Source organism: Marmota monax, unplaced genomic scaffold, assembly GCF_021218885.2.
Source record: "Marmota monax isolate L192 unplaced genomic scaffold, Marmota_monax_Labrador192_F-V1.1 WCK01_AAM20220418_F8-fsc00322, whole genome shotgun sequence".
NCBI lineage: Eukaryota > Metazoa > Chordata > Mammalia > Rodentia > Sciuridae > Marmota > Marmota monax.
In genome coordinates this window covers 44,632-188,810 of record NW_026692168.1, presented here as the reverse complement: position 1 = coordinate 188,810, position 144,179 = coordinate 44,632, and the positions used below count along the sequence as shown (strand labels likewise).

At 41.0% G+C, this 144,179-nt stretch overlaps 3 protein-coding genes and 1 pseudogene across 3 annotated transcripts in view; all 4 read left to right on the top strand.

Moving 5' to 3' along the window:
- Positions 1-50,118, top strand: part of Itgb3 (integrin subunit beta 3) — a 60,762-nt gene extending 10,644 nt beyond the window's left edge. Inside the window, exons 2-15 of the mRNA XM_058572257.1 lie at positions 6,114-6,199; positions 17,653-17,848; positions 18,896-19,148; positions 20,631-20,793; positions 21,398-21,559; positions 23,512-23,607; positions 24,030-24,119; positions 24,995-25,134; positions 26,150-26,574; positions 35,526-35,748; positions 36,675-36,775; positions 38,812-38,931; positions 45,311-45,477; positions 47,302-50,118. Coding sequence (XP_058428240.1) covers positions 6,114-6,199; positions 17,653-17,848; positions 18,896-19,148; positions 20,631-20,793; positions 21,398-21,559; positions 23,512-23,607; positions 24,030-24,119; positions 24,995-25,134; positions 26,150-26,574; positions 35,526-35,748; positions 36,675-36,775; positions 38,812-38,931; positions 45,311-45,477; positions 47,302-47,367 — 2,288 coding nt within the window. The 3' untranslated portion in view covers positions 47,368-50,118. The remainder of the gene's footprint in view (positions 1-6,113; positions 6,200-17,652; positions 17,849-18,895; positions 19,149-20,630; positions 20,794-21,397; positions 21,560-23,511; positions 23,608-24,029; positions 24,120-24,994; positions 25,135-26,149; positions 26,575-35,525; positions 35,749-36,674; positions 36,776-38,811; positions 38,932-45,310; positions 45,478-47,301) is intronic.
- Positions 50,119-64,119: 14,001 nt separating this feature from the next.
- On the top strand, positions 64,120-108,540 carry Efcab13 (EF-hand calcium binding domain 13). The gene is made up of 12 exons (XM_046420921.2): positions 64,120-64,598; positions 65,175-65,290; positions 68,543-68,697; positions 73,017-73,131; positions 76,911-76,961; positions 77,675-77,805; positions 78,943-79,025; positions 81,458-81,601; positions 86,938-87,012; positions 91,134-91,277; positions 98,382-98,453; positions 108,428-108,540. Coding segments are annotated over exons 2-12 (1,002 nt in total). The 5' UTR covers positions 64,120-64,598; positions 65,175-65,260; the 3' UTR covers positions 108,430-108,540.
- Positions 95,507-96,204, top strand: LOC124077096 (alcohol dehydrogenase class-3-like; annotated as a pseudogene).
- Positions 108,431-128,976, top strand: LOC124076861 (putative pleckstrin homology domain-containing family M member 1P; the record flags this gene model as incomplete). Its single annotated transcript, XM_046420943.1, has 7 exons — positions 108,431-108,698; positions 111,712-112,632; positions 115,285-115,430; positions 120,285-120,478; positions 125,474-125,537; positions 125,954-126,111; positions 126,844-128,976. Coding segments are annotated over 7 exons (1,863 nt in total), but the record flags the coding sequence as incomplete, so codon positions are not given.
- Between the last annotated feature and the right edge of the window lie 15,203 nt (positions 128,977-144,179).

The window sequence follows — 144,179 nt, the reverse complement described above, 5'->3', positions numbered from 1 at the left end:
TATATATGACAGTAGTGCTGTGTATGTTTTTGTTAGCAATTTTCTCACAACATATAAGCCTCACAAGAATGAAGGCTTTGTTAGTTCATCAGTGTGCCTCCAGCGCCCAGGTGAGTCCCTGGTACAGGCAGGTGTCGCAGGGAATAAAAGAATCAGTGAATGCTGACACCACTGAGATATATTGGTAGAAAGGTATAAGGCTAAAGTAACCATTTTGCTGATTAAATATAGCAAAGTTTTCAGTCCAGGCTGACTTATTTCAGGGCACTACTTTTCAAAATTATGTCATACAATATTAAGGAAATGAAAATCCATTCTGCTAGGTTCTTAGGGATTTGGTAACAAAGTACCACAAATCGGATGTCTGAAAACAACAGAAATTTATTCTCTCTGGAGGATAGATATCTGAAATCAAGGTGTTAGCAAGGCCATGTTTTCTGAGACTCTGGGTAAAATCTTTCCTTGTCGGGGCTGGGGATGTGGCTCAAGTGGTAGCGCGCTCGTCTGGCATGCGTGCGGCCCGGGTTCGATCCTGAGCACCACATGCAAACAAAGATGTTGTGTTCGCCAAAAACTAAAAAAATAAATATTAAAATTCTCTCTCTCTCTCTGTCTCTTAAAAAAAAACTTTCCTTTTCTATTCATAGTTTCTGATGGTGGCTGCAATCATTGGTGTTCCTTAACTGCCGCCTGTAACTGTGCCTCTGTTGTCACATGCCACCATTCTCTCTGTCTCTGTTTTCACATGACATTTCTTTCATCTTATAAGGACATATTGGATTAGTGCCTACTTTAATGATCTCATTGATTATCTCTGCAAAGCCCCTATTTCTCAATTCTACACTGGGGATTAGGACATACATATCTTTGAGAGTTTAATTAAATCCATAACAATTTTAATACTGGTGGAGGCAAATTATCACAAATGTTTTCCAAAGTTAAATACCATATTTAATTGACTCTGATGCATTGCTTTTTTCCTGTGGTATTGGGGATCGAACCCAGGGCTCCGCACATGCTAGGCAAGTGCTTTACCACTGAGATGTGCACCTATTCCTATCTACCTATTCTTGAAAGGCCAGGCAGTTTTACCTTTTGATGGTCATGGGGTCTTTTTGTTGTTGTTGTTGTTGCTATACTCGGGATTGAATCTAGGGCCTCAAGCATCCTAGGCAAGCGCTGTATCACTGAACTACATCCCCAGTTCTGTTTACTTTATTTTGAGACAGGGTCTTGCTAAGTTGCTGAGGCTGACTTTGAATTTGCAACCCACCTGCCCCAGCCTCCCGAGCCCCTGGGATTACAGGTGTGTGCCACGGCACCTGGCTGCACTTTATTTTTTGAAAAGTTTAGAATCTCTGAAGCCCATAATCTTAAATTTGGTGAAATGTGGCAGTTTGGATTCCTTATGCTTTAGGCGATGCTTCCTGGAGCTTTTGCTCAGAGTACAGAGGTGTGCATTGCCTTGAATTCCACCTTCTTTCTCCTTCCCCCTTCCTTGGGTTACTGAGCTACTGCTACCTTTAAGAAAGGAACAAAAGTAGACTTCCTTTGAAATACGCTTTATAGAAACCACTTGTGCACACACAGGGCCGTTAACACGAGAAGTTTTGTTCTTCCATGAGTCACCCAGCCAGGTGACTGCAATGGAAGATCAGGTATTGAATCACCCAGGGTCCCCAGTGGACCTTACTGGGAATTGGCCAAAGGTCAGTGGCAGGGCTGAGGATCCAGGCCAGAATTCCTCTCCAACAGACAGTGAGAGAGATGTCCATAGACTGTGGACATCTAAACACTGCCCTCTAAACACTGTTCATTCTAACTTGGCCCTCTCCTGACGTCCCCTGACCTCATCAGGGTGGCCTGTTCTTGCATCCTGTTTGATGGGACACCATGTCCCCAAAATAGCCTCGTTGACGCATATGACTTCCACTGGTTCCAACTCCCTTCCTTGTTTCCTTTTTTTTCTCTATTTTTCCCACCCTTTGAATCTGCTCTGGTTCTGTGAACCAGGCTGATGTGCCAAACCACAGCCTTCGACTTCTACTTTCCAGGCAAGCATCTTGGCTGGCCTTGCCTACCTTTCCTATTGGCCTTCTTTTCTTGGCCGTCTCTCCTAGATTGGATTTTTGAATGCTGATATTCCTAACTCCATGTAGAAGCCAGATCTGATAGTTGGTCATTTGACCCGAGCCTGATACTTTCTGCTCCACGTTCTCACCCCTGCCCCCTCTGTTTGGGGCGTACTTGGCTTTGTGTCTAGTGTTCTATAAAATAGTATCTTCAAGGAAAAAATAAAATAAAAACATTCATTTGCCCTGAATAGCTTGAGACTAAGGATAAAAACAGCAACAATAAAAACAATGGCAACAGCATTTATTGAGCATTTTCTGTGTGCCAGCTGTTATGCTCAGCTATGTTCCAGGTTCTTTTAATTCTTACAACTATCTCATGAAGACCAGGCCCAGTCCAGCTTGTTTTCCTGCTCTGGCTAAACTGTCAGAGGAAAGAAGCTATAGCAGTTGTCCATCTTTTTCAATGACATTGTGATGAAGATCCCCACTTCTCTCGGAGGGCCATGTCTGGGCCCCAGAGGCTGAGCAGGAACACAGGCTTTTGGGAATGACTGAAAACGTAGGTTCAGACTCCTTGCTCATTGTTCAGTTTGGCAGGGTGGTCTCGGAGCAGCAGCTCCTTGAATCAGCACGGGCCCAGCTTGGAGACTTCTGATGTGAGTCAGTCACTTTGAACCACTGCATTCCAGGAACCTGCCCTAAGTGGCAGGACTTGGTTGGGGAGATCATGGAAGGCTCATTGGTTCTCATGAAATCAACCTGTGATTCATTAAAAACAAGGGATAAAGGGGAGTGGGTAACCATGACTGCAAGGCATGACTTCCTAAAGACCAAATCCCAGCAGCTCAGCTCCTCATCTGGGGTCAGGGACGACTCATACACTAGGAGGGGCCTGCTGTTTTTTATTTCACATCTGGCAAGGCTTTCTTTTGTGGCTATGAATCAAGGACTCATAGGGAAATGCTAACTTGAGAATGAATGGCTGGATAAATGGACAGACTGGGAAAAGTTTTCAAAAACAATCTGATAGTGCCCACGCTGCCCACGCTGCCCACGCTTCTCTTCTGCCTTTCGACTCTCTGCAGTTGCTTTGTGTTTCTCCTCGGGAACCTCCACGGCATTTATATCCAGAATTATTTCTTGGATGCCAGTCCTCATGGCAATTCCCAAAAGGGAGAGAGATACCTAAAATAGTTCAGGCGAGGCTCCTTTCTGAACTCTTCTGATAGAACAATAAAGAGGGGCTATGTCCACATCTGCCCGGGGAGAGAGCAACTGGGAGGCCCAGACATGGTCAGGCAGCCCCTGGCTGGGAGAAGCCTTGGGTTGCCTTGTTGGTTCTGAAGATTGAGATATCCTGACTATGGCTCTGGGAAGATTAGTTTCCTTTATTTTCCATTACAGCTTTTTGTCTGGCTGAAGGATACCCCACCTTAGAGGTGACCTTGATGTTTTAGGGCCAGGCCCGGAACCTATGACATAATTTCCACCCACAGTCCTATGTATACATGCTAAGATTGTAGTCAAGCAGAGGTAGGGCTCTAGAAGTTACTCATGGGCTTATAGCAGCATCCCTCTTGTTGAATTTTAGGATTAAGAAAGGCCCTTGAAGTTAGTTAGACTCAGGTTACGAAGAAACCTGGAGTTTCTAGGAGTTACTTCAAGGATTCCACATTTTGTGGAGAACAGTGAAGGTCTAAATTGAATGAGGGACCCATTTAGAATTCTATGAGTAATTTTGAGAAATGAATTCATTTGCTTAAAAACAAAACAAATAAAACTGATGTATATATATTTACTGAACATCTTTGAACAAGGACTGGGTCCTGTCTGGGCAGGCTAGGGCAGGCCTGAAGGGAACCTAAATATGTTGGGTGGCAGTGTCATTAAGATGAGAAAAATAATAATAATAATGTGGTAGTATTACTAGAGTTGAGAAAAACAAGGCTGAGAGGAGTTAAATGACTCACCTAAGGCCACACTATTAGCAGGTAACTCAGTATCACAGTCTTCTGATGGCCCATGCACCCTTCTGTTAGATCCCTTTGCCCCTAGTGAGGCCCTACAAATACTGATAAAGTGTAATTTTCTTCTTTTTCTCTCTATGTTGGGATTGAACCCAAGGCCTTGCACATTGTAAGCATTAGTGTAAATTTCAAAGAGTTAAATGTATAATTCTAATATAAATAGAAAATAAATGCATGTCAAGGATTTATTTAGCTTAATTAAAGAGAGGACCAATAAAATGTTAGGACTATTTGAAATGAAAATTCAAGGAAGAGAGATTAATACTTGGTCAGTCAAAGAAAGGTGGGAATGAATTATGGCTCATAGATTCAGAATTGGCCAGTGTTTACAAAGCAGTAAATCTTTCAAATTTTTTTTTTTAGTTGTAGATGGACACAATACCTTTGTTTTATTTATTTATCTTATATGGTGCTGAGGATGGAGCCCAGTGCCTCACACGTGCTAGGCAAGCGCTGTACCATTGAGCTACAAACCCAGCCCTACAAAGCTGTAAATCCTACTGTTTGAAGGTTACCTTTTCTACTAGACAGAAATTATTTGCATTTTTGTTGGATAAGAATCATACAGGTTGTTTCTCATAAAAAATCATTTACATTGTCATTGGATACCCGCTACTCTTACAAGAGTTGTAGAGTGTCCTAATCAATAGAAATCAAACAAAAGATAGAAAATAAATCACACAAAAGGTAGAAAAATCAAATATCCTTAACCTCAGCGGGTCATTTTCTGAATGTATTTTTGTCCAGGTGTTGGGATGAAAGGAACTCAGTCACACTATAATAAAATAGATTGGGACATTTTGTCTGGGAGAAGTTTTGGGGATATTGGAAAAGTACTCACTGAGGACAATTTCCCCCAAACACAGACTTGCTGGTCTTTACAGCTGGGGGCAAAGTAGGCCTTTAGAAACCTGGATAATGAAACTGTCAGGATAACTGAATGGATCTTTCTTCGTTCTAGGGAGGAATGGGTCTTCCTCATTCTGTGTCTTATACTGGAAAAGGCCTCCCTGGGGTCCCCGCAAGAAGAGGGGTTTAGTTGGCTGAGGCCAGGGAGGCTGAGCTGAGGAGCAGGGAGCGTGGCAGCTTCTGCACAAGCAGATGCCTGGGTTTTGCTTCCTGGCTGGGTTTCTCAGGGATATTTTCGTGCCCTTGCTGTCCCCACTCCTCACCCCCATCCCCAGCTACTACTGGATTTCTCAGTAACATCATTTACCCTGAGGTCAGAAACATCTGGTCTGGTGGTCTCCACCCTGATCTTCTTGCCTTTTCCTCTTACCAGGCGAGGACAGCCTGCCAGGGGCTTCACTCTGATTACCAGGGTGAGGGGAAGTAACTTGTTTGAGGCCATACTGGAGGGCTCTGTGGGTGTGCCTTGGGAGACTGCAGGTTTCAAACTGGAGTTTTTAAAATGGAGTTGCTTAGGCTGAGGCCTAAGGCCATCCTAACAGGAAGCTTAAGAAGTTTTCAGATTTGCTTTCCTCTAGCAGGCCAATGAGACACTGCCACTAAAGTCACCCTGCCCTCCCTGTTCCCACCATACTTAGGCTATGCTTAATGTTAGTGCCTCTGGGATGCTCTGTGCTGTGGCTGTGAATATCACTTGGGTAATTGAAGAGGACACTTGCCACTTTGTTTTATTTATTTATTTTATATGGTGCTGAGGATGGAGCCCTTGTATTTTCATTTGCACAATGTAGGCATCAAGCCAGTTGTTCATTAAAGCCTTTCCATCAGTTGTGATCAGACACTTGGGCCCATGTCTCAGCCACATCCCATCACTTGTTATCCCTGTGACCTCATCAGCTGAGGGTGGAGATGAGTTTCTCCGAAGTCTTTATTCTCTTTCTTCCTTATCAATAGCCTGTTTGGTAAAAGCCTGTGAAATGATTAAGGTGTGTGCACTTGAGGGCTGTGAACCTGGGTATTTGGGAAAGTTGGGAGGGATAGGGCAGGCTGGTTACTTCATTGAGCCAAATCAGGTACTAATGCCCTTATCTCTGTGTTGCAGGACCCAACATCTGCGCCACAAGAGGCGTGAGCTCCTGCCAGCAATGTCTGGCTGTGAGTCCTGTGTGTGCCTGGTGCTCTGATGAGGTGAGGAACAGACACTGTACCTTGTTTTCCCTGACATAGACACAGACTCCTTAGGTTATCTCCTTTCTCCTAAATGCATAGCAAGACCCTTCTGAGCAAGACTGGGGTGAAGCCTTCCCACTGATGGATGTTGAAGAGCCATTACAGGAACATGGCTGGGAGTGCCACCCAGAGTCTCCTGGAATGCCCCCACCCAGCCAGTTCTGCTGAGCCTCTAGCTTGGCTGTAACCATTGCTACCCTTTATCACCCTTTGCTTGCCTTTCGTTGGGGTGGGATATTCCAGGAAAGAGGGGCCTCATGTCCCAAAGGAGGGACAAAGGGGTATAGATATGGAGGGGTAGCTGTTTTCTTTCTTCTAGAACTTCAAAAAGGCAAATAGAAGAGGAATCTTGCTCATATGTGGGGCATTTGGTTAGAGGCCCTTTCCTCTTCTTCCCCTCTCTGATGGCCTCTTTTTCTTCTTTCCCTCCTTTCTTCCCTCTCCTAGGTGTCAATGAGAGAAGGAGCTGGGCCCATTGGTGAGGATGGGAGGGTGATGGGAAAGGGTTAGCTGTGTCTATGAAGAGGGTTTGTTGTGTCTGGGGCCCTAGGGAATGAGTGTGTCTGAGCAAATGCTATGTTTGTGGCTGGCTTGGGAATTTGGAGCTGGCTAGGCTGGGGGTGGGGAGAGGTAGACCTGGCTGGAGAGATTCCCAGCCATTACAGAGTCTGAGGCTGAGTCACTGGCCACTGGCAGGTGGTTACCTGAGCTCCTGGCCTGGCTGCTACTCAGCTACCAGAGGGAGGCATCCTCTGTCACTCGGGATGTCCCTGCCCTCTATAGTTTTAAGATTGCTCTAACTGGGCCTTTCATTCCCCCTGTCTACTTCTCTTCCTGATTCACTGATTTTCCTAAAAAGGCAACCTCCCATGCAGGCTGCGGGGGAGGGGAGCTGGGAGGCTGTGTTTATCCCCAAGAGGAGGCTGCCAGAGCCCAGAGGCCAGCTCAACATGCTGCTTTGGCCTCTGTGCCATCAGGCACGGGAACTGCTTCCCGAGGCAGCTGCCCAACATCTGGGCCACATTGACTTCTTTTAGTAAATGAAACATTCCCTGGGGCTGGGAGTGGGAGGTGTGTGGGGAGGGTGAGTCCTTCTCCTCCACCCCCTCAGGTGCCCCTCCCCTCTGGGCAGAACTGGCTGCCCAAGTGTTGAGGTGGCTTCTTCCCTTCTCATCTGCCCTCTCCTCCTTCCTCCGGTCACCATCATGAATGAAGCTTTTTTAATAAGAAAGTGGGAGCTAATGCAGGTGTCTGGTTTGGATTGGGTGGCCTAAAACTGGTAGAGCAGAGGAGGACTGGGGTAGAAGCCCTAGTGTCCCTCATTTCCTCCTTCTCCTTCCTTCCTTTTCAGTCCAACACAAAAGAAAAGGCAGGCAGCTCTGCCCCAGAAAGTCTAGGGGAAAAAAAAAGGAAACATTCTTGGAAAGTCTGTCCCATACCCTTTTCTTCCCATTTTTCACTCTTCTTGATCTTCCCAGGGTTGAGGTCTGACCAGGTGCCACCTTCAGAACAAGTAACCAGATTTCAGAGATGCAAATATGGAATATTTATGGGTGACCATGGTGACCTCTGAGGCAGGCTGGGTGAAGTCAGGGGCAGGGGAAGGGGTGTGTGCAGGGTAGGATCAAAGTATGAGGTTGGGCCAGCCCAGGAATAGGAAATGGGAACAGCTAAGAATGGAGAAAACTAATGAGGATGGAATATAAATGGAAGCAGAGGAGCACAAAGCTTTAGTGAATGACTACAGCAAAGGGTGGAGGACCCCAGTGTGATGCAAAAATGTGTCAGCCAGGGAGGAAAGAGATGGGAATCCAGACTGTAACCCTTGCCTGGGTCTTCCCCTGCACAGCCAAAGATGGGCTGAGGGTGTAGCTTGGTGCTTCTGCGCCCCATGCCTTGACTGTTCCGAGCCATGCTGGCAGTGCCTGGAAAAACAACTGGTTGGGCTCTGCTTTCCCTTGGTCCTTAGAGGACAGCAGCTCTTGGGTGTGTAGCGAGTGCTTGACTGGGTAATAGGAAAACATAGCCAACGTGCTTGAGAGTGCTGTTTTGGGCCCATCTGCATAGGGTGTGTTCTTGGAGGGTTGGGGTTGGGGTGGTGTGCTCTCCCTAGTGGTACATCTAGCAAAAGGCCAGCTTCATGCAGAAATTCATCTTGTCATTTTGGTCCCAATGGCACCATGCCGGTGCCTACACCTTTCCAAACTCACCTGGTGGTGAAAATTGCCTGAGGTGTTTGTTAAAAATAAAGGTTTGTGGGATGGACCCTGGACCTATTGCATCAGAATGGGTTGTCATGGTAGCAAGTTGGACAAACATTGCTCATCAGAAGAACTGATTGTTGATCAAGGAGAATGGAGGCAGAATTGAGGTTTCCAGTCAAATACAGAACACCCAATTAAATATGGATTAAATAGCAAATAATTGTTAGTATTAGTATGTCCCAAATATCTGCTAAATTTGGCAACCCTAAGGTGGAGGTGAAAGGAAAGCGAGGAACCAGGAGATGGGCGAGTGACAAATGAAAGTTGTCAGTGTTGTCAATAAAGGCCATCTCTCCATAGATGGAGAGAGACAAAACAGGCTTGGGATATGGGGCTTTTATGGAGTAGGCTCAGGGATTAGAGCCAAGAGGTTAAGGGTAGAGTTGGTATGAGGGAGTGGTGAGTTTTCTCAGAAAGGCCCTTGGGTGGGAAAGCAACATTTTTCTTAAAATGGCAGCTGTCACTTAAGATGGCCATCCATCTTAAAGCAAGGACTTTACAGGAGGAAATACTAGCGCTTGCTATGTAGGCCTGAGTGCATGCTGGGAGGTGGACCAGCTCCCTCTTAATCTGACATCCAGGGGTGAAAGAAGAAGGTTAGGTTTGGGTCTAGAAAAATAGAAGACTCCAGTAGGACTTCCTTCTTATTTTCCTCTCTGCAGCTATGGAAAGGCATGGGCCACTCTTTATGGTTCTTTTTAGTTACAAACACAATTTTGTTCTCACTTCTTTGCTGTTCTTTCTTTCTGCTTATTTTTAACCTGGAGGATAAATGTCCATCTTGAGAGTTTTGCTTCAACTTGTTATTATAAAAAACATCAACAATGACGGGATAAAATTAAGAGTTCTTTCCTTGTAAACAAGGAAGTATGAATACCCACAACTATAAAGTTCAATGTCTTCCTTCTCCTCTCCTTCTTTTTCTTCTCTCTGTACATCTCTGCATGTTCAAGTGATTTCTTGTTTTTGCCAGATGAACCAGTCAAGATGACAATGTTAATTTATTTGGATTGGAGATGTTTTTGTAGTTCCCTGGAGTGAAGGAAAGTACTAGGGCATGTTGCCCCTTGCTTTTCTCTAAGGAGAATATGCAAAAACAGTACTAGTTACAATGGAAATTGTAGAAAAGAGTCACCTTCTATTCAATTTTACTTGTTTGAACCATATCCAAAGGATTTGAGGGTATTTGACTTATACTGAGGTATTTGTATTCTGAAAGCCTTTCATGCTCACAAAATTATTTTATCCCCTGACCAAATCCTGTGTGATATACAGCATAATAATTATTCATGCTGTACTTTCCCAATTTCCAAAACAGGATTAATGGGGAATAGTACCAAAAGCACGTGTCACTTCCCAGGAAAGGAAGGTAATTCAGCAGCTCACAGAGCACATGGGGCCACACCTCCCACCTCTGTGCTCAGCATCTTCCCTGGGTCCTGTCCATTTTTGCCCTTTTTGTATAAAATTCGGTTTCACTGGAAACTGCAACTTTCATATCTGCCTTCTTTCTAGTCTTCTCTCCAAGTAACCTGGAGACATCCCTTCTACCATCTCTGCCTGGATATTCAGGAAGGGAATGTTGCTCAAGGGTGTTGAGGTCACTGCTCTGGTGTCCTCCAGGGACAGGAGGCTCTCAGGGAGAGCGGGGTTGATGAGCAGGCCTCTGATGTCAAGGGGCGGGAGGGAGGGTAAGAAACCATTTTTGTTTTTCCGTGTTTATTTTTCTAAGGAAATTCATACTAAATTTTAAGGACCTCAGCATGTCTTTGCACTTGAGGTCCTCTTCTAATTAGGACCGCCATAGTAGAAAATGGGAGTAAGAGAACCTCCCTCAAGAACATTCTCTTCCTTCATTTGAAGCAGCTTGAAGACATTTGATGGCTTGCAGTTCTCATTCAGTTCTCTGCTCTCCCCACCCCCAGATCTTTCCTCCAGCATCTGCCTTGTCCTGGAAGGGATCAGCTTCCTTGGTATCTTGGTGATCCACTCATTGCCTTTTTGGGAAGGTTTTCTCAGGGCTTTGTGGGGAGCTGCAATCAGAAATAAGGGTAGGGTGTTTTTTGTTTTTTTTTTTTTGTGTGTGTGTTTTGTTTTTGTAAGAAAGAGACTATTTCCTGAGAGAGAAGGGTTGGGAGAGAGGTTTTCACAGGTTTCACAGATGGGTTTTCAGCCCATCTGAGTGGTTGGGTTGGAGAGGTAGAGGGACAGGGACTTTGAGCATCGGGAGGTGTGGGCTGCTGACTCTTGAGCATGGTGGTTTTCTGAGGCTCCGTTCCACTCCTGGCATACGGCCACCAGATCACATGAGCAGACCAAGGAGGAAGGACATTACCCATTCTTCCCTATATCTCACACATCCCTGTTTTGCATCCTGCTCCCTACCTGGGGCATTCTCTGGTGTGGGCTCCTCCTTCGACCATCTCTTCCACACCCCTACTGCTCTGCCTTGATCCCCATTCTATACAGAATTAAATAAAGTTTTTTTTATGAAGATAACTAGACATTTAGTTGGCAACTCAGTTGTGCCCCTTCCTAGCTCTGCAACTTTGGGCTTGTTGCTTAGCCTCATATTTCTTACTTGTAAGATTGGGTTCCTCATTTGAGAAGCCTCCAGGTCGCAGGTTCCTCATTTGTAAAATTATATATAATAGTTCCAGCATTACAGAATCATCAGGGGGATTGCAATAATCTATGTAAAGTGCTCATCACAGTACCTGCGTAAGTGCTCAGTAAATGTTAACTGCTTGGTCTCTAGACATTAGTAACTCCATTTTGGTTCTAGGACTCCATCTTAACCTGAAACTGAAACTTACAAGCTGCCAAGAAAAAGAAACTAAGATACCCTGTTCCCATAACCTTTCTCCCTTCCAAGGGTCCCTGAATAGAAAAATCTATTGTTACCCAGCCACCTGCACCCAAGGTCAATTCTAGCTTGCTCTTATTCCATGTTTAAAAAAGTTATATAAACCTCCATTCAAGTGACTGGCTGCTGTGCCTTACAGAAGGGCAGCCTGGCAGATATTCTCCGTCAACAAACTGTTGCTTGAACTCAGAGCTGTGTCTCTTGTGGATATTAGCGCCAGCTACCTTAACATTAACGCTAGCTCTTCTGGGATATTGGTATGGGGTATCCACCTGATTTTTAGAAGTGGTTGTGAGGGGTAGGTAGGAGACCCAGAAGGCCTATACATTGTGAAATAGGTCCAGGTTGTTGGATTCTGGTAGAGAGAAGGGACATCAAGATTTTCATCCAGGAAGCAGGATTTATTAGTGCTGGCATTGGCCCAGCAGATTTGAATCCAAAGTCTGAGCCCGGAATGCAACAGGGCCTTATAGATCCTGTTAATTTTCCCTTTGCATGTTAGCCCCTTTGTCTCCCCTGTATGTATCGTTCATACTTTTGGATTGGGTGTTCTATACTATAGGGTTGCAACCGAGTTGCGACAGGAGTTGTGCAGGTGCACATGGATACCGATGGTGCCATGTTGCCTTCTGTCTTTTCCAGAAGGGCTATTATCACACAGCGATGGGTTTACTAGTTTTCTGGTAGGTCCCTTTGAGCTGGCAAGGAGACTTCATGGACATATGCCCACACAGTGCTGGATAAAGGGACTGAAAAATTGTCTACCTTCTCTATTGAATAGGTGAGGAAACTGAGGCTCAAAGTGACTTATCTGAGGTCTCATGGTCAACTCGTGGTAGACCTAAGACGGAGCCTGCTTCCTGGTTTTTGGTGGTCTTTCTAGTATAGCGTGTCCTCCATTCAATACTTAGGTGTAAATGCACCCAGGGCCCCACAGGGCAATGAGATATAAATGTGGGTTTCTGGACTTTGTTTTTATCTATTGTTAAGAGTCAGCTGAGTTCCCATAGGAGTCACCTGTGGGGGAACTTGAGAACAGCTTCTTAGTTCTGCTAATGCCATTTGCGCTAGGATGGGTCCAGGTCTTGCTTGACCATGTGGCTTCCCTTGGAAGCATCAGGGATGTCTCCTATCTCCAATGACCCTCCTATTCACAGCAAGTGCACTGATTGGCTTTTCATTCTCCAGTGGTCTCAATAATCTCCCTGATCAGGAGGTTATGTGGCCCAGAGTTGCAAAGCTCTTTAGAGAAGTTCCCTGTTCCCTGGATTTCAGACTGACTCAGAGGGTAAGAGCGAAATATTAGTTTTTTTGGCCATTTTAATTTAACTTTAAGTTTTGATCATAAACATCCAGCAAAGTCAGTTTCACCTTAAATTAAGAGTACTGGGCTTTAGCTGAAGTCTGGCTTACTTTGGAGTCATTCTGATATATAGTAAGATGGGAGGCAGAGCCTTATCTCAGGTAAGGCTAAGATTTATAAATCTTAGGTAAAGTGTTCTATTATTGAACTGATCTTTGTTTTTAAATATCATTTTATAAAGTTTACATATATTGTTGCTTGATGTCACATGAATACTAACTAATACAATATGATATTACATTTAAATTGTACCCAGTTTATAGAACTTTATATTAATCTTATTGATCCAGGTCCAGTTATAGAACATTAAGTGATATAAATAAATCTCCAATATGTTATTTTTATAAGCCTAAAATTACCATGCAACCTTTTGGAGAACAGCAGCTTGATATAATTTTTTTAAAGCTTCTATCTTAAAGACTTATATACCTGGAAAATATGAACACATTTAATACACAAAGAAGAGTAATAGTACCACAATTACACTGATGTTTTATATTAATCAAGTTTAGCTCTTAAAGAAATAACATATTACAATATTGTAAAATAACAGTTGTTGTTTAACCATAGTTGTATACACAGACTTGCTTTAGCACTTACTTACACCTAGATAGCCAATGTACACAGACCTTCTTTATCACTTGCTTAAACCCTCTTATTTACTTAATAGACTCTCTTATCCAGAAACACATTTTCCTTCTATTAAATCCATACCTAGAACCTTCTAATTTCTCTTTCCCATCTGTTAACTCCTTCTTTATTTACATTTTGAAACAATCCTTGTAAATTTCTGAATTTAGGCAAATTATTCCATTTTAATAAAGAGATATTTTGTTATTTGCAGCACACAATTAATCACATCTGCTGACCATTTCATGAAAACATGAACAATGTTTAGGTATATAGAATTATACTGTTGTATGGATGGACAAGGCAAGGCATCTAAGATAGCACTGAAAACAGGGAAACAGTTTTATTTGGTTGCAGCCAGATTCAGAGCACACTGCTTCTGTTGTAATCAATTAATCCCCTGAACCCCAAGTTTAGGTAGTTTCAGAATTTTGTACCCAACATGTAAGGGGAGGGGCTCAGAAGTTCAGAGTCTGCAGAAGTTCACAAAAAGCAGTTTTTTGTTGTTCTGGGCAAGTTAACTTTTCAAGGATACTTGGGAGGGGGAGAGCTTTTTCTTCCCTTTCTTTCCTCCCCCTGCCAGCTGTTACCATGGAGCCCAGTTGGTAACTTCCTTATCTTAGAAATGTAGCCATCTCTGGGAAGCCCCAGCTCAAGGCCAGAGGTCTTGTTCACATATTTTGTGAAAAACTAGTAAGGGGGGTGTCTAGCTTTTGGAGTGCTGATTTTTTCAGCCAGTAGCCAAGTAAAACAGGGCAATATGAAAAGAGGAAGTTTATCTACATTAAACTCTTTTGTAGAGATTTTTTTGCTGAAAGTCCTAAAATCAGCCATGGTGAAGATTTCTGGAGAAGGTCAGTTAAGACTTTTCTGTGGGCCTGGTAGAGAGGGGGAAGACCGGAAGGCAGCTCAGTGGATCTGAGAATGAGGAAGGAGTGATGTAAACGAATAGGATTTTCCCTAGCAAGGAAAACTTGAGCAGTAGAACAGGATGGGAGTGAATATCCCAAAAAGCCTGTAAGGGACTTTAAATTCTGAGTAACCTGTTTTCAGTGATGAAAAAGCAACTTTAAAAGCCATTTTATCCCAGATCTTGGATAGGGGGTCTGAGGGCTCTCCTCAGCTCCTTTGAGCTTTGGGTTAGCTGGTAAGAGGACCTGGTGGGACCCGGTGTGGGTACTGACAGTAGAAGAGAGGAGTGAGTGGGTGGAGGGATTCCTTCAGTAACTGCTACCTCAGTAAGGGGTCAATGGTCTGAGAACCGGCAGAGGTTTGGGTTTTTGATCCAGTAATTGGAGGGGAGAAATCAGGTTGCTGAGGTGGTGGGGGTGACCATGGAGGGGCTGGGGCAGAAGGTTGAAGGTGAGGACCTTTTTGAGCCAGGTGATAGAGTGGAGGTTCCTCAGCAAGGTCAAAAGAAGTGGATGAGTCCAGAGGAGGAGAAGATTGGGGATCAGTGGTTGTGGGTGTTGGTTTGTAGGCTAGAAGAATTTGCAGAGGTTTGCAAGAGGTGCAGAGAGCAGGATTGGATCGGAGTAAGAAGAAAGCCTGGACATAAGCCATCTTTACCCATTTTTTGAATGCTCACAGTCCTTAGAATGGAGGGATCCAGGGACCCAAAAGGGGGCCATCTGTTTTGGTTGTTTAAGGGATAAGTGGGCCAGGCCTGAGTGCTATATTTGATCAATTTTTTGGGTTTGATGTCTTGTGTCAAGGAGAGGGTTTTGAGGTTATCCAAGAGGCATTGTAGAGGATAGTCGACCGGCAGAGAGGACACATTACCCATGTCGCAAACGTAGCATAAGGAGGAAGGAAGAGGATGCAAAGTAGTATAGGGGAGAAGGAAGGAGACACAAAGATAGTATAAGAGAGAAGGAGGAAACTGATTTATTGGCAAAAGGGGCATCCCTGCTAGAGCCAAAAATCAGGAGTGCCTTAGTGGCAGGTTCGAGCTGCAGGGTTTGGTCGTCACCGAATCCTGACAGTCGAAGCTCTTGTCCTGGCCGGAGCCCGAGCCGTGGGAGACCTTGGCCAAGGCTTTTTGGGACCCCTCCTGGAGAGGCCGGATACTCCCAGGGCCAGAAAGAGGGGAAAGAGAGAGACAGGGGAAGAGAGAGGAAGGGGAGGGTCAGCGTCTCTCTAGCGGTCGAGTCTTGGGGGTGAGAGGACTAGGACTTTATGAGAGCCACCAAAACCATGAAGGTCTGGGTGGGGTGATGTTCAGTTCTCTGTTGTGTGTCTCTGGAGATTACAGAGTCCTTCGAGGAAGACCTACAAAGCCTATGCTGGTAAACTACCAGCTGGGAAGGGAAGGGAATAATTTTGAATCTAGGAGTCTATTCTGCCCAAGGAAGGAATCCCTGAGGGCCACCGTGGCCTTGAAGGCTGTGGTGGGGTGTTTTCCTCCCCGCAGGTGGGCAAAGAGGTTTGCCGGACAATCAACGGTCAAATCCTCCTGACACCACCATTGGGTTTAGGGCTCCAGGAAGGGGAAACTCACCAATTGAAGGCCGGTGGTGGAAGTAGTTCTGGCAATCGAGAAAATGGGTTCAGGTCGTCCGGTGAGTGGCACTTCAGAAGGAAGAGGGACCCAAAAGTGGGTTTTAACCCTCTCCCGGGTTTCGGCACCAATGAAAGGAAAGTGACCACAACACTCAAGCGACCAAGAGATCTTTTTGCAGCAGTGCAACAGAGGAGAAAAGAGAGAAAGAGAGAGGGTGGGGGGAGAACATGTGCGCAAGGGAGACAGAGAGATCAAGAGAGAGACAGAGCAAGAGAACAAGAGAGCAAGAGAGCAAGAGAGAGAGGGGCCCAGCAGGAGGGAGTTTTCATAGCCCAAATCTAACGGGGCCCCTGGGTCTGCAAGCTGCCTTGTTGGCACAAGGGGGGGTTGAGTGTTCAGCCTTGAGTGGGGGTTGAATGTTCAGCTTTGACTCAAGCAGATGATAAAGGACCAGACAGAGCGGGGTTTGAGTGCGTGGGCCATCCTGCAGCTAACATTTGTTCAGCCTGCCCTGCAGATAACATAGTTCAGCCTGTTCTGCACCTAACATTCTTCCTACACTTACTGCATGCATTGTCTTATTTAGCCCCAGGTGACATCCCTTTGAGGAAGGAACTACTACTATTTTCATTATTTGTTCTTTTAAAAGTAATTTGTATTGTGGTAAAACACACATAACAGGATTTACCATCTTAACCATTTCAAGTGTACAGTTCCCTGGTATTACATATATTCAAAGTATTGTGAAATTGTCACCATCATCCATCTCCATAATTCTTTTTTTAAAAAAATATTTTTTTGGTTGTAGTTGGACACAATACCTTTATTTTATTTATTTTTATGTGGTGCTGAGGATCGAACCCAGTGCCTTGTATGTGTTAGGCGAGCGCTCTACCGCTGAGCTACAACCCTAGCCCCTCCATAATTCTTTTTGTCATGAAAAAACAGAAACTCTGTATTCATCTAACAGCAACTTTCCATAGCCACCTCCACCCTAGCTCCTGGCAGCCACCATTCTACTCTCCAGGGTTTTGACTGCCCTATGTACCAAGGAAGGGCTATTTGTGTTACAGTTGAGGAAACTAGACTGGGAGAGTTTAGGTGACTCCCTCTAGTAACCAGTTAGTAAGTAGAAATGCTGAGGTTTAGTCTCAGCCAGCCTACTCCTGGGCTGTTGTCTTTTGTGCTTCACTACCTCCCCACCTTTGTTGGTAGTCCTGGGTTGCATGTTGGGAACAGAGAGGGAACAGGACACACACAGCCCTGCTTTCATGGTCTCCCAACTTCCAAATGGTTTTGACCTTTACCTACAGAAAGAAATACATTTCATACTATTATTTGTTATAGTTGTTATAGCTCATTTCCTAAGAAGTAAAAGTTTCATGAAATAACACTTAACTTTTACAATTTATATACTTTTGTTTTTCTTATTTTATTCTATTGCATCTTATTTAATGAGATGATGATTGAGATCCACTTACTACATTGATTTTGAGACCCACAAATGAGTTGTATTTTATAGTCAGGAAAATGCTGGTCCAAAGTCATCTGTAGGCTTGCTTCTTGGCTACCAATCCATGAATAGCCCTTCTGATGTCTCAGTTTCCCTTCTGATTATCTAGGAAGGACCATACCAGTTCATTTATGCTGATTTAGGTCCTAGGGACTATCCCAGGAAAGACCTTGCTGGTTCATTTATGCTGTTTTAGCTCCAAAGTATGGGATAAGGTCTAAGTCATCATAGCTCTGATTTATAGGGCTTCCTCTTGGGCTTCTATCTTACAGGACCTGCCTCTGGGCTCACCCCGCTGTAACCTGAAGGAGAATCTGCTGAAGGATAACTGTGCCCCAGAGTCCATCGAGTTTCCTGTCAGTGAGGCCCAAGTCCTGGAGGCCAGACCTCTCAGTGACAAGGGTTCCGGAGATGGCTCTCAGGTTACTCAAGTCAGTCCCCAGAGGATTGCCCTCCGGCTACGGCCAGGTAGGCATGGGGCTTATTTTTGAGAAGAAACCTGGGACAGGTGGGCATAAGGCATGAGGTGGAGGTCTGAGCAGGAAATCTTGGGGGAGTATCTCAGAATGGGGTGGGAAGAGAAGCATGTGAGGGAAGATCTAGGTAGGAGAATGGAAGAAAATGCCAAGTATTAGGGTTTTAGTCAGCAGATCTGAGTTTGAATCTCAACTCTACCACGTATTAGGTACTTAGCCTTGAGAAAGTTACTTAACTTTTCTGACATATCAGGTGCTCAAAAAACATTTGTTCTCCCCAGTGCCCATTTTACATAGCGTGTAACTCCCTGCTGAGGTGTGACTGAGATGAAAAATGAGAAAGCAATTTGGGAGGCCCTTTTCCATGGGGAGAGAGACAAGGAATGGGGCAGACAAAGTAGGGACAAAAGACCTTCAGAAGGAAGGAGGATGAGGCTAGGAGACAGGCTTTTTGAAAGCACTGACTTTGACTTTCTGATTAAATTAATAAGAATTTAAGAGAGGGCTAGGGTTGTGGCTCAATGGTACAGCATTTGCCTAGCATGTGTGAGGCACTGGGTTTGAGTCTCAGCATCAAATATAAAATAAAATAAATAAAGGTCCATCAGCAACTAAAAAAAATCTATCTATATCTATTTATATATCTATGAAGAATTTAAGAGAGACTTACTATGTGCCAGGCATGTGTCAGGTGCTATGGATTCAGAGAAGAGTAGGACAAAGTTCCTGTCTTTTACACACTCTGGAGTGTGGTAATTACCCAAACTCCTGTGATTCAGGATGATAGACTCTTGGGATCCAAAGGATTAGACAGATGGGAATTTTAAGAGGGTGAAAAATCATACACTTAAAAAGAAGAGGTTAAAAATAGGAATGGTCAAGAGTTTGAAAGAGGAACATAATCATAAAGCAAGAGAGAAGGGACCAGGGCTTTCAAGTTTGGTTGATGAAGCAGTTACTTTTTCCCAACGGTGGCTTAATTACTTATTCAATCTTGGAGGAAGAAAAGGAGATAAACTAATATCTTTATGGCTTCCAGATGACTCGAAGAATTTCTCCATCCAAGTGCGGCAGGTGGAGGATTACCCTGTAGACATCTACTACCTAATGGACCTGTCTTACTCCATGAAAGATGATCTGTGGAGTATCCAGAACCTGGGTACCAAGCTGGCCTCCCAAATGCGCAAGCTCACCAGTAACCTGCGGATAGGTTTCGGGGCCTTTGTGGACAAGCCTGTGTCACCATACATGTATATCTCCCCACCAGAAGCCCTCAAAAACCCCTGTTATGAGTAAGTCTCTCCTCCAGAAACCAGGGAAGCACCCCTCCCCCTTTGTCCCAGGCAGGTCCAAGTCCTGGTTCCCATTTCTAGCTCTAGGGTTGCTTTGTTGGCTGCCTTCTGGTCAACCCATAGCTCCTTTCTACTCTAGTTTTCCCATCTGACACACGGGTTAGCCTGTGGATCTGGAGTATTGTGCCAATAGAGTCCAAGGCTAGTTGGGGACCTAGAAAGAAAATTCATCAGCTTCTTGGTCTTTGTCACAAATATATAGGAGGAAAGAGAATGGGAAAGCAGTGAGGTCCAAAGCAGAGGGAAATTCGTGGATAAGTAAGCAGAGGAGTTATGCTTTCCGAAGGCTTGCTTTTATTGTTGTCATCGAGGGCCTGGATTCTGTAGGGTTAAAATGCAAGAAATTAAATCCTAGAGATATTGAACCCTTTAATAGGGTGTAAATTGATGAATAGGGTGTTTTGTGGTGCTGGGTATTGAATCTAAGGTCTTGTACATGCTAGGCAAGCACTCTACCACTGAGGCACCCCAGCCCTGGTTTCACACTTGAATTTATGGCAGAATGACTTATTTAATTGGTGAATACTATGCAAATCCATGTATTATGGTAATTAAAAATGATGGTTACTCTGTGCCTGACAAGGTGTGAATTTGCTTTTTAGTTTTCAAAGTTTTATGATAAAGTTTCCCCACCCCTACCCCATACCAAGGATTGAACCCAGGGGCACTGAGCCACACACCCATCCCTTTTTATTTTATATTTTGAGACAGGGTCTTGCTAAGTTGTTCAGGGCCTCCCTAAGTTGCTGAGGCTGACTTTGAACCTGCAATCCTCCTGCCTCAGCGTCCTGAGCTGATAAGATTACAGGTGTGTGCCACTGTGCTGGACTGTTATCACTTTTAACCTTCTGTCTAGGTTGTACTTTTTACAGGAAAGACATCATCTATTAATTAAACAAGCAAACTATTAGTCTGGGGACAGCAATGTTCCTGTCTGGACATGATATATCAACTTATTGATATTTTAGGGACTTTCTTTTGTGATGGACTTTTGCTGTAGTGTTACTATAGAGAAGTGTTCATTATAAGGTCACAGCAACAACAACTCAAGTCTTAGTCTGGCCTAAATTCTTACTTGCTTACTCCTCACAACAGCTCTTATGAGATACGTGCTATCATGTCCCTGGTTTCCTGGGTTAGGATTAGAGGGGTATGTTGAAGTTCACATGACTAGTAAGTGGAGAAGCTGGGATTTGAACTCAGGCAGTCTGGTTTCACAACTCACTGTCTTTTCTGCGAGGCTAGCAGAAGATGAGGTTGAAATGAGAGAGTTGGCATCTGATCTGTCTGGGCATTTGTGATTGTGTGGAACTGGCCTGGGCATACGACAGTCCGTATTTGTCTGATTCTCTTTCCCTTCCAATTTCTTGCTGCCTTTTTCCTTCAGGGTGTCTGCTTACATTATCTCTTGTTCCTTCTCAGTATGAAGAATGCCTGTTTGCCTATGTTTGGCTACAAACACGTGTTGACACTAACAGACCAGGTAACCCGCTTCAATGAGGAAGTGAAGAAGCAGAGTGTGTCACGGAACCGAGATGCCCCAGAGGGTGGCTTTGATGCCATCATGCAGGCTACAGTTTGTGATGTGAGTTTGGAGGGCTTGGGTGCCAAGCGTGGTTGGCACAGATCAAAGTGGGGAAGTGGCTCACCCTAGGGATTTCTGGTGCAATCTGAGATAAGAACTAGGCTGAACTTTGCACAGTATGAGTAATAAGTTGCTCCTGGTATGCAGTTCCTGCTTATATCTACTCCTTGACCAGAAGAGAGAACTCTTTGAACCTCACTGGTTCCAGTTGTTTTCTGGGGAGAACATCTTACCTTGTCTGGTATTCTTTCAAAATCAAGGCTGAGTTAACTTAACCTCAGCAATGTGGGTAGATGTTCAGATGGAATTTCTTCTAGCCCAGCCCAGCTGTAGGTGGGTAACATGACTATCAGTGGAATAGTTATGTTTGGAGTTTAAGAGGGAGTCATTTGGCTGTTTGAATTAATCAGTTATGAAATTATTTATTTTCCTAAGAAATTTCTGAATTAGGAAGCTCTAACTTGGATTCCAAGGGATAGGGCTGAGGTCCTTCTCCAAGATGACTTGTCCAGCCCTTCAGGCAGGGAGGTCCTTAGATCTTTGTTCTCTATCAATGATATGGCTGAAGTTGCTTTGCTCTTTTACCTTTTTTTTTTTTTAACAGGAAAAAATTGGCTGGAGGAATGATGCATCCCATTTGCTAGTTTTTACCACTGATGCCAAGACCCACATAGCACTGGATGGAAGGCTGGCAGGCATCGTCCAGCCCAATGATGGGCAGTGTCATGTTGGCACTGACAACCATTACTCTGCCTCCACTACCATGGTGAGATGCCTGGCACCACCCATGGTCCCTATCTATTATGGCTGCCCTAACCCAGGCAGAGTCCTTGTGTGAATAGGAAAATGACAGCCCTTCTTCTGGGTAGTGAGCAGTTCCCCAGCTCCTGTCTCCTGTCAGCTGGACATCCCCCTCCAGAGTACAGCCTGCGCAACCATTACAGAGCCTTGACTGGGTCAGTGTTCCCACTGCTTCCCTTGTCATAGCACCAGCGGCAGCACCATGGCATCCAGAATGTGTCCAAAAGACTCTCACAGGCCTAGCTGGAAAACAGGTCTTCCCCTCCTGCTCTGTGCAGATGAGTCCTCATTTCGGACACCATGTTCACTTGGGGTTATTGGGAGAAGACAGAGGAAAAAGAGACAAAAATCATCAAAAGCACAGAGTGCCAGTCCTATAAGGAAACATTAAAGGGCTTAAAGCCATTAGCTTGAAGAAAATGGATGACTGAGCTGATATGCAAGAAGACTTCTTGTACATTTTTTAAGGTTTTTTAAAATGTTTTAACTATGCACAATTCATTAAATAAGAGGAAACGCATTTAAATTGAAACAGAAGTCATTGTAAGCCATAAGATAAATATTGCTGATGCTCAGAATCCTGATACTTCTTCATCTCTAAAAGATAATAAGTGAGCAACTGTCTTATCAGGTAGCTTACAGGTACCCCTGTGTAAAGGCAGGAGACTGAACAGGATGATCTCATGAGCTCCCTACAGGGTGTAGGAGCCCACGGATATGTTCTCACTTCACCCCCTCACCAGTGTGGCTGGAGTTCCTTGGTGTCAGCCATATCCAAGTCAAGTACCACTAGGCAATGGGCGAGTCAGCCACCTTTGACACTACCCTATGCAGGGAACTGGATCAGGAGCTGAGGGACATAAAAACTATCCCAAGATCCTACTCTTAGTAGTTTTTGGTTTAGTTGAAAGGCAAGGACATATATATTTATTAATAACACAAAATGCATGATGAATGCAAAATGGGTGGCGTAGTCAATAAAGGCTACTGGTAAGTATCCAAAGGAAAAAAGGCTCATTAAGAGCTGGGATGGTCAAGGAAGGCCTCCTGGAGAAGGTAGAACTCGAGCTAGTTCCTAAGGAAGGAGGTGGGTTACTAAAAAGAAAGCCATTCCAGGTGGAAGGAAGCATGGCCCAGGTCAAGCCTGAGTGGAAGTGGATTGGAGGTGAGCAATGTTTAGAAGAAAGGCTGAGACCACATGTTGGAGGATCATGAGAGCCAGGTGAAGGTGTTTGTCCATTGCTCCAAGATCAGGCCTAACCCAGGGCTGACCCCAGGGAGTTAGTTTATGGTTTTGCTGCATTAAGTTTGAGTAAGAAGAAAAGAGGTGCTTAGCTTTGATGTCACCAACCTGTCACCTTCATTTAACTCCGGAGCTCACAGCTAGGTTTGTGCTGCTACTTTATCCTTCTTGCTTATATATTAGTAAATCATAAAGCAAAGAGGTTTATTTGGGCTAGTGGTTCTGGAGGTGCCATATCTGGTGATGGTCTTCCTGCTGGCAGAGTCCCGAGCAGTGCAGAGAGTCATATCTCAAGGGTCAGAGAGCACATGTATGTATGTGTCTCTTCTGATCTTTCTCTTCTTATAAAGCCACCAGGATTTAATCATGGGGGGGCTCCACCCTAATGACCTTATCTAATCCTCGTTTTCTCCCAAAGGCCCTTACCTACCTCTAAACACCACACACAGTTGGATTAAGTTTCCATCTTATTAATACCTCACAATGGAATCAAATTTCAACCCATGAAATCTCGAGGGACATACTCAAACCATATCCAAACACAGTTGCATCTCTCTTTGCCTGTGGAGTAAAAAAGTCTTGGTCACAGCCTAAGTTAGCCAAGTTCAAAGGCATAGAATCCATTGAGTATGTGAGACATCTTCATTAACCTCCATGTCCTTCCCCCTTTCCAGGATTATCCCTCTCTGGGGCTGATGACTGAGAAACTATCTGAGAAAAACATCAATTTGATCTTTGCAGTGACTGAAAATGTAGTCAATCTCTACCAGGTAACTGTGCCTCTGGGGCTCTGTGGAGTGGACCCTGTGATGGACGGTCCTGTTATTGGGAGCTAGCCTATGGTACTATCAACTGGGGACCCAATAAGGAAAGATCTTTCTTCAAACCACTCCTCAGAAGCTTAAGATTCCTCTCTGTGGCCTTTCCCCTCCAACCTCCAACCTATTAGGGTGTGTTAATGTTTGATCTGATGGAGGGGAGGCAATTCAATGAGGTGAGGAGTAGGAGGATTTCCTATAATTTTGCTCAGGCCTTAAAAATTGCTAGATATATTCCTGGAAGTGACAAATGAAATATCCTATACTTTTCTTCAATTTTTCATTTCAAGAATCAGTCTGATTTTGGGGGTGGTGCTTTAGGAGATCCCTCCTTTCCTTCAGTAAACTCTGGATATCTTTACCTTTCTTTCTAGAACTATAGTGAGCTCATCCCAGGGACCACAGTGGGGGTTCTGTCCACTGATTCGAGCAATGTCCTCCAGCTCATTGTGGATGCTTACGGGGTAAGTATCTTGTGCTGGGAATGACCTGCCACTTGGCCACTTGATTTGGCTTGCTATGCAGAAGGACTCAGATTTGGGAGTCCTGGCTGTCAGTCCATCATGAAGCCAAAGTGCCTTCCTCTTGTGCTCCCAGAGGCCAGGGGATGACCAACCCTGGGAGGGATGCAGCCTCTGAGAGAGGCAGGGAGGAGTGGGGACAATGAGTAGAGAGCTAAAAGAAGGTGGAAGGGGATAGTGAGGGGGACTAGATGGAGAAGCAATTGTGAGGTGCTGAGTGGGGCACAGTTTAGGTCCAACAACAGAGAAAAGAGGGATCTGAAACATGGGCAGGGTAAGAGTGACAAAAAAATCAGATAGAGGCTGGGCATAGTGGCACATGCCTATAATTCCAGAAATTTGGGAGGCCAAGGCAGTTTGGGGTCAGCCTGGACAACTTAGGGAGACTCTGTCTCAATTAAAATAAAAAATGACTGGGGGTATAGCTTAGTGTTAGAGCACTTGCCTAGCATGTGCAAGACCTTGGATTCAATCTCCAGTAATGGAAAACAAAATTAGGTAGAAAAGTGCTGCTACCCAAGGTGACCCATTTTGACATTTCTTTAATGTATACCTTTGAGGCCTGCAGAAGGGTGTGGCTGGTTTAGATTTTACCCAGATTTATCTGGACACAAGTGGGGACAGAAAGAGGGAGGAGATTCCTGGGCAGGAAATAGAGCCGGAAATAGGCTCCCAGGATGCTCCAGTAGCCACCACGCTAACCTCAGCACCTGGCACTGCCACGGTAAGTTCAAGGCCACCCAGCAAATTTTGCCTGGGATGAAACTGGCTCTTGCCCATTTCCTTTCAGCTCATTTCTTTTGTTCTTTTCTGCTCAGAAAATCCGCTCTAAAGTAGAGCTGGAAGTGCGGGACCTCCCTGAGGAGTTGTCTCTATCCTTCAATGCCACCTGCCTCAACAATGAGGTCATCCCAGGCCTCAAGTCTTGTGTGGGACTCAAGATTGGAGATACGGTGAGGTGGGCTGGGCAAGACTGAAGATGCAGCTCTGACCCTGGCCTGTGCCCTGGAGTATCTGTGGGCATCCTAGCCCCTTCTTTTCTGGTACCTTCTTCCTGAAGGTTATTACAAATGAGATGTGCTGGAGCTGCCAAGCTTTTCCTGTGAAGTTTCTGTTGCCTAAGCTTTCTTTATCTGCTAAGTGAACTTCCCTGCCAGGGTTTCCAAGAACTTCCATTTTGGTTACGTCCGTCTGTATATGTACATTTGATTGCAAATCAAAAATATTTCTTTACCTTCAAACTCTATCCAACTTCCAGATTCCTCCAAGGTAATGCCTTTCTTTTCTCTACAATGTAAAGTGACAATTTCGTCTATGAATTTTTATGTGCCTAACTATGTGCCAGGCATTGTTCTAGCTGCTGAAGGTTCAACAGCAAATGGAACAGGAAAAATTCCTGCCCTCATGGAATTTGAGGATGCAGATGTTCATTCTGCCCCTCCATATTTTTCCTTATTGGTTGGTTCTCCTTTGCTTCTGTCCAAGGGGAGGGGAAGAAGGAAGAGAAGGAAATAGATCTTCTGATCTACCCATCTTTCTTTAGATCTATATATTGATCTTTCTATCATTGGGTTTTCTGGGCACATGTGCATATACCCCATATAAGAAATTTTGGCCAGTTATGAAATATTATATGAAAATTGAACAGTAGATCTTCAGCTTATGATTGACTACTCTGTGACACTGTGTGCTGCACAATTGTGCTTTGTGTGCCTTGCTGATATTATGTGACTGTGTTTAGCCAGATATGTCACAATGGCACAACTACCCTGTGTTCTTGGTTTTGCTTTGCGGACGTTGGTGGTGGGAAGGCTGAGGAACTCCAGATCACAGGAGGATTAGACACCCAATCTGGGTACTCCTTGGCAGGACACACACACACACACACACACACACACTTCTTCTCTTCCGGGGCTTGAGTGTTAACTGGGATACTTATATCTGAATCCGGTCTGGCTTTCCATCCAGGTGAGCTTCAGCATTGAGGCCAAGGTTCGAGGCTGCCCCCAGGAGAAGGAGAAGTCCTTCACCATCAAACCTGTGGGCTTCAAGGACAGCCTCACCGTCCAGGTCACCTTCGATTGCGACTGCACCTGCCAGGCCCAAGCCGAGCCTTACAGCCACCGCTGCAACAATGGCAATGGGACCTTCGAGTGTGGGGTGTGCCGCTGTGGGCCTGGTTGGCTGGGGTCCCATTGCGAGTGCTCGGAAGAGGACTACCGCCCTTCTCAGCAGGATGAGTGCAGCCCCAAGGAGGGACAGCCCATCTGCAGCCAGAGGGGCGAGTGCCTCTGTGGCCAGTGTGTCTGTCACAGCAGTGACTTTGGCAAGATCACCGGCAAGTACTGTGAATGCGATGATTTCTCCTGTGTCCGCTACAAGGGGGAGATGTGCTCAGGTGAGTTGAAGGCCGGCCCCGCAACGTGCCCAAGTAGCAGCGTGGCCAAACTTGCACACACGCTGGTGGCTCCCGAAACGGGCGAGGGCCGGCAGAGCTGCGCAGATGGTGGTCTTCCACCCTAATGGCCAAAGAACCCAGGAGGAAGAGAGGCAAATTGATCTTTCCCTACCTTGTAGAATACAAGAAACCTAAACCATCCTCTGCTTCTAGGCTTTCTCTCCTTCCTGGAATAGGGTAGGAAAGTGGAGGAACTTCAAGGTAAAGATATATATATTTCTGTTCTTTTCTTTCCTCTACCTACTCTGGCAATATTTTAAGGTCCTAATCTTTTTGAGTATAAGGATTAACACCTTTTTTCTGCCCGCCCCCCTCCCCCCAGTCACCGAGTGATGATAATTAAATTTTTAGTATTTCAAGAGACTTGGAAAATAGTAATGTATATGCAAGACATTGAAGCATATCTAATGAACTAATATACTTAGGACAATAACTGGAAGATAGTATGCTCTTTCTTGTTAAATATTAGGCCAGTTTTGTTACCATTGTTGTTGCTTTTCTTTTTGTTTCTTTACTATTACTTTAAATTTTTTTTTAGTTGTTGATAGACCTTTATTTTATTTATTTATATGTGTTGCTAAGGAGTGAACCCAGTGCCTCACACATGCCAGGCAAGTGCGCTACCCTGAGCCCCAGCCCCAGCCCCAGCTCCAGCCCTTTACTATTATTTTTTTGATGCCAGATCTACACTGTTCAGTATGGTAGCCACTAGCTACACTAGGCCATTTAAATTAACTGAGTCTGGGCTGGGGATGTGGCTCAAGCGGTAGCGTGCTCGCCTGGCATGCGTGCGGCCGGGGTTCGATCCTCAGTACCACATACAAAGATGTTGTGTCCGCCAAAAACTAAAAAATAAATATTAAAAAAAATTCTCTCTCTCTCACTCTCTCTTTAAAAAAAATTAACTGAGTCTGAAAATATATTTAGTTCTTTTGTCAGTAGGCTAGTGGTGATTGTATTTGACTCCACAGATATAAAACATTTCAACAGGGCAGAAAGTTCTACTGGATAGGGTCACCATAGGAGAGTTCCTGGGTACAAATATGGGGTTTATCATTTTGAGTCCTTCTACCTGCTGAGTGCTGAACTGTCCTCACTACAAAATTCATTAAAATCTTGAGGCCTGCGAATAATCTCAAACTGTTTCTCCTTGCCTTAAAGACCACTCCTGGGGTACTTGTCCAGCTAGAAGTTAAACTTTATCTGTAGATATGCTGACAACACCTTTAGATGGCAAATGAGCAGTCTGAATTTTTCCTTGAGCTCTGGAGATGGATTTTTATCTTGATTTAATGCTTTTTTTGCAGTGGACAAACTGCAGACATTTGCAGATTGGCTGGAACTAGTTTATGGGTATGTTTTTATGGCCACTTGAACATAGGGATTATAGTTGCTTCCTGTGATGATCCATGACCCAGACTGGCTTCATCTGCATTGGAGTTTAACCAGCTGAACTAATTGACACAGATGCTCAATTTAACATTAACATTGGCCCTTAAAAAAGCCTGATTAGAACAAATAATCTGTGCCATTCTTCAGCATGCCCTAGAAACATAAAAAAGACTCCTTTTTTACTTATCTATTGGTTCTTTTTAGTTACATATCACATTAGGTTTCATTTTGGCATAATCATAAAAGCATGGATTATAATTTGCCCTAATTCAGTCCCCCTTTTTCCCCTCCTTTTCCCATTGTTTTTCCTCTATTGTACTGATTCTTCGGCTATTTCACTATAGTTTATTCTTTTAAATTAGTGCCTTGTGGAGATACATAATGGTGAGATTCACTGAGGTGTATTCATATATATACATAGGAAATTTAGGTAGGATTAATTCCCCTGTTCTTTGCTTATCCTATCCCTTCTCCCTCTGTCTCAATCTCCTTCCTCTACTCCACTGATCTTTCTTCTATTTTGATGGAACCCTTTCCTTTTCTTTTGCCCCCTACTCCCTGCTTATTTTGGAACAACTTCTGCATATCAGAGAAAACATTCCACCTTTGGCTTTCTGGGTCTGGCTTATTTCACTTAGCACAGTGTTCTTCAGGTCTGTCCATTTTCCAGGAAATGCTATAAGCTCATTCTTCTTTATGACTGAGTAATACTCCATTTTGTATGTACACCACATCTCTTTAAAATCCATTAATCTGTTGACTATTGACGGGTACCTAGGTTGGTTCTATAGCTTAGCTATTGTGAATTGTGCTGCTATAAACATTGATATGGCTGCATCCCTATAATGTGCTAATTTTAGATCTTTTAGGCATATACCAAGGAGTGGGATAGCTGGGTCATATGGTGGTTCCATTCCTAGTTTTTTGAGGTCTCTCCATATGCTTTCCAGGGTGGTTGCACTAACATGCAGTCTTATCAACAGTATATGAATATTCCTTTTCCCCTTACATCCTTACCAACATGGTATTATTTGTATTCTTGATAACTGCCTTTCTGACTAAAGTTGAAACAATATTTCCCCTACTTATGGCAATAAAATCTGAGAGAGGGCTTGGAGGAAAATGATACCAACATTAGAGAGATTGAGGGGCATGTGGAGAGAGAGATCAGGTACACAAAATGAAAACACATAATGGCAATTTTTTTTGGGGGGGGTACCAGGAATTGAACTCAGAAGAACTTGGCCACTGAGCCACATCCCCAGCTCTATTTTGTATTTTATTTAGAGACAGGGTCTCACTGAATTGCTTAGCACCTCACTTTTGCTGAGGCTGCTTTGAACTCATGGTCCTCCTGTCTCAGCCTCCCGAGCCACTGGGATTATAGACGTGCGCCATCGCACCTGCCATAATGGCAATTTAAACTAGGGGGTGAGGCAGGAACTTCAGCTCATTTTACTATTTAATAGTACTTACATTATTTTTAAAGTACCAAAGGAAATGGACAAGTTTGGGGTGGGAGATCCAAGGGGAGAAGGTTGGAACTGAGAGCCGGGGGTTTGCTGCTGGAGAGGCCTGCAGAGGGCCTGATAGGGGCACGCCGGCTACTCTTCTGGGTCCTGGTCTGGTGTGAGGCGCTGTGAGAGGGATTCCAGTCAGAGTGTGTTTCCTTTGGCTGATGGCCCCACTGAAGCCACAAAAGAAAGCTGCCTGGGTCAGAAGCCCTGGTTCCTGCCAATGTGGATGCAAGAACAGCTCATCCTCCATGCACTGCGGTCTAATCCGCAGTCAGGGAACCCCAGGTGGCCTAGCAGCCTCCCTCTACCACTTCTTGCCAGGGTGTCAGGTGCCTGGCCAGCCTCACATCTGGACCCTGCCGTGCTGTCATCACATCCTTAGTGACAGGACTCAGGGGCACATGTTCATCCTGCACCTGCTCTGTGTCTCAGTACTTGGTCCACACTGGTAAATAGGGGTCATGCATGATTCCTGACCTCTCAGAGCTATACTCCAGCTTGTCATTGTCCCTTACTTGAGCTGTTGGCTCTGTGGCCTGTTCTTTGCTGCAAGCAGGGGCTCATGAGGCAGGACTGATGTGACCTGGCCATTTTTCTAGTGCCTGGCCACTGATCATGGCAGCTGGTTTCCTGGCCTGCTCCCTCCCTACCATAGGAGTGGTCTGCGGAGTTGCCCACTTTCAGCGCCTCTGCCTTACACATTGGGGAGTGCATCCTTTCCCTCAAGGTTCCTTTTTTTGGGTGCTGGGGATTGAACCCAGAGCCTTACACATGCCTCACACAGGCAAATACCCACTGAGTCACAGCCCCAGACCTCAAGGTTCTTTTCCACTCCCTGCATTATGAGCACGGATCCATCAGGCACCCTCCATGAGCAGGTTTTGTGCTGCCCTGGTGCAGGGTAGAGAGGTGTTAATAAGAGCTTTGTGCTTCATTAACGTACCTAGGCATAGTTCACAGCATGAGGCAGAATCTGGCAGAGGTCAGTTGTCCTGGGGGAGTCTTACAGGAATCTACCCCTATAGGACTCCACCCTGGGGAGACTCCCTGTGGATAGGGGAGGCCTGGGCAGTTTCATGGAGGAAGTGGGACGTGTGCTAAGTCTCAAAGGAAGGTTGGGTCATACCGGAGTGGAACAATGAGTCAGCCAGAAGTCCAGCTACGCAGGGAGAGTGATCACATTCCCTCTGACCTGAGACACTTGCTCCTTCCTGCTCCCCTGCTCTCTTCCTTCTTCCCTACCTCCGTCTCTTCCACTCATTTCTCATCTGTCTCCCTCCTCTGACTTTCCTGTGAACCCTGGCTAGCCTGTCTTTTGGAGGGGTGCCAATCCTATGACATTACCACACTGTGGTTGCCTTTTAAGGGCTGACTCTGCCAGGGCTTGGGGTCAGCCCGCTGGCTCTGACTGCCCACTTCCACTCCCAGCCTCACTCCCTGGCTGGCCCTGCACATCATCTTGTCAAAGATCACTTTGTTTTGCCTCACAAAGGAAACACTGTGGGATCAGGGTTTCTGAGGAGGCCGAGGCCTCTGAGTACGGCCAAGCCACTGTGGTGTCGGTCTTTCCCCAGTCTAGGAGCCATGGCCAAAAGCAAGGCATAGTGGACGCTATGGGGCCTCACTCTGCTGGCTGTCACACCCCTCCCCCAGCTGCTGTGAGGTAGCTGCTGTGATGATAGCCCACAGCTGTCCTTTCTCCATAGCCTTGCCCTGGACCCACAGGAACTGCCTTGCCCTCAGGCATTGGGCAAGGCCAGTCCCTTTGCCTCAAGGTGGGCCTGGCTGTGTGGTGCCATTCATGCTCCAGACCCCACAGGGTGCTCAGACTGAAGGCAGTCTCTGTCTGAGACCATATTTCTGCTGGCTTTTGCCTCTTGCCCTAGACTACATCCTGCCTCCCCTCTACTCCCTCAGTGAGTTGCTTGAACAAGAATCATCACCACACCTGTTCTTCTAGGGAACCCAACCTCAAGACTCAGAGGCTGTCTACTTTCCCCTTCTGCCAGCCCACACCTCCAGATATACGTGGCAGCTGGCCAGCGGGGGCTTATGTTCCCCATCCATCTTTCCCGGGAAACAGACCTTTATTTCCAAGGCTGCAAAGAGGTGGCTGAGTTGTATTTTGTTTCTTTATGTATTTATTTATTTTTGGTGTGTTTTGAATCTTGAATGCTGATGTGGTTTCTAGAGGGTGGTGGTGGGGTCATGGGCAAAGCCACCCACAGCGGCCAAGAGACACTGGTTGCACCCCCTGGGTTCACTGGAAGAATAGGTGCCAGGTAGCTCAGGCCCAGTACCATCCCTCTTCCAACCCCTTGGGGCCACCTACTCACACAGTGATGTGGCTTCCAGAGCAGTTCAAGTTACTTCCCCTTTGCCCCTGCCTTTCCTCTGATTAACAATCAGATTTTTATTATGCTTCTTCCTGATTGAGAATTCTGGAGAATGAGTCACCTTATGTGGGGTTTAGGAGCCAACTTTTTTTTTTATTGGTTGTTCAAAACATTACAAAGCTCATGATATATCATCTTTCATACATTTGACTCAATTGGGTTATGAACTCCCATTTTTACCCCAAATACAAATTGCAGAATCACATCGGTTACACACTCACGTTTTTACATAATGGCATATTAGTGACTGTTGTATTCTGCTACCTTTCCTATCCCCTACTATCCCCCCACCCCTCCCCTCCCATCTTCCCTCTCTACCTCATCTGCTGTTGTTCAATTCTCTAGGAGCCAACTTTTAAAGTCTTGTGAAATGACTATCAGGAGGATGCAGTTAATGATTCTGAGTTAATGATTGCCTTCAAGCAGACTGACCCCTGACCCCAGGCTCCCTCTCATTCCTACACATTCCTAGGAGGACAATAGTTCTCCCCACCAGGGCTGAGAGCTCTTTGCAATACTGTAATAATGTAACACAGAGCATCTCTTGGTTGATATGCATGGGTTTTCCAGAAATTTGGCCACGTTGTAAGCTCCATGATAGAAGGGACTTGGCTTTATTCACTTCTGAATCTCCAGTGCCCACCATGTGGTATGAACTTGATAACTATTTGTTGAATGAATGAATGGATAAGTGAACAAACATTAATGGTGTGCCTGCTCTGTAACAGATTTCATGATAATCACTGTTACTAGAAAAATTAATTTGGCCTATTCCCTCCCATCAAGGAACTCACCATTTAGAAAGAAACAGGAAAGCAAATGGGCATAAAATAAGGATAGAAATAGAGGTAGATTTGCTGGGAGAACCTAGGAGCAGACGGTTGATTCTGTCTGAGGAGATCAGAAAAAAGTTGTTGAGTGAGTAAAAATTTGAGTTGGGCCTTTGAGAGTGAGGGGGAGTTTGGTAAAGGTCACAGGGTGAAAGAGCAGTCTAGGAAGAGGGAACAGCCTGAACAGAAACACAAGGAAATAAGGATAGTGGAGAAAATGAGTATCTCCGTGTGTTGGCTAATGTGTGAAAAGGTCAGGTGGATGAAGTATGTGGTGCTCACTGTCAAAGTCGTGGGTGTTTGCTAAAGAGTTGGACTTAATCCTTTAGGCAGGATGGAGCCTTTGTAAGTTCAAGGATGCTAAACATTGTACAAGGTACAGACAGTCCCTCAAAACAAAAAGCACCAAGTTTGAGAAACGATGCTTTAAAGAAGGAGAATCATGGCTATAGAGGAAGGGTGGTTTGAATTGAGGATGACCTGGAGGAGGGGAGATGATTAGAGTTGCCTGGGGATGGGACCACGCAGGATGGAAACATCTTCAACAAGGCCCATAAACACAACAGTGAGAAACTCCCTTCTTGTGACATCCACTCAAATAGTTCAGTAAATGTGAATTCCTAAAATGTTCTCATCTAGAATTTTCTCACTGGTGTCAAGTCCAGTTACTGGACTTTTCTGTTCTTCCTCAACTGGTAGAATTTTTAAAAATTTGTTTATTTAGGTGTATATGACAGCAGAATGCATTTTAATTCATTGTACACAATTGCAGCACAACTTTACGTTTCTGTGGTTGTACAAGATATATAGAGTTGCACCATATGTGCAGTCATACATGCATGTAGGGTCAATGATGTCCATCTCATTCCACCATCTTTCCCACCCCCATGTCCCTTCTCCACCCTGCCCTCCATTTTGCCCCATCAAAGTTCCTCCATTTTTCCCATGTCCCCCCATTGTGGATCAGCATCCACTTATCAGAGTCAACTGGTCAAATTTAACCAGTTGGACTCCAGCTTTTACTGTTCAAGCCACTTTCTCTGTATGTTACAGCAGTCTTCTAGAAAGACTATATGAATATAAATAGGGAAAGTCATTACTTATGGTATTGCACAGAAGGCTAAGTACTTGGGACCTAAAGTCAGAGTGATTTCAGTATGAGCCCTGCTCCTGCTATTTACAAGCTGTGTGGACAATTTACTTAACCTCTTTGGTCCTACAGAGTTATAAGAAATGAATAGGATAACATATTGAAGAACTTGACCCATATTAAATGCTCAACAAGTGTTCTTGGGCATTATTACCCTTGTAGTGGTTATTTTTGGCGCTTGTTCCTACTGGAAATACTTCCTTGGTCAGTTTGGAACACAGATGCAGTTCTTTTGTGTAAATGCTTTCCAAGGCTTCCCTCCTTCACTGCCAAGGCACCATATTCTGTATTGAGAAGAGGACCAGGATAAGAAGGACAAGTTGTGTTGGTGATGTTGGGGACAGTTGAACTGTGGTGTACAACTCAAAAACAATTTTGTTTTTAAAGAGAGAGAGAGAGAGAGAATTTTTGAAAATATTTATTTTTTAGTTTTCAGCGGACACAACATCTTTGTTTGTATGTGGTGCTGAGAATCGAACCTGGGCCCCACGCATGCCAGGCGAGCACACTACCGCTTGAGCCACATCCCCAGCCCCTCAAAAACAATTTATTGTAGAGAATATTTCTGCAACTTTTGAGTGCAGAGGAGGAACAAAGATGAGCCAGCAGAGGCTTGTTGAAGGCCCCTGGGCTATGCAAGGTCATTGCTAATGATCATCCATACTGCTGTCCTTAGGAAAATCTCTCTTTTTTCGTTCATCTTCTTCTGTTCTCTGCTGTCTTTTCTCTCCGGCATTTGTGGGATTTAGTTAAGAGCTCCGGCCCTCAGCAGGCTGTGAGGTAGGCTATATCTGTTCTTTCTGCTTACTTAACTCCATTGCTGACTCCATGGGCTCTTGGTACCTTCTGTCTGCCCCTTGGATGCCCCACCCCATGCACCTGTGTATTGGGACACTCTGTGTATCTTCTCTTCCCTGTGCTTGGGGCATCTCCTGTCCTCCATGGCCGCTGTGTTGAGGTTTTCCTGTCTTGGGTATGCTCTCTCAGATCCCTGCTGCTCACCTGGCAAGGTGGCACGTAGCCGATTTGAGAAACAGAATAACGGACATCTGTGGCTGAGTTGTTAGTGGGAGGGACCAGCTCATTCAAATCAGAGCCTATGTTGGTGTCTAACCCAGCTGGGAGAAGACAATGATGACAAAGGTAGACCCCTCGCGTCTGGTTGGAGAAAGGAGCAGTCTATGCCAGATCAAAGGGAGAGAGTTTGGGGCCTGAGGGTCACTTTGCTGTCTCAGGCCATATCATCCAGGATTCTGGGTATTCTCTGTGGGTGCAGGCTGTGGCTCAGTGCTGTGCCAGTTCTTAAGGCTGAAGAGCTACCTTGTCCTCATACAAGGGCAAGAAGGGTGGAAGGCTTGGGAAATTCAGCTCCCAAGACTCCTTTGTCCTGTAGGGACTCAGACCAAGACCTTCCACACCTTGGAACATCTAGAGAGCCGAGTGTGTCCCCATGGAGTAGGGTACCCCCTGATATTGGGCCAGTTCCCTGCTGACCTGGAGGATTGTTATCTGTCTTGCTGGGAGAGCAGAATGGAAGTGTGTGGCAGGCTGCCACGGAGTGAGACAGTCACTAGCTGATCCACCCTCTTGGGCTGTCTGCTTTCAGGGCATGGCCAGTGCAGCTGTGGGGACTGCCTGTGTGACTCCGACTGGACTGGCTACTACTGCAATTGCACCACGCGTACCGACACCTGCATGTCCAGCAATGGGCTTCTGTGCAGCAGCCGGGGCAAGTGTGAATGTGGCAGCTGCATCTGCATCCAGCCAGGCTCCTATGGGGACACTTGTGAGAAATGTCCCACTTGCCCGGATGCCTGCACCTTTAAAAAGTGAGTGGGCAGTTTGAAGAGGGTTGGGAGATTGGGAGTGGGGAGAGAGGGTCCCCTGGACTAGAATCCTCAACTCTTAAGTTCTTAAAGTTCTACCTCTTACTCACTGAAGCTTTAGGGAGAAGAGTTTGCTCCTTCTCTTCTCTTTCCAATGAAAACTATGGGGAGTTGGAGGTAGAGGTAATGGCAAGGGGCCAAATAGCACTAGCTGGATTCCAGTTGGAGCAAACTCTCTCCTAGGGTGGCATCTTGAACACTCCCAAATTCAGAAAGGAAGGCTAAGCCAGATATTCTCTGGAACATTCCGGTGCTGATGTTCTGATTCTATAGGAGTTGCAGAGGCTGGAGTTGGGGAAGACACTGTGCAACAGGGGCAACTCGCCAGTACAAACTTTACCTGTTTGTGGGTCAGAGGAAGCCCCAAGTCCGAAGCTCTGCCAGTCTTCTTACCACTTTAAGCAGGGCTGGAGTCATGGGCATGCACCTGTGCAGCTATACAGGGCCCCATGCTTAGTAGGGCCTTTGCATGTTCTGCTGTCATAGTTCTTAGTAATTTTTGAACAATGATTTCATTTTGTCCTGGGACCCCCCAATTTTGTGACAAGTTTTGACTTTAAAGTTCCCAGAAGTGTGTAGGGCTCACATATCCTGGTTGGTACATGAAGTTTAACAAAGGACCCGGGGACCTCTGGCTGCGGATGAGGAGCCTGTGGGTGAGGAGGACACCTTTCCTCCTGAACTCCACACTTGACTATTTGGGGCCTTAGGATGATTTTACTGGTTGTGTGTGTGTGTGTGTGTGTGTGTTTTATTAAATTTTTTAAACTGAGGAGCCGCTTTCTGGGTACGTGGAGGTCAGAGGTGGACTGGGACATGCCTCAGCTTGCTGCTCCCTTGCTTTAATTGACGTGTCCTCTCTCCTTTAGGAAATGTGTGGAGTGTAAGAAGTTTGACCGGGGAATCCTACAGGAGAAAAATACCTGCACCCGTTACTGTCGCGATGAGATTGAGTCTGTGAAAGAGCTTAGTAAGTTCAGCAGGCCTCAGAGTCTCACTCGTCTGGGTTCTGAACGTTTTCACTTCAATCTCAGAACCTGCCAAACTCCCATCTGTAACATGGAAGAGTAATTCCTGCTTCAAGAACTGTCATGCAGGCCTGATGCACAGCAGGCATGAAATGAAGTCTAACTTTCTTGAGAGACCTCCTCTGACCCCTCCAGAGTGCCCCTTTCTGATTCCTGAAGCACAGAGACCCAGCAAAAACCTGTGCGTAACTTGTAAAGCTGTATAAATTGGGCAACCCTAACTTCACCCCATCCCCAAAGAAAGGAAGATAATGTACTCTACTCTGCAGATAAAAAAACCTGAGGCACACACTGGGAAGTGGTTGCCTATGGTGGGCCTCATCTTAGCCTAGTAGGCTAGTTCACTTTATTAAAAGTTAAGCAATACTCAGGCTTGTTTGGAGGAAAACCTTCACCCTGATGGTCATTACCCAAATGTCTTTATCCTGAAGCCCTACTTTTGGCTTTCTGGAGTTCCCCAGAGATAAGACAGAAATACGAACACAGCAGGGAGCAAAATTCTTGCCTGCAGTTATTTTTCTTTATACTTCATCTTGATTTTAAAGATGATCTTTGCTGCTGTCAGCACAGCTGATGTGGCGGTTATCTGGGCCGGGAGGCACTGGGTGGTGCTAGGGAGATGCAGTCTCTCTGAAGATAGCAATCGCCCACAAAGGCAGGAAATTCGTTTTTAGTGAGATCCGTTGTGAGATGGCCAGGCAGTCAGCTTTGGGTGGGAGTGTTATGGAAAAGAGTGAGATCTCTGAACCTTTTGATTAATATCAGAAGTGGGCTGGGGTGAGGTTGGTGATTTGGGGATTGAGTTTGAAGAGGGAGTTTTCTTCTAGAGGGAGATATGCTTCTATAATTAGCCCAGAGGAAGGGTATGCTAAGATGCCAAGGTATTTTATCATCTAGACCAGGTGGCATTAGTTGATAAGCATTTCTTTACCTACCTCCTTTGTCACTAAAATCATCATAAAGGTAAATGCTTACCTATATGAATTTTATAACTTATGAAAATTTAAAAAAGCATCTTTCCTACTCATTCATTACATATTTTTCTCCAAACCTGATGAAGTAGAACTATAGTACTATTGTTACCTTTATTTTGTGAATGAGCAAACTGAGTCTCAAGAAAATTAACTTGCCCACAGAAGGGAGTAATGCATTGAGAACTAAATCCTGAAAGGTTTACTCTTTCCTTTGTGCTGTGGTACCAGTACTGATGGCCTGTTGACTTCAGGTCCACTGGAATGTATTTTTAGACTCATGTTCTGGTCCCTCTCCATCACTTATTTGCAGTGGTAATCTTGGCACATTTGCTTAATTTCATGGTGTATCAGTTTTGCCCATCTGGTTCCTCAGTATAGGATGTAGTGCAACTGGTGGAGGGTAACCGCAGTGTCACCAACAGAATAACAGGTTGGAGAGTTAAACGACACACTGTGGGAGGCACACTAGATCAGAAACAGACATGGAAGAGCTAAAAGGGCTGTGTAAACAAAGTATGGAGAATTATTGAGCAAGCAGAGAAAGAGAAGGGAGGAAATGCCTACTGTATGTTAAGGTCTGTTTATTTTATGCATAAAATTCTCCACCAACTCTGTAAGGTGGGGAGATCATTTCCCTTTTATAGATAGATGAAGAAAGAGAGAATGATTGAGGTCAGATAACTTACCCAAGATCACACAGCTGGTAGGTAGTAGAGCCAGGATTTGAATCAAAATGTGTAATGTTATTAGATCATGTCCCTTCCAGAGGAAGGAATAAGAACCAATAAGGGCCCTTGAGGGACAAAATACATCAGTGAGGGTCAGTGAGTGGCAACTGCCAGGCATGCCAGCTATCTTGAACCTAGGCATCTTGCCTAATATCAGACACAGGGTTTCCTGTCACATGCTTTCCTAGAAGTCCTGTGGCAGAGGTCCTGAAAGCTGTCATCTTCTAGGAATTGACTTGTTTTTCATTCTTCCATATTCTCCTCTCCCTTCCCCAGAGGACACTGGCAAGGATGCAGTCAACTGTACCTATAAGAATGAGGACGATTGCGTCGTCAGATTCCAGTACTATGAAGACTCTAGTGGAAAGTCCATCCTGTATGTGGTAGAAGAGCCAGGTGAGTGACTCCTGAAGTCCTGAGTGACTCCTGAAGTCCTTTCTTTACCAGCCAGGAGAGAGAACAATCTTAGGCAGGAATTTCTACCTACCACTCCTCTTAAACTGAACAGGTTAAACCTGGCTTTAAAAGTGATGTGAGAGTTTATTACCCTGGTGAGGGGACGTATAAACATAAGTATCAGCAAGAAAGTGACTTTCTAATTGAGGAGACAGAAAGATAAGAAGGTGGGTAAGGAGAGGAAGAAGGTGGGTTTGGATGTCATCAAGGAACAAAATATGTCGTGACTATTTTTTCCCCTCAGTTTTGGGGATGGAACCCAGGACCTCATGCATGCTAGGCCAGTGTTCTATCACTGAGCTACATCTGCAGCCCTATCATTGCATTTTTGGAGGCAATAAGGTCAAGAAATAAGGAATTTAGATTCTAGAACTTTATAGCACATGGCATAAGTTCTACTGAGGACAGCTGCAATGAGTACCCTGCCTGCTGCTATAAGAGGAAGGCCTGTGGGAGGCACTGATCCTACCATGTCATGGCAGGATGTAGTGATAGGTTTCTGGCACTGATTCAAGGCTGCACTGAATACAGAAAAGATTAAAAATACTGCTTGCTCTCGAGATCCTTTGGAAATAGGAGGAGTCCACCCCGCCATACACAGACCAACCACAGGTTGATTACTACCCAATAGCTAGATTTGTTTGCTTCACCTTACCACCGTCATGGCCTCTGTCTTCATCCATTTTCTACTACTATAAAGAAAATATCCGAGGCTGAGAAATGTATGAAGAGGAGAGGTTTCATTTGGTTCACAGTTTTGGAGGCTAGAAGTCCAAGATCAGTGGTTTCATCAGTTCATACTCTGGTGAGGACCCCCTTGGCTACATCACCACTTGGTGAATGCTGACTGTTGAACCCAGGGCCATGTGCTAAGCCCGTGTTCTACCATTGAACTATACCCTCAGCCCAGGCTGGGAACTGTCATTTTGGGAACTAACGGGAGTCCAATGAGAACTACATTAATCCCTTGCAAGGGCAATGCTCCCAATGACCTAATTACTTTGACCTATCTCTTATAGGTTCCAGCACCTCAATATCACCATGTTGGGAACCAAGCTTTTAGCACATGAGTGCTTCAGGGACACACTCAAGGCATATCCAAACCATATGCCTTCTTTGCCCTTAAACAACAGATTAAGATATGAATCATTAGAAAATAATTTGGAATACTTACTATATACTGAATACTATGCTAGGTGCTAAAACTAACAGTAAATAAGGCAGATGTGGTACTCGCAGGCCATGGGGGAGACAGGCATGGAAATCAATAACGTCATTGCAGTGGGATAGGACTGTTAATGGTGGAGGCTGGGCAAACACTAGAACGAAGGAACAACCTTGGAAGGCTGAACTTGAATCAGCTGGTATCCTGACATTCATAGCTGTAGGAATTTCTTCAAATCATCTTTTAGACAAAGGACCAGAATTTTTCTTTTCCTGCAAAAGACCAAAATATTTTAGGTTTCAAGGGCCATATGGTCTCTGCTATGGCTACTCAGCCCTGCTATTATAGCAGGAAAGCAGCCATAGATATTCTGTAAACTTGTGGACAATGGCTATATATTTTTATTTTTTTATTTGTTCTTTTTAGTTATACATGATAGTAGAGTGTATTTTGACATATTGTACATTCGTAGAGTACATAATTTATATTAATTAGGATCCCATTCTTGTGGTTGTGCCACAAGAATGAAGTTTCACTGATGGTGTATTCATATATGAACATAGGAAAGTTACGTCTAATTCATTCTACTGTCCTTCCTATTCTTATCCTTCTCCCTTCCCTTCATTCCCCTTTGTCTAATCCAATGAAATTCTATTCTTCCCTTCACCCCCTGTTGTGTATTAGCATCCACATATCAGAGAGAATTTTTGACCTTTGGTTTTTGGAGATTGGCTTGTTTCACTTAGCATGATAGTCTCCAGATGTATGGCAAAAGTCATAAAGTCATTCTTTTTTTATGGCTGAGTAGTAGTCCATTGTGTATATATACCATATTTTCTTTATTCATTCGTCTGTTGAAGGGCATGAAGGTTGGTTCAATAGGTTAGGTATTGTGAATTGGGCTGCTATAAACATTGATGTGACTGTGTCACTGTAGTATGTTGCTTTGAAGTCCTTTGGGTATGTACTGACGAGTGGGATAACTGGGTCTAATGGTGGTTCTATTCCAGGTTTTCTGAGGATGCTTTCCAGAGTGGTTGCACCAATTTTCTTTTTTAAAAATTTTTTTTATTAGTTGCTCAAAACATTACAATGACCTTGACATATCATACATTTGATTCAAATGGGGTATGAATTCTTATTTTTCCACATGTACAGATTACAGTATCACATTGGTTTTACAGCCACGTTTATACATACAGCCATACTAGTGTCTATTGTATTCTGCGGCCCTTCCTATCGGTTGCACCAATTTTCAATCCCACCAGCAATGTATGAGTGTACATTTCCCCCACATCCTCACCAACATTTATTATTACTTATATTCTTGATTGTTGTCATTCTGACTGGAGTGAGATGGAATCTCGGTGTAGTTTTAATTTGTATTTCTCTAATTGCTGGAGATGTTGGACATTTTTTCATATATTTATTGGCCATTCATATTTATTCTGTGAAGTGGTCATGGCTATATTTACAGAGAGAGTTGATAGTTGCATTTGGCTCATGGGTTCTCAAACTTTAGCATATTTTCCTGTTTAAAAAAAAAAACCCAGTGGTGGGGTCATAACTTAGTAATAAAGTACTTACCTAGCATGTGTGAAACTTTGGGTTCAATCCCCAGCAACAAAGAACAGTCCTGAGCCCTGTCTTACTTCCACAAACCACACCTCTGTGCTGTTAGTGTTCCTGGCAATTGGGCTACACCCCAACATTTGAGTGCCTCTTGATTTAGGCTCATCAATTCCCCCAAGAAGCCTTCTCAGTCCTCCCCTGGCCTCCATACTGCTGACTAGGTTTGGTTCTTCTGTTTGACTCGCATAGCATCTGTGCTTCCTTAGAAGGACCTTCATTTCACTAGAATTAAATTGCTTCTTTAATCAGCTCATCTGCTCAGATCATATGCTGTGCGGATACACGAACCATGTCTGTTGTATCTATTGCTATATCCCTGTACATCTACCAAGAAGTTAGTTAATAAAGAGGTTTTGAATGATTTTCTAGGTCTGATTATTCCTAGAGGAAAAGTGAGTGTATGTACATCTTGATATCTGCTAACCAGAATTTTGGCTGCTTGGGGAGGGAAGAAAATGAGGTGGTTTGAAAAAGGAGGCAGGAAAGTCTGGAGGAGCTGCCCCAGGTCGCCCTTCCTTAGGAAAGAGCTGCCACATATACGTCACCGAGGGCGTTGCTATGTCCATGGGTGGAGGAGTGCATGGTGCCCTGTCTGGAATGTTGTCCGCTAGCCCTTCCCAGAGCTTTTGCCCTTTATATGGGAAAAGGAAGGTCAAGAAAGGGCATAACCTTAATTTTATTTGGCGACTCCAAGGGCAGTTGACATGAGGAAGGAGAGAGGAGAGTCTGGGGATGTGTCCATGAGCCAGCAGGGGTGGACTGGTTTGACCACGATTTCCTCACGCCTTCCCACCCACCCTATCTGCAATTTTGTCCCTACTAATTTCAGAAGGGCACTGTGTCTTTGCTTTGGGGTCTAACATTACCTCATCTCTTTGCTTCACCTGTCTTTGCTGGCACTTTTGCTGAATCATTTATCCAAATCATTTGGCTTGGGATTTTGAGACAGCAATCTATTGCCTCAGGTTGTGGGGAATAGAGATGATGGTAACCTTGGTGCCTTGTCAGGAGACCCACTCCTCCACGTTAGGATAAGGGACCCTAGTATAATATGTCAAAATATACTCTATTGTCATGTATATCTAAAAAGAGCAAAAAAAAATTAAGTAAAATAAAAAGAATATGGGCCCCTCATTTCCTCTCTGTTTGTCCTGGCTCTGCGTCTCCTCTTAGCCCCAGCCCCAATTATTTCTAGGGACTCCAACTTTGGGGAGATTGTAGCAGCTGGGTTCCCAGAGGATTGTAGGAGATATCTCTTTCTCATGGCCTCACAGATGCTCTCTTTGAAGGGCTGAGCCCTGGCAGCGCAGTAAAAACAGTATGTCACATGGTTAGACATTACCCATGTGGGGAATGGCCATGTGGAATGGGCTCCTGAGCTGGGGCCTATTCATTCCCAGATAGTCTCCAGATAAAATACAGTACGTTCCAGGCACTGTTTGGTACATACTTACACTTAAAAGTAACTCCTTGTTTATCTGAAAATAAAATTTATCTGGGCTTCCTATAATTTTGTTTGTTAAATCTGCCAACCCTACCCAGACTCCTCTGACCTTGGGTCACTCTGAGGCTGTTGCTGCAGCTGGGGGTGCCTTTCAGAGACCACCTGATCTTGTCTTCTGCTTCTGGGAAGCCACCTGCCCCTGTTGGGACATACGGGTAACAGATTGTTCTCACCTGAATACCTCCTGGGATTCTACCTGTCCTGCCCAGACTAACATGCAGAAGGAAGAGATTTCACCTTGGGGTTTGAAGGTCAGCCCTACTCCATTCTTCCAGAGAATTCATAATTGCTTTTCCCAGAAAAACTGGGGCCCTTCACTCCTGGGAATTCAGACGCTGGAACCTCGCAGCCTCTCTCCAGGCGCTCCTTTAATTATAGACAGGGTGTAATCTGGTGGTTTGGAAAAGGGCCAACTTGGTTTGTGGTGGTGGTTGTGTTTGTGTAATGTGTGGTGAGCATAGAGTGTATGTTTAGAGAAGAAGGTGGGAGACAGTGTGGAAAGTGGGTGTGACTTCCTCTCCAGACTCATCAGTACCCATACATACAAACACCTGGTTTCATAACACTTGAGGTTCCAGAGTGAGGTCATTTGTCAGACACCTGAAGTTTATGGGAGCAGAGATCTGCAGAGGATAATCAGCTGACCCACAGAGGGATGACGGACTTCTGTCTGCTTTGGTTATTGACTGGGGCTGAACAGGAAGTCAGCTTACAATGGGGTAGGATTCTGGATGACTAAATATTTTGAGAAAGAACCTCTAAGATTATCATGGCTGGCAGGCTTCCTGGTCTCTAAGCATGCTAAAAAGGTTCATCGCCCTTAAGGATATAAATATCTAAACCACAATTAACAGACACTAATGTCTACCGGGGCTCAGTTAGCAAATAAATAAAAACACTGGGTATAAGAAGAACACTGGTAATAATGGCCCCTAATGTTTATTGTGAGCCAGGCATTGCTTTCAGTTCTTTAAATATATTTCATTTAATTATTACTCTTTGCAATTTTTAAAATTGAGTTTGGAGGGTTGGGGGTGTAGTTTTTTGATAGAGCACTTCCCTGTCCTGTGCAAGGCCCTGGGTTCAGTCCCTAGCACCCCACCCACCCACCCCTAAAAGGGAATGTGAATACTTTCTCCATTTTAAAGACAAAGAAAATAGAAAACAGACATCCAGAAAAATTAGTTACTGAATGTCACAAAGTACAGTGTGTTAAGCCAGGATTTAAATCCAGAGTGCATAGTGGCACACTTTGCCTCTGTTTAGGGGAAAAATGGGAGAGTGGTGAGGACTCTCACAAATAGAAAACACTGTGTCCCAGCTAAAAGGAGCAACTGCTCTCAGCTGTAGTTGGTGGCCACTTCATAGGGATATTGTTCTAGAGTTTCCAAATCTTTTGATTTTTTTTTTTTCCTCTTTTTGTTGTGTGTGGGCCTGGGGATAGAATCCAGGGCCTTGTGGAGTACTCTACCACTGGGCTACACCCATAGTGGCCAAATCGATTTTTTTTTTTTTTGTACTAGGGATTGAACTCAGGGGCACTTAACTACTGAGCCACATCCCCAGACCTTTTTGTATTTTACTTAAAGACAGGATCTTGCTGAGTGGCTTAGGGCCTCACTAAATTGCTGAGGCTGGCTTTGAACTCACAATCTCCTGCCTCAGCCTCCTGATTCTGCTAGGAATATAGGCATGGGCCACCAAACCCAGCAGAATCAATTAAAACCAAAACAAAACAAAACAAAAAACAGTTGGTTAACCCATATCAGGTTGTCTAGATTTTGTGCAGGAGTGACCAGCTTGAGAGCTCAGATTTAAACCCCTCAGGACAGCTTATTCCCCCCCCCCTAAAGATTGCTCCTTTAAAAACAAACAAACAAACAAACAATAAATTTGTTTTAAAATTGTCCTGTTTACTTCAGAGGCGTTTCCAGTGCATTGTTCCTCTGAAGCAACACTCAAGGTCTTACATTCATGGCCAGTTCAAGTGATTCCTGCTCTCTGCTTCTTCCTTGCAGAGTGTCCCAAGGGTCCGGACATCCTTGTGGTCCTGCTGTCAGTGATGGGGGCTATTCTGCTCATCGGCCTTGCTACTCTGCTCATCTGGAAGCTTCTCATCACCATCCACGACCGGAAAGAGTTTGCTAAATTTGAGGAAGAACGAGCCAGAGCAAAATGGGACACAGTAAGAGGCTGGGTTGGGCTGGGCATTTTCTTGAGTCTTTGGTTCGAGAACCTGAAGTGGGAACAGCAGCTGTTCAGAGTGGCCAGGGTCATCCAGTACTGCAGTTTTCGGATATCCTCTGTTCTGGAAACTGGGAGATGGTCTCACTGTTGTCTTTAAGCTTCCTGAAAACTACCGGATCCTCTACCACACGGTGACCATGGGCCATGTCTTGAGTACTGACAGAACAAATAGGACCCAGCTCTGCTCCAGCCGTGTAAAGAAATGGAAAAGAAACTTACTCTTCAATTGAGGGAGACAAGACAAACCTATATTGAGAACAATAATACATTATATAGTATTGAAGTCCAAAGCATTAAAAACAAATAGAAAAAAATAGAATAGCTAACATTGACTGAGGGTTTGCCATGTGCCAGGAACTGTTCTAAATGCTTTTTTATATATTAGCTTATTTCATCCCTGAAACAACCTTTGTGGTGGGGAGTATTAGTGTTCCCATTTTATAAGTAAGAGAACTGAGTGCAAGGGAGTTCAGTGCTTGTCTGATTGTGGGAGGGAATTAGGTAACTATAGGACTTCCTTTTGGGGTCAGCCACTTAAGAATAGTGGCAGGACATCAATCTACCTCATTCTCTTCTTTGCCCCCAAATGATGAAATGGTAGTTTCCAAATCAGACTCTTATGGTCCCTGTTGTTTATCTTGATTTAAGCCAATCAAATAAGCATTTATTGAGAACTTTTTATATACTAATTTTACTGTATTCTCCTTTGGCTAATCTTCCATATTTTAACTATTTTCTGGACCTTTTACATGACATTTTACTCCTTGAATGTCCAGGGTTAGGTCAAAAGTTTGTTCCCATTTGGTGGTGATCCCAGGACTTTGTACCAAATAGTTCCAAAAACCTTGGATGTTTCTGTTAAGAGCATATAGAGCATGCTGAGTCTCCAAAGGACAGAAGAATGTTCTGGGCTTCTTGCAGTTACCATTAAGAACTATTTAGCCAGGTGCAGTGGTGTGCACCTATAATCCTAGCAATCAGGAGGCTGAAGCAGGAGGATCACAAGTTTGAGGTCAGCCTTGACAATTTAGTGACAGACCCTCAACAACTTAGTGACACCCTGTTTCAAAATAAGAAATAAAAAGGGCTGAGATGTAGCTCAGTTGTAAGGTGTCTCTGAGTTCAATTTCTAATACCAAAGGGGAAAGAAAAAAAAAAGAGAAAAAATTGCCTTACTTCATAGGTTTTGTCATTTTTTTGTTGGAAAATAATTTGAGAAGAGGGGCTTATTTTTCCCTGATAATATGACAGTTTTGTAGGTAATCATTGAAGAGATGAAAACAAATTAAGAATTATTTTAGCCGAAGCAGTCCTCTGTGTTCTGACCTTCACCCATCAACTACTACATTTCTCTCTCTGCCTCACATTGGCTGGCACTGTCACAGCAAAAGAAAAAGGGGAGAAAAACAAAAGAAAGAGTAGGGCGAGAGGAGAAAACAGGACAGATTTGGTGAAAGCTATTCTAGAATGTTTTGGGATTGTCAAAGAATGATGGGCCTCCAAAAAAAAAAAAAGTGCTGGACTGATTTTAACCCTTTAAAAACAGCCACAAGATGGCCACATCATTTTTCCTCCTCTCATTTCCTGCCCATTCCCATTCTAAAAGTGAAAGTGTGAGTAAAATGAGCACTAGCCTGTTTCATCCAGTCTAGGTCAGAGAAGGGTGTCTTGGGCAAACCTCTCAGGAGAAATCGAAGACTTTGGGACATGAGAGGACCCCGGAGCTGACTGTGAGACACTCACTCTCCTGTTCTCTCCACAGGCCAACAACCCGCTGTATAAAGAGGCCACGTCTACCTTCACCAATATCACCTATCGGGGCACTTAATGACAAGACGTCACCATCAGATCATTTTCAGACTATGCCAGGATTGTGGGCGTCTCTGTCATCATGTTTACAGAGGACAGTATTTGTGGGGTGGGATTTGGGGCTTGGAGTGGGGTGGGCTGGGAGAATGTCAGTATTTGTGTGTGTGTGTGTGTGTGTGTTACACGTGGGAAAATGTTTAATTTAAAATGTGTGATGTGTCCCCAGAGCACAGCTCCTCGGCCTTTGTTCTCAGATGCCTCCTGCAGGGATGTGTCCTGCTTAGCTTGAGGGTGACGTGGAGCTGAGCAGGTGTTCTTCTTTACCTCAGTGAGAAGCCAGCTCTCCTTAGTAGGCCATTCTCCCTAAAGAAAAGGGCAGGGCTGGGGCTTCTCATTTCAGAGAAAGGGATGCTAAGCCCTGGCTCTGTCCTGAGTTTTTAATTTTATGGCATCAGGTCTGACTCTCAGGAACTGTTGGGCCGTGCAGCCCGGTTTTGTCACCTGTGTCTCTGTGTCCTTACATTTCTCTCAGGCTGAAGGGAGAGTCAGGGGAGAGATTCCTGTGCCTTCTGCCACCACCTGGATCAGCTGTGGTTCTCTTGAAAGGGAAGTCCTTGCCACCTAATATACGTTGACCTGATGAGAGTGAGGAAGGCAGGGCCACTCAGGGTCCTGCATGGCATGGGGGATGTGCCAGCTTTCCCCAGTTCATACTCATGACCCTTTAGATTTGCCTCTCTGGCAACTCTACCCTGGAGGTTTGTTTAGAAGTGTCATCCTTAGACCAGCACCTTCTCTTTTCCTCCCATTTCCACACCCTTGCTGTTGCAGATATTTGCTATGTACTGGAGACTTCTCTCATGACCAATGGCGGGTGCTATGGTGAGCACCAGAGGTCCTCCCCTTCAGACCTCTGCTCCACGTCCGAGGCACCTCCACAACCTAAGCCCGGGCCTCTGTGTGCTACATCCACCCACAGGGGTGGCTGCATTTACCTACCTCATGGGTGTCTTGTGAAGGAGTCATTCCCATGAGTCTGTTGAACCTAAGTGCCAGGATGGCATGATGGGCCAGTTGTATCAGCATGTGTGGCCTCTATTCCTACAGGAAGGAGAGCCTCATTTTAACTCAGTCTTTAATCTGAGAGGCCACAAGTGCAATCTTATTTTATTTTGTTCGTGGGAGTACCTGAAACCATGATGAGGTTTGCTTACTCTAAAGGGACATGTATATAAACATACTTACTTTATATTTGTAATTTTATTTGATGACAAAGAAGGAAAGTATAAAAAGCCATGCAGACATGAGTGGGAAGCAGACACACCCATTTGGCATCATTCATAGGAATTTGCTGCCCAGTCGCTGGGTCTATAAGGGGTCCTCAATTCTTGGGAGCCTGTGGGAATAGATGTATGGACATGCTGGACCTTTCCTGAGGGAGAAGGACTGTTCTTTCGTCCCAGCAAAAGCAGTTGCTCCATTGGTGTTGACTTTTATCCCACATTAAAAACTGGTCTTAGCACCCTAGAAAAGGGTAAAGATTTATAAGCAGAAAATCTGTATTCAGTGCCGCAGCTAAGAAATCTTTAATGCTAATTAGGGCAAGCCACTTTCTTCTCCCCAGGACTCAGTTCTCTAGTAGTAAAAAGTATGGATTTGGACAAGCCTACCATGAAGGCCCAATTCAACATTCTGAGATGCCAGAATCTTAATGGTATTAAACATGAATTCAAGATGGGGGTGGGATGGGACTGGGGTGCAGTTCAGTGGTAGAGCCCTTGTCTAGCATGTGTGAGACCCTGGATTTGAATCCAAGCACAGCAAAACAAACAAAAAAACAACAACAACACATCAAAACTGAGGGATTTTGCTAGAGTTTGCTTTTTAGTTGGAAGATCTGAGAGCCCTGGCTTTGGAAAGAGCAGATGTTAATCCCTATCATTCTTCTCAATGAGAATCTCATCCTCATCCTATCTTATCTCAGAACCCTTTCTCCAACTTTTGTTAGCAGGTATGTCTCCTGATGTAGCACTTAAGTTTCACTTAGTTATTATTTCTTAGTTATTTTGCATATCAATAAGAAGTAGCTGATCCAGATGTTAACACTGAGAAATTACAAATGAGGCTGATGACTGAGCCCTTTCTCACTGGTAGATTACCCTCACAGTAAGAGACGGGAATACGTAGAGGGACAAATAAGGGAAGGAGAAGGATGATCACAAATCCAAGAAGTTCTGAAGTTAATTGTGATAACCTTTGGCTATCAAGACAGATTTTATGAGAGTAATAGTGGGACATTTTCCTTAGATAGGATGGTTTACATGAAGAAACCCTATGGAAGGAGGAAGGCAGTGTATCCCAAGGATGAAAAATATTGTGAACTCTTGTGTGAGCTTCTGGGATAAGGCTTGTAGACCTTGAAGACCAGTGTTGCTTATTTGCCAGATGGAGACTAGAGGTTAGTTTTGGCATCGAGTGAACATCTAAATAGTATTCTGGCATCAGACAATGTAGCGCAAAGGGGTTGTACCCAGCTCTTTTGGGGGTAATTTTTTGCCCAGTCTCAGGGTCTGTGGACAAGAGTTGGAAAACTGAACATTCCTGACAAGTTGCTGTATCAGGAGTCAGTTCTTTGCCTCTCAGTCATTCCTAGACTGTCCAGACACTTCTGTTTGTTAAGTTTCCTGAAATTACTTAAGTGCCTTCCTGACTTCCTCACCACCTCCTCTGAGTTGTGCAACAGTGAATTAAATGTGTTTTCCAAAAAGAACTGGCCTAAGGCTGTCCAATGCTTCCTGTGTTGTTATTTCTGTTTCCTCTGGTTAAAAAAGAATAAGTGTCATTGCCTCACAAATGATTATTTTAGAGTAAGCATGCTTCCAAGTGTAACAGAATGACGACTACTATGTAAACTGAAGTTTCCGTCAGGACCCAGAGCTTTTCTTTTCTTTTCTTTTTCTTTTGAGAGAGAGAGAGAGAGAGAGAGAGAGAGAGAGAGAGAAATTTTTAATATTTATTTTCTAGTTTTTGGCGGACACAACATCTTTGTATGTGGTGCTGAGGATCGAATCCAGGCCGCATGCACTCCAGGCGAGCACGCTACCGCTTACGCCACATCCCCAGCCCCCAGAGCTTTTCTTTAGACAATAATATTTTCAAAATGAATAGGCTATTACTAAGAGTTTGTTCTAACAGTTTCGAGTTTTTTTTTTAATTGACATTATTTAGGAAGTTGTGCAACAACCTCAACCTCAACAACCTCAACAGAACAGACTGTCATGCTTCCTTTGTGGGAAACATGAATGATAAAGGCTTGACGGCAAATTATTTATAGGGCTATTTACATGTCCAAATTTTACTTCAAGTATTGGGTGTCAAAGTGTGGTCCCAGGACCAGCCACATCAGTATCACCTGGAAACTTGTGAGACATGAATATTGAGCCAGGTGTGGTGGTGCACTCCTGTAATCCCAGCAGCTCAGGGGGCTGAGGCAGGAGGATCGCAGGTTCAAAGCCAACCTCAGCAATTTAGTGAGGCTTTAAGCAATTCAACAAGACCTGGTCTCAAAAGCTAAAAAGGGCTGGGGATGTGGCTCAGTGGTTACGTGTCCCTGGGTTCAATCATCCCTGGTACCAAAAAAAAGGACACATAGTAAATACAAGATATATGAGGCTACTACCAATGTAACATGGCACGGTATTTTACAGTCAATGTAGGAATATACTCTAAAATACATAGTAGAGTTGATACATTAACTAGTAACAGTACTTTATCATCATTAAGTGTTTTGTACCTAATACGGAGTATGTACTTAATAATCTATGTGCTACTTTGGCAGTATATTAGATTTGTTTACACATAACTAATGTGTTATTCTACAACATTATTATGGTTATGATGTCACTAGGTGGCAGGAATTTTTTAGCTCTGTTATAATCTTATGGAACCACTGTCATATATACTGTTGGTCATTGACCAAGATGTGGTATGCAGCTCATGGCTGTACTAAATCAGAAAATCTGGATGTGGGACTAGGCAATCTGTGTTTTAATGATTCGGCTACATGCTTATGTTTGAGAACAGATCTAGAAAGAAGGTTATAGAAAGCTCAGTCATTATACTGTTAAGAAAATACCTTGGCTGGTTGATTCAGAAAACCAAATATCCACCCACACAAAATGAAATTCTACTTTTGATCCATTTTTCAAGTTAAGTGATTTTGGCTTCTTGAGTTCATTCAAAGCCACATATTTCCATGAAAAAACTAAAAGAGGTAATAGATTGGAATCTTGTAACAACAAAAACTAACAGCATACTTGGAAGGCACCTAAGAAAACTTCTTTTGTGTATCAAACTGCAGGCTATCACAGAATTTATTCACAAGAGTTGGGATTAAAATCTAATTATTAACATTATCATCCTATGGGGTAGAGAGAGAAGAGGGGAGGGGAGGGGAGGGGAGGGGGGATAGTAGAGGATAGGAAAGGCAACAGAATACAACAGACACTAGTATGGCAATATGTAAATCAGTGGATGTGTAACCGATGTGATTCTGCAATCTGTATACAGGGTAAAAATGGGAGTTCATAACCCACTTGAATCAAAGTGTGAAATATGATATGTCAAGAACTATGTAATGTTTTGAACAACCAACAATAAAAATTTAAAAAAACACATTATCATCCTATAGGATGCCAAAATAAGATGGTAGAATTTATAACTTCATTTCTGCTATTTACAATTTATTGATCACTGACAGTGTGGGATCGAACAACTTTACAAAACACTCCCATCACTTTTGCCTTTGATTCTTAAATTTCTTACATAATATACATTTTGAAAGTAACACAATGAACAACATTATAAAGATTATATGAATATAGACCTAATCCTTTTATGTTGAAATCTTGTGAGATTTTTTATTTATATCTTAGTCACAGGCAACTAAATGGATGGAAGTGGAGATCTTATGAGAAAAAAGAAAGATGTGCAAGGATGTTAGCTGGACTCTGCTTTACCTGACTCTTGCATGTCAAACACATTTGTAATACTTTAGCTCTGGGCCTCTGTTATCTGAACTCTACAGTAATAGAGCCATCTAATGACCACTGGGGCCAATTACAAGCAGATTGGTAAATACAGAGCACTCAGTTTTCACACTGATACAACGGAATGATAATATATGCTTTGCAAGTTAAGCCATTTAAAATAATTTCTATTTGATTTTTAATACAGTATATTTCTGAAAATATATATTCCTAATTTGTTTAATTTGGCTAATACATGCAAAGAAGACAGTCTTAGATGTTTGTGATTAGGGTTAACTATATCAGTAAATAAAAACTCAAAACTCTACTCGATGTGGCTTCCTAAGAACAGTTTGTATGACGAAGGGAGATTGAGAGGTCAGGATTGTGTTTGCCGTCCTTGAAGCTGTTAATGTCATTGTGAAGTTCCTCCAACCTCTTGCATAGAGGAAGCACTTTTCGTCAGTTCTGTGTTTTCTGACAATGCATACAGAAAGCAGCACTTAGAAAATTTAAGAGCCTTTACATAATACGTCCATTGTAAATTATTCTTTAGTATTGTCCCTGAAAAAAACTCTGTAAGGAAAAAGTTTCACAATTAATTGTGTTTTACCTAATGTGTTAGCTGGGCTTTCCAGTGACTCATGCATAATTGGCATGATTCTTTGGAGAGGTCATAGTAATGGGTGGGTAACTATTGCTTTGATGGCCAATGGAAATATCTAGTTAAGAAAAAGAAACAGAAAAATGTTCATGGGTGTAGGCTGGACTTTGCTTTTCCTGATTCTTACAATCACCACTGTGACAAAGATTGATAAGTAGCCCAGTATATGTTTTCTCCTTCTAGGTCTCTCTTGCAGCTCGACGTGCCACATCCAGCTCATAGACAATGAGATTTAAGTGGAAGAGGTGCATGAAACTTCCAATAATGCCATTTAAGGGCAGAAACATAGCTTTATTCTCCCTTTCCTTCTTCCTGAAGGTGGAATTTATAGCTAATAGCTAGAACTTAAGCAATCATGATGGAGCAAGATGTGACTTAGGGAATTGTATCAGTTATCTATCTATTGCTGCATTGCAAACAGCATTACTTCCAATTTAACAAACATTGTTATGTAGCTTCTGTAGTCAGGAACTCAGTGATGGCTTAGTTAGGTAGTTCTGACTCAGAAGCTCTCATGAGGCTGAGATCAAACTGTTGACTAGGACTGCAAGTCAACTGAAGTCTCAAAAGGGCTGGAGAATACTTTTCTAAGATGGTTTACTCTGATGGCTGTTGGCAGCAGGCATCATTTCCATGCTGGCTATTGGCAATAGGCCAATATCCAAATGGTGGTTGGATATCTTCATAGGAACACTTGGGTGTTTGCATGACATGTTCACTCTGTTTTCTCTGAGAGTGAATATCCAAAGGAGAGCAGGGAGGAAGCCACAATCTTTTTATGACTTAGTTTTTAAGTCATAATTTACTTTTTATAAGAGTCACCCCATCACTTTTGATGTACTCCATTATAAGTAACTTGCTACCAACCAACCTTTAAGGGGATGGGAATAGATGCTACCTCTAGAAGGAGGAACACTGTGGACAGAATCATTGTACTCTAGTGGTATACACTTCCTAACCCCCAGAATCCATGCATGGAATAAAGAACTTTATTGATGTAATTAATGATCTTGAGATAAGGAGATTATCTTGGATTGTCTAAGTAGGTTCAAAGTAATCATAAAGGTCCTTATGGGTCAGAGTAAAAGAATCAGCATAGAAGATGTGATGATAAAAGCAGGTCAGAGTGATATGGCCAGAAGTCAAGGCATGCAGGAAGCCTGTAGAAGTTGGAAAAGATAAGGAATACTCCTCTACAGCCTCTAGAAGGATTGCAGCTTTTGACATTAGCCCTGTAGGACCAGTTTTGAACTTCTGACCTCCATAAATGCTAAGATAACAAATTTGTGTTGTTTAAGTCACTAAGTTTGTGGTATTTTTTTTAACAGCAGCAAGTATTTTTGGATGTATTTAAAACCATCACTGTCCACAAATTATTTATAGTTCTCCCACATATAAAATAAACTCACCAGTCTTATGGCCTCAAGATGTTACTCCATTATAGTATTAACTCAAAAAAGTTTATACTCTTGTTGGGTACAGTGGTGCATGCCTGTAATCCCAGCAATTCAGAAGGCTGAGATAGAATTGTGAGTTCAAAGCCAGTCTCAGCAATGGCGAGGTGCTCAGCAACTCAGTGAGGCCCTGTCTCTAAATAAAATACAAAATTGTGCTGGGGATGTGGCTCAGTGGTCCAGTGCCTGTGAGTTCAATCCCAGTACCAAAAAGAAAGTTTAGACTCTTTTCCTCTAAATAGAGGGGCAGATGAAGTTTCTTGGGTATAATTACTCTTATACAGCTACTTAAGTACATACTCATCAATCTGAAGTGGAATAAAGAAAAAATTATATGTTCTTCTCCTACAATAACCAATATAAAGTGGTAGGGCATATAGGACAATTGCTACAGAAGCTTCTGTTCCAACAGGTAGAAAAAGAAAAGATGGTATACAGAAGTTACTGGTCAGTAGCAAATTCTGAAATCCACTTGGTTACAGGCTTGCAGATCCTCTTTCAAAGTCTGGGAGTAATTCTTTATGGTGGTTTCACCCTTTGGACTCTTGGTTTTACCCTCTAAGTCATCTTTGTTTCATGAAAGGTAGTATGTATTTGCATGTTTTTTCAGCCTCCTTCATGCATGTAGAAATGTGAGTGTACTCACAAATCATTTTGATATATGACTTTCTTTACCTTGGACTTCTTCTAAAGGGCAAAGACCTTAAACTTCTTAGAAACCCTATTATGTGAATAAGAGGACCTGTGAGGCACACTTTGAAAAATCTTAGAGGGATTTTTGTCTGAAGAGGACTCTGATGTACCATCTTTAAACACCCCTGGGATAAAAGCCAGTGGACCAGTAAAACAGAACACTGTCTCCCTGCCTTGGCACACAGTATCAGCTCTGGAGTGACTGTCTCTCAAGCTTTGAATGTGAGGGAGAAGTAAAATTCAATCTTAGGTCATGATTTTGTAGAAATTTTCTGTTACTGATAAAATAATTGAATCTTAACTTATCCTAACTAAGAACATCTTTGGTGGTTTTGGGGGTCTTTGGAATGAATGTATAACAAAGTAACTCATGAATAACTTTAGAACCCCAAACTACAGTTATTCAGGATTTGGTAAGCCTCCACATTCTGTTGATCAGCACACATTCTGAACCCATCATTATTCTTACACATTAGTAGTTTGATACTTGCTTTCTGTGGTGGCTCATGCCTATAATCTCAGCTACTTAGGAGGCTGAGGCAGGTAGATTACAGTAGAGGTCAGTTTGAACAATTTAGTGAGACCCAGTCTCAAAATAAAAAGTAAAAAGTGCTGGGGTGTAGCCCCTAGGTTCAATTCCTAGTACCACCAAATTTAAAAAAATTCTTAATGAACTGGTAAATAATTACTTATATATATATATATATATATATATATATATATATATATATATATATATATATATATATGAGTGGGAAGTGGGGAAGTTGGGGATGGAAGGTAAGTAGATTGGGGATGTTTACAAAAATAAAAGACCTGGTCTCAGCACTTAGGTTATTTATAGGCTCTTTTTTAAAATGGGAGAATAATTACAATTTTATTAGGACTATTTGGGCTCATGTTTTGAAACTATGTCACATTTTTGAGGTCAAAAGGCAATTTTAAGCAAATGGACTTTTAAAAAAACTATTTGTTCTAATTAGTTACACATGACAGTAGAATGCATTTTGACACATCATACATAAACGGAGTATAAGTTCTCATTCTTCTGGCTGTACATGTTGTAGAATCACATCAGTCATATAATCACAAATGTACATAGGGTAATAATGTCAGATTCATTCTACTATCCTTTATTTAAACCACAAACTAAAAGACTCTTTAGAGAGGATAAGCCATATGCATTTTAAAAGTACTAAAGAATTACAGCCCAACATGTCATGAACACAGGTGCAAAAATCCTCAACAAAATACCAGCTAACCATCTGAGTACAGTGGCACATGCCTGTAATCCCAGTGGCTCCTGAGGCTGAGACAGGAGGATCAAGAGTTCAAAACCAGCCTCAGCAATTCAGCGAGGCCCTCAGCACCTCAGGGAGACCCTGCCTCTAAATAAAATACAAAAAGGGCTGGGGATTTGGTTCAGTGGTTAGGCGCCCCTGGGTTCAATCCCTGGTACCAAAAAACCAGCTAACCATATTCAGCAGTACATGAGAAAGGTCATTTACCACGACCATGTAGGATTTATCCTTAGGATGCAAGCTTGGTAAACATAAGCAAATCTTTAAATGTGAGACATCATAATAACAGAATGAAGGAAAAAACCATATTCATCTCAATTGATGCAGAAAAAGTGTTTAACAAAATTCAACATCCTTTCATGATAAAAACTGAAGAAACTGTATATAGAAGGAATATATTCCAACACAAAAAAGGCCATATATGACATACCCATAGTTGACATATTATGAAAACTTTTCTTTCTTTCTTTCTTTTTTTTTTTTTTTGGTACCAGGGATTGAACTCAGGGGCACTCGACCACTGAGCCCCATCCCCAGCCCTATTTTGTATTTTATTTAGAGACAGCGTCTCACTGAGTTGCTTAGCACCTTGCCATTGCTGAGGCTGGCTTTGAACTTGCAATCCTCCTGCCTCAGGTTCTAGAGCTGCTGGGATTACAGGCATGCACCACTGCACACCATGGCCTATGAAAATTTTTCTTAAAATTAGAGAAAGACAAATTTGCCTCATTTCACCATTTCTTTTCAACATGGTACTAGAAGTCTCTTGCCAGAGCAATTAAGCCAGAGAAATTAATAAAAGATATCTTAATAGGAAAGGAGGAAGGGAAATTGTCTCCATTGATGATAAGATCTTATTTATATAAAGAATATTCTAAAGATTCCACTAGAACCAATAATAAAATGGATACAAAGTTAGCAAAAATCACTAGCAGTTTTATATTCTAACAGTAAACTATTCACCTGCTGGCACGTGCCTGTAATCCCAGTGATTGGGGAGGCTGAGACAGGAGGGTCACTAAGATGCCAGTCCGGGCAATTAGTGAGACCCTGTCTCACTAAGTTTGCTTCTACAAAAAAGTAAAAAGGGCTGGATATGTAGCTCAGTGTTAAAGTGCCCCTGAGTTCATCCCCAGTACAAAAACAAACAAAAAATGGCAACCAAAAAACCCCAAACAAAAACAACACCCCCCCAAACAAAACTAAACCAAAACAAGAAACCAAAAAGAAATTAAGAAAACAATACCATTTATAATAGCAAAAACCAAAAACAAGCACAAAAATCTTAGGTATAAATTTAACCAAGGAAGTAAAAGATCTGCATACTGAAAACTAATGATGAAATAAATGGAAGAACACACAAATAGATGGAAAGATATCCTGTATTCATGAATTGGGATAATTAATATTGTCAAAACATCCACACTATCTAAAACAATATACAGATTCAATGCAATCCCTAATAAAACTATAATGACATTTTTCACAGAAATGGCAAAAATAATCCTAAAAGACCTCCAAAAGACAAAGAAATCTTGAGTAAAAAGAACAAAATTGGAGGCACTATGCTATCTGACTTCAAAATATACTACCAAATCAAAATAATAAAAACAGCAGAGTATTGGTATAAAAACAGACAACACAGATCAACAAAGCAGGATAGAGTCCAGAAATAAACCCTCACATTTATAGACAACTTATGAGATACAGGTACAATTTCATTCATCTGCCTGTTGATATCCAATTTTACCAATACTATTTATTGAAAAGATTGTTATTTCCCCATTATGTGTTCTTGGCTCCTTTATCAAAATATACATATACAAAAGTAAACAATAATGAATAAAAGACTTGCATGTAAAACCTGAAACTATGAAACTACTAGAAGAAAACAGGAGAAAAGTCCCATGATATTGACCTGGGCAATTATTATTATTTTTGGACATGATTCTAAAAGTACAGGCAACAAAAGCCAAAATAGGTAAGTAGGACGGCATCAAACTAAAAGTTTTTTTTTTCTTAGTACTGGGGATTGAACCCAGGAGTGCTTAACCACTGAGACACATCCCAAGACATTTTTATTTTTTATTTAGAGACAGGGTCTTGCTGAATTGCTTAGGACCTTGCTAAATTGAAGAGGCTGGCTTTGAACTTGCAATTCTCCTGCCTCAGCCCCCTGAGTTGTTGGGATTATAGTATGCATCACCATGCCTGACCAAACTAAAAGGTTTCTGCACAGCAAAGGAAATAATTAACAGAGTGAAGAGACAATCCACAAAGTGGGAGAAAATATTTACAAACCATACATCTGATAATCATATCCAAAATATGTAAGGAACCCAAATAACCCAATGCAAGAAAAGAAATAACTCAATTAAAAAATGGGCAAAGAATCTGAAGTAGACATTTCCCAAAAGAAGACATACAAATGGCCCACTGGTATTTGAAAAATGCTTACTATCACTACTCATCAGGGAAATGCAAATTAAAGCTACAATGAGATATCACTTCATATTGGTTAGAATGGCCGTAAGAAAAAAAGAATAAGTGTTGGTGAGGGTGTGGATAAAAGGGAACCCTTGTACATTGTTGGTGGGAATGTAAGTTAAAGCTGCCATTTTGGAAGGAGGTTCTTCAAAAAACTAGAAATGGAATTACCATAATCCAGCAACTCCATTTCTGGGCATATCCAAAGGATTGAAATTAGTCTATCAAAGAGTCGCCTGCACACCCATGCTTTGTGATGCATTATTCACAATGGTCAAGATATGGAATCAATCCAAGTGTCCATCAATGACTGAATGGATAAAGAAAATGTGGTATATATACAAAATTGAATATTTAGCCTTAAAAGAGGAAACCTTGCAGTGTGTGACAACATGGAAGAACCTGATGGACATTATGCTAAGTAAAATATGCAAGACACAGGAAGATGAAACTCAGAAATAGAGGGTAGACCCAGGTGTGGTGAAGGACGCCTATAATCCAAGCTATTCGGGAGGCTGAGGCAGAGGATATCAAGTTGGAGGCCAGCCTCACCAACTTAAGGAGACTCTATCTCAAATAAAAAGTGAAAAAAGGACTGGGGATTGGGGATGTAGCTCAGTGGTAAAGGGCCTCTGTGTTTACTCCCTCCCCAGTACTTCAAGGGAAAAAGAAAAAGAAATAATAGAATGTTGGTTGTCAGAGGCTGGGAGGAAGTGAAGATTGGGAGATGCTGTTCAAAGGGTACACTGTTTCAGATAGATTTTTGTTGTTTTTTTTTTTTTGCACCAGGGATTGAACTCAAGGGCAGTCAATCACTAAACCACATCCCCAGCCCTATTTTGTATTTTATTTAGAGACAGGTCTCACTGAGTTGCTTAGCACCACACTTTTGCCAAGGCTGTCTTTGAACTCCGGATTCTCCTGTTTCAGCCTCCTAAACCTCTGGAATTACAGGCCTGTGCCACCACATCCCACAGGAGGATTAAATTTTGAAATATATTGTAAAGCATACAATAATGTACTATATTAAGAGCTGCTGAAAAAATTTCAAATCTCATTTCTAAAAAGATAAGTGAGGTGATCGAGGCTATAAACTTGATTTAATCATTCCATATAAGGTACATATATTAAAACATCACATTATACCCTCACATATATAAACAATAATGAGTCATTAATTTAAAAATGAAATAAAAGTTCTAAATCCTTACAAAGCAGGGTTTTAAGATACAAATGAGCAGGTAATATCACTGAAGGAATTAAATATTGCAACATTTATCGAGTGCTACATATACATTTTAAAATTCCTACAACCCTTGAAGAACAGAAAACAGACTCAGGGAGTACAAGTAATTTGCTAAATCTTGTGCAGTAAAGACAGAATGTAAATTGTATCCATCCATCTAAAGCCTGTGCTGTTCAATTCAATGTAAATAACAGATAAATTACATGGATAAATGTAAATTACATGGATAAATGCATGTAAACATACTGACTGATATGTTTATAAAGGACAGATATTTATAAAAGACAGATGAACTTTTTAAAAGAAAAATCTTCACAAAATGTTCTTACAGAGCATTTACAAATTTAATATGGCCCTAGAAAATGATTAATTTCACTGAACTGGATTTTTTTTTTTTTTTTTTTGCAACAAGGGATTGAACTAGGGGGGTGTAACCACTGAGCCATACCCAGCCCTTTTCATATTTTATTTTGATACAGGTTCTCGCTAAATTGCTGAGGCTGCTTTTGAACTTGTGATCCTCCTATCTCAGCCTTTCAAGTTGTTGGGATTACAGATGTGCACCACCGCCTCTGGCTGAACTGGATTTATACAACGTATTAGGGATATAATATTTGAAGAAAGCAGTATTTTTTTTGCCACCATCATTTCAGGGAAGTACAAAAAGTTGATTTAATAAATAAATCCAAACTATCTCTTACAAAAGAAAGAGTACCTCAAAAGGTAGCCTGGGATTCATTTCAGGTAAATATTGGTAAGAAGGGCCTTAAAACTGCTACTTTCAGTCTCTTACTACTTATTTTTCGGCACTGGGGATTGAACCCAGAGGCGCTCTACCACTGAGCTGCATCCCCAGGCCTTTTTATTTTTTATCTGGTGACAGGGTCTCACTAAATTGCGAAGGCTGACCTCCAATTTGCGATCTTCTTGCCTCTGCCTTTCGAGATCCTGGGATTAGAGACCAATACCAAGTAGCAGAAACCAAGAAGCACCGCAAACTCTGGAAGAAAGGGAGGTCGGAGGTATTCAAAGCAGGGATAGAAAACCAAACTGAAGTGGGGGGTCAGGGTACCGCGCGAGAGCACCGGAGAATGAACAAAAACAGAGCTACTGGAAGAGCAGCGAATGGGTAGGATGGAGGACGAAATCCAGGGCTGCCGGAGAACAGCGAGAGAAAAGACCCCGGCACCCAGACACCGAGTTCAGGCCCGCAGTGCCGGCCGGGTGAGGTCACAGCTCCTTATGAGGTGGGGCCCACCGGCTCGACCGCAGCGCTTTCCCGTCGGCGCCCAGACGGCGGCGAGCTCAGCCGCTTCCCCACCGCCCGCCCTAGAGCCTGGATGGTGGTGGAGGCGGCGGTGGCGGTAGCGGTAGCGGTGGCGGTGGCGTGGCTCTGGCGGAGGCGTTGGCTCTGGCGGCGGCAGCCAGGGTCCAGAGCCTGCCTCGCTGGGTCCGCTAGGTGGGCGGAGCGTCGGACGCGGTCAGGTGACCTCGGGGGCGGGGCCGCGCTGCGCGGGAGCCGGGGAAGGAGGCGGAGCCAGGGCGCTGCGCTCGAGGGTCTTGAGGCGACTGGGGGACACCCGCCTGTCTCCCAGAGCGAGCCTCAGCTTGAGGGAAGGAGGGCGGGGCAGTGCAGGGCAGCCAGGAGGGTCCATGGGGTCGATTGAAGCAACGCTGACGAGGTGTCCAGGCGAGGTTTGCTGAGGAGAGAGGAAGGCAGAACCTTGGAGCCTGACGGGGGAGAACAAGATGTGAGGGAGGACACAGTAGAACATTAAAGGAGCTGGGTGAAGGAAGGTTCCAGAGAGGAAGGCGAGGCTACCAAATGGGACAGTCAGAGGGGCAGAGTGACAAGGACTGGGACTAATCACGCGGTCCCTCAGAAAGTGGCTGTAGAAGGGTGGAGGACACGGTCGCTGGGAAACTCCCTGTCCCCGGCAACTTGCACTTTCATCTCCGGGGTCGTTTGCTCATTTGTTGACACGTTGACTTTCTTCTCAGAGTTGTTTGACTCATAAAAACGGGGCCTATGGGACTCCACCAGAGCATGGGTTCTTGCCCCAGGAGGAGATTCACAGAATATTTTTAAGCAAATATAACAAACGGGAGTGATTAATGTGTGAATGTTCCTTGATGGCATTAGGTGCAATGAGGTTAGGTGTGCAATTGCTGTTATAGACATTTGCAAGGGAAAAGTGAGTGGGGCCACTTGGAGGGAGGGGCAGTGTGAGCGAAAGGGGAAAGTACTCTGTAGTGGCATGCCTTACATAGTCTTCTGTAAACATGCCTTTCTTTTTTCTCATTAAATCCTCATGACTCCACTTCCTCCTCAGTTACTGCTCTCTTTCCCTTGACAGCGAAACTTCATGAGAGAGTCTACTTTATATCTGCAGTATCCATCCTCACCCCCTTTTCTCTCTCCAAGGATGTTTTATGAGCCACCATCCAAAGGCTCCTCTCAACATCTCGGGTGTTCTCTCTACCTTGCAGAACCTAATGAGTCTTTCAATACTTGTCTTGACCAATAGCACCTTTTACCACAATTGATTACTCTTTGAAGTACTTTCTTTACTTCAGGAGGCCCTAGAGTGATTCTTTCAGAAAGGACCTCAGGTCTTGTCTCCCTCTGTTCAGAACTCTTTAATGATTCCCACCCCTTCCGGATAGGAGCTTAAGTTCTTAGTATTATTAATGGGCCCTCCTTAATCTGCCTGCCTCCTCTGTTCTGTTTGCTGTTTCTGCTTCAGCTTCCAGTGTCTTCTACGGTTCTTGGATAGTGAGGCTTCTTTTTGCTCTAGGCCTTTGTACTTGCTCTTCTTTCTGGCTGAAGCCTCTTTTCTGAGATATTCATAGGCTCCCTACCTCTGTTCCTCTTCATTCAAGTTTGCTTCTCAGTCAAGTGTTCTTTGGCCACCCTTCTATTACCTGCATTTCTCCCTCTACACATTGCTTCCTATTCTTCTTCCCTTTACTTTTTTCTTATTAGTATTTATCACAGATAACTGACAAGTACAATATATTTTAATTTTTTTTCTATTTTATCATCTCTCTCCTTGACTAGGATGTAAGCTCTCTCCTTGACTAGGATGTAAGCTCTTCTTGAGCCAGGGTTTCCCCCCCCCCCATTTTGTTTACTGCTATATCCTCAGGCCCAGAAAGAGCTTAGCATAGTGAGCAGGCAATAAATCTATGTTGAGTTTACAGATTGAGGAATGAATGGATAGATGATTAAAGAACTCCCAGTCATCAACATCCTTCATTTTTCTCCTTTTTATTTTTTTATTATTATATATACAATTGTGCTTGATACTATGAGAGATTATTCAAAGAATGATAAGTAACCAGTCCCAGTTCTTTTAGGCTGGAGTTGATAGAAGAACTATACATGTCAAAATTAAAATCCAAATGATTAGTGTAACTTGAATCATGAGGACAGCAAGGATAGTGAAGACAGTATTGCTCTGACAAATAATTTAAAGATTGAACTGATTAGAGAAGGTATAGAAGAGATTTCATACAATGGGTTGCTGGGAGACCTGGATAGATTTCTAATGTCTTCTTGAGATGCGTATTGTTAATGTGATTTCATTTTATTTTTAAACCTATTTTGGATTCCAGAGATAGTAGATATATCACATTCAAAATTAATTACTATAGCATATTTCAGAAATAAATGCAAACAATTTAAAAGTGATGGGTGTCTATTTGACAGAATAATGATACTTCACAATATGAAAAAGACACTGATGGATACAACTAGAATTGTAATATATAACATTACTAATAATGTAATAAATAGCTGTTCAGATGTGGCTCAGATATGAGTAAAAAAAATTGTGACAATTTTGGGAATTTCCAGAAGTGTTGGTTATTACTGTCGCATGATGCCACAGTCTGGCTGGGCACAATCAGGAGCCACTTGTCAAAAGAAACTAACTTTATTTTTAGAACCACACACGACAAACAAAATAGTCTCTCAGGAAAAACCCTCAGAGCCTCAACTGCCACCACCGGCTTTCCCCAAGCCTCTCTCTCCCACACAAGCTTCTCTCCACCTCCCACAATCCTCCTGCTCTTGAGGCTGATTGGCTGGGTCACGTGGGCGGAGCCAAAAAAGTCCCCCAATGAGCAGCTCCGTGGTCTGAAAGGGCAGGGAAACAGCCCAATGAGCATCACCGCAGAGGAGCCAATCAGCTAGATGTTGCTGGGGTCGAGGAGCCAATCAGCTAGATGTTGCTGGGGCGGCTGTGAGCCAATCATCAGCCGGCAGCTGGAAGTTTGCTGGAAGCAGCTGGAAGTTTGCTGGGGCCCCTTCGGCTGTGGCTCTCAACAGCATGATGTGAAATCCACAGTCTCAAGTGAAGCTAAAACATCTTTGGTTTGTAGTAGTATTGTTTTGAAGGCAGTGTTGTATGGTGCTGAAGAGCATGTGCTTTTGAGTTAGATTGCCTAAATTCAAATTCTGATTCCATTACTTGCTGGCTGTGTGGTCTTGGGAAATTTCATTTCTCTCCAAGTCTTTATTTTTCTCATCTGTAAAATAGGGATAATGGCAATTCCTTAAAGGACAATTGTGAAGAATAAATTAAATAATTCATGTCATAGTGTTTATCATAATGTTTAGCACATAGTAAGCATTTGTTAGCTGGTGATTGCTGTTTCTGTAGTTCTACTCCTTAGGGTTTATTTGAATAAATATAATTGGATTTCTCTGCTTTTTGTGCCACTTGAGGTGCATTTATTTACTTCTCTTTATACCACAAAGGGACTGGGTGCTCTCCTGTGATTTATAATCTAATAATTGCTTTATTATGTCCATGTATCTGCAATGCTAGGTATTATACCTTAAGAGAGTGTTACACTGAAGAGATAACTTCAGGTAGATAAATATAACTATAAATATAATTACTTAAATTTCCTAAATAGACATATGATTTTTTTTCTATTTCTGCAGGAAATCCTTTTGCACTGTTGCTCAATCATACTTGTTGATCAAGGCCTTTTAATCCTGAAGAGCAGAATTTATCTCTCAGCAGAAAGATGGAAACAAAAGAACATTTGTTCTGCCAGGTATTTGTTCAAGACAGTTTTTAAAGATTCCCTGTATTTTTTAGTTTATATTATTATACATCTATGATCATTAAGCAAATTTAGAGAGTAATAAAGTCCTCAGGAACCTGCCTAATATCTGAGATGATTTTTGAGCTCTTTTAGTGAACATATGTTGGACTGTCATCTAACAACCCAACTAGTACCATACCAAGAGAATTTCTGTGGGGTGTGATGGGAATATCTTTTGAATGTAGCAACCTGGATAATTCTTCAAGAGATCAAAGAATTTAAACTGTCTTCCAAAGTGGCTGTTACCATTTGCATTCCCACCAACAATGAATGAGTTCCGTTTGTTCCACTTTCTTGTTCATATTTGTTACTTATAGTGTTTGGGATTTTCACGTTTTTAAAATAGTGTCATTGAATTTTAAAATTATTTTAAAATTGGCAAATAATAATTGTGTATATTTAAGGGATACAAATTGGTGTTTTCAGCTGTGTATATGTAATTGAATGATTCTGTCAAGATCATTCCATTGTTTCCATCACCTCATCAACTTATCATTTTTGATATAAGAATATTAAAAATTTGTTCTTTCAGCCATTTTGAAATACACAATACATTATTAACAAGTGTTGTTACCATACAGTGCATCAGTTCACTAAACTCTTCCAGTGTAACTGTAACTTTGTACTCTTTCCTTTTCCCCATCCCTCCCTCTTCTCCAGCCTCTGGTAAACAGCTTTTTACTATGTGTCTATGAGATCAGGGTTTTTATATTTTACATATAAGTGAGTTCATGCAGGGTTGTCTTTCTATACCTGGCTTATTACATGTAGCTTTCAGTCTTATCCATGGCGTTGGATATGACAGAATTTCCTTCCTTTTAAGCCTGAATAGTATTCCATTGTGTTGATATACTACAATTTTTTTTTTATCTATTTGTCCATGGACACCAAGGTTGATTTTATATTGTGGCTATTGTGAATAATGTTAAAATCAATCTGGGAATGCAGATATCTCTCTGACATACTATTTAGTTCCTCTGAATATATACCCAAAAGTGGACTTGCTGAATCATATGATAATTCTATTTTTAGTTTTTTGAGGAACCTTCATACTATTTTCCAAAAATGGCTATACCAATCAATGTTCCAACCAACAGTTTGTAAGGGTTTCCTTTTCTTCAGATCCTTGCCAATCCTTGATATTTTTTTTTATCTTTTTGATAATAGCTATTCTAACAGGTGTGAAGTAGTATCACTGGTTGTAATTTATTTGCATTTCATAATGATTAGAGATATTGAACATTTTCTTTCAAATCTGTTGGTCATTTGTACTTTTTTTTCAGTACTAGGGATTGAACCCAGGGTGTTTTTCCACTGAGCTACATCCCAAGTCCTTTTATTTTTTAACTTGAGATAGGATCTTGCTAAGTTGCTGAGGCTGGCCTTGAATTTGCAGTTCTCCTGGTTCAGTCTTCTGAATTGCTGGGATTACAGGCATATGCTACTGCACCTGGTTTATACGTGTTTATTTTTGAGAATTGTCGGTTCAGATTCTTTGCCAACTTTTTAATTGGATTGTTTTCTTGATATGTTTAGGTTCCTTATATAGTTTGGATATTAACCCTTTATCAGGTGTATGGTTTGCTTATTTTTTTCCCACTCTGTGGATTGTGTCATCATGCTGTTGTTTCCTTTGCTGTGCAGAAGGTTTTTAGTTTGATGCAATCCCCTTCTTGTTTTATTTTTTCCTTTTTTGGTGCTGGGGATCAAACCCAGGGCCTTATGCATGATAGGCAAGTGATCTACTACTGAGCTGTAGCACAGTCCTTCATTCAGTCTTAATAGTCGGTTTTTACTTTTATTATCTGTGCTTTCTGGGTCATATTAAAAAAAACCCCGCCATTACCAGTGTTGTGGCACTTTTCCCAAAGGTTTTCCTCTAGTAGCTTTGTAATTTATTTTACCCATTTTGAGTCAATTTTATATATTCAAATTAGACAAGTAGTGTCTAATTTCATTCTTTTCTTTTTTAATTTCATTCTTTTACATGTGGATATCCAGTTTTCCAACCACCATTTGTTGAAGATACTGTCATTTCCCTATTGTATGTTCTTGCCACGCCTGTCAACAATCAGCTGACTGTAATACTTGAGTTATTTCTGAGTTTTCAATCCTATTCTAGTTTTTATGCTAGTACCACGTTGTTTTGATTACTATAGCTTTATAATGCATTTTGAAATGAGGAAGTGTGATGGCTCTGACTTTGTTTTGCTTCAGATTGCTTTGGTTTTTTGGGGTCTTTTCTGATTTAATACAAATTTTAGGATTTAAAAAAATTTTTTTTTTTTAAAATGATATTGGAATTATCACAGGAATTGCATCAAATATGCTTTGGATAGTATGGATGTTTTTATTTTTTAGTTGTAGATGAACACAATGTCTTTATTTTATTTATCCATGTGGTGCTGAGGATCAAACCCAGGGCCCCACATGTGTGAGGTGAGCACTCTACCACTGAGCCACAACCCCAGTCCCTCAATGTCTTATAGTTTTCATTATTGAATTTTCACCATTCTGACAGGTGTGTAGTGGTATCTTGTTTTAATTTGCAATTTCCTGGTGACAGTTGATGTTGAGCATCTTTTTATATGCGTATTTGCTATCTTTACATTTTCTTTGGTGAAGTATTTGTACAGATCATTTACCCTTTTAAAAATGGGTTGTTCTTTTCTGATTGCTGTTTCAAGAGTCTTTTGTATATTATGGATAATAGTCCTTTATGAGGTATGTTCTTTGCAAATGTTTTCTCCCAGTATTTATCCTCTCCTTCTCATGATAAGTTTGTTCATAGAGCAAAATATTTAAATTTTAATGGAGTCAAGTTGATTAGTTATTTCTTTCATGGATCATGCCTTTGATTTGTATGTAATTTTTATGATTAAAACTATTGCTTTGTAAAGCATATGGTAAATATTTTCAATCTGATGCCTTAAGAACTAGATTCAGGTATTGTTAAATATATTAATGAATGCCATGTATTTTAGAGGTTCATAATGCATTGAGGAAAACTGATGATATTTAAAGTAGGTCATCTGAAATAATAATGCACTAATGAATAAAATCATTTTTAACAAAATTCCCTTTGGTAGCATTATTTGAGAATAAATACTGATCTAACATGAATTATTGGACCCAGAATGTTGCATTTGATGTATAGGTACAAAGAGAACATGGATAATTGTGACTCTTGATTGTTCACAGGCAGAAGAAAATATTGGCTTATCAGTTAATAACTCTTCTGGAACCAACTTGCAAACAAGAAATATTGAAAACAAGAAATACATCAAATTTTCTAAAATAGTGGAGAACAAAGTTTCACCTGAAATTAGGGGTTATAATCCAGAACATAAAAATGTGTAAGTTAAAAATGCTGATCTTAACTTTATTGAATTATGCTTTTGTTAGTGCCAAACATATAGTTTATGTTGCTTATTTGTGGTCATTCTTTCAGGAGCATAGCTTTAAATCTTAAATAGCCATTCTTACATTCTTTGCTCACTTCTGTCACAACTATATTGAAGTCTGTTATCTATCATAGAATACCAGTTAGAAGAGAGCAATTATCAAAATTATCAATGTGTCTGTAAGTTTATCTTTTTTTTTTCCTTGCGATGCTGGGGATTGAACCCAGGGCCTTGAACATGTGAAGCAAGCACTCTACCAACTAAGCTATATCCCCAGACCATATAAATTTATCTTAGGGGGCTAGGGATGTGGCTCAAGCGGTAGCGCGCTCTCGACTGGCATGCGTGCGGCCCGGGTTCGATCCTCAGCACCACATACAAACAAAGATGTTGTGTCCGCTGAAAACTAAAAATAAATATTAAAAAAAATATATCTTAAAGATAATTTAGGAAGGAAATAAAAGTGTTCTTCTATCTGAGCTTGGGTTACTGGTTTCCATAAAATTAAACCATTTGAATATTTGTTAATTCTTTTTTTTGTATATTTCATTGCCTTGGTTACCTTTTGTTAGTTACAAAAGAAGCTCTAGCCTTTCACATATATGCAGGATAAATAATACTTATTTTTAATATAAATTAAAATTTTTAATTTCTTACATACATGGCAATAGTGGAGTGCATTACATTCATAACTATCCATTCACAGCACAATTTTTCGTAACTCTGAAAGTATGTTCACGCCAAATTATGCCATTATACATGAGCTCTCTATTTTTTTTGCATTACAATTCTTAATACGCTTTTATACCACAGTTTATCCATATCTCTGTTTAAAAGATTGGAATAGAAAACTTGCTTCTTGTAAAAAGAAGAAAGCTCTAAGAAAACATTCTGGATATATCTCACTTTATCTTTGTCCACCTATATGCTTGTCTTACCAATTGGTGAAGTTGGAAATTATCTGAGCATTGTGATTAAAGAGGCACTTAAACCCAAATCTCCTCTACTTACCATAAATTTGTATTTCTACTTTATTTAATCTAACATTTTTATCATGATTTCTGTTAGATGGCAAAAGCAAGTCAATTGTTTCCAGAAGATCACAATAGAACTTGTTATCTAATAAGAAGTAGAAGGTAGGGGGAATGTCCCTTACCTTGTTTCTTTAGCATTGTTCAAAGTAGGTTAGTACCTTGGAGACACATGCCCCAAAGGAATGGAATACAGGACAAATATTTTAAAACTATTCATTATTTATACCAAATCATCTCTATTCCATAAGATGTTGGAGCAGCTCAAAATTTAAAAACATACTTAAAAAAGAAGATGAAACACCACAATCATGTAGTAGAGTGGAAGCCATGATTGAACCAGTTATAGGAAGACTCAGTTTCATGAGGGATATATAGGGAAGAGGTGAGAGAGACAAAGCAGCAGTAGATTCTAGGCTGTGACCCATTAATGGTCATGAAATTAATTGTCATGAAATCAGTTTAGAAAGTCACTACTAGTTGCTGGGCATGGTTGTACATTCTTGTGATCCTAGCAACTTGGGAGGCTGATGCAGGAAGATCACAAGTTCAACGCCAGCCTCAATAACTTAGTAAGGCCCTAAACATCTTAGTGAGATCCTGTCTCAAAATAAAGAAGGGCTGGGGATGTAGCTCAGTGGTTAAGCACCACCCGTGAGTTCAATACTCATTACCAAAAAAAAAAAAAAGTAAAGAAAACAAAACCAAAAAACCCCCAAACCAACCCCCAAATTATATAACAACAACAACAAAAACCCAAACATACAAAAAGAAAGTCACTACTATTTTTTTCTTTTTGAAGGATAGTTTAGAACTGATTACATTAGAGTACTTTTCACATAATATAGATAAGTATTGTTTTGTGGAATAGTTTGTCATTATATATTCTCTTTCTGAACTGTTTCTCAATAGAAAATTTATGTTAGCCTATTTATTTTCAAAATAGTTGAAAGTCATTGCCTATGGGACCAGCGGTCTGTAGAGGGGACTAAGTAAGATAGGTAATTTCTATTTCAGGATAGGAATTTGGGGGATTGGATTTAAAAGGGAAACAGAAGCTGGGTACCCTGGCGCATGCCTCTAATCCCAGCAACTCAGGAGGCTCAGGCAGGAGAATTGTGAGTTTAAAGCCAGCCTCAGCAAAAGTGAGGCACTAAGCAACTCAGTGAGACCCTGTCTCTAAATAAAATACAAAGTACAGCTGGGGATATGGCTCAATGGTTGAGTGCCCCTGAGTTCAACCCCCAGCACTCCTCTCCCCATAAATAAATAAATAAAATAAAATAAATTAAAAAAAATAAAAAGGATACAGAGTCCAAAGGGCAAAGTATCTGCTGGATGTATGATAAAATATTCTCTTATTTTACAAGTTTGTTTAGGACTAAATTTACCTAAAACTATTAAATATATAACTTAGTCATTATCCTGTGTATTACCTAGGCAGGTCTTGCTCTAAAAAGAAGGAACCATTTCTGAAAAAACTTTTAGTTCTGTGAACAAGGAAGAGTAAGATATTACTCCAAGTATGAGGAGCTGCAACTCAGTTGATGTGAATACTGGACAGGAGCAAATCTATGGGGTTTGCCATAGTAAGTCCCAATTTGTCTGCAGGTTAGAATTATGTGGGTATTTTTTAAAAATTTCAATATCAGACCACATCCAAACACTTAAACCAATATTTGGGAATGGGACATAGGTATTAGTGTTTTCTGAAGCTCCCCAGGTAATTACAATGTGAAGAAGACAAGTTTGGAATCTAGTTCAGCCTGGAATCATTCCTAGTCAACAGTGTTTAAAGAACACAAAAATAATTTTATGTTTGTCCTTGAAATTTAGATATATCCTGGATTATCTGAAGTAAAACTATGTAGTTTTACAAGAGCATTGGTCTTGTCTCTTCCAGTTTGATTCAGGCTAATTGTATTTATCTTGTTGTATTATGTGATGTTTGTGTTGTGAAAATTCTTTGTAGTACAATAGGAAGTGGAAATAAGAAATAAAAGTAACAAGAAAGCAAATTATTAAAAGGCAGTTCAGCCTCTAGTGCCCAGACTTTAGCCTTGAAATACCACTTCTTATTAAAAGGCTCTTTGGAGATGTGGCAAATTTCAGGTAGAGAAAATATACAGAGAGGCCCAGAACATCTTGATTTCCACAGATAAGAAAAGTAAGGAAGAATGTTACCAGTGATACATCAGGAGGACTTAAGTGCCTACTTGAAGAAGCTCCTGCCTTTTCCCACTGAAGATGAGAAAATTAGAGCATCAATAAAGAATAATTTTTACAGGGATTAAACTACATCAAATATACTTAAATTCATGTATTCAAAATTATACAGAGAGTCAATTGGACATTATGTACTTCCTGAAGGAAAAAACACCACTTAAAAAAACAAGTGGTTTTGTACTTCCCCCTAAAAAATTAAACATTAACATGATCAAACTTTAGAATCCTATGATCATGATGAAACTTCCAGCAAAATCCAGATTGGAAAATATACGGGACAAATGACATCATCATCATCATTTTCATCATCGTCGAAAAATGAAAGGAGAAGCTATAGATAAATGGAGATTTAAGACAGATTAGCCAACTATAACATGGGGACTTTATTGAATCTGATGCAAATTATTGAAACAGTTTATATTGTTTAAGTGACAACCGGAAACTTGAACTCTGATTATCTTACTTTATGATATTAAGAAATACCTGTTAATATTTCAGGGGTCATAATAGCATTTTAGATGTTTTTTATAGAAAAAAACACCTAATGTATATTATGGAGATATATATTTGAAATCTTTACAGATGAGACTGGGTGCAGTGGCATAGCCTGTAATCCCAGCTACTTGGGAGTTGGAAGGTGGTTCATAAGTTTGAGGCCAGCCTTAGCCATTTAGCAAGACCCTGTTTCAAAATAAAAAAATGAAAAATTATGGAGATTTAGCTCAGTAGTAGTGTGTCTCTAGGTTCAGTCACCAGTACTCCTCCCCAAAAGATCTTTGTAATGAAATAATATGATACTGGGATTTACCTCAAAATAATAAAGGATAAGAGCAGGGGTAAGGATATAGATGGAAAAAGACTGGCCTTAGTGAAGCTGGGTGATAGTTACATGTGGGGGATCATTACATTATTCTATTTTGGTTTATGTTTGAAAATTTCCATAATTAAATGTTGAAAAGAAGGAAAGAGGAAGAAAAGCAATCTAGGAGTTATTCTGATTTCTGTGTGATTCAGGTATAAAACATCAGTATTCCTATGTAGAGAAGAAAAATCCTCTGATTTTTCAGGAGCAAAAAAGTTCAGGAGAGAGAAAAGTTTACAAGTACAACTGCACAGTACAAGAACTGAGGTAAATATTTGGAAATTTTCCTTTCACCTTCAAATATTTGTCCAAGTTTTAAAATGTCACTATTTTAAGTGTTACTTCTCCTTCCTCTTCCTCTCTTTTTCCTGAGTCACATTCCTACCCCTTTTTAAAAAATTTATATTTTGTGTCAGGGCCTTGCTAAGTTTCTAAGGCTGGCTTTGAACTTGTGATCCTCCTGCCCCAGCCTCTCTCTTTTTCTTCTTCTTTCTTTCTTTCTTTTTTTTTTTTAAACTTTGGAGTCTCATGTTGCCCTGGCTGGAGTTGATCCTGCCTCAGCTTCCTGACTTTAGGAGTACACCGTCATGCTTGGTTTTCCTTCTTTTTTAAAAAAAAATAAAATAAAGAATCCTTTCAGAAGATGATGAAAATTTGTCCTTTTTTCTCCATTAAACCGATTTTAGTTTTTAAACCTGTGTCCTCTGCTGACATTTCTGCTATTTTAAAAATGAGCCTAGTGTTTCTTGGTTTGTGGCAGCATAACCTCAGTCTCTGCCTTCATCTTCACATGGGTCTTTATGTCCTTCTCTCCTGTATCTCAAATTTCCCTCTTCCTTATTTTTGTGAACATATCCATTATTGGATATCTCATTTCAAGACCCTTAACTTATATCTACAAAGAATTTTTCTCCAAAATAAGGTTATATTCACAGGTTCCAGAGATTAGAACATTGACATATCTTTTTGTGGAGGCATCATTCAACTTCCTACATTTGCTTATTTTTTAAAGTTTATTTCCATTCCAATTTCATTCAGAGCTTTTTAAATAAAATCATTCTTTTTAGATATGCATGACAGTAGAGTGTATTTTGACATATTACACATACCTGGAGTGTAAATTCTAACTAGGATCCCATTCTTCTGGTTTTACATGATATGGAGATTCACTGTGACGTACAAAGAAAAGATATGTCTGATTCATTCTATTGTCTTTCCTATTCTTATCCCTGCTCCCTTCCCTTCATTCCCCTTTGTCCAATCCAGTAAATTTCTATTCTTCCCCCTCCTCTCCTTGTTTGTGTGTTAGCATCTGTGTATCAAAGAGAACATTCAACCTTTGTCTTTTGGGGATTGGCTTATTTCACTTAGCACGATAGTCTCCAGCTCCATCCATTTACTGGCAAAAGTCATAAAATTCTTCTTTATGACTGAGTAATATTTCATTGTGTATATATACCACATTTTCTTTATCCATTCATTTGTTGAGGGGCACCAAGGTTGGTTCCATAGCTTATCTATTGTGAATTGAACTGCTATAAATTTTGATGTGACTGTGTCACTGTAGTATGCTGATTTTAAGTCCTTTTGGATTTAAACCAAGGAGTGGGATAATTGGGTCAAATGGTGATTCTATTCTAAGTTTTTTGAGGAATTTTGACTGCTTTCCAGAGTAGTTGCACCACCTTTCAGTCCATCAGCAATATATGAGAGTACCTTTTTCCCTACATCCTCACTAACATTTTATTTTCATTTGTATTCTTGATAATTGCTCTTCTGACTGGAGTGAAATGGATTCTCAATGTAGTTTTAATTTGCATTTCTCTAATTGCTAGAGATGATGAATCTTTTTTTGTATATTTGTTTACCATTCTTATGTCTTCTATGAAATGCTTTGGCAGTAACTTGAAGAACTTTAAATTAACCCTGTGACCTTGCTATGCATCCATTGCTCATTAATAACTACATCCTAATAATACCCATTCTCCTCATGATTCCTCAAGTTCACATTACTGTTCCACTAGGGCAAGGCACTGCTTGTGTCCCCTGTTTCCCAGATGAGTTCAATCATTCTCTTTTTAGTGTGAACAAGAGAGGCATATTTCAGTTAATATGTTTGGCCAGAAGTAGCCATAGAAAGTGTGCAGCCATACAGCGAGTGGCTGCCCTGCAAGCATCTCAGTTGTTTTTCACAATTCATAATCCATCTTCTTTCAGCCCTGGTAGCAATTTCTCTAGAAGACATTTTCAGAGATTCCTTGGAGATCTTCTCTGTCTTGGGCTCCCACCTCTGGCAAATGAATGATGATGGCAAGAATTGTTTCTGGGACATAGTTGTCAATCTTGATCAATTAGACTATGATAAATGAGAGTTTCCACTGCTAAGAATTAGAAAAATGACATTTTTTCTAAAGAAAGCTGCTACATCAAGGGGGTATCATTTCCTGGTGCCCAGTGTTCTCCCTGTGCTTCTTTCAGCACCTGGGTAGCACAGAAGCATAGGGCTCCTAAGCATAGGAGGAACCTGGAAACGGATCTGAAGAATGGCAGACTCCTCATACTAACTCCTACATTTCCTTTTTATTTTTCTATTTTGATATTTGTTGTGCTTCCTAAATCTGAAGTTGAATGCCTTTCTTCAGTTTTGTAAAATTTGAGTTCATTTCTGTTAAGAGAATTTCTTCTCCCTTAATCTTTTACTATCCTTCTGATTCTTGTTAGAAGATGTATATTAGACCTTATGATTCTGTTCTTCATGTTCTTTCACATTTGTATTAACTCTATGTTACTATAATAAAATACCTGAGAAATTAACTTATAAATGGAAAAAGCTTTATTTTGTCCTATGTTTCTGGAATTTTCAGTCCAAGATCAATGGCTCCATTCTTTGGGCCTCTGATGGGGCAGGAATATATATATATGTAATGGCAGGAATATGTTGCAGAGCAAACCACAACCCTCATGAGCTAAGAAGCAGAAAAGTGAGACAGAGACTAGGATTCCATAGTCCCTTTGAAGTCATGCTTCCAGTGATCTAAAGGCCTGTCATGGAGTTCCACCTCTCAAAGCTTCTACTACCTCCAGACTTAGCCCAGGGACCAAGTCTTTACATAGCAACCCATTAAACTATAGCAAGATTATTTCACATTGTTTTTATCTATTTCTCTTTTTCTTTCTTGTATTTTGTAATTTTTCCTTATGTACTTTGTGGTACACTTGTTCTTCATCCACCTGAATTTAATTTGCAGTTTAGCCTTCCCATTGAGATTTTTTAAAAATATTTTTTTAGTTGTTGATAGACCTTTATTTTATTTATTTATATGTGATGCTGAGAGTCAAACCCAGTGCCTCACACATGCCAGGCAAGTGCACTACTGCTGAGCCCCAGAACCAGCCCCCCATTGAGAATTTTATGTTTTTTTTTTTTTTTAGTTGTAGGTGGACACAATACCTTTATTTTTTACGTGGTGCTGAGGATTGAACCCAGAGCCTCACACATGCTAGACAAATGCTCTACCACTGAGCCACAACCCCAGCTTCCCCATTGAGATTTTAATTTCAGTGATTATATTTTTTAATTCTAAAAGTTTTATTTGTTGATTTTAAAAATCTGTCTTAAATCATATTCTTTGCTCATTTTCCTTAGTTACTTCACTAAGGGTATCTGATAAAGATTGGTATCTGATAAATATATGAAATCTTTGAGAATCTAAATCTGTCATTTTGTATGATTCTCATTTATATTAACTGTGTCCTTGAACATTTTATATTTTGTTCATTCTTTCACATATACTTGATCTACATTTATGGGAGTCTCATGATAAATCTCTGTACCTCCAAGAGAATTTTTTTGAGAATTTACATTTGCTTCTGCCTTGCACTTCTTAACTGTTATATGTCTGGGATCACTTTAAATGAATTTTTAAAATTTCTATTTTCCTGGCCCGCATATTTAGTGTAAATTTGAATTCAAAATTTGTGTGTGCCTGGAGACATGGCTATAACTGATGAGGAGAAATGGTCTTTCTTCTTTTTCTGTTTTCCAGCCCAGAGTTGAGACAGAAAGAAACCATACTTGGCATACTCCTCCAGTGAAGGTAAGTTTTTTCCTAGCCTATTCTTGCTGAGAACATTGATTTGAAGATTTTGGGATCTCAGTACCAATTTCTATCAATCTTTTGTGGCTTGAGTTTGTTTTCTATATTCTGAGTAGTCTTTGAAACTCAAAGTTATAGGTTCCATGTAAAATTGAAGACATCTATAATAGAGTCCTCCTTTTCTAAAGTGGTATTTATTTATCTAGCTGTTTGTCTATATCTATTATCTATTTATCTAGCTGTTTGTCTCTTAAATCATGTTTGTATATGCAGGGGTAAGTGGTAATTTACTCAATCTTGAAAATAATTACCTGTGTCATTTGAATAACTGTGTTGATTCTTCACATTATTTTGTACCTGTAGTTAAAATCTGTTTATGTAGCCTAGTCTGGTGGCTGAGTCATGTTGTTGTCACTATACCATAGGTTTTCCCTGTGCTGTAAAATTCATGACTGCAAATTGACAGAATATGAATTAGAAGGCAATTAGTGGTATACGTAAGAAAAACATGGCTTTGCAGAAAGAACATCGTATAGTTTATTTAAAAACTTAGCACATATGAAATGCAATTTAATTACAGAAAGCAATTTTACATCAGAAGCATAGCTAGGTGAGAAGCTCAAGTTATGATTATCTTTTAAGAGGTTAATTTTCTAAGAGTGATGGATTACTAGGGTTATCTCAGGCACCAACGTACTTGCTTTTGGACCTAGATTGCCTCTCCCTCTCTGAAGCTGTCAAAGGAGGAGATGACCAGGAAAGAAAGCACTTTATGCCAGTTGCCGAATCAGTACCATGTTCCCAAGACTTCATTACCTCTTTATACATCTTCCTCACTTATTCGGTATTAAATTATTGTATTCTATTCCTTAACTATTGCTTCAAGATTGGGTTTTTTATTTTCCAGAGTTATGTGTCTCTTTTGCATACGTAATGTCAAATATTTTTTGCAAATTAAGAGACTGTGCTCTTAGGATCAAGTAGAGATAAGAGCACTGTACTTGGGATTGGAAGACTTAAATTGAGTACTAATTGACATCATATTTTAGTTTAGGCTCTTGTAAAATTCACTTTACATTTCTGGGCCTCATTTTCCACTTTTGTACAAGAATCTTGTATTATATACACTCTTAATATTTCTTCTAATACTGATGATATATAATTTATTTATTTATAATAGTATCAAAGGAATCATCTTTTCCAGACATTTTTACTGACAGGTGATGAAATCTTTGATTCGTTGGCTGTTTAAACATTTAAAAAAAAATTTTTTTTTTAGTTGTTGATGAACCTTTTTTTAAAATTTATTCATTTATATGTGGTGCTAAGAATTGAACCCAGTGCTTCATGCATTCTAGGCAAGTGGTCTACCACTGAGCTACAACCTAGGCCCTAAAGATGTTTTTATTTGCCTTATTATAAAACTTTCTTTAAAAAATTGCTGTGACTTATAATAGGAAAAATTGGACCACAATGAAAGAATGACGTCTATTTTCTGACTAGGCTCAGTAAATTCTATTCCTTACAGATACAGTGTGTAAAAGAAACAAGGTGGGAATTCTAGGGGAAGAATATGAAACTCTATCACTGGAAAATTCTTTGGGAAAGGTTCTTATGATGAAAAAGAGAGAGAGGGAGGGAGGGAGGGAGAAGGAGAGAGAGAGAGGGAGGGAGAGAGGGAGGGAGGGAGGGGGAGAGAGAGAGGGAGGGAGGGAGGGAGGGGAGAGAAGCAGGTAGATATGAATCTCAGGCTATTGATAGATTTGCTAATATTTTTTAAAAAATTTTTAGTTGTAGATGGACTCAATACCTTTAATTAATTAATTAATTATGGTGCTGAGAATCGAACCCAGTGCTTCACATGTGCTAGGCAAGCCCTCTACCACTAAGCTACAACCCCAGACCCGGTTTGCTAATATTTTAAAATGTAGTTTTATATAATTGTATTTGCTGCTTTCTAATGTGGATGTTTCTTTGACAGGGAAAAGAAAATACATTCTAACCTCTCCCTGACATTATATGAAGAAATACCTCAAGGACATTTTTATGCAGAAGAATTAAGTGGTAATAAGAAGTTCTAGAATTACTTGAATAAATTTCCTGATTATATGCTCTTTCAGCAGTTAGTGCTTATTTTTCCATTCCCAGTGGCTTATGATATGAACTGATATTACATTATATAATAAATGCTGCAGGCCCTGAGAAAACAAAAGTAGACTTTTGCTCAATAGAGCAAAAGTATCTTTTGCTCTATTGATTTAACTGGAATATTCTCATCAGCACCTTTTAAAAAATTATTATTACTATTTTTAGTTGTCAATGAACCTTTATTTTATTTATTTATATGTGGTACTGAAACTCAAACCTAGTAGTGCCTCACACATGCTAGGCAAGTGCTCTACCGCTAAGCCATAGCCCTAACCCTTATCAGTACCTTTATGCTAAGGCGTATTCTACCCTTTACTCCTTCTTGACATTAACCTCTACCATAACTTGGGCTTCTTCTTTGTATTTATGGACTAATTTGGCATAGTTTTCTTTCTTTCTTAACTCTGCCCGTCGTATTAGCTTAGTGTCCAAGTATATAACCCCTATGCTGCTCTAGCTTCCCACCTCTATTTCTCTGACCAGAAATCACAGCTGCAAATCATGATGGTCATCATGTTGAAATCTAGACTTTCATGTCTTGTTCTCTGTTCACAATCTCTTATACTCTTAGCTCTTTTTATTTACAATTTCATTTCCTTGACCTCTGTATTTGGTGTACAATATGATTTCTAGCCCTAGCTACTTTTTTAGCACAGTTGGCATTCCTTTAAGTTTTGGCCAGAGCTCTCTCCTATTTCCTTTGGTACCTATTTCAAATAGTAATTTCTATCCTCAAATCCTCAACCCTATCACACCTATTTGTTAAAATTTTAAAAACCTTTTATTTAATTAAAATATTAAGATTTGCTTCTCTGAAATATATGAAAGTGGATATTTTCTCCCCCATTTCTTTTTGTTCTTAAAAATTTTTATTATGGTAAAAATGCTTAGCATGAGATCTACCTTCTTAACAGTTTTAAGTGTAAAATACAGTATTGTTATCTATAGGGACAAAATTGTACAGCAGAGCTCTAGAACTTATTTATTTTGTGTAAATTTTTATTTTGTTTATTGCTATATTGCCCAGGCTTACCTTGAATTTGTGATCCTCCTGCTTCAGTATGAAATGTAACTAAACTTTTATGTCCATGCTTAACAACTTCCTGCTTTCTCCTCCCCCGTTCCTGGCAACCACAGTTCTATTCTTGGCTTCATGAGTTTGATTGTTTTAGACATATTATGCAAGTAGAATCACACAGTATTTGTCCTTCTATGACTGGCTCATTTAACTCACATAATGTCCTCTAGGCTCATCCATGTTATAGTGTATTACATGATTTTCTTCTTTTTAAAGGCTGAATAATATTCCATTATGTGTATATACTACACTTTTTTTTCCTTTAAATCCACTCATCTTTTGGTGGACATTCAGGCTGTTTCAACATCTTGGCTATTGTGAAAAGTGCTGCCATGAACATGGAAATGCTAATGTCTCTTTGAGATTCTGACTTCAGTTGTTTTGAATTAATACCCCGAAGTGGGATTGCTGGATCATGTAGCTTTATTTATTTCAGAATTTTCATAAAGGCTGTTTGTTGGGAGGAATCTTCCTAAACTCCTTGCTCTTCCTACCCATAAACTTACCTTTAAACACCATCCATAGTCTTCCCTTTTATCTCTTTGGAAAAGTTTTTCTGTCACCAGACTAATTCTTTCACTTCTAACTTGGGTTCATTTTTTTTTTTTTTTTTTTTTGCTTCCACAGGATCTTTTCTTTACCAATTTTATATTCATTACTTTTCAGAGAAGTGTCTTCAGTTGTTTTCATTAGTTATTCCATTTTTTTTGCTTCCCATTTCACTGAAATCTGGCTTCACATCCAGTATTCCAGTAAAACTTTTATTATTAATAAAGTCACTGTTGTAATTTAAAAGATCTTTCTTTTGTATTCAGTGCTGTTTCCTGAAAATAAAATTTAGTAGTTACTGAACTATACCAAATTTAGTTCAACAGATTTTTTTTTTTTGATATTCTATTCTGAAGTAGGAGCGGAAACCAAAGAATGAAAAGTCTTGCCTCAGTTCAGTAAATGATATCGATATGCAAGCAGTCTATGATACCAAGATATTTGGTTGAGGTAGATACTGAGTGCTATGAGAGCACAGAGGAAGTATTAAAAATTTCCAGGGAAACCTTTTCCTATGTGATCTTTGCATGACTTTTCTGACAATTTCTCAATGTCTCCAGATATATCTAAATAAATCATGAGCTAGATTTTAAAGAATCTGAGAAACAAATGTTTACTCCCCTTTCTTCTTTTAATGATTATTTTTTTCAAGAGAGTAGGGGGAATAAGGATATTTATTCTTTTGAATTAATTAACTAAATGTTTTGTTATGTGTGTGCAGAACTTCTTAAAGCCTGTAAAATTTTTAGTAAAATTCAAAGTGGTAAGATTTATGTGAATGATCTGCCAATGGTCCTTGGTACCTTGAAGATTTCTATAAGTGATTCAGAAATGCTACAGGCACTAAAGACTATTGATATCAATGGTAAGTTTTTTTCTTTTCCATATTAATTTAAGCTGGTCATATTGTAAATTATATGAAAGATAATCTTTAAAATGTTATAAAACATAATTTTTGTCACATGTTCTAAAACACTTTTGTTTTAAAAACATTATCTGATGATAATGGGTCAATAATTTTTTTAATAAAAATTGGGCCTCAGGTACACATAATTTTACTGATTTCCAGATTGGATTATAATGTATTCTCATCATTGGTCTATGGATGGTTAACTTAATCATATTTAGTTGTGCAGTGGTATTCAATAATATAATAAATATCTGACCTGACCACCCAAAATGAAAACTAGGACCTTGATAATAAACTTTCACCTATCCATAAAGTTTATTAAATAACCCATTCTTTTTTTCCCAACCTGATGTAAGCATTTTTTTGAGTCCTAGCTTATTATTTTCTTGCTTTTCTTTTTATAGTTTTATTGTTATGGATATATATTTCTGTAAAATAGATAAGAATTATAACTTTTTTGTTTTTGAAACTTTAGTAAAAAATTTATCATAATGTATGAATCTTTTGGGGCTTTTTCAGTTATTAGATGACTAAGATTTATTCGTATTGTTTCATGCTTCTTTTGGTTTGTTTAGTCATTTGCATAATATTGTGTGAATATATCACATCTTATCCATCTACTCTCTCATTGATGAGCACTGAGTTTCTTTCTAAGTTTTTGCTACTGTGAAAAGTATTTGGCATGACAGGTTTCCTGATATGTATGTACTAGGGTTATTCTTGAGTATATACTTATAAGTAGAGTTACTAAACTATAGGTATATAAATTAATGCCATACTGTTGTCCAAAGAAGTTGTACCACTTTACATATTCACTAGTAAGTAATATACCCAAGTAAGGTATCCTGTGGATCCACTTTCTTTTCAATATTTGGTGTGTTTAAACTTTTTTTAAAAAAATATATTTTTTGAGCTGTAATTGAACACATAGTATTTTTATTTTTTTATGTGGTGCTGAGGATTGAACCCAGTGCCTCACACTTGCGAGGCAAGCACTTTACCACTGAGCTATTGTCCCAGCTCCATGTTTAAACTTTTTTAAAATTGGTTTTCTTAGTATACATGATTTTATTTTATTTTATTTTATTTTGGTACTGGGGATTTAACCCAGGGGCCCTTAACCACTGAAATACATCCCCAACTCTTTATTATTTTTTATTTTGAGACAGGGTCTTGCTGTTACTGAGGGCATCACTAAGTGGCTGAGGCTGGCCTTGAACTTGGATCCTCCTGCCTCAGCTTCCCAAATCGCTGGGATTATAGGGGTACACCACTGCACCAGTTTAGACATTTACTTTTATTAATTACATTTTATAAAGTGGTACTATGAAATAAGGAAGCATTTCTTAAACAAGGCAAAAAAGGTTTGAGTGTAATAGGAGGAGTTTGGGCTTATAAGAAGAGGTTAATAAATTTTATATATTTGACCATATTAAAATAAAAAAACTTTTGTTTGCCAAAAAACACCTTAAAGTGAAAACATGTTACAAACTTGGAGATATTTGAATTTCACACAAGTGAAAAAGAATTAGTTTTAAGACCATTTAAAAAAACCCGTACAAATTAATAGCAAACAATGAGGTAGAAAAATAGGCAAGACATATTTTACATAAAAGTATTTTTCATAAAAGAAAACACATATAGCCAATACTTATATTAAAAGTTTATTCAGTTTGTAATCCCAGCTACTCAAGAGTCTAAGGAAGGAGGATCACAAATTTGAGGCAAGCCTTGGCAATTTAGTGAGGCCTTGTCTCAAAATAAAATTTAAAAATGACAAATTTAAATAATGATATCAGTCCTACATTTAAAAAGTCCTGAGGGTGTAGCAAATCACTAAATATGTGATTTTAATCAGTCTCATATTGATTAATGGTGAAGTTACCTCTAAAATATTTGCTCCTACAAATAATAATGCCTAAAGAACATTTGTACATAAACTCTTTCACATTTGTTCAAACATTTCTATAGAACAGATTTTTAGAAATAAGAAAGCTGAGTTAAAGAATATAACACTTTGACAGGTATTGCAAAATTGTCCTATTCCTCACACAAAGTTTCCCTAAGTCTAGCGCCCCCATAATGACCATGAGTGTCCTTTAGAAGTATGAGTTCTAAATTCTATTTATATTGACTATAAGTTATTATTTTTAGAAATTCCATGGGTGATTTTCAGGTAGTCCATTAAGTGGTCCCTCTCAATGTGATTTTTAAATTTGATTTCTTTACCATTTTTAAAATTACCTATGGGAAATGGTTTATGTAAAATTATGTTATTAAGGTATTATTTTGCCTGAAACAAATATAGAATGGAATAAGTTAATGAATTTATAAGATCAGGTAGCATGTATGTCATCAAGTCAATATTTTATGCCTGATTGCACTATTTGCTCTTGATAGGAATTAAGAAAAGCACATATGTCATTATGATTATAGATATTCATCCTTGTTTATATCAACCTAACTTAAGTTTAAAATGACAGAGAAAAAGTACCCAAAACCTGCAAATCTTGGTTTTATTTTTCATCTCTCAATACAATGTAATGCAGAAACTGTGCTTCTTTTAAAAGATATTTCTTGGCAATGGAAACATGAAACTGAAGATGTATTTTCTTATCTATCCTGAAAACTTATCACAAAGCGTGGATCTTTTTTTGTGAGAAGCCTTGATTATTAATAGTGGGAAAATGTTCAAACTTGGATTTTCTTGAGCACACATCTTATCTTTAAATATCCTAGAAGGATGTTTATCCCTTATGTGAGTCATACATGATTGGCAAGATCTTGTTTGTGTGCCCTGGGAATGTTAACTTACTCTGTGACTTGGATAAAAGAAAAAAATTTGAAAATAAATTTCCATAAAATACCTCAATTCACTCCAGAACTCTTGATACTTTTAAAAAGAATTTTGAAGGAGATATTAGAAAAATTAATAGCTCTGACATTTCCCTTGAATATGTCATGGCTCATTGCTTCACAGCGATATTTATTTTGCCAAATGTTCTAGAAGAAATATAGCTGTTAAAGTTGTCATCTTCATCTGCATCAGAACCTTGAATTATTTCCTTTTCAAGAGTTTTTGTCAAGAAATTGAAGAAAACATGAAATTCTCTGATATATTTATGAGTAGTTTGCATATAGTTTTATTAAGGTATAATTGACATACAATAAGCTGCACATATTTAAAGTGTCCAATTTGATAAACTTTGAGATATGTATTCACCTATGAAACACTATATTCAACATTATGAGTTTATTCATCACCTCTAGTTTCTTTATATTCTTTTTTAAGCCTTTAGTTTCTTTTTCCATCCCAAATCCATTCCTAGGCAAATCCCATCCTGCTTCAGTCACAGTAGATTAGTTTATATTTTCTAGAATTTTTATATAAATGGAGCGTGCAGTTTTTACTTTTTTTAGTGTGGTTTCTTTCACTTCAACTTATGTTGAGGTTTATCCATGCTTTTATGTGTATTGATAATTCATTCGTTTTTATTGCAGAATACTATTCCATTATATGGATATACAATGATTTGTTTTTTCATCTATGAATTGAAAGACTTTGGTTTGTTTTCAGTTTGGGATATTACAAATAAAACTAGAATAAACACTTATATATCTATATATATTTATGATTATATTCTTTCATTTATCTTGAGTAAATACCTAGCAGTAGAATTATATGCAAGTCCTTTATTGGATAAGTGATTAGTAAAATATTTCCTTCCAGTCTGGCTTGTCTTTTCATTAAGAATGTCTTGAAAAAGCAGAAGTTCCTACTTTTGATGAAGTCCAGTCTACATTTTTTTCTTTTATGGATTGTGCTTTTGATGTCTTATCTGAAAGCTCTTTGCCTAAATGGTCACAATGAAGTCAGAAAACAAGTCAAGTAGTTGATTAAAATTTGGACAGATGTTTCACTAATTTTGAAGGAAAGAAGAGCCCTCTTTCAAGTTGTTACACTGAAGAAATTTGGAGGCAGATAACAAGCTTCCTAATATTGAAGAAAGTATTTTTATGGTATGGAAATGAGAGCAATTAAGCCTTTTCAGTTTCTTTGCAGTTAGAAGCCTGGAGGCAATTGGATGGAAGCACTGAAGTGTTTTTACTTCTGCTCAGATGACATTAAATAGAAATGCAGATTTATAATTATTTTTTTCTGGTGTCCATAGCATCATTGATCTATAAATCCTGACAAAATTAACCTCATTTATTTAAAGACAGAAAGAAATGAAATCAAAATTATTTAACTTGAAGAATCTTGACAAATTGATTTTTCTTTTTTCTTTTTTTTTTTAAATATTTATTTATTTATTTTAGTTTTTTGGCGGACACAACATTTTTGTTTGTATGTGGTGCTGAGGATCGAACCCGGGCCGCAGGCACACCAGGCGAGCACGCTACCGCTTGAGCCACATCCCCAGCCCCGACAAATTGATTTTTCTTGATAAGGATCTATTTTTGTTCAGAAAGTGAATTTTAAAAACCCCGATTCTGTGCTTTGGCAGATTTTGTGAATCAGGATTTTCATCTCTGACTGTCATTAGAGATGACTTATGCACCCTCATGACAAAAGCACTGCATAATTTCAACTTCTTTTTCAAACCAAACAACCACAATTTCTTATAAAAATCATCATTTGTACAATTTAGATTTCCTTTCTTTTTTTCTTTTAAGAAATAGTCATTATTTTTTACATGAAAAATGAGATGACTTCTCTGGTAAGTATTATTTTAATATTGTGCAGTATTTTGTTCATGTATTTTAATGGGGAGAGGGAAAGAAATGAGGTGAGATAAATCTTTTACAAGAATCTCAACTGGATCCCTAACCTCCCCAGAAAGGCTTGGAACCACTTTTCTATAGCACAGTGAAATCAGTTCTATCCTCTAAGTATAAAACCCATTATGCTTAATCACTTCTCAGGTAAAATTGGCATGTTTTATATATATATATATATATATTTTTTTTTACATCTAATTATAAATATAAACATTAGAGTCTTAAACCGAGATCATTACAGATCTACAGTCCTAGTTCATAGCATTTCTGTTATTGCTGGTGCACTATTTACTATTTAATTATAACACGTAACTTTTTTTCTGGTAAGTTTTCTTTACATATAGTGTTATTGTTGACTGCTCTTGTGTACAGACAATGGTATTCTAACATCATCAGTTAATCCTATTTACATTTTTTAGCTTGTATTTTTATTTTATGTTTTTAATGAGTTTACTGATATTATTTGCTGATGGGATTTTTTTCCTTCTCTTTCTGAACCATTTTTATAGTTAATGGAATGCTGGATTTTTCAAATTTCCTTAAGGCTGTGAATGATATTTCTTATGTGACCTCTCAGGATTCAGGTAAAAAGACTATTCTTCAAAAGTATAGAAGAGAATGTTTTGATAGTAACTAATTTTAGGGTGGGGTGGGCATATTAATTTGTTTTTTCAGAATCTCTCACTGGGAAAGTGAGACATGAGTCCTCTCCCATTCTCACAAAGACATTAAAAAGTCTGGATCATTGCCACAACATCCTTTCTATCTCCAGTTATGAGTTAATTTGTTTTAAACACTACTTGTGTCATGCCATTTTCTTGCTCAAGAATTTAGGTGCTCTTTTGAGAAGGGTCTGTTCAGTTCTTTTGCCCATTTATTGATTGGGTTATTTGTTTTTGTTTTTTGGTGTTAAGTTTCTTGAGTTCTTTGTATATCTTGGAAATTAATGCCCTGTCTGAGGAACAGGTGGCAAGATTGTCTTCCATTCTGTAGGCTCTCTCTTCATGCTCTTGTCTGTTTCTTTTACTGTGAAGGAGCTTTTTAGTTATATATAACTAAAAGAACCAATTTAAAAAAATAATTTAGATGCTCTTCCTATTATATAAATTTTTATGCTAAGCTTCCTCACATCTTTAAAATTTTGCTTGCACTTGTTTTTCCACAGAAATTTTCCCAGGTTAATTAGTCTAATTAATCTCCATACATGTCAATTTCATTCTTACTTTTATGTGTGGTGTGTGTGTGTATGTGTGTGTGTGTGTTTGTGTGTTTGTGTGTGTGTGTGTGTGGGGGGGGGTGTTTTCTGTTGAAGTTTCGTATTTCTTCTCTACCCCTGACAGTATTTCTATTTGGTTGAAGTATTCTGAGACTAATCAAAGACTCTCACATTTCTTTTGTTTTTTCCTCTTAAAACAAAACATAACAATTCATTTACTCTGTCAGGAATTTGCTTGTATTTCTCCCTGAAAATTTGGATATTATGGTTTGCCTAACGACTTAGTTTACATTATAAATAAATTGTAAATATAGTGATTGAATGGAGTATTCATGTTAATGATAGAAACAGTACTTCTACAAGTTTGAGACCTCTAATATTCATGACTTGTTCTTGGCTTCTTCATTAGGTAAGATCAAGTTTCCCTGAGCAATTGTTGGTATTATCTAATTTTATAGTTAACAGACTCTTTTTTCTTAGAATCAAAGATGTTTGAATTTGATAGTCCTTGTATTTCCAGAAAAGCATGCAAATATGCAAGAAAAATTGTTTATTCACTTATGTAATAAATGTTACTAAATGTCTACCTTATATAGCAATGAACAATGCATGTAAGATGATGCTTGGTTTGCTTTTCCTTTTTGACTACTTATTTCCTACTTGACATCTTGATTAACTTTTATAACATTGAGATTTTTCTTGATATTCTTTGTCTACTTGGTTTTTGACTTACAAATTGTTCCTGACTAAAGGTTCATGTGTGGATTCCTAAGTACTGCCTTCTTGTTGAACCACTAGTGAGAATAGCTTATTGACTTCAATATATTCCTTGCTCTTTTAAGTCCTGGCTTCCTATATTGATCTTATTTTCTATTTGCGGTTGAAGTGTTCTGAGACTAATCAAAGATTCTCACATTTCTTTTTTTTCCTTTTAAAACAAAATATAACAATTTATTATTTTTATAAAATATCCAAGCAATATGTGTATAAACCTACAAAAGACCCTCTTTAACTTTTCCTACCTTGCTATAGTTTAATATTGACTTTAAAAATCCTTTTTATATGCCACAATGGACACACACACACTTAACAGAGTTTATGCATGTCTTGTCAAGAAAAAATGAGTTATCAATTACCAGGTAGAGGAGAGTTAGAAGACCTAGAACTTGTAAAAGTTGGGAATCTAGAAATCTCTCCAGAAAATGACCGGAAAAATATAAATGTCTTTTACTTTAAGAAAACGGGAGGTTTTGCTAACATTTCTCCCCCCCCCCACATGATGTCTCATTATTTCTATTTCTTAATTGTGAAATTTGACATTTTTAACATAATTACTGGGTATTTATATATATTTTTTCTATAAATTGTCTTTTCATGTTTATTGTCCGTTTTAAAAACTGTCTTGTTTATTTCTTATTGATTTGTTAGGGTTTTCATATTCTGGCTGCTGATTCTTTGTTACAAATGTTTTTTCCTATTATAATGTTTTTTTTTCTTTTAAATATTTTTTTAGTTGTTGATAGACCTTTATTTTATTTATTTATATGTGGTGCTGAGAATTGAACCCAGTGCCTCACACATGCCACGCAGTGTGCTACTGCTGAGCCAGAGCCTCAGCCTCCTCCTTCTGCATTGTTTTTCTTTTAATTTTAGAGTGATATATTTTTTGAAATAAGAATGTTAAATTTAATCATAGAATTTATTAACTTTCTTTTATTTCTTCTGAATAAAGAAATAATAACTTTGCTAACACACACACATTTTTATCATGATTATTGGCTCTTGTTTTTCAAGGTTCCTGTGAACTTGGGGACAAGGAGATGAGAATAGAGCAAGTTAAAATGTCACAAAACTCACTGTTTCTTAATGAGAGCCATCCATTTTTTTTTTCTTTTGAGGACACTTCTTGGATTGCTAGAAGCCTTTGTTTTATTTCTAGAAGTTTGAAAAAAGTTGATTGTGACAATTTTTGCCAGTGTTCTCATTGCTTTTAATGGAGGAAGATTTTTTTTTTTTGGATTTTTTTCCTTTGTTATTTTGTCTAACTTTATCAATAACTACTAGTTGGATGAATACATAATGCTCAGTTTCCCTTCTTGGTTGTGTTTATCCAAAGATTGATATGCTTATTGTATCCTGAGTTCCAAGAAAATCTAATCTGACTATAAAGTGATTTGTTTTCTGGAGTTAGTTAAGGAAAATTTTTTTTTTGTGTGTGTGTGTGTGTATGTTTTAATCAAGGTAAATTAAGGGATGTGTTGTCAGAGGAGTATTTAATTTAGCAGTTGGACACAGCTTTCCATTTAAGTTTTCAGGAAAGCTTTTTAGTGAAAAATTCTTGATTGGTGTGTGCATTTTCTTCTAACCATGTTTATAATTCATTAAAATTTTTTTTTGTAGTTGTATATGGACAGCCTGCTTTTATTTTATTTATTTTTATGTGGTGCTGAGGATTAAACCCAGTGCCTCACATGTGCGAGGAAAGTGCTCTGCCACTGAGCTACAGCCCTAGCATCTCCAATTCATTTTTGATGTTAGAATTGCTAGCATAATATTTACTAATTTCCCTCTATAAATCCCTCTTCAATCACTAGGGATCATAGAAAATTCAACATCTCTCCTGTGACCATTCCTATACCTGCCCACTTCCAATGTGGAAATGATCTTTGAATTTCTGAAACACTTTGAATACATGACATCACACTTGTCACATATTGCCTTGTCCACTGTATGTATTTAGTCTTTCAGATTAAAAAAATAAAATCTCTCTTAAGAAACCATGAAAAAAAAAAGAATTGCTAGCATAATAATATTAAATTTCTGAGAAAAAAGAAACCTTATAGTAGTGGTTAAACTACTGCTAAACTCTTTGTAATATGATAAAACAGCTGAAAAGAAATTTCGCCTCTCTATCATTCTTCTTTTCTAATAAAATTTTCATTTTTAAGCAATTAACAACTCCTTCAGATTGTGTATTAAATGATTTGCTATTGTGGATTATACCATTGGTAAGAAATTGTCTTAATTAAAATTTTTAAGAGTTAAATAGTATAGTGATTAAAAGCAAGCATTGTGGATTAATATTGTTAGATTAGTATTTTGACTCTTCTGCATACTAGCTGTGAGTTGAAGGGGACTTTTTAAGCCTTAGTTTTCATATCTGTAAGTAGAGATAAAAGCCTATTGTGATGATTGAATGAGCTAACTCATAGCTTTTAGTGCAGTTTTTGACACATGATCAATATTCAATAAATACTAGCTATTGTTATTGATATTATATTAATATTTATAATAGCAAAAATTAGAATTTATTCTAGAAATGTGACCAGAATTGGAAAATGCCTACTTATAGGTGAATATTTAGAAAACCTCACGCTTATGTAAGGTTATTTTCCCTATATGGTTACTGTCACAAAATCAGTTTTTTTATCCAGGGAAAGCTGTTGATTCTCGTGGTACAAAAATTTCTTTGTTTATTGTTTTTCACAGCATTCCAGAAAGCCTTGGAGATTTTTTCTAGGATAAAAGATGGTTGGGTTCCTACTGATGAAGTAGTTGCTGTTTTGAGTAGCATGAATATCTTTGTAAACCCTGACACACTGCAGGAAGTGATCAAATATTCCTATACTGACCGTGAGTTACTTGAATTTTAGATACTAATTTTGTGATTTATCTTTTGTTTCTGTGTTTTCATTCTTGATTCTTAACCTTCTGCCACTGCCACTGCTTACTGGTGTCTATAATAAAAGATAGTCTTGAAAACTTAAACAAAATGTTTTATTTTTGATATGTTTGGTCTAAGAGTAAAATGGATTTAAAAATTTTTATAACATCATCTCGCTTTTCAATAGTTATTTCTTATTTTTTTAGAGAGGTAGTTTCTTGTAGTATCAAGAGTATTGGCACTACAAGACCTAAATTTCTTGAATTCTCAATTTTATTATGTAGTTTGGATTAATTGCTATGCTGTTCAATTACTGTTTGCACAATGTAGATTACTTTAAAATATTATAAATGTTTAGCAGATGTTTTATATTAAATATATTTGTCCAAGGGTTATTCTCTAATAAACAGACTAGTGATTGATTAACTGATTTAATTCATTCATTTAATGAGTCAGATAATCGCTAATTTGATATCTATTGTACTTGGACCTGTGCTAGGTGATACAAAGTAGAATAGAACACAGTTCTTGTTCTAAGGGAGCTCACATTCTAGTGTGAAAGAGTCAAGTAATGCTCTGTGACAAGTACTATAATAGAATGTACATAGGCTGCTAATACATATTGGAAGCCCCAGGGAAAGATTATTAGAGGAGATAATGTCTGAGCTAAATCTTGAAGAATTAATAGGGATTAATTGGTTAACAGAAGTGGTAAAGGGTGAGAAAAACATTTTAGATTGAGAGAACAGTTTATATAAATATGACAGAAAAATAATCAGACATGGCATCCTTTTCAATGAGTTTCACTGGTTTTGTATATTAGTGGTGGCTTTGTAGTAGGTGTTTGGCTGCTGATATGTGGTCTGGAGGTAGAACCAGGTGTCATAGAGTTCGGTTAGGTTGTTATTGGGCTCTGGAGTCGTAGATATGAGTGGAGGAATATATAGGAGGTAACATTAGTAGAGGGATATATTGAAATATGAAAATATGTATAAAATAGAGATTTTAAGTACTAATAAGCCATATTATTAAACATTCTTTAGGATATACCCTACCAGGAGCAAGAGAAATCATACATGAAACTGTTGCAACACTTTGCTTTTTGGCTTATGAAATTCTAGTCTGGGTCTCCAGATCTCCTACTTTATTTGGGGAAATAGGCTGGACAAATGATAATATTTTCATAGGATTATTGTAGGAATTAAATATGAACAAGTATCACAGTGCTTGGCACTGTGAACAAGCTCAAGGAAGGTGAAGCAAAAACCTAAGAGTCATCTTTGACAACTTCATTGCTTTCTCATTCTCAAGCAATCATTATAAAGTTCTCTTATGCATGTATGTGTGTATGTATATATTTTTGTGGTACTGGGGCTATTACCCAGGAACACTCTACCACTGAGCTATAGTCCCAGCCTTTTTTATGTTTTATTTTTAGATACGGTCTTGCTCAGTTGCCCAGGCTGGCTTTGAATTTGTAGTCCCCTGCCTCAGACTTCGGAGTTACTGGGTTTGATTACAGGCTTGCATCACTGTGCCTGGAAAAGTTGACTTATTTTAAACTCCTAGATATCTATTAAATCATTCTATTTCTCCATTTTGATTCAAGTTACTATAAACTTTTCTTAGGACAATTGCAGTTCATCCTTGCAAATCTACTCATATCCACATTTATCCTTTTTATGCTGCAAATAAAATGATGTTTTCAAAGCACAGATATGACCTTGTTATTCTCCTTGCATAAAATCCAATAATAGCTCTTGGACAAGAGCTGTTTAGGGTGGCTTTAAGGTAATGTATGTATAAGGCCTTGCATGGTCTGACCTTTACCCAGATCTTCAGCTTTACCTCAGACCTATTCTCCCTTGCTCTGTGCCTTTTTAGAGCTTCAACTATATACATCAAGCCCCTTCCTTTCATATACCCATTGCATATATTATTTTTTCATCCTTGAACATTTCTCTTTTACTTAATTCCTACTTATACTTTAGTCATTTCCTACTTACACTTTAGATCGAAATTTAACCATCTATTCTTCAAGGATTTTCTTATTCACTTATCTCATGTTATAAACTCTCATAGTACTAATTACAGTTGCAAATTATATTTTTAATTTTTTTAACATTTGTATCTTAAATGAAACTAAACACCAAATGGACAGATAACATGTCCACTTTTGCTTAACATTATATTCTCAGTACCTAGAAAAATGCTTTTAGTACATATTAATTGCTCAACAAATACTTGTTAAATTAATTAATAATTCTGACCCCTTATTTCATCATTTCCAATTAGAAAGAATAATATGTCCTTCCTTTTGTTATATTTATAAGTTGGCTGCAATTCTCATAAGGAAGGTACTTGTCTTTTAGTTATGAAAATCATCTTAATAGGAATGTTTGATTATGGGAACTAAAATCTACTGGAAACACCTAGACTGAGCAAAAAGGTAAGGTGAAATACTCTACAAATGAAAACAATAGGAATTTAGTATATAATAGAAGCTTAGTAGTGCAGGAAGATTGATAGAACCTAAAAGTGGGTGGCTGAGTAGGGGTGGTAGAGAGAAGCCATAAAACTTTAGGGCTATAGTATATACTTGCTTATCATGCTCCTTAATTTTAAATTATCAGTAAAAGTTTTAGTCTTGTATTAGTGTTGTTGATAGGGGAATTTAAAGGGAGAAAGACCTGTAGATTCTATTTTGGGTTTCTTTGAGATAGAGAAAGGTTAGTACCTATAGAAGGTGATAATGTGATATCAAGAATCGATGGGAGCATGCCTGTAATCCCAGGGGCTTGGGAGGCTGAGGCAGAAGGAGTGCTAGTTCAAGGCCAGCCTCAGCAATTTAACAAAGTCTTATGCAACTTAGCAAGACTCTGTCTCTAAATAAAATATAAAAAAGGGCTGGGGATGTGGCTCAGCAGTTAAGTGCCACTGGGTTCAATCCCTAGTACAAAGAAGAAGAAGAAGGAAGAGGAAGAGGAGGAGGGAAGGGGAAGGAGGAGGAGGAGGAGGCCGGGGAGGAATCTATGGGAAATGTTATAGCAGCACAAGTCATAATAACCAAACTATGTAATGAGCCTTGGTGTTCATCAATGGATGAATGGATAAAGAAAATGTGGTACATATACACAGTGGAGTTTTTATTCAGCCATAAGGAAGAATGAAATTATGACATTTGCAGGAAAATGGATTGATAATAATATATTAAGTAAAATAAGGCAGACTCAGAAAGCTAAGGATAGGATTTTTTTTTCTCACATGGAAGCTAGAGAGGAAAAAGTAAGAGACAGGTGTGTGTGTGTGTGTGTGTGTGTGTGTATCACATGAAAATTGAAGGGATATCAGTAGAATAGGGGAAAGGAACTGGAAGGGGAAATAATGGGAACCAATATTAGCCAAGTTATATAAGTTGTATTATGTACACATATGAATAGTAACAATGAATCCCACCATAATGTGCAACCATAACACACCAATAAAAATATGGGAAAAGAATCTATGGGAATAGAAAATAAAACAAAAATCAATTGAAGGAGTATAAGTTACTCAGGTATCTTTAAATTTTGGACAGGTATTGATTTATGTTAGTATATGGTCTGGGGTCTGAGCTGTATTGGTTTAATAGTAAAGGAAATAATGAATTTTGGATGCTGAAAGATTTGGGTCACCCCTGTAAGATACAGGTGAATTTTTTTTTTTACCATACGATTTATTTTTATTTTTTTAGTCATACATGACAGCAGAATGTATTTTGACATATAAAACATACATGGAAAATACAGGTGAATTTTGAAGTAAAGAATAATATAATTGAGTTACCTTTCTAAAAGGAAACAGCATTATAGATACTGTTTTAACACCTTGTTTTTGCATTTGGTTTATTTTTGGAGTAATGATGACAGGCAGATAAAATGTTCATTTTTATGAATTTTCTTAATGAAGAGGAAGGAATTGTGCTTTTGGAATTTTCAGAAAAATGCAAGAAGAGGTGGACATGGTGAATTAGGTTATTGAGTTCAAGGCTGCAGTTGCCTGGGAGGCTGAAAAACCTCTGTCTATAGAGGAGGTAGAAGTAGCACCTGCAAAGTCTCATGAAGTTTGAATTAAAATCATTGCCACTGCACTTTGCCACACTGATGCTTATACTCTGTGTGAAGCTGATCCTGAGGGTGTTTTCCAGTGATCTTGGGACATGAAGGTCTGGAATTGTGGAAAGTGTTGGTGAAGGAGTTACTAAGCTGAAAGCAGGTGATACCGTCGTTCCACCTTACATCCTACAGTGTGGAGAAAATTTTGTCTAAATCTGAAAACAAACCTTTGCCAGAAGATAGGTGGAGCCTGGCTCTACTTTTGTGGTCTTTGGTCTAGGAGGAGTTGGCTTGGCAGCTATCATGGGCTGTAAAGTTGCTGGTGCCTCATAGATTATTGGTGTGGATATCAATAAAGGTAAATTTGCAAAGGCCAAAGAATTTGGAGCCTTTAAATGTATTAATCCCCAAGACTTCAGTAAACCCATCCAGGAAGTGCTCATTGAGATGACTGATGGAGGAGTTGGACTATTCCTTTGAGTGTATTGGTAATGTGAAGGTCATGAGAGCAGCACCTGAGGCATGCCACAGTCTGTGGGTCAGCATGGTGGTTGGAGTAGCTGCTTCAGGGGAAGAAATTGCCACTCGTTCATTCCAGCTGGTGACAGGTCGTACATGGAAAGGCACTGTCTTTGGAGGATGGAAGAGTGTAGGAAGTATCCATAAGTTGGTGTCTGAACATATATCCAAAAAGATAAAAATTGATGAATTTGTGACTGGCAGCACGTCCTTGAATCAAATTAATGAAGTTTTTGAACTTATGCATTCAGGGAAGGGCATTTGAACTGTTGTAAAGTTTTAAATTCAAGAGAGCAAAATGTATTTATCCACACTCCTAAGTCTTGTGATCTGATGGAAACAGCTGGACAGATATGGAGGTCTTCCAGCTGATAGCCTGTTGGATCTTCAGTGACTACGATAGTCAACAGTGTTAATCTGTGTGATTCATAAGTCTCTGCAATCAAGGACAAGGCTAACACAGTCACAGATCTGTTTTCTGGACTCTCCTTCACATAAGTAATTACAGCTCATGAACAAATATTACAACATAATAAAAGTAATTTCCAAAAAAAGAGAAATAGCAAAAAGAAAATGGAAAATCAGTTGATGGCAGTTCTTGAAGTGTCAGTTATTTTGGTTTCTGAAATAGAGTATTGGTATAACAGTTTTTTTTCCTCTTAGGGAAATTAGTGATCTGGAAATGGAACTGGGTGAAAAGTGTGACTAACACAATTTTTGCTAGAGGAGGTTTGTTGATATTGTGGAGTTATCTGAGGATTACTGAAATGCAGTGTTAATGGTTACTCAGCACCTTCAGAGTAATGTTAACTTATATATGACCTTAATGATTACAGTCATTTTTTTCTCTCATTAGATAGTTGTATTTTCCAGGATGAATTTCTTCCAGAAGTACATATATGAGTAGGAGGCTGATCTGAACTTCCCTTATGAAATAAATGAACTTTATTGATTAACTTAGTCACAAACAGGAATTATTCTTTATGGTTGTGGTGAGCCAGGTAGGGGCCTAAATAGTCATTTCAGATTCTAGAATGTTTCTCTGGCCACCAGGGACTATTTAAATAGATAGTTTTTTTTTTTTTTAATAGGTATCTATTATTACACAGAAGCAAGGAGTAAATATTGAGCAAGAGCTAGTGAATCTATAGAAATTGTTGGCTATCACATTCTCATTAGTTGCTGCTGGACAGATAAGGAGTTTTATAAATGGAGAGCAGATAAAGATAATATGGTCATCATTATTAATATACATATGATCCAACAGAAGAGTTTTGAGTGGTAAAATTTAAGTGTTTTGAGGGATAAAGCCTTGACTTAAGACTTAACCTAAGAACAAATGGTGGCATCACTCAATTTACAGCAGGGAATTTCCTGGGTAGATGACGGGATATGGTAGAGAACCATAATCAAGAACAGAATGAAGTAAAATACTAAGGAAGTGAGTAACTAGAATGTAGGCGGCAATTCCTGATCAGAAGGTGATTTAACATCAATTTGGTCTAACATTTCTTTGATTGGTTCAAATATATACTTGCTTTGCAGTAATTTGAAGGCCTGTACTTGACATACATAGCTTTATCAATTTTCAGAGAATCAGAGTGAATCAAGCTTATTCAACATTAAACTATATTGCACCTAATTTAATTCTTCTTAGATTCAGAAGTCTCTTAAAAACCACTTCTCTCAGTGTGCTCACTAACACATATTATTGAACAGTGGACTAAAGAACAAATTCAGTATTATTATAGGTAATAATACTGAATTATTTCTGGGCCTTTTCACCTTGGACGACAAGGGAAACCAATACTTGGGTGAAAAAATTTTTATACTACCTCTGTGCACGATTGGAATGACATTATTTAATCACTGCATCTGAGCTTGTTCTTGGTCATGCATTGCCTGAGAAGAAAAATGGCTTTAGACAGGGGTGGTGGCAAGGATGGGTAGGAAGTTAAAGTACATAGAAGGTGCTAAATATGAGTAAATAGAAGGTACTAAATAAATGGTTATTTGCTATTTATTTAGCATTATCTATAGCCTCCAGTGTATTTTATTTGTTTGAAAATAATTTCGAAATGATAGGAATTAGGTACTTTATTAGGCATTGGGGAAACAGAAGTAAAGGACACATTCTCTATTTTTGAAGCGCTCACAATTTAGAAATTAAGACAAAAGAATAAATAAATACTACCTGTAGTAAATGCTCAAAAATGTAAAATGAATAAAATGTTATATAGACTATCTAGAAAAGAAGCTTAAAATTCTACTATTTCAATGAAAAACTCTTATTAAGAAGCAAAACTATAATCTTAATTTTATATTTCACTTCACTTATTCATAATTTCAAACATTCAAAACTCATAATAGCTGGTTCTCTGTTCCCACTTCCCATATAGTGAAAACTATATCTGTGTCAGAAGTAAATACAGTATTTGAACTTATTTATTTCTATTACAGGTAACCAGATGGTGGATATTGGTGATATTGTATTTGCTTTGAATGAACTACAGCAACCGTATGAAGATGTTTGTAAGGGACCTCTTGTTGCTATAGCAAGTTTTGTTGTAAATATAGTGTATTTAAATTAAATCCTAATTTATAAGTTTTACAAAGGATTTTGAGAGTCTTTGTTGAACCCTCTAAATCAGGGATGATAAAAAGTTAGATATAATGTTCTTACATATACCTTGTTAATGTTGATTATGTAATACGACTATCATAATTTTTCTTTTATCTTACACTTAATACATTGCAACATCAAATTTAAAACAAGATTGTAATATTAAATATATGTGCCAGCCATATGCTGGTAATCCTAGTGACTCGGGAAGCTGAGGCAGTAGGATCACAAGTTTGAGACTAGCCTCAGCAACTCAGTGAGGTCTTCTGCTGACCCTGTGTCAAAATAAAAAATAAAAAAGGGATGGAGATATAGTACAGTGGTAAAACACCCTGGGTTCACTCTCTAGTATTTAAAAAAAGGATAATATTTAATTTATAATTTGTAAGGGATTCTGACATCCTGACATTGATCCTTCTATCAGTATTTAATTTTTCTTAATTAAGTATATTGTTTTTGATTTCTTCTTATTGCATATCATATTACTCACTATCTATTCTCTCATTTATCTAAATTTCATTTGGTTAAAATTACCCTATTCCCATAATTTTAAGAATTATGAAGATTTATGAAGCTTATTACATAAAAAGTAGCTTCTAGCCTTAGTCCTTCCCCAGCTTTTCTGGAGGTGATCATTTTAAATGTTTTATCTGATTTCTTGGTATTTATATTAATAACATGTTTACTTTGCTACTTAATGATTTTTTAAATAAAAAATTTGATATGATAATTATATATATTTATGGACACAGTGTGATGATTATATATATATATATATATATATAACGATCAAGTCAGGTAATTAAGTTTTCAATCTTCCTAACACTTATGATTTCTTTGTTTTGGCAACCTCCAAGAACTTAAATGTTATTTTTTAGAATTTTGAGCAGGCATAGTAAACTTCCTACTTAAAAGAATAAGGATTTAGCTCTGTTTCATTTTTCTGTGTCCCCAACATACTCAATTTCCCCATATTTATCCACCCATCCAATATATTTATTTATATATATGTATACATATATATAAATTTATTTAATTTTAAATTCAGAATTTATATTAACAAATCTATATAAACACTATTCACACCTGACCCATATAGTATCATATCATTACTTTGTTCTTCTGTGCAACATTTGTTCCTTCTTTAATAGTTGTCATTTATATATTTGGTTGGTTTTTTAAAAGTGTATTTATTATTGACTTGACCCCAAACGTTGCCAGATGAGTTAAAAATCCTCTTCATAATTTTGACTGCACCTGGTTTTCTATCAGTTTTGTGCTCTTGAAAAAATTTTCCTTAGAGTACTCTGAAAGGTGTAGAGACCAACAAATAGCATATTGGAAAACTGAAATGGATTTTTTTGATCTCTACATCTTGTGTACAACTCTCATCCTGGGGTCTCCTTTACTCACATTTTGGAGACTCTTTTTACTTCTGTATCAGATTCTTTTCTCACATTTGTCTGATAGTTTGGCATGGGATTTTAGATTGGAAATAGTTTTTTTTCTACGAAGCTTGGATTTTCTGGTTTCCTTTTTTCTTTTTCTTTCTTCTTCCCTCAGTCCCCACCCCCCTCACTTTCTTCCTTTCCTCCTTTTATTAGTACTGGAAATTAAACCCAGGGCACTTTACTACTGAGCTACATCTCTAGTCCCTTTTTTTTTTTTTTTTTTGAGACAGGGTCTTGCTAAATTGCTGAGGCTGTCCTTAAACTTGTGATTCTCTTGCCTCAGCTACTCAGGAGCTGGAATTATAGGCGTGGACCACCATACCCAGTGGATTTTCTAGATTTCCATGTTGCTGTTGAAATCTTAAATTCATCTAATTCTTGACCCTTCTGTTGTACCTGATTTTTCTCTTTCAAGTTTATGGAATATTTTCTTTTCATTAATTGTACTAAATTTTTAGTAATGCGTACCTTGAAATATGTTTCCTTGTAACTGTGTGCTGTGTATGTGTTCTTTGATTCTGGAAAATAAAAAATGTCATTTAGTTTTGTCTATTATTTTTTTCTTTTTGGATCTCTTGGTATTTTTATGTTTGACTGCCAGTACCAGTTCTCCATTTCTTTTTTAAGTCATTTTCTTCTTTATTTCGGCTTATTTTCTTTTTTGTTTACATTCCTTGGGATCAGAGGTGGTGCTTACATGTAGAGAAAACAGCATACTCAAAGATTCGAAGTATGAACCAGGCTTAGTCTCAGCGACTCAGGAGGCTGAGGGAGGAGGAACACAAAAGTACTAGGCCAGCCTCAGCAACTAAGCCATGCCTTAAGCAATTTAGTGACTCCCTGACTCAAAATAAAAAATAAAAAAGGGCTGGTAATGTGGCTAAGTGGTAAAGTACCTCTGGGTTAAATCCCCAGTATCAAAAAAGAAAAAAAAAAAGGTTTAGAGTATGATTATGAGATTGTGACCAAGAGCCAGTAGCTCAAGGTGGACAATCCTGCAAAGTAAAACTTATTTTCTCCATTTTTATGGAGTTAGACATCAAAATGAGCATTCTTTATAAAAATCAAACAAAAAGTATACAACAGAGCTGGGATTTACACTGTTATCTGTTATTGTGCATGGTCATAAAAAGTGAACATATAGTTTATCTTTTATATAAGTTTTTTTAATATGAAAAGAGGCACTATTAATTCTTATCCCAGACAATAAGTCGAGACTCTTTCGGGTTCTCCATTTTTCTAAAAATATTTTTTAGTTATAGACGGATGCAATATTTTTATTTTGTTTATTCATTTTTATGTGGTGCTGAGGATTGAACCCAGTGCCTCACATGTGCGAGGCAAGCGCTCTGCCACTGAGCCACAACCCCAGCCCCTGGTTCTCCATTTTTAAAAAACTTTTCTTTTTGTTGTTCCTTATTGTTTTCTTTCCTTTAACTTTTTATTCTGCTTTCTGGGAGATTTCCTTAATTTATCTTCTAGGAACTTTTTGGTTTATTTAATCCCATTTGTCTATTTTTACTTTTATTGTCTGTCCATTGGGTTCATATCCAAAAAACGAATTGCTCATACCATTGAAATGGAGCTTTTCTCTTGTTTTCTTCTAGTAGTCTTATAATTTCAGGTCTTCTATTTAAATCATTAATTCATTTGAGTTAATTTTTGTATATGATATAAGCATCTAATTTAATTATTTTTCATGTGAATATTCAGTTGTCTTAACATCATTTATTGAATACATTGTCTCCCATTGAATGTTCTTGATACATTTATTGAGGATCAATTGACCATAATTGTATGGATTTATTTTGGACTTTGTATTCTGCTCCATTGTTCTATATGTCTGTTTTTATGCCAATACTATACTGTATTTATTACTATAGTTTTGTAGTACAGTTGAAATAAGTGTGATGCTTCCAGTTGTATTATTTCTTGCTCAAGATTGCTTTGACTAGTCAGGGTTTTTTTTTGTAATTCTATACAAATTTTAAGATCACTTTTTATATAGGTCTATGAAAATGTTATTGGAATTTTGAAAGGATTATATTGAATTTGTAACTGTCTTGAGATAGAATGGCCTTTTTAACAATATTAATTCTTGAACATGGGATATTCTTTTATTTATTTTTGTCTTCTGATAACTCTTTCATCAGGGTTTTGTAGTTTTTAGTGCACAAGTCTTTTACCACCTTAGTTAAATTGATTCCTAAGTAGTTTTTATTTTTGTGGCTATTGTAAATGAGATTGTTTTCCTGATTTGTTAAGATAGTTTGTTGTTAGTGTATAAAAATGCTATTGATTTTCTTTTAAAATTCTTTAAAATTTTATCATGCCTCAATTTACCTTTTTTAAAATTATATTTTATCTTTTGATTAGCATGTAATAATTGTAAATACTGATGGGGTATGGTGTGATATTTAAACACATGCATTAATTGTGGACCAATCAAGATAATTAGCATTTCCCTTTCCTTATCATTTCATGTTTGGAGTCTTTAAGTACCTCTCTGTACATGTAAAATATACAGTAGGTTATTGTGAAATGTAGTCATTCCATTGTGCTAGAGAACACCAGAATTCTTTCCTTTTGTGTTCTGATATTCATTATCCAACTTCTCTTAATGCTCTCTTTTCCCTACCCTCCCCAGCTTCTATTAATCACTAGCCTACATTTAGATCAATTATTTGTAGTTTCCATATATGAGAGAGAACATGCAGTATTTGTTTTTCTGCCTCTGATTTATTTTTAATTAACATAAGGTGCTCTAGTTTCATCCATTTTTCTGGAAGTGAGATTCTTCTTTGTTGATAAATAATATTCCATTGTGTAAATGTAACATATTTCTTTACCCATTCATCCACTGATGGAAACATAGGTTGATTTTAGATCTTACTCATTGTGAAGAATGTCACAATAAACATGTGAATGCAGGTATGCTGATTTCATTTCCTTTACATGTATGCCCAGAAGTGGGGTAGCTGGATCATATGGTAATTCTACTTTTTTTTGAGGAGCCTCCATACTGTTATCCACAATGGTTGTACTAATTTAAATTCTTACCAACACTGTATCAGAATTTCCTTTTCTTCACATGCTTATCAGCATTTGTCATTTTTTGCCTTTTTGATATTTATTTTTCATGAGAGTATTCGGTTGTCTTAACATCTGAGATATAACTGGGGTGAGGTTATATATCATTGGGTTTTGATTTTCATTTTTCTAATCATTAATGATATTGAGCATTTAAAAATTTTTTTTGGTTGTTGATGGGCCTTTATTTTATTTTATGTATATGTGGTGCTGAGAATTGAATCCAATGCTTCACACAGGCTAGGCAAGCACTCTACCACTGAGTCACAACCCCAGCCTGATATTGAACATTTTTGTTACACCTGTTGACCATTTGTATATAAAATGTTGAATTTTATCAAATAGTTTTTGTGTACTTATTAAAATTACCACATGATTTTGTCCTTCATTCTGTTAATGTAATTTATCATATTTGTAGATTTCCGTATGTTGAACCATCATTGAATCACATGGATAAATTCCACTTGATCATTGTGAATTATCCTTTTAATGTACTGTTGAATGTGGTTTGCTAGTATTGAGAATTTTTGCATCTATATTCAATAGTGATATTGTCCCTTGAGAAAGATTGGTGTTCTTTAAATGTTTGGTAGTACTTAGCAGTGAAGCCTTGGTCTTGAGCTTTTCTTTGATGGCAGACTTTTATTATTATTATTATTTTATATTTTTTTTTAGTTCTCGGTGGACACAACATCTTTATTTCATTTTTTTTTAATGTGGTGCTCAGAATCGAACCCGGCACCCCGCACATGCCAGGTGAGCGCGCTACCACTTGAGCCACATCCCCAGCCCCATACTTTTATTATTGATACAATGATCATCTTTGTTATTGGTCTGTTTAGATTTTCTATTTCTTAATGATTTAATTGGCAGGTTGTATGTTTCTAGAATCTATCCATTTCTTATAGGTTATCCAGTTTGTTGTAGTATGATTATTCATGGTAATCTTTTATGATCATTTATATCTCTGGTTTTTGATTTTGAGTCCCCTATTTTTCTTTGTCTAGCTAGAGGTTTGTTGATTTTTTCTTATCATTTGAAAAAACCAACTCTCAGTTTTACTGTTTTCATACAGACTTCATTTTATTTATTCTACTCTGATCTTTATGATTTTCTTCTTGTAATAACTTTGCGCTTAGTTTATGCTTGTTTTTCTAGATCTTTGAGGTGTAACATTTGGTATTTATTTGGGACCTTTCTTTCTTTCTTTCTTCTTCTTTTTTTTTATAAGTCCAATGGCACGTTTAGGTCTTGCTAGCTGGGCATGTATTTGTTGTAAAACTTGAAAACCAGTATCAGCGTACCCTGGTTCTGAAATATTAACTGGCAATAAGACAAAAGAGGGCTTATGAAGTATCAGCATTCCTTTCCCTCTATTATATCTGGTGATGCAATTAGATTACATTTGTTACATGTTACAATATATCTATCATCTACCCATTTAACTTTCACATTTCCAATAATTAAGACATAAGGAGATTGAACACAGGCTCATAAGCCATAGCAAGAATCTTCCTTACAGTTATTGCCAACAAATTCTGGTAAAGGCTTGTCTGTAAAATGTAAAAATTCTGAGGCAGCAATTAAGCACCAAACATCCTTTTGAATACCACCTTCACTGTAGGTCAAAATATTGCTAACAAATCCTGCAGGTGTCATAGCAGAACTTTTTCATAATTGTCTTTTATCAATTTTTGGAGACCAATCTAAAATATACCCACTATCTTTAGACACCTTATGTTATACTGGAAAGGTATTTACACAATCTTTCCATCTAGGAAAGGTGCCAATTTCTATTGCAGAACTGTTAGGACCGACAATGAGGTATTTGTGGAGGTTCTGCAGAAATGACTGGTTTGTTATGAGAAAGTCCCATTTTAATAACTGATCTAGTATAAGGTTTTAAGTCTCCAGTAATAGTATGATTAATCAGTCTAGGTCTCCCAATTGCTATCTTTTCCTCAAATGATACTCTTAGACAGTCATCATGTTTATTGTGGGACCAAAACAAAGGTAATTGGGCACCATAGCCAGAATAATTAAATTCAGTCACATAATTGGGAGAAATATGAGTGTCTGTAAATCCTCCCATCATAAATGGGTCATTAGTAAACACTGGGATGGATTCTCCAGTCCACACAGCTGGGTGTACTAGTGGTGGATCTGGAAAACAGGTCCAATAAGTGTCTGCTTGACTCCCTTTTACCTGACAGCTGAGTAAATGCTATTACTGCAGCAAACAACATCATTGGAGTCTTATTTCTCCCTAGGAGCTGAATCATTCGCGAATCGTGTGTTGTCAGCTTCTTCAGGTCTTCCCACGAGATCAGCTTTTCCGCTGGGTCTTGCTGGGTCATTTTCTTCCTTTTTTGAAATCGCTTCCTTTTGAGGGAAGGGTTCACCGGGTCAATCTTCAGTCGTGTGAATCTTGGTTCTATTTCCTCCATGTCTCATTGCACTTTCAGGCACCCAAATAGGACGAAAAGCACCTTCTGAGGCTGCTGATGAAGTGTTTGTTTTAAAGCCCAGCAAGTATAAAACCTTGTAGGTGAGTCGGGCGAATATCCAAGCAGAGGGGAATAATGAATTCTGAAATTGTCCCTTTTTTCTTATGGGGCCTGAGAACGTCCTGACAGAGTTTATTTGCATTTTCCATGGCTAGCTGCTTAACAATAAACTCACAAGCACCCGGATCCCCTATTGATCTTTGGTCGTTTGATACAGGCGCTGCACAAAATCGGCATATAGCTCCTCTTATCTTAGTCAAAACTAAACTAAACTGGTTCTGGGAGGCAATTTGTTGCCACGTGAGTTTAGCGCATGCGGTTATCTTATCATAAACTGCAAATTCATAATTCAACTGTCTTTCCAAGTCCTGAAATTAGCCCGTCCCCATAAGCATCTCTAAGGGGGTCTCAATATTTTGCCTTCCGTTTCTCTCTGCCTGCTCTGTACAAAAATCCATCCAATATGATTTCCAAAGGAGGAAATCTCCACTGCTCAAGCAAGATCCAGCGATAGATACCCAATCCCTTGGTGGGAGGGGCTGATGACAAACTGACTGGAGCAAGCTTTGTACAAATGGCGAATTAGGGCTGTAAACATCACAAGGGTATTGTAACTCTTTTATAGTTTTAAAAGGATTTATAGCATATATGTGGACACGCTAATCTTGCACGTTAACCTGTTCAAAAACTGGGAAAAACTGAAACCCGTTAATGTATTCCCCCACCTCCTGCACTCTCCTGAACCCATGTTCAAAGTACCTACTAAAATTTGTTCTCCCAACTGGATGTGGCCCAATTGAATAGCTGGCACTGGTCCTGCTAGACATAATCTATTAAAATTTCCTGATAATTCCTGAATTTCATCGTCTGATTGCTTTCCTTCTTACTGGGACTCCTCACCTGTATCCTCATTGCCATCTTGATTTCTCTTCCCAAAGCTTCCAAGGGGAATGCTTATCTCTTTAGACACCTCCACTGAGATTTCCTGGCTTTCCTCCAGAGGGCGTTTCTTTAAGTCTGGGATCTTACTTTTTTGATGTAGTCATTTATTGCTATAAGCTTTACCTCTTAGAGCTATTTTTGCTGCATCCCACAAGTTTTGACATGTTGTATTTCCATTTTTATTTGCCTCAGGACATTTTGTTTTATTTCATTTTTTCAGTACATTAAACAGAAGCAATCCACTACTGAGCTATATCCTTAGCTTTTGAAATTTTCAAAAAAGAATTTGAGACAGGGTCTTGCTGTGTTTCCCAGGCTGGCCTTAAACTTGTGGTCCTCCTGCTTCAACCTCCTGATGTGCTGCGATTATAGGTGAATGCCACCATACCCAGGTTATCTTGGGACATTTTAAAAGTTCTCTTTTAATTTCACTTCCTTCATTGACCCATGAACATGTTGTTGAATTTCCATGTGTATGTGAAGTTTTTGAAATTGCCCATTGTTGATTTCTAGTTTTACACCACTGTGGTCAGAAAAGATACTTTGTATGATCCATTTTCTTAAATTTGTTAAGACTAGTTTTGTGGCCTGTTCTAGGATCTATCCTGAGGAATGCCCCATGTATAATTGAGAAGAATGTGCATTCTGCTGATGTTGGATGGAATATTTTGTATAGATACATTTGGTCTAAATTTTAGTTTAAATCTGAAGTTTCCTTATTGATTTTCTGCCAAGATGGTATGTAAGGATTATTAATATGTAAGGATTTACTATTGTCACTTTGTTTTCTGATTGTTAGGTTCTTTGTTCCTCTCTTCCATGGTTATTAAAAAAGTCTAGTGATATGTTTTAATTCCTTACTTTTAATCTTTTTTTAAAAACATTATGTTTTATTTGTAGTTGGACATAATACCTTTATTTTATTTATTTATTTTTATGCGATGCTGAGGACCAAACCCAGGGCTTCGCATATGCTAGGTGAGCACTCTACTGCTGAGCCTCAATATCTGCCCCACTTTTAATCTTTTGTATAACTTCTATAAGTTTTTGCTTTATAACTACCATGAGGCTTATGAAATGTTCTTATAATGCCGCAGTCTGGCTGGGCACAAATGCCGCAGTCTGGCTGGGCACACAATCACGAGCCACCACACAGCTTGTAGATTCAAACAGCAACTCTTTATTCCCGAACTCACACCAGCCGTCTACAATCACGTTCTGGGGAAATCCACGTTCTCTGCCCAAATCCACCTCCACTGGGCTTCTATCTCCAAAATATACTGTCTGAATCCCGTGAGAACTCAAGGGGAACTCAGGCAGCAGGATACGCCCTATTCCCAGCAGGAATAATCTTAAACCTTAAACCTGGAACCTAAACCGGAACGCCCTAATCCACCTTGGTCCTTGAGCAAGGTCACCTACATTCAATGTCACTGCAACATGGGGTACGCTGGCAAGGAAATTGTCATACCTACTTACTTGGCTAATGGCTCCCAGCACCTTTTATATGAAATAGCCAGATTGTGTAAATCTATAAAACCAGAAAATAGATGAGTGGTTTCCCAGAGCCAGAATGGTAATGGGGAAATGAGGGTGCCTGCTAGTAGGTATGGGTTTCTTTTTGGTGTGATGAAAATGTTCTGAACTTAGATTAAGGGGATGGTTGCACAACTCTGGGAATATACCAAAATTATTGAATTATATACCCTTAAAAATGGGTTCATTTTGGGCTGGGGATAGAGCTCAGTTAGTAGAGTGCTTGCCTCGCATGCACAAGGCCCTGGGTTCGATCCCCAGCACCACAAAAAAAGTGGGGGGGGGGTCATTTTATAGTATATAATTTTTTAAACCTTAAACATCAGACAATCTCTATCTTTACTTCTTTCTCAACAGAAAAGCAGAAACTGGATCTCTGAAGATGACTTCTACCGGCCTACCCAGGAGCAAGCCCCTGAGAGCACCACAGATGGCTCCGGAGCTGGTTCTCGAGGGACTCCAGAGTCAAGGCCTGCTCTCCACAGGCATTTTTCTCAAGGACCAAGAAAGAGCTGCTCCCTGGGGGCATTAGACAAAGCATGTGTGCCTTCCCCAGGAAGCAGGAAAGCCAGGGCAGCACCAGCTCCAGAGCATAAGAACTTCCGGGTGGTGCACCACAGGCAGATGGGTAGGTGGCTCGGCAGGGACCGTGCAGTTGTAAAGTCTTGTTGCCATTATCCAATGGGTGGCGTGTTCCCCTAGAGAAACTTCATATCAGAATGTAATAAGAGGCATACTCATGCTTAGTAATTCAGGAGAGCATTTTAGGAAAAGTACTGTATTCTCTTATAAAATCTTATTGAGATAGTGTTAAAACCTATCTACAGAGAATTAAAATACTGTTTCATATATTGAAACAGAGATACGCTCCCTGAAATTGCACTATAAAATTGAGAATTACAGAGGATTCTTGATTCTCTCTGTGCTCAGAGCACCCTGCACCTCGGAGGCCAAGGTGTTCTAACAGCTCCTTCTAAAAGCCTTATTTTAGATGGTTCATTTAACAGCGCTGGTGGGCTTTATCAGGTCTTGTGTTTGTTTCTGTCCTCCATGTGCTATTTATTGTGAAGGCCCCACCCTATGAAATTCCAGAAAGCACTAAATAACCATAACCTAATTTTTCTGTAACCCTCAAAATGAGTTCCTTTTATAACAAACAAAATAATGGGGTCCTGGCATCAGTTTCTCCTCATTTTCTGTTTATAGTGACCTAGCTGAGAATTCTGTCAGGTCCATGGGGCTCTGGGTGAGAAGAGCCCTGATCTCCATGTTGGCTTCTTTTGGGTTTGTCCCACCTGCTTTTGGCTGTGGTCTCTAACCATGTCTGAGAAGGTGTGCTTTTTTCTTTGTCTTTCTTTCTTTTTTTCTTTCTTTCTTTCTTTTTTTTTTCTTTTTCTTTCTTTCTTTCTTTTTTTTTTTTAGTGGTAGATGGACACAATATTTTTTTTATTTATTTTTATGTGGTACTGAGCATCAAACCCAGTTCCTCACACATACTAGGCAAGCACTCTACCACTGAGCCACAACCCTTACCCCCAGTGGTATGCTTCTTACTTAGGATGTCCAAGGGGTCAGGAAACCCTATGCAGTACAAATCTCCAGGCTGGGGGAAAGAGAATTTTGTGGCCTTTGGACCCCTCCATATAATGTAGCAGACTCCAGAGGAGCAAGGGGCATTGAGCAGTGTGGGTCACAGGCCTTCATTCCTTTGTTCATTGAGCAGGTATTCATTGGTGTCTCTAATGTGCCAGGCAGTATTCTAGATGTGTAGGACACAGGGGGAAGCATATGGGACTTGGATTCTGGCAGGGGGATCCAGGAAATAAAAAAAACTGTCAAGTAATCATAGAGTGTGGTTAGGTGGTGATTAGAGCCCTAGAAAATAAGGAGTCAGGGAGTGCCAGGCAAGAGGGTAGCCAGAGCACCCTCACAAATAGGGTGACATGTGAGGTCATGGGAAGGGAGAAGGGAAGGAGGCATGAGGTCATCTGTGTGTTTCAAACAGTGAGAAAAATGCAAATCCTGTGCCAAGAACATGCTTAACATGTTCAGGGGACAGTGGTGACCAGAGCAACTGGTGCAGAGTGGGGAGGTGTGGTGAGAGATGAGGTCAGTTACGTGGAGGCCTATGGACCATGAAAAGTAGGTAGGCATTTGTTCTGGGGACAGAATGGCAGAGGGACATGTTCTAGCTTATCTTTTAAACTAATCACTCCAGCTCCTATACTGAAGGACAGCAGGGGATGCCAAACCAGTCAGGGGACTGTCGTCATAATCCAAGTAAGAGATGACGGTGGCCTGAGCTGTGAGGTAGTAGAGGTGGTGGAGAAGCAGGGGACTATTAGATATGTATTGAAGCTAAGAGGATTTGCTGAAGGTTTGGATATAAGGTGAAAAAGAAAAATCTGGGATAACTCCATGGTTTTTAGCCTAGGAAACTAGAAGGATGAAGTTCTCCATTTTATGAGATAAGGAACAGTTTTGCAGCAAGAGAATTAGGAATTCATTTTTGGCATGTCAACTTTAAGGCATCTATTAGACATATGTGGAGCAGGTGGATGTATTAAAGTTCATGGGTGAAGTCCAGGCTAGAGGAAAAAAGGGGGCGGGGTCTGTGGGCATAAAGCCCTGAGAGCAGGTAAGCTCAGCTAGGGAGTGGGTGTCCACAGAACAGACAGGGACCCAGGACTGAGCCCCAGAGTGCTCCAGCCCTGAGAGGTCAGGGAGCTGAGGAGATAAGGGTCAGGTTAGGCCTCCAGGGAGGCCTTAGGTTTGGCCACAAGGAGGGTGTTGTTGGCCTTCCCAAGAGTAGTTTCAGTAAAGTGAGAGGTCAGAAGTCTAACTGGAGCAGGTTCAAGAAGGAATGGGAGCAGCAATAGAGCCAGAGATGCCTGTACTTCTTAAGCAGATTTTCTGTAAAAAGGACTAAGAAACAAGGTAGTAATTAGAGATGTGAGTTGAGGAGAGAGACTTTAAAGATGGGAGAAATTACAGCATTCTGTGTGCCAGAGGGCCTGATCAAGTAGAGAAGGGAGGAAAGAGCGACACAGGAGAAAGGGAATTGCTGGAAAGATGTCCTTGGCCTTGTGTGGGTGTGGGGAGGGATTGGCCTCACTTAGAAGCACAACCTAATGACAGGAGGGAAGGTCCAATGAAGGCCCAGATGCCAGAGTATATATAGTGTATATGAGCACATTCCTCTTCTCAGCAAAGTGCAGGAAATGAGGTCAATGCTTGCCGCAGCCCGGCTGGCTGGGCAAAATAACCGGGGGGTGACGAACAACTTGTGTAGATTGATACAGCAGGAGTAGGAGCCCCTTATTGCAGGACAGGAGCAGTATTTATACATTCCACACAGCTCATCTAATTAGCATAAACTAGATACATCAGTCAACCAATAAGGAATCTCCACACTTAATGGCTCGATGGTGTTACTTCACAAACCACTCCCTCTGGCAAAATGCCAGGCGCCATCCAGACTTGTTTACAGACTCTAACAAATGCTGAGGAGGATTGGCCAAGGTGCTCAAAAATATTCCCATCCAGCTTTCAGAATCCCATCTGACAGTGGCCCACGACCAGCTGTGTTCTGGGGATTTCCACTGTGGCCCGTTCTCTAAAGTGCCTCTTTCTGCTTCCAGGGCTGTCCAACCCATTCCGGGGCCTCATGAAGCTGGGCACAGTGGCTCGGCGAGGGGCCATGGGCATCTGGAAGGAGTTCTTCTGCGAGCTCTCCCCGCTGGAGCTCCGCCTCTACCTGAGTGATGAGGAGCGCACCTGTGTGGAAAGCTGCTCTCTGCTGCGCTGTGAGGCTGTGGGGCCGGCCCACAGTGATGGGCGCTTTGAGCTAGTCTTCTCTGGCAAGAAGCTGGCCCTGCGTGCCTCCTCTCAGGATGAGGCTGAGGACTGGCTTGACCGGGTGCGGGAGGCCCTGCAGAAGGTCCGGCCTCAGCAGGAAGATGAGTGGGTGAACATCCAGTATCCAGACCAACCTGAGGACCCCGCTGAGGCTCCCCTAGGTGGACACCTCTCTTACTCAGCCTTGCTTCCGGAGCCCACAGTCCCCCAGGGCACACAGTTTGACTGGACATCTGCCCAGGTTCCGGAGCCAGATGCTATCAAAGAATCCCTTCTGTACCTGTATGCAGACAGGACCTGGATACCCTATATTTTCTCCCTGTCTTTGGAGTCTCTTAAATGCTTCCGAGTGAAAAACAATGAGAAGATGCTAAGTGACAGCCATGGAGTGGAGACCATCCGAGACATCCTGCCGGACACAAGCCTAGGGGGCCCGGCCTTTTTCAAAATCATCACAGCCAAGGCCGTGCTGAAGCTGCAGGCAGGGACCGCCGAGGAGGCTGCCCTGTGGAGGGACCTGGTCCGCAAGGTCTTGGCATCATACTTGGAGACAGCTGAGGAGGCCATGACACTTGGCGGGAGTCTGGATGAAAACTGTCAGGAGGTGCTGAAGTTCGCCACCCGGGAGAATGGCTTCCTGTTGCAATACCTGGTGGCCATCCCCACGGAGAAAGGCCTGGACTCCCAGGGCTGCTTCTGCGCAGGTGCTGACTTGAACCTTCCCACCACCCACTGCCTGCCAGCCTTGCTCTACTTCCTGATTTAGGGCCCTCCCTGTGCCTTCATCCTTCCCCTGAGTTGACGTAACAGTAGGCTTCCAGGAAGCCTCTGCACCTCCCCAGCACCCAGTGGGGCCAGCTGCCTGCTCTTGGGCAGCCCCCTGTCTCTCCCCTCTCCTGCTGCTGGGTGGGACCTGCTGCTGGGTGGGACCTGCTGCTGGGTGGGACCTGTGGGTGACAACCATGCTTCCTGTTGCTGTCTCCTTTCTGCATTATCTTCTTGCTACACTGTCATATTCTTTTACAAAAGGGGCCTGGGATTCTCCCAAAGTAAATATTTGTGCATGATTTTGCAAGTCATGCTGTTCCATGCTGTCCAGTAGAACTTCCTGTGTTAATGAAAAGTTCTAGATCTGTGCTGTCTGCTGTGGTAGCTGTGAGCCACGTGTGGTCACTGGATGCTTAACATGTGGCTAGTGTGCATAAGGAACTGTTTTCCATTTAAATTCACTTAAGGGCTAGGGTGGTGACTCAGTGGTAAAGCACTTGCCTAGCATGTGTGAGACCCTGGGCTCGATCCTCAGCACCACATAAAAATAAATAAAATAAAGGTATTGTATTCTTCTACAACTAAAAAAAAAAAAAAAAATTTTTTTTTAATTTGCTAAATTCACTTAAAAGGGACCCCTATGGTGCATGGCACTGTCTCGGGCAGCACAGCTCTATGTGTTATTCTGCAACTTGGTTTTTTCTCCTTAGTAATACATTATGGGTATTATTTCATGTCACTGCATCTGCCTTGTTATTATCACCATTGAATCACCTTTGTGTGGGGCACTGAGCCAGATGCTTTATTTGGATTATCTCATTTAGTAGAGACTGGGGCTGTTACTCTGTTTATAGGTGAGGAAGCTGAGGCCCAGAGCTGGTAAGTGCCTTGGCTCAGGCTCATACAAGCTAGTAAGTGTTAGAGACAGAACTGGACCTTGATGGTTGCTCCCTCAGAGCCTGTGCTAGTGGAGAGGACCCCAGAGGCTCTCTGCCCTTGAACTGTCCAAGCCTATGTGATGTACCACTCCCCAGTGTACAGGGGGACATGCCAGCTGCACTGCTGCAGAAGGCCACAATAAGTTGAGTTCCAATTTCAGAGCTGACCTGGGGGGAGGGAGGAGCCTGCCAGACCAGAGGGGAAAGCCTCCTTAAATGCCTGGAAGGAAGTGGCCTGCGGTAGCCCCCTGGAGGATGGGAGAAGCAGGCTGAGCAGAGCTTCCTACAGAAAACACCTGCAAGCAGCACTGTGCCCCAGAACTCACCCTTCTCTCTTCAGCCCAAGGGGCAGGACTTTAGCACTTGTGAGGGGACACTTCCCACCTGTGAAGTAAGTGCTGTCACAGAGAACAGGTCTCCCCATGGCTCTCACCTGATAGCCTGACAGCCAGGACTGTGAAACCCCGACTTCCTGCTTCCTCTCCACCGTGCAGCACAGCCCCGTGGCTGGGCAGACATCGGTGCGCACTGGGTTGTATTTCAGTTTGCGGGTCACTTTCAGAACATGGTCTCACTATTACTTTGTAATATCCCCACAAAAATAGCAAGTAGCAGCTGAGTTTTATAGACACTGAAATGAAACCTTGAGAAAATTAGGTGAAGGTCAGGGTGAGGCAGCTGCTAAGCAAGAGATCCTGCACTTTGGTCCCAAGGCCAAAGTGGCTCAGTGGTAGGGGGACCCTTTCCCCTGCCCCTGTGGGAGGCAGAACATGTGTTCAGGATTTGAGCCAGCCTTAGATTTTTGCCCTAGCCACACCCCACTCCCAGTGCCCCCTAAGACCTTCAACCAAGCAGCTGAAACTGGCCCTATCCCACTCCCCTGAGATAACAGGCTGCTCAGGGTTCAAGCTGGTCTCAGGAAATGTCCAGGCCACCCTGGCTCCTGCTGGCTTCCCCATCCACTACCGTGGCCCCTTCTTCAGCTCCTTCACTGCTGGCCCTGACTTGGTTGCTTCCGTTACTGGGCCCCGGTAGGGGGTGGATGGAGAGGAGGTGGCATTGGGGAGCAAGCAGTGGAACCACTGGATGAAGGAGGCTGAGTATCATGGAAGAGATCTCAGGCTTGGGACCAACCAAGCCCAAATTTGATTTCCACTGTGTAAACTAGTTGTTGTGTAACCAGACAGATTTCTTCACCTCTGAGCATCAATTTCTTTAGCTGTAAAATGGTGATAGTAATTTTTTTTAAAGAGAGAGAGAGAGAGAGAGAGAGAGAGAATTTTAATATTTATCATTTTTTAGTTTTTGGTGGATACAACATCTTTGTTTGTACGTGGCCATGAGGATTGAACCCGGGCTGCACGCATGCCAGGCGAGTGCGCTACCACTTGAGCCACATCCCCAGCCCTGTGATAGTAATTCTAATAGTGCATTGTTACATTAATAGTGTTGATCATTAGTGGTGGAAATATAAGTGAGTCATTTTTACCCTTGTGCTCTTCTTTTAAAAAATATAACATATATATATATATATATTAGTTATGTTAGTTATGTTTATATATATAAAACTAGCAGGCCCCTCCCACCATAGTAGCTCTGTGATACCTGGAGCTGACTCTGCCCCTCTCTGCTCACTGCCTATCTCCCCAGGCTGCTCCCGGCAGATTGGCTTCTCCTTTGTACGACCCAAACTCTGTGCCTTCTCTGGCCTCTATTACTGTGACATCTGCCACCAAGATGATACTTCAGTGATTCCGGCCAGAATTATCCACAACTGGGACCTCACCAAGCGCCCGGTAAGTCTCAGGCCCAGCGAGTCATGATCCTACATGGCTGCTGAATGACAGAGGAATATCCTCCCCTTTTCGCTGCTGCTGTTTGTATGTTTGAAGTGGTTTGGCTCTAGGGAGCAAGATCACTGGTTCAAGACCAAGAGGAAAGCTTGGTGCCTATCTGCAGCTCCCAAACAGAGCTCTGAAAACACCTGCCTGAGTCCCCAGTAGACCTCTGAAGATGATTCTCTGCAGCTTCCAAGAAACAGACAAAACTGTGTAAGGCACCAGCAACTAGGTAGATAGGCAGATAGGAAGGAGGGACAGGATAAGATAGATCAGATATGTCAATGGATGTGTGGCTGGATAGTTGAGTGGGTGGGTGGATAGATGGATAGATGGATGGAGTTAGGTAGATGGCTGGGTGGGTGGATTGCTGGATAAGTAAATGGACAGTCCAGCCAGCTGGCCACACCCCAAAGAGCAATTCAACCTTACTTTTGCCAACCCTGAGGGCCCCAGGTGACTGCAAGCCCTGTGTGGGCTACTTATTTCATGTTTTCCAAAGTGTGCTTTTAGCCAGGTGTGGTGGTCCATACCTGTAATCCCAGCGACTTGAGAGGCTGAGGCAGGAAGATTGCAAGTTCAAAGCCAGCCACAGCCAAGTGAGGCCCTAAGCAACTTGGCAAGACCCTGTCTCTAAATTTAAAAAATAATTTTATATATATATGGCTGGGGGGGAAAAGTGCACTTTTTCTGGGCCTCTACCCGTTATAAAGATAATATATGGTTATTTTTTTTAAAAGCTTTCCCTATGCAGAAAACTAGGACATTTTTTTTTTTTTAGATGTCGATGGATCTTTATTTTGTTCATTTATTTATATGTGGTGCTGAGAATCGAACCCAGTGCCTTGCACATGCTAGGCAAGCACTCTACCACTGATCCACAACCCCAGTCCAATACAGGATTATTGTTCAACATTAAAACTTACAGAAAAGCCCAAAGACAAATCAGTCAAAATTATGTGTCATCACCCAGAGGTAATCACTACTAATATTCTGGGGGGCAGCCTTTTCTGTGCATTAATTTACATATGCATCTATTTTTTATAAATCGAACCCAGTGCCTCACATGTGCTGGGATCATATTGGACTCATCCTGCTTTGTTCACTTAATTTTTTTCTTTTTTTAAATTTGTTTTAATTAGTTACACATGACAGTACAATGATCTTGACGTATTATACATTTGAATCAGATGGAGTATAATTTCTCATTTTTCTGAGTGTACAGGTTGCAGAATCACATTGGTCATGCAGTCATATATATACATGCAGCAATAATAATGTCTATTTTATTCTGCTGTCCTTCCTTTACCCCCTTCCCCTCCCCTCCTCTCTCCCATCTTGTTCACTTAATATTATATCTTTTTTTTTTTAGAGAGAGAGAGAGAATTTTAATATTTATTTTTAGTTTTTGGCAGACACACATCTTTGTTTTTTGTATGTGGTGCTGAGGCTCGAACCCGGGCCGCACGCATGCCAGGCGAGCGCGCTACCGCTTGAGCCACATCCCTAGCCCCTAATATTATATCTTGGGTACTCTTGTATGTCCACCAGATGCTTCTGAACAAGATACTTTTTTTCTTTGAACAAGATATATTCTAAGATCTTTCAGATTGTCCTCTTCTCTAGGTGGGCTTAGCCACCTTCCTTCCTTCCTTCCTTCTTTCCTTTCTGTCTGTCTCATTCTCCTTCCTTCCTTCCTTCCTTCCTTTCCTGGGGATTGAATCCAAGAGCATTTAACAACTGAGCACATCCTCAGCCCTTTTGGGTTTTTTAAATTCTTAATTCTTTAAAATATTTTTTTAGTTGTAGATGGTCGCAATACCTTTATTTGATTTGATTTGATTTTTATGTGGTGCTGGGAATCAAACCCAGTGCCTCACATGTGAGAGGCAAATGTTCTACCACTGAACTATGACCCCAGCCCTAATTTTTTATTTTGAGACAATTTCTCACTAAGTTGCTTAGGGTCTTGCTAAGTTGCTGAGGCTGGCTTCAGACTTGCAATCCTTCTGCCTTAGCCTCCTAAGCCATTAGGATTATAGCCACTTTTCTAGCTGTGTTGTCATGAGCAAGTTAGCTTCAGATCCCTAATCTCTTAAGGTTTTTGGTTTGTTTTTCTTTTCTTAAAGGGGTTTAATAATAGTGTATGTCTCAGGCCGAGCATGTTGGTGCACACCTGTAATCCCCGTAGCTAGGAAGGCTGAGGCAGGAGAATCAAGAAATCAGAGCCAGCCTCAGCAACTTAGTGAGGCCCTAAGCAACTCAGCAAGACCCTGTCTCTAAATAAAATATAAAAAAGCCATCTCAGTAGTTAAGTGCCCTGAGTTCAATCCCTAGGATCCCCCCAAAATGAAAAAAATAGTGTATGTCTTGGGTCTATTGTGAAGACTGTGGTAGTACTGCCTGTCACTTAGAACAGTGCCTTCTAACAGCGCCCTTTCCCTCCCCTGAGGCCATTCCTATCTCTTGTCCCTAATTCACTTGTTCAGTCCCTAATTCAAGACCACCCATCTGTCTACCTATTCATCCATTCATCTGTTCAACCACAAATCCATTAATAAATCTTTCCTGTCCTGTCTTGTCCTATTCCATCCTATTCTATCCTATCTCAAATGCTACCCTCTCCTTTCAAATCTGCCTTCTTTCCAAAGCATAGATTTCTACTAAGACAGACACAGAAACACAAGGAAGCAGTTGTTTTCTTCTCTCAAGGCCCAGGACCTGCACGCTACACAGTCTTGCCTCATGGATGTGTCCTCAGAATTCAGGGAAGGTGACTCCAAGTAAATTCCACTCCTCTGGGGAGGAAAAACTCCAAAGTTGGCTTTGCTTTGGCCATTCTGTTGTTCACCCATCACCACCCCTGCCCTCAGTAGTATTTAACTAACTACGCACAGAAAACTAACCCTCAGAGTCACCAGGAATGCACCTTTGACCGTGAGCACATTCCCTCTTCCCCAGACCCTGATACTTCAGTCGGGCCACCTCCTTACTCAGTACTGGAATCCTGTGCTCTTCCTTCCTTCTCCCTAGGAAACTGCAAAACTTTTCTAGGCTTATCTGAGATCAGGAAATATCCAGCTCTCTATCAAAGATCAACCACCTGAGAGAGACAAGAAAGTTCAAACAGAAAGTGGCTGGCCAGGGCTTTGGGGCCTTATTGTTTGCTATTGCAGCTCTGGCTGACCCACTTGTTCTGAAGCCCAGCTGGCACTTGGCAGGATGTCAGTCCCAGAGTGTGGTTTTTGCTTTTGTCTTTCTCTTCCATGCCCACAGGATAGGGACAGCCCCTGGGGAGCACAAAGTCCCTGCCAGTCTCTAGCACTGGGCAGTGTTTGGCACTCATTCCTGTGTGTATTTCATCTGAGCCTCACTCAAGGCCAGACAGATGCTGTTACAGGAGAGCTGAGCCATGGCTGGAGGACAGCAGTTTGACCCAAGTCACCAGGGGTTTGTCATTGGGCTGCCCTCGAGCTGGGGGACTGCTACCTCAGGGCTATAGGATATGGAAAAAGGAGTTGTCCGTGGCAGGGGGAGAAGAGTGTTGCTGGTGGAGCTGGGAGACAAGAGGCCAGAGGTCTCCTCAGCTCCCAGATATAGGGACAATTCTGAGAGCCCCATTACATTCTCTGACCCTCAAAGGGACAGACAGGCTCTTAAATAGTCGCTGACAGAAGTTCACATTTACTGAAGATGAACTCTGTGCCAGGCCCTTTGCCAAATACTTGCATGGAATATCTTTTAATATAAACTCAAAATAATCTGCCAGGCATGGTAGCACACACCTGTAATACCAACCACTTGGGAGGTTGGGGCAGGGGGATCCCAAGTTCAAGGCCAGCTTGGCAACTTAGCAAGATCCTGTCTCAAAATAAAAGAAAGGGGGTGGGGAAGCTGGGATGTAGCTCAGTGGTAGAGCACTTGCCTAGCAAGGACCTGGGTTCAATTCCCAGCACTGCTAAACAGTCTCCTGGCATTGATCCTTTGATTTTCCTCCAGTTAGCCCCAGCTCCTTAGCATGCCACAAGGAGTTCTTTTAGTCAGAGTGGCTGCCTGGTGTTCAGAAACAACACTGCAGCTCAGACCTGGGCTCCACTTTCCACAGGCAGGTCAGATACTTCAGCTTCTCAGAGCCTCAGTTTCCTCATCTATAGAATAGAAATGATGCCACCTCTCCCCATGGCTTGTTCTGTGGATGAAAAGAGGATATGATCAAGGTCCCTCCCTATGTCTGGCAAACTGTATTAGGGCCAGGATCTTGGGTAGAACCTTCAACTCTCTTTCAATCTGTTGAGAGAAGCTGAGATTGATCACTCAGCTCCACAGAGTCACAGGGGAGTCCTGGTGGTTGTTGGCAAGAGCCCAGTGCACTTGGGGAACCTTGTTAAGCTGTGTCTGCTCTGTGGTTTCCTGTAGCTAGAGCCGCAACACCAGTCACCTGGTTCCTGAGTCAGGGCCCAGAGGGGAGCACCTGTTTCCTATAGGCAGGAAAAGGAAGTTGGGCATACAGGAAAGAGTGGGAAAGAACTGTGAGGCCCGGAGGAGGGGGCCTTATCCAGAGTGACCTCCCATATCTTGTCATGGTTGGGAGGGGGCAACACGGGTGTCATTAGAGGAAAAGCTGGTTTGGGAGTCGGACTGTACCATTTCTGAGCTGTGTGCTCTTGGCTAAGTAGCGTCATCGCTCTGAACCTCAGTTTCCTAGTCTATAAGATGAAGCTAGTGCTACATCCCTTGGAGAGAGCTGCAGGGCAGGTGAGAGCTGGGCAGTGTAGGCATCGCTAACAGCCAGCCTTTCCATGGTGTCCCCAGGTCTGTCGGCAGGCCCTGAAGTTTCTGGCGCAGATCCGGGCCCAGCCCCTCGTCAACCTGCAGCTGGTGAATGCCTCTCTGTACGAGCATGTGGAGCAGATGCGCCTCATTGGCAGGAGTCGGGAACAACTGAAGCTTCTGGGGGATTACCTGGGCCTATGTCGAAGTGGTGCCCTGAAGGAGCTGAGCAAGAGGTGAGTACCTTCTACGTGCACAGGCCACACACGCTCAAGGCGGCTCCTTGAGCAATGCCAGGGCTGGGCAGAGAACTTCCCATTGGGCTTGCAAAATCACCACATCCTTCAGGGGTGTTTTGTTTTTTGAGTTGTTTTTTTTTTTTAATTTAAAAATTTTTTTTTAGTTTTAGATGAACAACATACCTTTATTTTACTTGTTTATTTTTATATGGTGCTGAGGATCGAATCCAGTGCCTCACACATGCTAGGCAAGTGCTTTACAACTGAGCCACAACTCCAGCCCCTCAGGGGTAGATTTTGTTCATATATTTATTTATTTATTCAACAAATTGACTGCTTGGGAGGCTGAGTAATAAGGATTATAAATTCAAGGCCAGCCTGTGCAATTTAATGAGACCCTGTCTCATAAAATAAAAAGGACCAGGATGTAGCTCAGTGGTGGTGCATCCCTGGGTTTAATCCCCAGTACCACCAAAAATGTGTGGGTGTGAGGGTGGGGAGTGTGTGTGTGTGGGGGGGTGTAATTTATTTGTTGAGAACATACCCAAGCACCTGGCAAGGTGTACAGGGTGCAATGCTGAGTAAAGTATACCAGAGTCCTCCCCTCTGAAAGCCTCTGGTCTAGGAGGGAAGGCAATGAGCTAACCAGCAACTCCAATCAGGGGGCGGTGGGGAGAGGAGAAGTATACCCAGAAGCTCAAGTAAGACCTCTAACCAGATTAGGGGAGGTCCCAGTGGGGAAGACTTCCTGGAGGAAGTGACGCGTAAGGTGAGACCTGAAAACTGATTAGGAGGTAGAAGAGGAAAGAGGAGGGGAAGAGTGTTCCAGAGAGAGGAATAGCAGGTACAGGCCCCAAAGGAAGGCACTGTACACAGAAAGCACAGGGAGAGCATTGTCTGGAGTGGAAAGGGAGGCAGGAAGCGTGTGTAGAGGCAGGCGAGACACAGCTAGCCAGGTGATGATGGCTGTGCTCCGGGTCTCCTTCCTGCCGGCCCAGCCTCCGTGCCTTGACTGTTAGATGCTGCTGTCCATGGCAGCATCCTTCCTGAAACCCTCCAGGAGTGTGTGATCAGAGCACACCCTCAGGAGCCCTTCCAAGAAGCTCCTGGGTACCCAGGGCCTGGAGGCCTTTGTTTCCCAGGGATGGAAGGTGACTGCAAGCTTCAGGATGGACTCAGATAGTCTCCCTGCCGTCACAAACCTCTCCTAGCCCAGCATGGGCTTTGGGTTCACCTTTTCTGGGTCTTTGAAACCAGAGTAATTTATAAGCACCTCCACCTTCTCCAGAGCCTCACCTCCTCAGGGGCTGCCAGGGAGCACTGTCTGAAGGGTGTCTCCTCGGCCCTGAGTGCAGTTGTTTTGCCCAGAGTCATGCCTGCTTTGCTCCTCCGGGCAAGGGTATGCCCATACAGGTCCCCTGGGGCTGTCCAGTGCTGCAGGGAGCTCTCTGGTGGGTACTCGGAGAACTGGTCCCTCACAGGCCCATAGAGCCCCCAGGGCTTTCTCTTCTGCAGGGCCTGGAAGAACAGAAAGCCCCTAAAGGCTCTGCCATCCCACACCAGCTGGGTACCTGGGCCCGCCCTTTTCAGTGAGGCTGACTCTCTCCTCTCTTTTCTGAGGTTCTGTGACCCAGGACTCCAGACTCTCCAGAGGTCTGCCTTCCTGCCCCTAACCAGGTGGTAAAAACCTGGGGTCATATCTAGCATGTGTGAGGCCCTGAGTTCAATCCCCAGACACACACACACACACACACACACACACACACACTCACATGCATGCGTGCACACACACACAAAAAAAAAAAAAAAACAGGTGACAAGTGGTACCTCTGTCACCCTTCCTGACACCTGCAGGGTGGGCTGGCACTGACCTCATCCCATACTCTGCCTGCTGAACCATCTCTGAGCCAGCCTATGATTGGTGCCATGGGCAGCCTGCCTCTGACTCTCTGGCCCTGCTGTCCCATCCCTGTGTACCTGGCCTGCTAGAGGATGAGGCCACACTTGTGGAAGTCCCCTTTTAGAGGAATTAACAAGACAGGGGAAAGAGCATAGGAATAGCTCCTGCCCAGCTCCAGACCCACATGACTCAGGGAAGTCACTTCTCTGAGTTCCAGCTTTCTTGCCTGTAAAATGGGTCAGTGATCCCTATATTCATGTGGCCTTCCACGTCATGGTGAGGGGCTCAGTGTCTGAGCTACAGATAAGCAGGCAGATGGCCTGGGTCAGCTTGGTATGTGTCTGAGGGGGCACCTGACTCAACTGGACAGGGGCCAGAGGGCCAGGGGGTTCCAAGAGATGGCATCAGGGTTAAGGGTTTGCAGCATTCTTTTATTTTAAGAAAATACTTATTTTCTTTACAAAGTTAGTCAATTTGAAAGGGGTGTTTATAATAAAAGGGAATGAAACAGAACGTGCGTGTCAGCTCTTCTCAGATTCCACCACCACCTGCACCCAGGCCTCACTGTCAGCACACTGGAGCAAGAGAAGAAAGGGCCAGGGAAAGGCCTGGCTTTCCTGGCTGAGGGGCCTTAAGTGGGCAGCGGATGGAGCACAGTTCACAAGGGCCCAAACAGGCTCAAGACAGCTGGATGCCGGGCCAGGGACCAGAACTCGGAGGCCCTGTGGCCCCCACTGAAGTCCTTTGCACTTCATCTGCCACCAGCATGGAGCCACTGAAGGGTCTGAGCCGAGACTGTCATGGTTCAGTCTGTGGTTAAGAGACCATTCTAGCAACCGAAGGTGCAAGAGCTAAGGAGAGAGTCCTGGCAAGGTGGCTGGTGTCGTTATTGACCCCAGGGGCTAGGGAGACCTGACTGAGCTAGCCAGAGGGGAGGCTGGGAGGACAAGAAAGGAGAGGACACGATCAGGTTCTGGATGTAGGAGGTAAAGTCAAGAGGAGCTGCCCCTTGCCAATGGCAACAGACTGGTGGGTCCCCTGAGAGAAAGGGGTCCTCTCGCAGGTCTGGGACATGTTTCTAAAAGCATTCTTTTGGGCCTTTGGGAAGGAACCATCACAGAAATGCCTCACAGGGATGTTCCCACCAGACCTGGTGGCTCCTACCAACAGCTGAGTAGAGGTAGATAGAGGAGGAAGAGGGGCTCAGAAAGAGGTAGCACCCAGGCTGCCCACTGGAGACCTGCAGATCATTTGGCCTTGCCAGGGTCAGTGATCCCTATGTTCATGTGGCCTTCTGTCCCATTACCCTGTAAGTTACAGGAGTTAAAAAGCAACCTTCTCCAACTTCCACTGTCTCCCAGAGACCCCTGAAATTCTCTCCGGTCCCTTCTCCAGACAATCAGCCTCACACCAGAGGACTAAGAGAGGTCTTTCCATTGTATGGGTGAGAAACTGAGGCCCAGAGTAGCCCAGGGTTTTCTCCAGTGCCCAGGTGTTTCTCTCCTGGAGGACAGCATGAGTGGTACTGCTTTCCTTCTGGCCTTGACAGAGCATCAGTTATAGAGCCCCACTGAGAGTGTGACAGGCCCAGGGCACAGTGACTCTCAGATCAGGCTATAGGCCTGACTGGCTGCCAGGACTGTAGACAGAGGTAGAAGACAGCGACCTCTCCATCCAACTCAGCCCCACCCTTCCTGCCAGCTTGGAGCCAGCCTGTGTGCCTATCTCCCACCATGTTTTCCCGGTGATAAATGGCAGCTTCCTGTTCCCAGAAAGCTGGAAGTTTACTAAGGAAACCAGCATGGTAAACTGAGAGGCAAGTTGGCAGTGTCCTCACCCCACATGGCACAGTGTGGCCTGCCTGGCTGTTTGTGGGACCATCCCACACTGGGCTCCCCCTGAACCACACTAAGGCCATTGGATGGGGTATGGCCAAGCCCCCATTCCTGATGCCAGACACCATCTGTTCCAGATGTCCAGGGCATCCTGTGCAGGTTCCCAAGCTTCCTCTGACTTGGAGTATCCACCCCCCACCCCAGGACCTGCACAGGCACATGAGCAAGGCTGGATAGGGTTCTGTGCCAGGGATTTTCTGCAGGCACTTCCTCTCCATCCCTCAGGATGTGACCCAGAGTCTCAGCTGTTGGTGTAGTGGGAACCAAAACAGGGCTGGCGGCAGCCCTTGTCCTCCACTCCATTCCCCTCTGAAACGGGATCTGCTGTGCTTAGAACACATCTCAGTTCCTTTCATGTAGCACTGAAACCAGATACTGGAATGTCTTTTCTTCAGCTAGACCAGGGGCTGCCAGAGGGCAGCAGCTGTATCTTCTGCATTTCTGTCCTCAGCAGGGTCCCTGGTATGTAATGGTGGTAGAGTTTCAGTGGAGTGGAGAAGGATGCTGGCTCTAGAACCAGATACCTGCATGCAAGCTCCTGCTCTGACTCTTACTGTGTGACCCCAGGCAAATTATTTAAACTCTCCACATTTGCCCATTTTCTCAAAGTGGGAGTTGCAACAGGCTCAGCCTCAGAGCATTGTTGCAAGGACAGATGAGTGACTGAGGGTAAAATCTCAGCCAGTTCCTGGTACTGGCTGTCAGTTTTCATCATCCTCATCCTCATTATTATTTAAAAAAAAATTTTTTTAGACGCTGATAGGCCTTTGTTTTGTTCATTTATTTATATGCAGAGCTGAGAATCGAACCCAGTGCCTCACACATGCTAGGCAAGCGCTGTACCACTGAGCCACAGCCCCAGCTCCACCCTCATCATTATTAGTTATGTGCTCACTACCTGCCGGACACTGTACCGAATGCTCTAAATAGATTATTTAATCATCAAAAACAATTCCACTTCTTAGAGGAAGATACCTGAGGTTCAGAGATTAAGCAACTTGCCCAAGGACCCACCAGCTGGTTAGTTTACCTGGGAGGCCAGGGCAAGTCTGGTCCAGCTGACTTGTGCTCTTAGCCCTGCCTGGCGAGGCAGAAGGGTTATGGTTGGTTAACAGTGCTGAGGGAAGGAAAACAGACAATGCAGGGTGGCCCAGCCTCCAAAGCCCTTCTGAGGAAGCTCTTGTGTTTTCTTTGCAGGCTCAACCACAGGAATTATCTCTTGGAATCTCCCCACAAGTTCAGTGTTGCTGACCTCCAGCAGGTAAACGTGTCCAACTCTCCCCAAATCTCTATAGAGAGGCCTCATTCCTGGAGAAATCAGAAAAAGAGATGGAAGAGGGGTGTTTCCGAATATTGAGACCAGATAGCAGTGTTCAACTTTTTCACATCTCAGAATGGGCCTCCCTGCTGCCCCAGTACATCCTGGGCAGTGACAGACTCCCCTGGTTCCCTGGCAGGCAGCAGACTCTAGAATCCTGGGTTGAAAGTGTAGGACGCTGCTTTGCTCAAGAGAATGGAGTAGATTTGGATCTCATCTGTAAATCCAGTAACTCCCCGTGACAGCCCAATTTGGGGAAGTCTCCTTGCTAGTAGAGGAGCTGGAGGCAGTTCCTCTCAGCAGGGAGTCTGGTGCCACAATGCAGCTGCCTGAGGCCAGGCTTGTGCTTATCCCTACAGATTGCAGATGGGGTGTATGAAGGGTTCCTCAAGGGCCTGATCGAGTTCGCCTCCCAGCATGTCTACCACTGTGACCTGTGCACCCAGCGGGGCTTTATTTGCCAGATCTGCCACCACCATGACATCATCTTCCCCTTTGAGTTTGACACCACAATCAGGTATGCACGACACCCACAGCTCTGCACAGCACTATAGGGAGTAGCCCTAGCTTTGCCACTCAGGAACAGTGAACATCCACTCTGTGCCAGAGCCTGGCTGGCAAAGTTGTCTGGAGCAGCCCCTGCCTGGGGCTCCCATGGCTCCCTCCTGTACTGAGCATCCATCACCCTGGAGAAGAGGTGGCTGCCGGTACTGAGAGGGACCCCCACCTCAGTCTGCAAACAAGCTGAGGAGGGACTGAACAAGCTATGGCCCTGGCCCTAAACCCCTGGCACAGAATGGGCACCTATGGGTGGTGCTTGCCACAGCTTCTGCCACTGTAGCGATTGTTCTTATCCCCAGTCATTGCTCAATATCAGAAGCCTCTGAATTGAAAAATTCACCCAGACATGGGGAATAAAAAGCTGCCCCAGGGAGCACATTCCTCCACTTCCAGTGAGTACACCCGCCAGGGTTCAACCCTGCATGGGCCTGGAGCTGTTTTTGAAACTGTTTTTAAAGATAGGTAAGAAATCATTTAGGGACACTCAGGCAGCACTTGTGAGAAATGAAGTGGATGGAGAATCTCCATGCCCGGCATGGCTGTGATCTCATCATCTAAAGCAGGCAGGTAGGGGCTGCCAAGAAGAACACAGCCTCACTATGGGATCTGACCAGAGCCCTGGCCAGCCCCGACCCCAGGATGGCCTCTAGTCAACTGGCACAAACTGTGCACGCTGCTCTCTCCCCAGGTGTGCTGAGTGCAAGACCGTCTTCCACCAGAGCTGCCAGGCTGTGGTGAAGAAGGGCTGCCCCCGCTGTGCCCGCCGGCGCAAATACCAGGAACAGAACACTCTAACCTAGGCCAATCTCCTCACCCACCCCAAGCCGTCCCAGCCGGGTTTGCCATCACCCCAGGCTCCTCTTGGTGTGTCACAATGTCTCCCCTTTTCAGGAAGACCCTCAGGTGTGACTAGAGAGCATGGGCCTCCCAGAGAAAGCCAGGAAGCCCAATGACATCCCATGGCCTCCCACCTCCCTCTGTCTCAGGAGCAAGGACACCACCAGATGTCCTCTGCTCAAGGCTCAATGGGGCCTTTCATCAGGCTGGGCTCACCTCACTGTCACACCTCCATTAGGGCTGTTCAAACACTGTGGAAATGAGACTTGGGGGACATTTTCAATTCCACATTCCTGATTAAAAGGTCTAGTTTTTTAAGGTGGGTTTTTTTCCCTTCATATTGCAACAGAAAATATTTTTTTATTCTTGACCCTACACAAGTCACCCAAGAAACCCGGGCCTTCTCACCCTGGTGGATGTGCACACTTAGGCCTGGCCCGAAGGCAGGCAGTCAGGCCTGTCAGCGGACAGGTGCCTTTCCTTCGTCCTTGCTGGCACTTGCTGCTGACAACTCCAGTGCCACGTGCCAAACTGCTTCCAGCAGGACGAGGTCATCCTGATGACTACCTCCTTTCTCTCCCATCTCATCTTGACTTCCTATCCCCTCGCTTCTCACCTGGAAAGTCCTCCCTTTCTAAGAGTCAGAGCCCCCTCGCTCTTCTCTAGTCTGGAGTCATTGTGCAGAAGGGGAAATGACTCAAAACCAGCACTGTCAGCACTTTGAGACTTCCTCGGTTGGGGGAAGGACCTCATCTTGCCCATTCTCCTCCCCCCACCCACCTTACTCCCACAAAGATGGGCAGGACCTGCCTCAGACTGACTCTTGAGGTCACACCCCTGCCTGACTGACTCCTGAGTAGGCTGGACCCCAGAGAGAGCAGTGACCAAGGGCAGGGGCTGCCTCAGATGACTGCCGTGACTGCTGAGCCCTACCCTGTGGAGAAGTGACCCTGTCCTTCCGCTGCTGAACTGTGCAGGGACATGCAGAGAAGCTATCCTGTGGGTGCTTCTGCAGCCTCAGTCTTACAAAGCCATGAAGTCACAAAGCTGCCCTGGACTTGCCCAGCAAGGGTCTGCCAGGACTTGGAGAATTTCCTTGGAGTAGAATCGGTTTTTGAAGGGGTCCTGGGGGCTGGATGGGAGCCTGGAGTTCCCCTCTAGGCATGTCTAGGTCCTTGAAGTTTGGGGAGGGTGGGTGGTCTCTGCATCCTTCTCCTCCTCTCCTGGACCCAGCAGGCTCCTCTCACTGTCTCACCTGCCCTCAGCTTGGAGTCAGAGGCCTCAGGTGGAGATGTACCTGTCACTGTCAAGAGGTGAGCCTTCCCCCATCCTCCCTGGAGTGATGGAGCTGCTGAGTCACCCACCCAGCCCCACAGGGTTGGATGAATTGTGCAATAGAACAAAGGAGACAGTAGGCAGGCAGCGGAGGCTGCCACATAGCTCCTGTGTCCCCATTGTGGAAGGTGGTGCACACCTGTGCCCAGAACACCAAAGCTTCTTGAGCCAGGAAGTGTGACCATATCCCTTCCCCACCCACCTCCCATAGCCAGCATTAACTCTCCCCTGTAAACACCGCCTGATCAGAGCTATCAACTGCCCCAGGTCCCTGAGTGGGCAGGAGTCTGGCCTGGTGTGGGCCTTGGTCCTGGGTGTATATTCCATATGGTGCCCTGGGAGGCAGCAGGAGTGAGGCCCTGATTGATGGGGCCTCCTCACCCCTGGGATTATGTGCATTAGAGCTGCCCTCTCCTCCAGTACCAAAAAAGCTGCTAATGCTGTTGGATGTGTTGACTCTTACCCTCCGCCTCCAGTGGAAAGCCGAGGTGAACCTCAGCAGTGCCCACACTATTCTTAAAATGTTATTTTATGCAATAAACTTTCTAGAAAGTAGGGCTCTGGCCCTGAGATTTTGCAATGTATTGAAGGAACTGCGGCTGTGTGATAGTTGAGTGATTTTGCAGTAAAGACCTGATCTTTCTAATCACCGTCTGACTTCTGAATCCTAACTCATGGGAGGTGGGGAAACCAGCCATCATAACCATTGGATGAGCCCCCCACTTACCCATTAGCCCCTGGGCATAGGGAGGTCTCCAGGTCACTGAAGAACACTGGGAGGCAGCAGCTATGTACCAGGAGTGGCCATCGAGAAAAGAGCCCATAAATGACAGTGTATAGTCCCACCCTTCACGCCCAGGAGTTGGGATCCCCCCTGGGATGGGATTTTAGGGACTTTGGGGAGGTTCACTTATACATTCATCTGTGACAACTGAAGCTGACTCCCCCATGGCTTCTTTCCTGCTCCTTAAATGTCAACACTGATCACGGACACGGCAGGAATTCTTGGAGAAATAAAACAGTGTGGAAGGGATGGGTGGGAGGGGAACAGGTGACTTAAGCAGAGCCCCAGAATCATGAATCTTGGATTTAGGGCTCAAAGTGGCTTTTATTTGGTTGCCAGCCTTTCTCACAAGTTCCAGAAGCCCCTGGGGTAGGGGTGGGGGGGACTCTAGGGGGAAGCCCCCCACTGTCCATGTAAGAACAAAAGAAGGAAACAGACTTAATTCCCAGAAAGTCAGTTTGCAGGAAAATGGAGCAGAAAAGAATAACATTCAGGTCTGCAGTTTCCTGCCATTGAAGATCTCTTTCAACCCATCATGGAAACCCTCTGCCCATCCATGAGCCCCAGCTTCCTCCAAGGGTCAAAGGGAGTGTTTGGAATTTCTCCCAATAAAATTATTACTCCATATACTATGAATCAAATTGATGAGTTAGCTAATGAGTTAAATACTTGGGCAATAATCATGTGCAAATCTAATGTTTCATTTGATAACCACTTACCATCTAATCCTTTATTGTCTTTTTGGTCATTGCATCCTGTAATTTTTCCAAAAATGACAAGAAAAACACCTATCATGAATGCTCCAAATATATTCACTGATGGGTCAAATAATGGTACAGCAGCAGTAGTTACCCCTGATCAAACTTTTACATTTTTAGTACCCAAACAATCAGCTCAAAAGGTAGAGCTTAATGCAGTTTTACAAGCTTTTGTGATGTTTAAAGATTCTGTATTTAATTTATTTTCTGATAGTCAGTATGTAGTTAATGCTATAGTATCTCTTGAAGATGCTGGTAGGATTTCCCCTTCTTCTACTGTTTTCTCTTTGCTTTCCACTATACAAAGTCTAATCTGGGACAGAAAAGATCCATTCTTTATAGGACATATCAGGGCACATACAGGATTGCCTGGAGCCCTTAGTTTGGGCAATGATTTAGCAGATAAAACTACACATGACATACATATTTTCTCTACACTAGAAGAAGCTATAAATTTTCATAAAAAGTTCCATGTCAATGCTAATACTTTACAAAAGCGTTTTAAAATAACTAAGGAACAAGCTAGACAAATAATAAAACAATGTCAAAATTGTGTGACCTTTTTACCACAAGTTAATCTTGGAGTCAATCCTAGAGGATTGATACCTAACCATATTTGGCAGATGGACGTCACACACTTGCCAGAATTTGGAAAATTAAAATATTTGCATGTTACAGTTGATACTTCTTCTGGATTTTTGATGGGCTCCCTTCATGCCGGAGAAAAAACTAAAGATGTTATAGCTCATTGCTTACAAAATTTTGCCACTGTGGGTGTTCCAAAACAGTTAAAAACAGATAATGCCCCTGGTTATACTTCTACCTCTTTTAAACAATTTTGCTCAACATTTGGCATTACTCATATAACAGGAATCCCATACAATCCACAGGGACAAGGCATAGTTGAAAGAGCTCATCAAACTATTAAAATGTACTTATTAAAGCAAAAAGAAGGAATTGGGAAGGGGTATATATTCCCCAAAGATAAACTTAAAATAACCCTTTTTACTCTAAACTTTTTAAATTTGGATTCATCAGGACTTAGTGCTGCGGAAAGGCATATGTGTCCAAAAAATGTACATAAGCCCAAGGTACTTTGGAAGGATATTCTAACAGGACAATGGAAAGGTCCTGACCCAGTAATTGTCTGGAGTCGGGGGTCTGTTTGTGTGTTTCCACAGGGAGAACAGCAGCCGATTTGGATTCCAGAGAGATTAACCAAGGTCCTGACCCAGTGATTGTCTGGAGTCGGGGGTCTGTTTATGTGTTTCCACAGGGAGAACAGCAGCCGATTTGGATTCCAGAAAGATTAACTAAAGCGATTTCTACAGACCAAAAAGAAGATGATTTGGCTCAAATCCATAACAACTGATATCCAAAACTCCAGTTTGGCTATTCTTACATCTGCAACAGAACCAGGATGCTTTTTTCAATATCTATTTTATTATTGCCCTTTGCCATATCATGAAGTTCTATTTTGTTTTTTGAGCTCATACAGACCTAGGTTAATGTTTTGCTGATCAGTTCTATTTTTTGACTATAGAGTTTTTAAACATTGCAATGGAGATTTCACCTGTAAAAAGTTATAAGGCCTTTACTATAATGTTATGTGTTGTATGTATTATATTATGTGTGCACACTTGTGTTTTGTGTTATATGTTTGAATGTACGTATGTCCATATATCATATATGATGAGCGCTCATGATAAAATGGATCCAAAAATTTTTTTTTCACGTGATTTATATGGTTTAATTTAAATTGGGTAAACAACTGTTGAGGATTGTTTTAATATGTAAACAAAAAAGAAGGTTAACAGATCTGTTTGTTTACTTTCACCTTTCCTTTTCATTATATTTAATAATTCTCTTAAAGATAATGTAAATTGTTAAGAAAATTGTTTTCTTTTAGTGCCTTCTGTAATGTTACATAATTTTTTCTTTAGCCATTATTGCCAGAATTCCTATCTTCATCCCAGTGCTGGTGAAGTCAAAGATAAAACCAATCTACAGCTTCTACAATAGCCATCACTGAACTGCTTGCAGAACTTGCCTGGACACATTGTGAGCTCACCTGTATGCATTGTGAACTATCTGTTGGTGCAGCGACTTGTGGTAGTGTTGGGGTATTTTTGCTGATGATGTCATTGGTGGTACAATTTTTCCAAAAGGAGCCGTCAATTGGCTTGGTGTATCTTCCTCCCTTCTGTTTGTCATGATCGTCCAGCTAAAATTTGGGGGCCAACAGAGGTGAGGCAAAGAACCTCACCCCCCCGCTGGTACAAAGACCTCTCCACAGGTGTGGCTGTATACTGGACCGGTAGTCAGTGACGGGTAAGATCCAATTGCAATGGTACCAACCTAAGGACCATATGTACTATTGGACAACCTAAGGCAGGCACGGTCCCTAAGCCACATGCTTGTTGTTTAAACAGAGAGGGGGAGATGTTGAGAGCCACAGCCGAAGGGGCCCCAGCAAACTTCCAGCTGCCAGCAAACTTCCAGCTGCTGGCTGATGATTGGCTCACAGCGGCCCCAGCAACATCTAGCTGATTGGCTCCTCTGCGGTGATGCTCATTGGGCTGTTTCCCTGCCCTTTCAGACCACGGAGCTGCTCATTGGGGGACTTTTTTGGCTCCGCCCACGTGACCCAGCCAATTGGCCTCAAGAGCAGGAGGATTGTGGGAGGTGGAGAGAATCTTGTGTGGGAGAGTCAGGCTTGTGGAAAGCCGGTGGTGGCAGTTGAGGCTCTGAGGGTTTTTCCTGAGAGGCTGTTTTGTTTGGCGTGTGTGGTTCTAAAAATAAAGTTCGTTTCTTTTGACAAGTGGCTCCTGATTGTGCCCAGCCAGACTGCGGCAGCCCAGAGATGCAAAGAGGAACTGGGTTTGAGGGCTGGGGGAGGCAGGCCCAGGGGAGGGCCATGGGCATGTGAGCTCATGCTGCCCTGCCCTTGGACTCAACCCAAAATACCTTTAATGCCACATGTTTCCCCTTCCTCCCTTTCTACCTAGAGAACGGGAGGTTTGGAGATCACAACTCAACCCCAAAGAGCTCATCTCAGTAAAAGTAGTAATAATAATGAAGTGTGTGTACTTGACACTGCTCTTAGTGCATCTCATTTTATCTTCTCAGCAAGCCTATAGTAGGTAGGCGTTACTATCCCCAGTTTATTGGAAAGAAAGCTGAGATGCAGACATAAGTCAGTACTCACAATGTCTAAAGGCCAACACAGGACAGAGCTGGACATCAGCCTGCTAGACCCCAAACAAGGAGTACAATCACTACCAGCCACTGCCATCCTGCCTAGCCAGGACAGATGGGGAGACCTAAGAGGTGGGGTGGAGGGAGGGTCCAATCCAGTCTAAGTATGCAGGGCAATGCTGAGTTTTGCTGTGACTGCCTCAGGGATCTTAAGATGCCACCAGAATTCAGATGCACTGAGATTCTACTAGCATAAGGAGAACTCACTGGTGGGCAACCCCTCACAGGGTCAAAGATGTGGAGGAAATGGGGTTCAAGAAAGAGCATGGCCAGATTCAGTTTCCAATCAAACACTCAACTCACCTGAAGTACCCAGCTCTCAGCACAAGCATCTAAGGGAGAGGGCACAACTGTTCCTTCCACCCGCGCTACCGCTTGAGCCACATCCCCAGCCCGAGAGCAAAGAAATTTTATTTTGCACCAATAAAAATATGGAAAAATAAATTATTTGTCTACCCATCATGTAGCTCCTGCTTGAGAATATGACTTAAAAAGCAGTTTAGATGAACTGCACTCACCAAGTTACAAACCCATATTAGAGGTGAGACTACACATACCTCTATGAATGTTACAGGCCACTGAAATGATTAATAATGGTTCAGCTGCATTAACAACCTTCTCCGAGAATGTAAATACCTCCTAAGTGTTAGCTTTCAACCAAAACAAAACAAAACAGACCAGGTGCAATGGTGCACACCTGAATCCCAGCAGCTCAAGAGGCTGAGGCAGGAGGATGAGTTCAAAGCCAGCCTCAGGAATGTCAAGGTGCTAAGCAGTTCGGTGAGACCTTGACTCTAAATACAATACAAAATAGGGCTGGGGACGCAGCTCAGTGGTTGAGTGCTCCTGAGTTCAATCCCCACAGTACTCGCCCCCCTGAAAACAGAAAAAAAAAACAAAACAAAAAATGGGCTGGAAATGTGGTTCAGTGGTTAAATGCCCCTGAGTTCAACCCCCCAGTACAAAATAATAATAATTATTATTATTGTGCTTTTATAAAATATTTTTTAAATGTTGATGAACCTTAATTTTATTCATTTATTTATATGCAGTGCTGAGAATCGAACCCAGTGCCTCACACATGCTAGGCAAGTGCTCTACCACTGAGCCACAACCCCAGCCCCAGGAATTAGTTTTGAGGGGGGGGGGGAATGCACAAGGCTACTAATTGCAATAAATTATTTATAACAGCATATAACTGAAAATAATATAAAAGTTCAACAAAAAGGAACAATGAAAATATAACTATACAATGGAGTACCAGTTAAGCTCTTAAAGATGTAGAACTATCTGTCTCAGCAGTAAACATTTTGACACAATCATAAAAATATTACAAAACAATAGTGTTACTCCAGTTTTCTCTTCTATAAAACAGGAATAACAATAGAACCTGTCACACAGGTAGTTTTGGGAATTAAATGAGGTGCCACTTTTTTCTTTTTTTTTTTTTTTTTCGTTGTGGTGCTAGAGATTGAACCCAAGGCCTCACACATCATTAGGCAAGTGCTATCTACCTCTTAGCTACATTCCTAGTGAGATCAAACTTTTATTTATTACTTTTTGGAGGGATACTAGGGATTGAACCTATGCACACTTAACCAGTAAACCATATCCCCAGCCCTTTTTATTTTTATTTTTTGTTTTGAGAAAGAGTCTTGCTGAGGCTGGCTTTGAATTTGTGATTCTCCTGCCTCAGCCTCCTTAGCTATGAGGTCACACTTTTAAAAAGATTGTTAGTACAGTGCTTAGTATATATAGTAAAAGCTCAATAAACAATATATACTTTAGGAGGAAAAAAGGTATACACAGAAAATTTCTGCAAGTACATACTGTACAATGATATACTACTGAAGATTATTATCATGCAATAATTCTTGGTTTTCTTGTATTTTCTAATTTTCCTACAGTAAATATAAAACACAATCTTAACAAAAGTTAACCATAGTTTGGCATTTTTTACTTTTATTAGTATTTCCTAATTTTATACAAACTTTTTTTGGGGGAGAGGTAATAGGGATTGAATCCAGGGACTCACTCATGTACAGAATTCATTTCCAGGCCTTTTTATTTTGAGACAGAATCCTACTAAGACGCCCAGATTGGCCTTGAATTTGAATTTGCAATCCTTTCTCAAGACTCTAGAGTTGTTGGGATTACATGTTTGTGCCATTGTACCCAGCTCCACAATCACATTACAATAACAGTTCTGAAAATACTATTACTCAATACCCCCCAAAATGACACTATTAAACATTTAAGGACATGAGAAGCCATTCATACCATTCACAATATAGTAATGAAAAAAAAAAAAGCAGATTAGAAATCCGTATGTATAGTATGCACAGCCTCTTTTTTTTTTTAAGTAGAAGGGAAAGAAGAAGGGGGAGATATACATAAAACCATTATGAAGACTGGATTATAAGCTGGGTGCAGTTGTGCACACCTGCAATCTCAGCAGCTCAGGAGGCTGAAGCAGAAGGATTTCGAGTTCAAAGCCAGACTCAGCAATGGCAAGGTGTTAAACAACTCAGTGAGACCCTGCCTCTAAATAATTAAATACAAAATGTGGCTCAGTGGCTGAGTGCCCGAGTTCAATCCCTGATAAGGGTGGAGATTGGATTATGAATGGCTATTCCTTTTTCCTTATCCACAGTTTCTAAATTTTTAAATATATCTCCCCCCCCATTCCAGTTCTAGGGACTGAACTCAGGGGTGCTCTATCACTGAGCTGTGTCCCCAGCCCTTTTCATTTCTCATTTTTATTTATTTATTTTTGGGGGTCAGGGATTGAATTCCAAGGGACTCAACCATTGAGCCACATTTCCAGCCCTATTTTGTATTTTATTTAGAGACAGGATCCCACTGAGTTGCTTAGCACCTTGCTTTTGGCTTAGGCTTTCTTTGAACTTGCAATCCTCCTGCCTCAGCCTTTTGAGCTGCTGGGAACAGGTGTGTGCCAACACACTGGCTTATTTTTTATTTTGAGGCTGGGTCTCTAAGTTGTTTAAGGCCTCTTTAAATTGCCCAGTCTGGGCTTAACTTATGAATCTCTTGCCTCAACCTCTGAGACCCTGGGATTATAGGTATGCATTACACCCAGCTGAACATATTACTTTTGTAAAGAAAATATTATTAAACTTGTCCAAAACTGAGCTCTTTCACAAACATAATTATTTCTTAAATAAAACCATCAATCTAGCTCCCAAATCTCTCAAATCTCCTTCCTCTTTCTGTCACCAAACTCTTTACGATTTTACTCTCTGGGCTGGGGTTGTAGCATGGTGGTAGAGTGCTTGCCTAGCTTGTGTGTGGCAATGGCTTCAATCCTCAACACCACATAAAAAAATAAATAAAATAAAGGCATTGTGTCTATCTATAACTAAAAAGAAATATTTTTTAAAAACATTTTACTTTCTAGGACTGGGGTTGTGGCTCAGCAATGGAGGGCTCGCCTAGCATGTGTGGGGCCCTGGGTTCGATCCTCAGCACCACATAAAAATAAAATTGGGGTGTTGTGTCCAACTACAATAAACAAATTTTTTTTAAAAAAATTTACTTTCTAAATCATGTCCACTCTTCATCCTCACTGCTTTAGTCCAGACCCTCAGATTTTTTTTAGTTATAATTTTTTTTAGTTATAATTTTTTAGTTTTTTTTTTTAGTTATAGACACAATACCTCTATTTAATTTATTTTTATGTGGTGCTGAGGACCAAACCCAAGGCCTCACACATGCTAAGCAAGCACTCTACTACTAAGCTACAATTGGAGCCCCCCCCCCAACCTCAATTTTTAATAACAATAGTCTTTTGTGGAGTCCCAACCCCTAATCCACTTCCACACTGTAAGAGTGACCTTTCTAATACAAACTGAACAGGTTGCTCCAGTTGTTGAAATACTTTAACAACTCCCCATTATCACAAGAGAAAAATCCAAACCCTCAGCCTCTCTGGCTTCATCTCCTATCACATCATCTCAAGTAATAATCTAAACCTCCGTATGCTTTCTCACAAATCACCATCCTTTCACATTCTGCTTTAAGTGACTTTCTTCTGACTAAAATCTGCTCACTTCAGACTCAGTTCAAGCATTACCTCTCCTCAGGGCCTTTGCCTCCCCTTCCTCCTCCCACTATAGCCACAGTAGCTCTTAATGGGCTTGCATACAAAATTTCACCTCAAATGGAGTTCATATACATCCTAAGAAGATGTCTGAAAACCAGAGGTTATGGGGAAAATAAGTACAAGTTGGCAGATCTAAACTCTAGTCCTACTTCTGAGACCAATCTAATTAAACAAGTCACTTTCCCCTTCCCACTCCCTACTTTTCCTGAACTGTACCCCAGTCTTTTTTTTTTTTTTTTTTTTTTTTGTGGTGCTGAGGATTGAACCCAGGGCCTTGTGCATGCGAGGCAAGCACTCTACCAACTGAGCTATATCCCCAGCCCCCCAGCCCTTTCTATTTTGAGACACAGTCTCATTAAGTTACCCAAGCTGGCCTCAAATTAAGCAAGTCACTTTTCCTCTTCAAGACACAATTTCTTACCTATTAAATACCTAATTATATAAATAATTATGTGCACACACATATGCATATGTATATATATTATGTACACACACACACCTCTGGACCATTTTTGTCAGAAGTTACTTTTACTTGTAAATTTTACTAAAATGAGAAGGCACAGATTCCTTCCCTTTTTTTTTTTTTGGTACCAGGGATTGAACTCAGGGGCACTCAACCACTGAGCCACATCCCCAGCTCTATTTTTTGTATTTTTATTAGAGGCAGGGTCTCACTGAGTTAAGGGCCTTGCTGTTGCTGAGACTGGCTTTGTACTCACGATCCTCCTATCTCAGCCTCCCAAACCACTGGGATTTAGGGGTACAACACCGCAACTGGCCCCTTTTTCTTTTTGAGACTGAGTATCACTAAATTGCTCAGGGTCTAAATTGCTAAGGTTGGCCTTGAACTTGTGATCCTCCTCTCAGTCTCCCAAGCCACTGAGATTATCCAGCTACAGATTCCTTCTTTATTATGTGATACCAGGAGGTTTCACAGCCCAGGTAAGGTTAGAGTGGCTGCCTCCCTGTTTTTTTTTCCTCCCATTATTGAAACTTTGCATTCTTACCAATCTATTCCATAAGCTTTTTTCTTTTTTCCCATTACTAAGGACTAAACCCAGAGTAAGATGTTTAACCACTGAACTACATTCCCAGCCCTTTTTAATTTTCATTCTTTTTTTAATTAAACTTAGCAAATATCAACATTTTATTTTCTATTAATTCTTATTTTATCATCAGGCATATAGAAAGTCTATTAAGAACTTACTAAAAATATTCACTGAATTAATAACTTTCATTTTAACAGATATACCTATTGTATTTCTTTTTTTTTATTTCATATATGACAAATAGTGGAATGCATTACATTCATAATTATCCATTCACAGCACAATTTTTCATAACTCTGTATATAAAGTATGTTCACAGCAAATTATGCGATTATACATGAGTTCTCTTATTGATTTTTTTTGCATTACAATTCTTAATACACCTTTATAACACAATTTATCATATCTCTGTTTGTATATAAGATATGCTGACACCAAATTCACATCTTCATACATGTATTTTGTATAATGATGACCATCCCCTTCCACCATCCTTGCTATTCTCCTTCTCCCTCCCACCCCTATTCCCTATCTAGAGGTAATCTTTAATTTCCATTCTGAGGCAGCAATCTCACTAAATTGTGGAGGCTAGGCTTGAACTTTCTTGCTTTCTTTTTTTTTTTTTAAGAATTTTTAGTGTAGGGGCTGGGGTCTAGCTCAGCAGTACAGTGTTTGCCATGTATGTGTGAGGCACTGCGTTCGATTCCCAGCACCACATATAAATAAGCAAATAAAAAATAAGGGTCCATCAAACAACTTAAAAAATATTTTTACAAAATTTTAGTGTAGATGGACACAATTTATTTTATTTCTTTATTTACTTTTATGTGGTGCTGAGGATCGAACCCAGTGCCTCACATGTGCTAGGCAAGCGCTCTATCGCTGAGCCACAATCCCAGCCCTGGGCTTGAACTTTCAATCTTCCTTCCTCAACCTCCTGACTATCTGGGATTATAGGCCTGAGCCACCATTCCCAGCTTCCTTCCTTTCTTTTTTTAGAAAGTTTTATTTATTTAGTTTTATTGATTAATTGATAGGCACTTGGAATTGAACCCAGGGCCAGGGGTGTTTATCACTGAGCCACATTCCCAGCCCTTCTTTTTTTTTGGTACTGGGGATTGAACTCAGGAGCACTCAACCACTGAGCCACATCCCCAGCCCTATTTTGTATTTTATTTAGAGACAAGGTCTCACTGAGTTGCTTAGCTCCTCTTTTGCTGAGGCTGGCTTTGAACACGCAATCCTCCTGCCTCAGCCTCTTAAACCACTGGGATTACAGGCATGTGCCACCAGGGCTGGCTCCTTCCTTTCTTAATAGGGTGTAAAACATGATATGTTTGACTTTAAAATAAACTGTCTCAGGGCAGAAAAGGAAAAAATGAACTTGTAGCAAGAAACAACCAACAAGAATCCCTGTCTCTTTTCTCAGGGATACCAAAGAAATGACACAATCTCCTTTTTTTTTTTTCTTTTATTTATTTATTTAGTTAGTTAGTTCTCAGCGGACACAACATCTTTGTTGGTATGTGGTGCTGAGGATCGAACCCGGGTCGCACGCATGCCAGGCGAGCGCGCTACCGCTTGAGCCGTATCCCCAGCCCATAAATTTGGATTTTTTTTATTGATCCTATAACTAAACTATTTTAGTGACTACATGACACCAATGAACTCTACAGGAATTGTTTGATAAGTAGGTGATCCCCCACCATATCCAGGATAGTGCTCCCCTGGTGCCCAGGGATGCTCTTTTTTTTTTTTTTTTTGTGGGGCTGGGAATTGAACCCTGGGCATTGTGCATGCAAGGTAAGCACTCTACCAACTGAGCTATATCTCCAGCTCCACAATCTCCTTTGAAAAGCAAATAATTCAGGAAGAAACACAAGTTCCTAATCCAATGCAACCAGTTCAAATTTCCATTTAGAATGAACCAGGACAAGGAAATAAAACATGCCATTACAGTAATAAATGGACCTCTTCAGAAGTCATGAGACTAAATGATGAGGACAGACAATACTGGTTCTCCATTTTCCCATACCAAATGTCATGAGTATACTATGTCTATACAAGGAATTCCTAAGTATCTATGAATACTAGGACCAAAAATCTGGGATGTTAAAAACAGAATTAAAGGGCAGGCTCAAAATAACATTGGTATGGGCAGGAAAATCGAATTTTTAACCAAGGCCATCAATCTGTTTACTTAAAGGTTTGGAGATAGACTAGTAGAAGACTACCTACCTGATTAAAAGTGGGAGGGGGAGGAGGGCCAGGAGGGGGAGGAGGGGGAGGAGGAATTGGCATCCTTGCCCTGCTCCCTGTTGGCACTGCTCTCTCTCCGTGTTTACTTGCAGCTTTAGGTCACTCATATACCTGTAAACGAAATAGATAATCATAAGAATTACTTTACCATTAAAGACACTGAGGAGTCTCGCACACTTTAAGAGGACTAGAGGACTAGGCATGGCACTAGAAAGACTAAGCACCTCATATTCTAGATGTGATGTAATACAGTCCAGAGCTTGGTAAACATTCTTGATAAAAGGCCAGATAACAAACATTTTAGGCAACAGTCTCTGTTGCATATTATTTTTCCTTTGTTTTGTTAACCTTTCTTTCTGTTTCTTTTCTTTTTTTTTTTTTTTTTTGAGGTGCTGGGGACTGAACCCAAAGCCTCGTGCATACTGAGGAAGAACTCTCTCTACCTCTGAGGCACAGCGAAGCCCATTCCCTTCTTTTTTTTAAATGAATAAGTATTTATTTATTTATTACCAGGGATTGAACCTAGGGGAGCTTAATCACTGAGCTCTTTTGAGACAGGGTCTCACTAAGTTACTTAGGGCCTCACTAAGTTGCTGAGGCTGGCTTTGAACATGAGATCCTCCTGCCTCAGCCTCCCAAGTTGCTGGGATTACAGGTGTGCACTGCTGTGCCAGCTTAAACTTTATTTTTAAAGCAGTTTTAGATTCAGCAGCAAAATGAGCAAAAACTACATAAAATTATCATATACCTCTGTCCCCACACATGAATACCCTCCCATACTACAGGTACATTTGTTACAAATGATAACTCTATAGTGACACATCATTAACATCCAAAGTCCATAATTTACATAGGGTTCACTCTTGGTATGGTACATTCAGTGGGTTTTGACTAATGTACAATGAGTTACATCTACCATCTTATAGTATTATATGGAAGTTTTATGGCCTTATAAATCCTATATCTATTAATCTTGTTTTCCTCCCAATTCTTTCTTTTTTATATATAAATTTTTTAGTTGTAGATAGACATAATACCTTTATTTATTTTTATGTGGTGCTGAGGATCGAACCCAGTGCCTCACATGTGCTAGACAAGCACTCTGCCACTGAGCCATAACCCCAGCCAATCCCTCCAATTCTTAAGCAACCACTGATCTTTTTACTATCTTCATAGTCTTTCTGATTCTAGAATGTCATATAGTTGAAATCATATACCATAGAGCATCTTCAGATTGTCTTTTCATTTGGTAATAGGCATTTAAGAGTCCTTCATGTCTTGACATCTCTTTTAGCTTCTTTTGAGATGAGGTCTCATTATATTGCCCAGGCTGATCTCTAATTCCTGTACTCAAGTGATTGTCCTGCCTCAGCTTCAGAGTTGCTGGGACAATAGTCACATGATACTACATCCATTTTTTAGCTCTTTTTCTTTTTTAGTGTTGACTAATATTCCATTGTTTAGATATACTACAGTCTGCTCATCCATTCCTACTGAATGACATCTTGGTTGCTTCTACGTTTTGTCAATTCTGAAGAAAGGTGCTATAAACATCCATGTGAAGGGTTTTTCAACTCCTTTGGGTAAATACTAAGCAGTGTGACTGTTGGATCACATGATAAAAGTATGTTGTATTCTGTAGAAACTGCCAGACTTCTTCCAAAGTGGCTGTACCATTTTGCTTCACATCTTTGCAGCATGGGTGGTTTTGGATTTTGGCTATTCTTTTTTTCTTTGTTTGCTGGTCTGCAGTACTAGAGTTTGAACCCAAAGGCACTCAACCACTGAGCTACATATCCAGCCCTTTTTATTTTTTAGACAAAGTCTCGCTAAGTTGCCCAAGCTGGCCTCAAACTTGCGATCCTCCTGCCTCAGCCCAAGTTACTGGAAACATAGGCAAGCACTACTGCAACCACATAAAAAAGGATTTGTTTGTTTTTTGCCAGCACTGGGGATGGAACCCAGGTCCTTGCACATACTCAGCATGTGCTCTACCACTAAGATGTATGAATTTTGGCAGTTGTATAAGGTGTGTGGTGGTATCTTGTTTTAACGTGAGGTGTGTGGTGGTATCTTGTTTTAACGTGCAATTCCTTAATGACATGATGTTAAACATATTTTCATATGCTTACTTGCCATCTGTATATCATCTTTGGTGAGGCTGTCTGTTTAGGTCTTTTGACTTTTTGTATGTGTGTGCTGGGGACTAAACCTAGGGCTCTACCATGATAAACCCATGCTCTACCACTGAGCTACACCCAATCCCTATTTATCATTTTTTTTCTATTTATCATTTTTTAAAACTGAGTTGTTTTGTTTTCTTATTGTTCAGTTTCAAGAGCTCTTTATATGTTTTAGATAACAGTCCTTTATCAGATATGTCTTCTGCAAATATTTTCTCCCAGTCTGTGGCCTGTCTTTTTCTTCTCTTGATTTTCACAATCTTTTAAAAATAAAAAACCAGTCTTAGTTTGAGGGCCAAATAAAAATAGGCTATGGATCAGATATGACTCATAGGCCATAGTTTACTGACACCTGGTATAAGCACATTCACGGAATCTGATAAGAGCATAACTTACCACCTGAGAAGGTAGTCACTTATCAAGTCGTAGAACAGCACTCAAAAACTACAATAGCTGCCCCCCACAGTCACACTCATGGAAGCTGATCAGAGCATAACTACCAATGAAACGTTAGCCACCTATCAAGTAACAAAACAGCACTCAAATATACTGCTGTCCCCCTATTATAGTTTTTTTGTTGTTGTTGTTGTTGTACTAGAGATTGAACTCCTGGGCATGCCACCACTAAATTACACCCCAGCTGCTGCTGCTATTGTTCTTTTTCTTCTTGTTTCTGGAGTCAGGGTCTAAGTTGCCAAGGCTGGCAAACTTGCAATCCTCCTGCTTCAGCTTCCTAAATTGCTGAGATTATAAGCACTTACTCTCAGGCCAGCCCTCTATTATAGTTTGTAACTAATTTGCATTTCACAAAATGAGGCTAAAACCAGGAAAGTAATTTACCCTAAGACATTAAAATAGGAGCCAAAGATATAACAGTAGTTACTTCTAAAATGATTGGTCTCAAGGAAATCCCATTTCTTCCTTTCTTTCCTTCTGTCTCAGTATGTTGTCCAGACTGGTCTCAAAACTGCTGGTCTGCAGCAGTCCTCCTGCCTCAGCTCCCACAAGCAGTTGGGACTATAGGTGTGCATCACTGTGTCCAGCTAGGAAATTGCATTTCTTGATCCCCAAAACTGAAATATAAAAAGGGCTGGGACAGAACATGACAGTCACTAGTATGGCAATATGTAAATCAATGGATGTGTAATTGATGTGATTCTGCAATCTGTATACGGGCTAAAAATGGGAGTTCATAACCCACTTGAAGCAAAGTGTGAAATATGATATATCAAGAATTATGTAATGTTTAGAACAACCAACAATAAAATAAAATAAAATAAAATAAAAATAAAAATAAAAAAAAAATAAAAAGGGCTGGGAATGTGGCTTAGTGGCTGCTCATCTTAGAATGCATATCAGCTCTATGCCAAAGCCACCATGGCTTCCTCAGGCTAAATTTTAGCTAATAACAACCACAAGATTTCTAAGATTGAAGATA

Excerpts from the sequence above, each read along its gene's own strand:
- Efcab13 (XM_046420921.2), top strand. The coding sequence starts at position 65,261 with ATGGAAACAAAAGAACATTTGTTCTGCCAG. Across the intron at positions 81,602-86,937 it reads AAAGACTATTGATATCAATG|TTAATGGAATGCTGGATTTT; the intron begins GTAAGTTTTTTT and ends CCATTTTTATAG. Across the intron at positions 91,278-98,381 it reads CAAATATTCCTATACTGACC|GTAACCAGATGGTGGATATT; the intron begins GTGAGTTACTTG and ends TTTCTATTACAG.